Here is a 142,877-nt window from a genome sequence, read left to right as displayed (position 1 = left end):
GCCACAGGACTCAAAACACCAGATGTTTGAAATCCGCAAGACAGGCAGGAAGTCAAATAGATGGGGAGGGAGGGAGAGGTGGAAAGAAATCAAAATTAAATCAGAAGAGTTTGCGGCTCAACATGAGGAAGAACTTCCTGACCGTCAGAGCGATTCCTCAGTGGAACAGGCTTCCTCGGGAGGCGGTGGGCTCTCCTTCCTTGGAGGTTTTTCAACAGAGGCTGGATGGCCATCGGACAGCAATGAGGATCCTGTGAATTTAGGGGGAGGCGTTTGTGAGTTTCCTGCATTGTGCAGGGGGTTGGACTAGATGACCCTGGAGGTCCCTTCCAATTCTATGATTCTTTGATTCTATGAAAGCAACTTTAACTTTAAATGCATTCTGCAAGCGTCTGGCTGGCTCGGCTTGAAGAAGTGATTGAAAGAAACCAATGCTTTCTCCAAGCTGGCCGAAGGGCTGGGGGTGGGGGGCTTTGAGAGCCACCCAATGTGTGTGAAAGAGCCACAGTTTGGCCACCCCTGCTCTGGCCTTTTGCAAGGAGGTGGGTTGGGTTGCAGAAAGGTCTCTTCGCAGGAGACCTTGGAAAGGGCCGGAGCTGGGCTAGATGACCTCCGCTCCCAGGACTTCCTGCATTCTTGGAAAGCCAGCCGGGTGCAGGGGGTAGATACGGGATAAAAAGGTAAAGACAGTCCCCTGTGCAAGTTACTGACCCTGGGGTGACATCACCCAAGTTGTCCTGGCAGACTTTTGTTATGGGGTGGTTTGCCACTGCCTTCCCCAGTCAGCTACCCTTCCCCCCCAGCAAGCTGGGGATGCCTTTTATGGTCCTCGGAAGGATGGAAGGCTGAATCAACCTTGAGCCAGATACCTGAACCCAGCTTCCGCTGGGATAGAACTCAGGTCGTGAGCAGAGCGCTTGGACTGCAGGACTGCAGCTGACCGCTCTGCGCCACGGGAAGAGCCAGGCTCTAAGCTGGCGGGGTGACCTTGGGCCAGGCGCCCCCTCTCCACCTGGATTACCTCGCGGGGTTGTGGTGTGCATCCAACCAAGGAGGGGGAGCACTGGGGAGCAAAGAAGGAGGGAGGGGGGGGGGTCTCCACGAAGGCCAAGGCTGTCTGCTTCTCTGTCAAGAGCCCAGCAAGTCCAATTCAAGAAATATCTGGGGACTTTGAGGGCGGAGTCAGGATCAAGGCTGTGGCAAGCATCATTGAACATCAAAGGGAGTTCTGGCCACCACATTTAAAGGGACCGCGCTCCTTTTAAATGCCTCCCCTCCACTGGAAACGATGGAGGCTAGGGGCACCTTCTTTGGGGGCTCATAGAATTGGACCCCCTGGTCCAATCGTTTTGAGACTTGGAGGGTATTTTGGGGAGAGGCAGTGGATGCTACGCTGCAAAGTTACCTACAAAAATACCGCCCCCCCCCCGCCAGAGCCCCAGATACCCACGGACCCATTCTCCATTATACCCTATGCGAATCGGTCTCCGTAGGGAAGAAGGGAGTGCCCAGCAGACATTTCCCCCCCTCCTCCAGTTCCTGATGACCCTGAAGCGGGGGAGGGCCTCCCGACCGGGGGGCTGGCAACCCTAGCCGCCCGCCACTGACGCTTTTTCTCTCTGCTCCACTCTCAGGGGGTTGCCTGGCGCTGCTGCTGGGGCTGCTGGGGCTGGAGGTGCCCCCGTGCGGAGGCTGCCCGTCGGACTGCGTGTGCTACCCGTCGCCCATGACCGTGAGCTGCCAGTCGCACCAGCTGCCGGCCATCCCGGCGGGCATCCCCGAGGCCAGCGAGCGCGTCTTCCTGCAGAACAACCGCATCTCGCTGCTGCTGCGCGGCCACTTCAGCCGGGCGCTGGTGACCCTGTGGCTCTACTCCAACAACCTCACCTTCGTCGACCCGGCCGCCTTCGAGGGCTTCGAGCACCTGGAGGAGCTCGACCTGGGCGACAACCGCGAGCTGCGCGCCCTGGCCCCGGACACCTTCCGCGGGCTGGCCCGCCTCCACGCGCTGCACCTGTACAAGTGCGGCCTGGCCTCGCTGCCCGCCGGCCTCTTCCGGGGCTTGCACAACCTGCAGTACCTCTACCTGCAGGACAACCAGCTGGCCGCGCTGCAGGAGGACCTCTTCGGCGACCTGGTCAACCTGAGCCACCTCTTCCTGCACGGCAACCGCCTGCGCAGCCTCCAGCAGAACACCTTCCGCGGCCTGGTCAACCTGGACCGCCTGCTGCTCCACCAGAACCGGCTGCAGAGCGTCCACCGGCGCGCCTTCCACGACCTGCGCCGCCTCACCCTCCTCTTCCTCTTCAACAACAGCCTGGCCGAGCTGCCCGCCGAGGCGCTGGCCCCGCTCGGCGCCCTCGAGTACCTGCGCCTCAACGGCAACCCCTGGGACTGCGGCTGCCGCCTGCGCTCCCTCTGGGACTGGCTGCGGCGCTTCCGCGGCTCCAGCTCGGCCGTGCCCTGCGAGTGGCCCGAGCGCAGCCGCGGCCTGGATCTCAAGGAGCTGCGCGCCCAGGACTTCGCCGCCTGCGCCGGCGCCGAGTCCCTCCACCAGGGCAAGGGCGCCCCCCGCCGGCCCCCGCTGCTGCAAGCCTCGTCGGCCGAGAAGGGCAAGGGCGCCTCCTCCTCCCGCAAGCCCGCCAAGAGCTGCCCCAAAGGCCGCAACCGGACCGCCAAGCCCGCCTCGCTGGGACCCGGCAAGGCCGCCCAAGGAGAGATGCAGGACCAGGAGCACAAGCTGGCCTTCGACCTGCTGCCCGCCGGCCTCCCCCCCAAGCAGAAGGGCAAGTGCCCGCGGACATCGCTCCTGCCCCCCAGCGGGGTCCAGAGGGCGGCGGGCGGCGGGGTGGGGAACCGGGGCGAGCGGGCTCCCGGCGCCTGCCTGCTGCTGGCCTCGCTCCTCGCCTGCCTCGCCGTCCTCCGCTGAGCGCCTGGGGCCCCCCGGGCGGCGCTTCTTTGGCTGGCTGGCTGAGCCCAGGGTGCTTCCCGAGAGCGCAGCGCGGCCCCCAGCCCCCGGCGGGCCACCAAGGGGCACCGGGACAGCCTGAACTGCCGCAGCTCCCCTGATCCCGGGATTGCAAAGCGCCGGGGCGCGCTGGCTAGTTGCCGCTGCCGGCCCGAGCCTGGGAACTGCTGCGCGCCAGGCTGGGAAAGAAGGAGCCGGGCAGGGGGGGCGGGCGGGTGCAGGGCAGGGACTGGGCGCAGCAGGGACACCGGACCGAGCTTCTCCGCTGCTTTGGCCTCGGGGACGGAACTGGCCGGAGCTCTCTCGGAAGCCCCCGAACCTCTCAGGACTCCCGCTCCGCGGGACTGCTCCACTCGAAGCGCTCCAAGCCCGGGCGCAGGTTGGCATGGCCGGGACCCTTTTCTCCGAACGCCGGGCTCCTCCGAGGCGCGCCTCCTTTGTAACGTCTGTGTTCACATAGCAAATAAAAGCAATGCACAGATTATCCCAGCCCCCCTTCCCTTCGCCTGCCCCCCCCCGGCTACTCGGAGGAGGAGGAGGCCAGCAAGGGAGCCAAATATTACGGGGAGGGGGAAGCGGGGAGGGTGGCGCCAGAGTGTGAGATTGCCCCACTCTTGGGCTTGGCTATGGGGCGGCCAGAGCTGGAGGTAAGCCTTGGAGGCGGGGCCCGGCCAGAAGTCGAATCTTCAGGCGAGAAAAAATTATGCGAAGGGGGGGGGGGTGTGCCAGTGACAAAAAGGGGTTGTCAGCGCTGGGTTGTGGGTGGAGCCTGGGGAGGGTGCGGTTTGGGGAGGGGCAGGTCCTCAGTTGGGTGGAACTCCACGGTGCCCACCCCCCAAAGCAGCTATTTCCTGGCACAAAGCAGGAGTCAAGTCGCACCTTTAAGACCAACCAATTTATATTTAGAAGGTAAGCTTTCGTGTGCTCTTAAGCACACTTCATCCCACGAGGAATCCAGCACAGTGAGCAGAGCCACACATAGCTGAGCAGAGCCATACAGAGCTGGTAGGCTATGCTATGACTTTGCTCACTGTGCTGAATTCCTCGTCTGATGAAGTGTGCTTAAGAGCACACGAAAGCTTGCGTTCTAAAGAAAAATTGGTTGGTCTCAAAGGTGCGACTTGACTCCTGCTTTGTTCAACTGCTTCACGGCTGCCCGCTTGGATCTATCTTTAGGGGAACTGGTCTTGGTTACAAACTTGCCTATTATAACCTTGGTTGCTTATTACGAAGTGCAAGAAGCTGGAGATCTCCAGGTGCCACCTGGAGGTTGGCAACTCAAGCAAGGAGGCCAGCGTGGAAGAGACGGTGCTTCAGCCGCGCAAGAAAGGCACGGGGGCGGCCTGGGATGGGGGGGGGGAGAGGAGAGAGCCCTGTCTGCTTCCTGGGGAGCCGGCTGCCTCTTCCGCGAAGGGATGCACTCTTGCAACCCAGGCAAGAATATATGAGGCTGCCTTATACTGAATCAGACCCTGGGTTCATCGAAGTCAGTCTTGTCCACTCAGGCTGGGAGAGGCTCTCCAGGGTCTCAAGGTGAGGTTTATTCACGCCTCCTTGCCGGGCCCCTTTTTACTTGGAGATGCCGGGGATTGAACCTGGGACCCTCTGCTCACCAAGCAGATGCTCTACCACTGAGCCACCGTCCCTCCCACATTTGAAGAGATTGCATATGAACATATGAGGCTGCCTTATACTGAATCAGATCCCCCTCCCCTTGGTCCATCAAAGTAAGTCTTGTCCACTCAGACTGGCAGCGGCTCTCCAGGGTCTCAAGTTGTTTTTTTACGCCTATTTGCCTGGACTCTTTTTAGTTGGAGTTGCCGGGGATTGAACCTGGGACCTTCTGCTCACCAAGCAGATGCTCTACCACTGAGCCACCGTCCCTCCCACATTTGAAGAGATTTCATATGAACATATGAGGCTGCCTTATACTGAATCAGACCCCCCCCTCCCCTTGGTCCATCAAAGTAAGTTTTGTCCACTCAGACTGGCAGCGGCTTTCCAGGGTCTCAAGCGGAGGTTTTCACGCCTGTTTGCCTGGACACTTTTTAGTTGGAGACAGACAGAGGCGGTTTGCTGTCGCCCGACTCTGCAGAGCCTCTTCCTCGGGGGTCCAACAAAGAACCAAAGCGGGACCCACCCTGCTTCGCTTCCAAACCGGGCTAGCTGGGCTCTCCAGGCGCAGGGCGGGAGAAAAGAGGGGAGGGGGGGGAACCAGCCAAGCCGGCGGCCAGGCCCTTGAAGGAGGGGGGGGGGAAATCTCTAGACCCCTCCCCCAGCCTTCCTCTCCCCTTCCACGAGGAAGATCCCAGGCATTGGGGAACACAGCCCCAGTCCTCCCATGGGATCCAGGGAACTGGGCAAAGGAAGCTCTGTCTCTTTCCTTCCTTCCCCAGTGGGCCAAGAGGGGGAGGAGCCTCAGCCAATAGAACGAAGAGAGGCTTGGCTCCGTAGCTCTGCTGTGTGATTGAGTAAACCTTGCAAAGCAAGCTGTGATGCAGAAAAGCAAGCAAGAGAGAAGGAGAAGGAAGCAGATGACAGCCAGTAGCTCGGGGGCCTGATAGGAGCCCTCCGGGTCCTGATTTGGGCCCCAGTCTGCATGTTTGACACCCCTGCCTCAAGCGATCTGGAGCGGCAGCCAGTTCCCTCGAAGAAAGGCCTCCTTCCCTGCCGCCCAGTCAGGCGACAAGGCTAGCCTTCCCCGTCCAGGGGGCCTTGCCTGGAAGTCAGGGGGCAACAGGCGTGCTTGGAGAAGTGATTTAAGGAGAGAAACGCCTTCCCCGAGCCGGCTGACCAGGCGCTGGGGGCTTCGAGAGGCACGCCATAGGTGTGAAAGAGCCACACGTGGCTCCCGAGCCTCAGTTTGGCCACAAGAAAAGGGGCCAGGAGAGCAGGCGCCCCCCCCCCCTTTCCCGGCCGAGGCGGCCACGTGCGACACGCGCCAGCTTGGGCTGCTGCAGCTCAAGGGCCGCGGCTGCGAGAGAGCGGCGCGCAGCCAGGCCCTCTCTCCTCTCCCTCCCTCCCTCCCCTCGTCGCTGCCGGGCGCGGCCTGCAGGCGGGGAGGGGGAAGCGGGTCAGCTCCGCTGGGGCTGAGCGCTGCCCTGGGCGGGGAGCCTCTCGGGAGGCCGGCGGGACAGCGCCCTCTCCCGACTCTCACGGGGAAACGCAGGGCCTGTCTCCGGCCCAACCGGACCGCGGGAGGTGGGTGGCGCCCCCCTGCGCCGGCTGCCGGCGCTGCTCCCGGGCGGCCCGGCTGACTCTCCCGCTTCCAGGGGCAGCCGCGTGATCTGGCGCGCGTGCCGGTGACGAGGCGCCGCCGCCGTGACCTACTTTCCTCGGTTGCTGGGCGGAGTCGCCGTCCGCCAGTGACGCTCTGAGCGGCGGGCGGCCTGCCCGGGCCCGGCTCCCTCGGTCCGGCTCCAAGCGGCACGCCCGGGCAGGGCAGAAGTTGTGGCAGGAGGACCCAGAAGGCTGCCCTGCTGCGACGCGCGGAAAGGGGTTCCCGGGAAAACGGCTGCCTGCGCCACTGCGGAGCCCCGCGCGCCTTCTCCCGGGGCTTTACAGTTTATGGAAAGCGTTTGCACCTGCTGAAGTTGGGGGAGGAAGCCGCTTGCCGCTGACAGGCGAACCCTTTCAGGGTCCCCGTGGGAGTGGGGACAAAACATACCCGCGATAGAGACGCCAGCCTCCAGGTGGGACCGGGGGATCCCCCGGAATCACAGCTCATCTCCAGCATACAGAGATTATTTTCTCTGGGGCCGGACGGTGACTCAGTCGTAGAGCATCTGCTTCGTAAACAGGAGGTCCCAGGTTCAACCCCCGCAATCTCCAACTAAAAAGAGTAAGGGCAAATAAGTGTGAAAAACCTCAGCTTGAGACCCTGGAGAGCTGCTGCCACTCTGAGTAGACACTGATGGACCAAGGGTCTGATTCAGTAGCTTCATATGTTCAAAATATGGATGGTTTGGAGGGTGGTGGACTCGGAGGCCTTGTTGTTCACTGGCTCCATTCCCAAATATCCAGGAGTTTCCCAGCCTGAATCCCGCAACCTACCCCCCCCATCCCCCACCAGTAGCCAGGGGGGACCTGCCAATTCTACTCAGTTATAGGTAGCACATACTGGGTGGTGGTGGTGGCTGTTTAAAGTCCTAAGGATCAGAACTAAGAACTGCAATAAAGGTAAAGCAAGCACCAGTAATTTCCGACTCTGGGGTGACATTGCTTTCACAGCAGACTTTTTACGGGGTGGTTTGCCATTGCCTTCCCCAGTCATCTACACTTTCCCCCCCAGCAAGCTGGGTACTCATTTTACCGACCTCGGAAGGATGGAAGGCTGAGTCTACCTGAGCCAGCTACCTGAAACTAGCTTCTGCTGGGATCGAACTCATGTCGTGAGCAGAGAGTTCAGATTGCAGTACTGCAGCTTTACCACTCTGCACCACGGGGCTCATAAGAATTGCAATACAGCCCACTTTTCCCAGTCCCTCCTGCCTGGGGGACTCTTGAAGCACAAGAGCAGGCAAGTGCCTGCCCAAAAGCTCAGGCTAGCAGAAGCCGGAGCTGGCTTGGACTAATTTATTAAATCTTTAATTTCCCCACCTTCCTCAGATTGCAAAATAGAAGAGTTGATTTTTATCGCACTTTTCTCTGCCCTGAGGAGTCTCAAAGTGACTCACAATCACCTTCCCTCCCTCTCCCCACAACAGGCACCTTGTGAGGCAGGTGCCTGTTGTGGGGAGAGGGGCTGAGAGTTCGGGGAGAGCTGTGATTGGCTCAAGGTCACCCAGCAGGCTTCGTGCAAAGGAGAAGTGGGGAATCAAACCTGGTTCTCCAGATTAGAGTCTGCCACTCTTAACCACTCTGCTACGCTGGTGCTCAAAATAGAAACACAATTCAATTCGACAGCCAGGCGCTCTGATGAACAGTGCAGCCGGGCGAGAGTTATAAAAGTGGAAGACAAAGGCGGATGGAAAACTGTCTGAGCCAGGCCAATCCCATCCTTGCTGGAGCTGCAACCAGCCTGTATAGGACCGCAAGGAGTGGGCTTCAGCGCTGGCTGAAGGTTAGAGCTAACCAGCTGTCTCCTCCTGCTCCCCAACGGAGCATATGCAGGTGTGAGGCTGCAGCAGGGATGGTTTGCCCCACAAGGGTAGCATCCTGCATACACCATGGAGATTGGGTGGGGGTGGGGGATTGTACATGTGCTTACATCTTTCCCCTGAGAGGTGAGAGGGATGGAAGGAAAGCCCCAGAGCCCTGCCTTTGGCTCTCCAACGACAACTGCTACATGCTGAAGTGCCATTTCCTCCTTGAGCGATGCCCACCAGCCGCAAAGCTCTTCCAAGTGCACTGGGCTGGATGGCCAAAGGCTGGTTGCAATTGATGGAACGGAACAGAAGCCAAGGGGCACCTGACAAACTAACGTTTATTTCAATAGGAGCTTTCCTGAGACACAGCTCACTTTTTCAGACAGGCATGCCAAAAGAAAATCATTCTGAGAACCTTTACAGGGAAGGTGGGGAGCAGGGAACCGAGGTTTTCAACTGGAATTTCTTGCATAAAGGGGAGGAGACGAGTTGATGTGGAAGGATTAGGTGAGTCCACTCATAAACCAATGGTATTGACAGCTGCAGAGACTGGGTGCTGAGGGAGGTTGGAGGTAGTTTGATAAACTGATGGGCCACTCTGGCACTAGGCAAACTAGGCATTTGCCTAGGCTACGGCACCGGCCTTCTGGGGGCACCAAGGGCCATGGAGAATGGCTCTCAGGCATAGAGGGATGTCCCCTTCATCTTTCCCGATGCCTTTCTCCGCAACAGGGACACCAAGCAGCTTACGTGCTTCTCTATTTTGGCACCCATTTAGTTTAGCATTCCACTTTCTACAGTGCTCGGATTTGGCTGAGAGAAAGTAACTGGCCCAAGGTCACCCAGTCCGCTTCCATGATGGAATGGAAACCCAGACTTCCAGATCTTCATCCAACGCATCTACCCTTGGCCCCAACTCTCACAGCCAAGGGCTGATGCCATGCTGTGCCCTGGTGAAGACCTGCAGTCTTCCAGCTCTGTGCCCCCGCTTTCCTGTGAGGCTGGGCACATGCCAGGGGCTAGGCCACCACCGTTTCTGTCAACATGTGGCAAGTGGGGCTCATCTTGGTAAGGATAGAGGCAGCTCTCTGCCCTAAAAAAGTGCACGACTTCAGACTCCTACCTCCCTTCAACATGTAGCTAAAAGCAAAGCAGTTATCCAAACCTTGGGTGGTTATTCATAGGAAAGGGAGAGTTTGTCATGGCAGGACCCCAAAGGAAGTCAGGCAACCAGACCACCCCCACCCCAGCTTTTAAGCCACTGTAGCAGCCTCACCCCCTTCCCTTCGGTCTAGTAACAAGTTGCCCCAGAACCACCCTCATCAAATGGGCATCAGTTAGGGAAGGGGATTCTGTCTCTTTTCCCTAGCTGCCTTGTGGCTAAATAGTCAGGGGAAGAGGAGGCCTAGGAGGGCCAACAAGAGCAAAAGGGAAGCTAGAAGCTACAGGGAGTGAAGAGAAAGCCCTGCTCCCTTTGAAGCCTGCATTTATACAATGTCAGGCTCCCTGCAGGACGGTTTCAGGGACAAGCCATGAGTAGCTCAAAAGGATGATTTCATCAGGAATCATCCCTGAACAGCAAAGAGCTTTCCTCCCACAGAACATCCATCTTTTAGGCCAGTGGCTTCCACCATTCATTTGCCCAGGACACAATCCACGCTGGGCCCATTAGCAACCATCTGCTCTGTCTCTCCCCCCTCTAACCCTATCCTCCCCTTGTGGCTAATGAGGACAGAACAGGCTGGTGAGAGCTAGGATCCTGCTTTTGGCGTAGTGGTTAGGAGCGGCGGACTCTAATCTGCAGAACCGGATTTTATTCCCCACACCTTTCTTTGGTCAATTAGTTCTCTAGAACTCTCTCAGCCCCACCTATCTCACAGGGTGTCTGTTGTGGGGTGAGGAAGGGAAGATTATAAGCCACTTTAAGACTACGAGTGAATGGAGTGTATTAATCTAATCTCTTCTTCTTCCCTCTGACCTGCATTGTGAACAGCACAGCTGACCACCACCAAGGCATTGACACTAGCCACTGAGAGCATAACTGGAGAGCCCCCTGGCTTCTGAAGGGCTACTGTGGATGTCCCACACTCTGTTGAGCCTGCGGGCACTTTAGGAATTTTCAGAAAGGGTAACAAATATGGTCAGGGCTGGAGGTCAGCCCTGCAGACTCAGTGTTGCTAGGAGGCTGGTGAAATCTCAGCCTCTGAAGAACCAAGACAAGGAAAGGGAGGGGTAGGTGTGATGAATAGGGTTGCCAGCTTTGGATCAGGAAATACCTGGAGATTGTGGGGGTGGAGCCTGAGGAGGGTGGAGTTTAGGGAGGAACTTTAATGGGGTATCATGTCATAAAGGGCATTTTCCCCAGGTGAACGGATGTGGAGATCAGTTTAAGAGTGGGAGATCCCCAGCTGGATGCTAGAAACCTTAGTAGCAAAATACATCTCTGGATTAGATTTTTCCTTAAGGCTGATGCTTTCAAACAAAGGGAGGAGGGTTTGCTCCTTGGGAAGGCACAGGGAGAGGTTACCAAGCCCAGAGCTATAAGAAAACCCATTAGTTATGCCCCCAAAGCAGCAGTCCAGAAGCAGCTCAGCACTTTAGCAGTCCCTTAGCTGGTCAGTAATGACCCAAATCTTCCACTTGTTTTCTGTTTCATTCAAGACTTCACAAGGCAAGCGGGGGACGTGGGGCTAGCACATCCGCTCCTGCAAGGAGTCTAGAGAAGTGGCGACCTGCAAGTGTTCACAAGAGAAGCCGCCCCCTCAGTGCAGGGAGCCTGGCTGTCTCCATTCTCCGTCTTCCCAACCGCTGAAAAGGGTCTCTAGCCACTCCTCTGCAGGAAAAACACCCTCTTGCAAAGAGTGGGAAAGGCACACTAGGTATGGAAACAGAACTCAGTGGTGATGAAAGAAACCACAGGAGGGCTTCTGCAAACGCATGTACTTTATTATTGTGGGAAGGGGGGAGCGGAAAGCCTCATCAGCAGTCTTCCCCAAAGTCTGGGAGAGACTTTACATTGAAGCTGAGCCTTAATTAGTCAAGCCACTCATAAATATAAATATAACTGATCCCCCCAATCCTTAGCAAGCCAGCCACGTAGCGCCCTTAGTCTACTAATGAGAAAATGTATCTACTGAAACCCACTTACCATTAAAACATCCTATCCAATATTTCTCCTAATACAGGGTCTTCCATGAAACAGCTGCTTAGTGACTCTTCAGGTTATGGTGGTTTTATTTGAGTTCTCATTCCAGTAAATCTGCATTTATAGGCTCGGGAATAGTATACGAGGTCAGAAATGCTGAAAAGGGAAATTGGAGGTCACCAAAAAGGCTTGTACGCTTGGTAAAAGGGCTAGGCTCTGGAGGCAGGGTCATCCAGTTCTTTTCGAGTCTTGAATACTGTCATCACAGATAGTTACCAAACTTTTTGCTATTGTGATCCACCAGCCCAAGGTTGTGTTTTTTTGGGGATGCCCCAGGTAAATGACTATTTTGGCACCCATTTAGTTTAGCATTCCACTTTCTATACTGGTAACTAGATGTTTCAAGAAACCAACAAACACAGCACAGCAACCACCCCTACTATGAACCCCAGGCGAGTGGCATTTTGACATGCACAGGCTTCCATACAGAATCACAAGAGTCGGAAAGGACCTCCAGGGTCCAACCCCCTGCACCATGCAGGATATTTACAAATACCTCCCCCTAAATTCACAGGATCCGCATTGCTGTCAGATGGCCATATGGAAGTTATGTTCCAGCCTTCGGCCACCCTCCCCTCCATTACTTTGAGAAACTCACTCCAGAACCATTAGGACACAATTCACTTGAACAGCATGTACATGCAGCAAATTAAAAAAGGCAATTAATGTATGACATGGAAGAGACCGTTTCCAGGGTAAGATCTTGGTTTTCAAAACACAAAAGACAGGGCAGGGGTGGCCATTAGGAAGGGCTGGCCCACACCTGATTGTAGAGGCTTTGTGACTCATGGGTTGGGTAACATTGATCTTCACCACCTCACTTTGCTCTCTAGATGTGTGCCTCAGCAGCAACTCCTTCCAAAGACCAAAAAGGGAGGCTCTTCAGGGGCTTATAACCAGGGGTGGAATTTTAGCAGGAGCTCCTTTGCATATTAGGCCACAGCCCCCTGATGTAGCCAATCCTCCAAGAGCTTACAAGGCTTTTTTGTAAGCTCCTTGAGGATTGGCTACATCAGGGGTATGTGGCCTAATATGCAAAAGAGCTCCTGCTAGAATTCCACCCCTTATAGCCCACCTGAGATTCTCCGTACAAGGGCTGAAGACCACTGATGTAGTAACCAAATACAAAGTGGTACTCTGGCTAGTCCTGTTGACACATGAATACTGCAATCTCCCCTCCCCATCATTCATTCAGACCCCGACTGGATCTGCCAGCTATTGCACAAAAGGGACCCTCCTACTCTTTCCTTACACAGCCTGAAAGCCAAGAGGAGAAGGGTGCTCTGAAACTTTATCACACAGTGTGTGGGGAGGGGGCACAGTAGACTGACCACACGTGGGGGAAACTGAGAATCTGCAGAAGTCTCCTTGGTCTGAGACACCAGGCAAGGCAAAAGTGTCTACCTCTGAAGTGAACTATGGCAGTCAGGAAACACGAACAGCTTGGCTAAGAGTTTTAGTTCTGAAGAATCCAGGACAGACTTAGAAAAGGGGAAACCAAAATGCCACATGCCCTCCAAAAGGCACCAATGTCCTTCACCTCTTAAACCCCAAATCTCAAAGAAACATTTTCACCTTGGTCTTAGATGCAGAGAGATCCAAAATCAGGGTAGCCCACTTCTGAGTTGTGCGAAGGAAGACTTCCTAGCTGAAGGACTTGGAATAATACGGCGAGAATTCCAGGAAAGCTATGCTAATTGTGATATGAATATGAATCTGGCCTGGGTTCCCAGCAGCTGGAAGTGCACCCCTCCTCCCAGTACCACGTTCAAAGGACGTATAGGACCTTCCAGAGCTTGCCGGGTTGTCCCTTTGTATCAAGAAAGTATGAACTTGTCATTCCTGTGGAAAGATTACTAAGAGGATCACACAAAGCTACCTTATACTGAGCCATTCTTGGTTTAGAGAGATCAGCACCGTCTCCTTTGGCAGTGGAGTTCCAGGGTCTCTGGCAGAGGTCCTTCACACCACCCAAGTCCCAATCCTTTGAACTGGAGATGCTGGGGATTGAACCCAGGACCTTTTGCATACAAGGCAGATCCTCACCCAGCGAGTCAGGGCCCCGGATTATGCGCTTGAATAGCTCTACAAACGCTAAACCTTGACTTGGATGGCCCCAGCTAGCCCAATCTTGTCAGCTAAGCAGGGCCAATCCTGGTTAGTCCTTGGATGGAAGACCACCAAGGAAGTCTAGGGTTGCTATGAAGACAGGCAATGGCACAACCACCTCTGCTAGTCTCTACACCATAACAGATGCTGTAAGTCAGGTGCGACCTGGCAGCGGTTTCCACTCCCACCATAAATGGTAATTATCTCTCTTCCTACCAGTTTGGTGTAGTGGTTAAGTGCACAGATTCTTATCTGGGAGAACCAGGTTTGATTCTCCACTCCTCCACATGCAGCTACTGGGTGACCTTGAGTCAGCCAGTTCTTACAGAGCTGTTCTACTCAAGAACAGTTCTGGAGCGCTCTCTCAGCTCCACCTACCTTACAGGGTATCTGTCCGTTGTGGTAAGGTAAAAGAGATTGTAAGCTGCTCTGAGACTCCAAGTGAAGGGCAGGGTATAACTCCAATCTCCTCCTCTTCTTAAATATTAATTCGGCTTGTCATTTGTGCCCAAGTTCCTGTGAAACCTTCTCATAGCCTGAGACGACCATCTGTGAGAGGGCTCAAAATCACTGCACCGGGGCTGGTTGGAAGACAGTGTCACCCCCTTTCCAGACAGTGGCAGACAAGATGCTTCAGTGCTTTCCAGCCACACCAGAGCATTAAGTACTCAGCGGAAAGGGGAGGAGGGAGGGCTCTTGAGCAAAGTTGCATGAAAGCTGTTTATAGAGTCCTCAGATGATCATGAGGATGTTTAAAATATGCGCATGGTAATTCAAAACTAATTATCCCAAGCACATTTGGAACATTTATGCCCTTCCTGCTGGAACCTGCCTATTGGCTGCACCCTTCTGCTTACTCTCAAGTGCTTCTATAAACTGCCTCAGCGCATTTAACTTCCAGGCTGGATCTGTCAGGCCGACTCTCAGGAAAGGCTGCTGCTTGGCAGACTCTCTATTTTTCCCCAGGATTTAAGGAAGCGCACGTTTCCACCGGAGTCTTCGTACAGCAGCTTCCACAAATGCACTGCCGAGCTACTGTCATCTCTCTTGCGGTATAACTGGCAGTTTCCATGGCAGAAATCAGGCAGCTATGACCAAAAGCGTTACATGAAACGTGTCTGCGCGTGTGGGAGATAGTTAAAAGCAATCATGTAACTATGAAAAGAACCTCCATTGAGTACTTCACAGCTGGCATGCGGGCAGGGGACTTTCCGGCTCAGCCTCCAACGCTTCTGCGATGTTGGCCACAGGTGCTGGACTACAAGACTAGTAGCGTTTAGCCTGCCAGAGAATGTTTCGTGTGGATGCTCCATAATGAAGGGCAAGATTGCAAATCGCTATCTCTTGGGTTTGCCCGAGATCTGTGACATCTGTGATCTTCCCATTTGGCCCAAGATCCTACCACTTCAATGAAAACCACACCAACAGGGGAGACCAGGGTAGGATGGGGGAGAGTGGCCTTGCTCTAGAGCAGGGTTTCCCAAACTTTTCTTTCCCATAGCCCGGTTATTTTTACACTTCTCCTTCGTGGCCCACTACATTTGGGGGTGGAGCCAGGAATTATGTCATTGCCTGTGGTGTCAAGGACCAAGTGATGTCACTTCCAGGGCACACTGAACCAAAACTCCACCTTTTCCTGGGATGTCACTTCCAGAGCACTCCCCCAAACCTGCCTCTTCTTCAGAAGCAAATTCATTTTCAGAAAAATCTCTCTGAAACTCATGCTGAGCCAAAATGGGGGTGGAAAGTGGGCGGTCCTCTCTTTTCACCCCCACACCTGCATGCACCTATCTGTTTATGTATTCTTCTCCAGCTTGCAAGCACTCCTAATGCCCATGTTCAATTGCTTGCACCACCTACACATCCCTTCCTCAACAGTACTGGCCAGCATATGCAGTTGGGAGTGCTGTTGCCATCGCCATCAGGAATGCCAGCACTGTTTACCACCCACACTGGGCCCTGGCAGCTGCTCTACCTCAAAATATGCTGACACATTTAATAGGCCCTTCCTTCAGCTGCTACTACTGGAACCCTGCCTCAAGTTACAACCAAGCTTGCTTGGTTTCAAGAAAATCTTTCAATAGCTATTTTTCATACTTTTCTTTGGTTGAAACATGGGGAAATTGCTGTGAGAGGTAACAGAGAATTGTACTGCAATTAATGAATTAATTGCAAGTTATATGAAGTTCATACAAGCTTTTCTGCAGTTATCCCCAAAAGGATATTTATGAGGGGCTTGCAGCTTTTTACTGGCTGTGTTTCCCATGCCTTGAAAAGCACCTGTTGTGCAGATACTTAGCCAGTAAACTACTTTTGTCCTTTTTAATATCTACAGGATGACTTTAATTTTGGTGTCAAACAGCTATTAAAAGCAGGACCACTAAAATGGTGCCAAATTCATAGTACCATCTCTTCTACTGCTGTTGAGATATACCAGAGTAATCTCCAATAATCTCTTTCTGCCCCACACCTCTTACTCTCACTCACACAGAAATCTCATAGAAGGCCACCTGGCTACAACTGGGGGTGCCATCTTTTCATTGGCAGAGCTCCTATGTCTGCAACAACAGTACAGAAAAGTTTCATCCAGTAAAAATGAAAGAAAGAAAGAAAGAAAGAAAGAAAGAAAGAAAGAAAGAAAGAAAGAAAGAAAGAAAGAAAGAAAGAAAGAAAGAAAGAAAGAAAGAAAAAGGGAAATAATGAAATGGAAGGAAAGGAAAGGAAAAGAAAAGAAAGACATGGGAAGAAAGAACAAACATAAGAGGAGCCATGTTGGATCAGGCCAGTGGACTAGCCAGTCCAAAACTCCCTCATACAATGCCCAAAAAACACCAGAATGTCCACCAGTGGGGCCAGGGCACTAGAAGCCCTCCCACTGTTGCTTCCCTCCCCCAGCACCAAGAATTGCAGGGAAAGGAAGGAAGGCAGGCAGGCAGGAAGGGGGCAAAAAAACAAAAGCCTTCCTCATCATCAGATGACTCCAGCCAGCAAAAATTCTGCCCAGGGGTCGTTTGGTAAAAAAAATAGCTACTGGAATGCCCACTCCCCACCCCTCCCGGTTGAAAAACACACATACACCCTTCTTTGCTGCCCAGGTCTCCTGGGGAAATCTCCCAAAAAGAACATACTGCAAGGCACATGAAAGCTCATACCTTGAAGAACACTTCATGGGTCTAAAGTGCCAGTGGATGCTAGCTTTTCTCTCAAACACAGGGAGTGGGCGAGAAGGAAGGAGAGGCAGCCCAGCTCCTCTCTGCACGGGGCTAGCTTTGCTGGGGGTGGGGCTAGCTTTGGCTTTTCTTGTGACCTGGTAGTGAGGCTTCCGTGGCCCAGTACCGGGCCACAACCCTGCAAATGGGAAACACTGCTCTAGAGAGTTCTGGGTTCAAAGGTGTCCTGAACCATGAGGAAAGGCAGGATATAAAAGTTTTAATAAACAAACAATTACTAAAATTCACCAGGTTTTTGTGAGGATTGTGGACATAATGCCACTTCGGATACCCTAGAGAGGGCAAAAAGGCAGGATATAAACCTAGCAAATAAATAAGCAGACAGTGCCATATTCTAACCGCCTGAGCGTCTTTGAAGAGCAGGATACAAATTCAAAAGTTCCTTGGTTATCTTATAAGTATCCAGTGATTAAGAAACGGAGAAACAGAGAGCCATGGTTTAAACACCAGCACAAATGGGAACAAGAGAGAATAGACATTATTTTTTTTTAAAATCATATTTATGTGGGCCATTCTTAAGTTATTAAAGCAGGTGGCACTTAAGAAATGGAGGGCAGCCCTGACCTGGATAGCCCAGGCAAACCAGATGTCGTCAGATCTCAGAAGCGAAGCAAGGTCGACTCTGGCAAGTACTGGGAAGACCCTCCACCCAAATGGGGCTCAGAGGTACCTCATCTCTATATTGCTCTGCACGCGGCCACTTTTCACATGTTATCTCAGCTCTTCACTCCTATGCTGAAGGGTAGGCTGTCATACTTACTCCTGTGCTATGGACAGCAGTGGGGCAGAGATGAAGCTGCTAGAGAAGCCTTGCTTAAGTGCCCTATGCAAGTTACTGAAGGCATGTTCAGATCATTTTCCTAAAAACATTTTGGAGCATAAATCTAAATGTGGAGGAATAGAAGGGATGAGCTCTGGTCAAGGGTGACATTTCAGCTTGTAAGAGATCAGACCCTCTTACTGAACCCAACCCCACCTTCTCCTGTAAAGCCGACACACGCTGACAATCGTATCCCAAATGTCCTGTATCCCCATGCTGCTCAGATTTAGAACTCTGGAAATGAAACAGCTGCCTGTCTCTCTTTCTCTGTATCCAAACTGGCATTACCTCTCCCTAATTAAAATTTGAACTTCCCCAACCGGTCTGAATGGATAAATCTCAGTTACAAGGATCCAGAATTTAACAAGTAGCAGAGCCCGAGATTTCGTCTTCTTTATGAGTCAATGAGAAGCCGAATTAGCATGAAAGTTATAAATATACTCCAAGAAAGTGACAATCATCGCTCTCAGCTCTCCAATGCTGACGTTTTGGAGACAGGGGGCCACTGGGGCTTGCGAGCATTTCAGCTTTGCAAACCTGGAGCCTTTTCCTGGTCAGAAACAGAGCAAGAAATAGATTTGTCATCTTCCTGCCGTTGAAGCAGTCCTGCGAGAGCAACAGAGCAGGAGGACAGGAATGGTCAGTGTCCAGACCAGAAGCCCCCAAAGATACTTCAAAGGAACTGAGAGCTAGGATAGCACTGGCCTCTGCAAATTCTGCTCCTCTGCGCTTAGGCAGGAAAAAGTCAAAATGAAGCACCAGTCTCTCCCCATCAAGAATACCAATGGGCACTCCGACCTGGATAGCCCAGGCAAGCCCGATCTCGTCTGATCTCAGAAGTTAAGCAGGGTCGACTCTGGCAAGAACTTGGACGGGAGACCTCCTTAGAATACCAGAGGACTGGGACAGGCTTTATTCAGCCACCTCTCTGAATATCCCCCATGCCCTCAGTCGGGGTCAGTCACCAGAAGTTGCCATGACTTCCAAGTGCAGACACACACACACACACACGCACAAAATACAAAAATAAAAAAAGAATACCAATGGGCAACAGCCTATCTATAGAACCTGTTAGTACCAACCTCTGAAGGCTGTGGGCAAGGTAGCAAATGCACTTGATGAAGGCCACAGTGGACCGGACCAGGGGTCCCCAACCCCAGGTCCATGGCCTGTTAGCAACCGGGCTGTAAGCTGTATAATTATTTCATTAGATATTACAATGCAGTAGTAATAATAATAAGACGACATTGGATTATATCCTGTCCTCCACCCCAAATCCCAGAGTGGCTCACAATCACCTTTATCTTCCTCCCCCTGTGAGGTGGGTGGGACTGAGAGAGCTCTTGCAGCAGCTACCCTTTCAAGGACAGCTCTGCGAGAGCTACGGCTAACCCAAGGCCATTCCAGCAGCTGCAAGTGGAGGAGTGGGGAATCAAACGCAGTTCCCCCAGATAAGAGTCTGTACACTTAACCACCACACCAAAATAAAGTGCACAATTGTATCATCCTGAAACCATCTCCCCTGCCCCCGGTCTGTGGAAAAATTATCTTCCACAAAACCAGTCCCTGGTGCCAAAAAAGTTGGGGACCGCTGATCCAGACAATTCCTTGAACTAGCACTGCTCTAATAGCAAGAGGCCTCTTCCACTGTGAGATCTCCCATCAGGGACTTACAAAATGAGCTTAAGCAGGAAGGCGAGCGAAGGATGAGAAGGAAAAAAGCCAACTTCACCTGATCAATTTCACCAGCTCTGCTCCCTAAATCCCATCTGGACAAGGCCTACAGCCTGATCTTCCTCATGTTTCACTCGCTCTCTCCCCACACAGAGACAGAGAAGCTAATGGCTTCTATCCGAGGCATGAGAATGGAGCACTCACCTGTCTACAAAACAGATGGGCAAGCTGTCTGCCCGGCTTCCTCTAGGAAGATGAGGCTCTAGAATCATCTTAATGCAACTGAAGCCTGGTCAAGAGGCCTCCACAGCAAAGGCCAGCTTACAACACTCAACAATAATGCTTTAGGAGAGCTGCCTTTACCAGGTGCTTTGGAGAGCACAACTCTTTAAGAGTTATTCTAATGCGGATTTACACTCAGGTGGCAGAGGGGGAGGGAGGAAAGAAGAACACGCGGCTCTAACAGCAGAGAACCCCAGCCAACAAGCAGCAGCCAGTCAAGCACAGCAGAGAACCCCAGCCAACAAGCAGCAGCCAGTCAAGCAAGAGAGGCTTTAAAATGGCTGCGGGGACAGGCCTTGGCATCTCCCAAAATGAGGTTGCTGAGGTAGCTGCACATGGCAAGCCACACTTCCCTGTTTAATTAGCAAATTGCATGGATGCCGTGCTTCCAAAGAGAGGAGGGGAAACGGCCCCATAACATTTTTAGCGTGAACACATTTGCTGAGCTGACAAAAGGGCAGCGGAGGATGCTGCATTTGTTCCTTTTGAGAGGATTAAGGGGGAAATCAGAAGGGGAAAGGACACCAAAAGGGGGAGGGAATTCTTGCAATAGCCAAAGGTTCACTGAATACAAACTCTCCTCCCCTCTCCCCCCCCGCCCCCCCCCCCAAAAAAAAAAGATCCAGAGGAAAGTTATGAAGATGATGAGCCTAGAAGGCAAACCAGGAAAAGGAGATTTAGGAAGGAAGGTAACAAGACTGACAGTTGCCAAATATGTCAGTGGCTGACAGATTATGCATGCGTGGGCAGCTGCAGCAACCGGGAGGATTTCAGTTAAAAGAGCTTCACTTCAGCAGTTTTGGTAAGGATGTAAGCTATCCTGAAATTACGACAGGCTAGGCATGGGTGTCGGCATTCTTTTGGTATACAGTATCTGTTCTTGAACAGTATGTTCAGTCCACTGTGCCTAGCTGTACACCTTTCATCTTCTCTCAGTGTTTGACAGATACACCCAAATAAAGGAATCCAGCAGGAAATGTTCCCTTAAGGAGATAATGGCAGTCTGTTCCCAACTGAAGCTCTAGGAATTCCACGGACCCGGAATTCTGGCAGAAGTGATCGCGGAAAGAAGTCTAGGAGGGGCTGCAAGATATATAGGCTACATCTGCAGCATTTTACAAGTGTTAGACAGGAATCATATCCAGAAAAAGCTGTCATCTTTAGCGCGAGCTCCAATTACCAGAAAGCCAATACGCTTGGGAGTTCAGGGTTTTATTCCACCCCCCCCCCCAACTGCTTGAAATCGGGGAGAAAAGCTTTATCACACCAGCTTCTGAATCAGTTGTATATAGCTTCACCTAGTCTTGATGCTCAGCCTTTTCAGCTCATTTAAGCCATGCCCCAAGCTTCCCACATTAGGGAAACCTATGCAGGAGAACAGCTTTGAAGCGGAGACAGAGCTGGAAGGAGAAGACAACACAAAATAGCCTCCTGCAGTCAAAGATGCCCACTGGAGCAGTCTATGCCATCACGTGTTGCAGAAGCTTTGGGAGAGAGTGCTCTTGGGTTTTTATCTTGCCTATTTAAAATATGCATCTGTTGCCTCTCTGCCAAGAGCTAGAGGCGGTTCACAGAATAAAAAACCACGTTGCATCGCAAAGGCAATAACCAATCCATCCATTCCTTTAAAAATGTACCTGGTTCCAAAAACAGCAATAAACTACAGGGGATCAACTAAAACAGCCATACTTAACAAAATCCACAGCGGCCAATTAAAACTGCTTCAAATACAACCCACAGAAGCCACTTAAAACCAAATTAGAGTTGAGAGCAGAGAGAACAAAAAGGAGTTTGTTTGTTTGGTTTTTTTAAAATAAAAAAGTACCAAACAGCAATCAATTAATCAAAAGCCAGTTCAAACAAAACTTGCTTTGGTCTGGCACCAGAAGAGGGAAAGGAAGAGAGGCATTCCAAAGCTGGCTGGGTAGCGACACAGAGAAAGGCCTTCTCCCATAGGGCCTTCCACCTCACTTCTGAAGACCAACCGAACTAACAGCACTGCCACACTGCAGTGGAAAAACATCACCATGCAGGGTGGGCTTGGAGTGAGCAAGGGGCCTCTTCAAGGGAGGCCAAGCAGTTACCCTGCCTAAGTGCCTTAGGCATCATGCCTCTTTCAAGGACGACTGATCAATTTCAGGGCCCAACTAATCATCCCTTCTCTCACTTATCAACATCCTCAAACTACTTGTATAGAAAGTAATTCAACACTTGAGCCAACTGTGCTCTAGAACAGGCGTTCTGAGGGCCAGATCTGACATAAATGACATCTTATTGGACCGGGCCATGTCAGGCTGCATCATGTGTGTTCCTATTTTAAATTAAGCAGCAGAGATATAAACTTTATAAAGAACACAAAGATTTTTTTAACAAAAAAATTAAAAAACATGTTTAAAACATTAGCACTCAGTTTTGAAGGTGCTTTCTTTGTATTTCTGCCATGGGATCCAGGGAACTGGGCAAGGGAAGCTCTGGCTCTTTCCTTCCTTTCCCAGGGGACAAGGAGGGGGAGGAGCCTCAGCTAATAGAAGGAAGAGAAGCTTGGCACAGTAGTTCTGCTGTGCGATTGAGAGAGCCTAGCAAAGCAAGATCTCCCTCTCCCCCTTCCTCCCCAAGGGAGGAGCCTCAGACAATGGAAAAAATAATGGCTTTGCTCTGTAGCTCCTGTGTGACTGAGCAAGCCTTGCAAAGCAAGGTGTTATGCAGAAGGAAGCAAGAGAGAGAGAAAGAAGCAGATGACAGTCAGTTGCTTGGGGGCCTGATAGGAGCCCTCTGTGGGCCTGATTTGCCCCCTAGGCCGCATGTCTGACACCTCTGCTCTAGAACCATCCTGCGATTGGAACTCTGAGGTCTGACGGTGGCTGGCCATGACTATGGATGTCAAGAGGAGAGTTTGCAAGAAAGAACAGGCAAAAGTGCCAGCTATGATTACCTCTTACCTGGTGCACCCCCCACCCAAAGTTCTATCAACCTCTGCTCAGACCTCTGATTCAGTGGTCTCCCCCAACTTCCCCACCCCAAAAGCATTCAACCACCTCAGAAGCCTTTAAAATAAAGGCCCCCACCCTTGTAGACATGATGAATTAAATCCACCCCCCCAAAAAAACCCCACTGCAAGCAGGGACACTTTAGCCCCCCCCCCTCCCATTGGCTATTTGCTGCATACATCTGCTACTGTATCCATCCTCTCCTACTGCAAGGGCAAAAGTGATCTGGGGATGCACAGATGCGAAGCTGCTTCATCCCAACAAACAGTTGCCAGTTTCTAGACCTGGTAAGCAGTCTTTCCCCAAGCAGGTCTTTCTAGGACATGAAGGAACGGGGTCAGAGACTGGAGCAAGTTGGCCTCCTGCAGACCAAGAGGGCCGCAGCTTCAGCCTTCGTAGTCAGTAGATCAGCAGGGCTGAGTCCCATAAACAATGGCTGACAGGGATCAATGCATGTACCTTTCCTAAACTAGTAATGTCTTTTCTGGTCAACCAGCAACTCTCAGGGATCCTGAATGTAGGAAGCTCCTCTGCTGAGTCTATCAAAGTCAGTCCTGTCTGCTCTGACTGGCAGCTGCTCTCCAGGGTCTCAGACAGAAAAGGGTCTGTCACATCACCTCTGACCTGCTCCCTTTATCTTGAGAAGCCGGGGACTAAACATGTGACTTTCTCCAATTAAAGTGTTCCGCTGAGCTACAGCCTTACCATAGAGTATGCGTGGGGGTGGGGGTGAGCATTTGAAAAGGGCGGCTAACCTAGTGCTTTGCAGTGAGGAATATCCATATCTCAGTCACATCAGCCCCAATCAACCCATGCAAGTCTGATGCCCCAAGTAATTCTCAGGAGTGCTGTAAGAAGCATTTATAAGTCATACATTGCAAATGCAGGTAAAACTCTCCTCTTCTGGCATTTATGCCCCCCCTTCCCAACTACTGGCCATCATGACCTGGAAAAAATCTTAGCAATCCCTAAAATAGTGACCAGTGAGACCTTCAGGGACAGGCCCATGGTTTAATGGTAGAACATCTGTTTGGAACGCAGAAGGTTCCAGGTTCAGTCCCTGGCATCTCCAGTAAAAAGGGCCAGGCAATAGGTGATGTGAAAGACCTCTGGCCTAAGACCCAGGACAGCCACTGCCAGTCTGAGTAGAAAATGCTGACTTTGATGGGCCGATGATCTAATTCAGTATAAGGCAGCTTCATGTGTGTTCAGAACAAGCATAATCACTGGGAGCACAAACCACATTTTAACCTCACACTTCATACAAGAGTCCTTCTCTCCATCCTCACAACAACTCTGAGGTAGGTTAGATTGAATGGCTGGTTCCAGGTTAAGTGGTGAGCTCTGTGGCAGTGTGGGGATCTGAACCCAAGTCTTGCCAATCAAGCCAACCCTTCGGCCAATAATCCACAGAACTCTGCACTACCCTGTATCTTATTTCTGGCTGCAGCCATCTTCAAACCTACCTCATCCATGATTTCAGGTTACATTCTGTATACGCATGAGAGTGATCAGGGACTGTCCGAACCAGCGGGTATGATTAGCAGAGATAAGAAGTAACGTAGTAGTATTATGGCAGCTTCTGCCACAAGAAACCTGATGCAGCTACTGTGAGATTTAGCCAGCATGTCCCAAATTTTATGTCAGCCATGAATTTGCTGGGCTCTTTTCATCTAGCCTTTCCTCCAAGGATCCCATGATGATACACACTGGTTTGTGCCATTTCTCCCAGGCTAACTAACCTGGATGGCCCAGGCTAGCCTGATCTCATAGGATCTCAGAAGCTAAGCAGGGTCGGTCCTAGTTAGTACTTGGATGGGAGACCCAGGATCACTATGAGGCAACCAATATCAGGCCATCTCCGAACATCTCTTGCCTTGAACACCTTACAGGGTTGCCGTAAGTCAGTCACAGTCAGTCAGTCAGCTGTGACTTGATAGCGCTTTCCATCACCACCAAAACCAGAGCTTTTTGACTTTGGTGCCATAAAGATGAAATCCAGAAGTGTTGGACTCACCTTGTTATTAAGGGTCGTCCTGGCTGAACTGGGTGTCTCTAATTTTTTTGTCTGCCCTCCCCCACAGTCATATGATTGAGAGAAAGAAGACTGAAGATTTATACCCTGCCCTTCTCTCTGAATCAGAGACTCAAAGCAGCTTACAATCTCCTATATCTTCTCCCCCCACAACAGACACCCTGCAAGGTGGGTGAGGCTGAGAGGGCTCTCACAGCAGCTGCCCTTTCAAAGACAACTCCTGCGAGAGCTACGGCTGACCCAAGGCCATGCCAGCAGGTGCAAGTGGAGGAGTGGGGAATCAAACCCAGTTCTCCCAGATAAGAGTCCGCACTCTTAACCACTACACCAAACTGGCTCTCAGTACTAGGGCTATTGTAACTTTACTTGCATGTCTCCACCTCTTATGACTGCAAAGACACCAGGGAGGAGGGAGGACTCTCAAATGTTAGCACTGGAACATTTGGCATGTTACAGCAAACACAATTCATTTATGTCCAAATCAGAGGCCCACAGATTTTAGATTCGCTTGGAAGCCAGATTGTTGTTTAGACTTTTTCTAAAAACTACTTCCTACTCTTATAGAAATATACAAAAGGTTTTCCCTGCTGGTTGCCAGCATAAAATGTATGGTCGCCATTGGCAACCACATCTATGGACCACTGCTCTTGGATTAGCTAGGGTAGATCAAAGACCTTGATGGTCAAGTCCAGTGAAGGCCCCAGTCCTGCCACACAGCACAAGCGGATGACAGGTGGGCTTTCCACATATGCCATTTGTGGCAATGAAAAAAATGTGGAGAGGATTGTTTTTGTATATTGTCTTGTATGTGGCCAATAAAGGCACAAAGACACCACAAAGCAAGGAGATGCCTACGTCTCCCCAAGCAACTGACACAATTCCTCCTTTGGATGTCAAACCATTAAGTCTATGCTACAGACTAGTGTGCAGGGGAAAAAGCATCCTGAAAGACTCCAAATGACTGCTATAAAACTCTGTTGTTCCCTGCCACACACGCACACACAAACGTTATTGTGCTAAGTAAGACATTAACTAGAACAGCTAAATGCTGGGGACTTAACACCATCATGGAAAAATGCAAGTCTTTAAGCAGGTACGAAGAACCCAGTTTTTCTGGTGTAGAAAAGAGAGCCTGATCATAAAAAAAGAATTTGCTCCCCTTTCCTATAAGGAAGGCTACCAAAAGAGAGGCACTCAGCCAGAATGGCACCAGTCAATACAGCTTCAGTGTTTGTGCTGCCAAATTTCGCTTTCAGAGAGTATATTAATTACGTAGTCAATATCTGTCTGTTTCATTAGTGTATTAAATACCTGGATCGATAACACCTATACAGTTCAAAGACAAGTTTTAAGTGGGGCAGGAAGAGGAGAAAGGGCCCCTGTTTTGGACTTATAAATCCAAAATGGTAGCAAAACCCACTAGAAATCGTCTGGGGTCTTTCGGCAAGCAGATGCAGCACTGGGAAAAAGACAGAAATCAAAACGATCGCTATCTGTTTTACAGTCTCTTGCACAACGACACAGGAGGGAATTTACAGAACATTTAAAGACAATAAGTGAAACAATTTCATTCTCTTCTTTTCTATTCCCCCCCTGCCCAGTTCAACAACTACACAAGATGCAATTCTTTCTCACCCACTCACTTCTCTTAAACAGTTAACTGTTAGAATGCAGAATTGCTGCCCTTTACTACTGCTCTATTTCCAGGAGGAAGCTAATGACTCCATGCCTGTGCCTAATTAGGAGACAGCCAGAAAGATGCGATTGGTCAGAACCCACTTCTGGCCAATATGTTTCTTTGCTCACAATGGCCCCACAGGGCAGGCATCGACTACAGAATCCCTTCTTTTCACCCCTTCAGTAACAAGGCCAAAGCTGTGCACCAAAGCTTCTAGCTCTTCCCAATTTCAGGGAAGAAAAAGTAAGCAGGTTGAGGCAGAAGCAAAGGTCTGGTTAAGTGGAGCAGAAGGAAAGATGATCACTTCTAACCTATAATTTTGACAACCGTGAAGGCTGCCGAAGACCAAAGTTTCAGTCAACACTTCATAAGCAAGGTCAGAAGGAACAAGGTACGACCCCGTAATGAAATTCAGAAACAGAAGTGCCACCAGAGTCAACAAGGGCTCTCTGTTCGGTCTGGGGTGGGAAAGGTCAGCAGACAGGAGAAGGGGAAGCCTGCATGTGACAGGCAGTGAATGCCTCCATATGCACAAGAAACCATTTGCAACACATTTTGTTACCAAAGGTAAACTGCAACACAGCATGGCTGCTGGGAGCTGTATATTCAATGCTTTGCTGCAGCCAGAGAATGCATAATTAATGTGATCAGAAGCGTGCAGAGCTAGGCTGCTCTACCAACTGGAATGCCCAGCAACACAATTACTGCTTTCAATTCCAGGGCACTGTATGCATAGAATCTCGAGGCCCAGTTAGTTTCAGGCTGATGTGTACACATTAATACCCCCCCCCCCATGCCACCTTCACCAGAAAAACAACAATCACATATCAATATTGACACTTGCTGAGAAAACTCCGCTCCTCCATGCAGCTAAATTCAGCGCTGGTAATAAGGTACTGTCTCTTCCCAGAGACAATGTATTATGAAAACTAATTAATTGCTTTCCAGTAATGAGAAAACTGTTGCCATTTACAAGAATTGGAATGCACAACATACAAGAACTAAGCATTGTTTATTGAGAAAAGGGGGGGGGGGAACCCACCTTATGTCCTCAATCTGAATGATCACTTCCCCATTTGTTCACATCAGTTACAAACAAATCCAAAAAGAGTATCATTGGCATACAAACACAAAGAAATATATATGGACAGGCAGCAGACCCCGTGCGGTCAGCAGCCTCAAAAATGCAATCTTAATTGAAGTGAAAAACTAAAGCAGTGCTTTGTAGTTGCCTCGATTTCCCAGAGGGATGAAGAGTCAACGCTTATCAGCCTCTCTCAGAAGAGACAATTTTGATTAATATCAGGCCCATCTGACTCAGTCTATTAAACCCTGAAGGAAGGATATTCTTCAGATAGAAGAGATATGTCTTTGATTAATAATTCTACCATATTGTCATTCCAAGCAGTAACAACTGCCTGGTACCTGTGGCAGGAAGAAAGTCATTGAATGCAAAGGAAGAGGGGAGGACCTGGATTGTGATAATAGAAGCATCTGCACTCTAGCACCGGGGAAGGGTGTACCTGGGGTTCTATTCCACCCTCTCTAAAACAGAACCCATCACTAGCCTTTCCAGAATTTTGGGAAGAAGGAAAACCAGACATTTCACTAGTTATGTCCAGCCCTGCCTAAATAAAATGGAACTTCCATGCCAGGCACAACCAGACATCCCAGGGCAGAATGTCGTTTTCTCTGCCACTTAGCACAGCACCCTCTCCTTCATCCAATGGCAGCACTCAGCCATGTTTCAAAAACACAGGAGACAATCAAGTTGGTAGAGAGAGTTGCAAAGCATGGTGGAACTTGTGCCGAATGGGGCTGACACAAGGTGGGGAGAAACCAACTGACACCTGTGTTTCAAGATGTTCTGTTCTGCCAGGCTGCTCATGCAAGCTGTGCAGCGTTCTTCCGGATGTTCATGATCAGCCTCTTGCTATACTCCTTGTGGTTGACGGGCTTTATGTCCATCGCTGTAGCCTTCAGGCGCGATTCGTCCTTGGGAAGAGAAAAGCATCAGGTGAGGGCAGAGACCATGATTGGGGATGCTGTACTATTAGCAACTGCCTGATATGGAAAGCCGCTGCCTCTCAGCTTCCCAGCCCCACCCAGAGATAATCATACTACCTTCTACAACAGAAAATCAGATCTCTAGTAAAGCATTATTTGTAGGGGAAAACAATGCTAACAATAGTTCTCTGCCCTGGGCTCTGGAGTGTGTGAATCTCAGATACTCAGCGGTGGATTTTGATGTTCAGAAGATCAAGTGGCATCCTTTGGTGCAAGGGAAAAAAGGAGATATCCTTTATGTGCTGAAGTTGTAATTTCTTTACTATGCTGGCTAGGAATAAGGAAAGCCACAGAGGCAAGATAGCCTTTGTGGCATATGTGTTCAAAGAACTCTCCGGTGAGACTGCAGAACTGCCAGGGGATGTTACTCAATGTTATTACAAATTTCCGGATGAAAGCATTTTGTGAATTCTAGAAGCAGCGAGTAAATTCTAATGCCTCATCTGCATAGCTGATGAAATGTTCAGCTCTCGCAAGTGGCAGATCCTTCATCTTAGTCTTGAGCTCAACAGGTAATGCAGTAGACATCAGCCAGACATGTCTCTTAAGGGTCACTGTGAACAGGGTCCAAGCCATACAATCAGCCATGTGTTTTGTTCTATTAGTTCCATTTCAGTAGCTTTATGTCCCTGGTCGATAAGACTTGTACAAACTTTTCCTTATCATCTGCACATTTTCCTTATCTCCTACAAACTATCTGGTAACAATCCACAATGCCATGATTGCTGGCTCTCTGCAAGGATTAGGCTAAGGAGGAATAAACTTTCCAGCCCAGTAGATCAACAGAATGAATCTTTTGTTTTGAACATACTTATCTTATGAGTAGTGACTGTCATGGATCCACTGAATGCTCAACAGTCCCTGCTTGACAGAGAATGCTATAATTCCAATGGTTTCAGACTGAAGAAAGCAAAAGACAGGGTCTGGAGTTTGTGATGCCAATGTTTCACACTTGACATCAGACTCTGCATCAGGCACTGTAACCAGATCTGCTATTGTCTGGGTGAGAGTATGTCACTTTGGAAAGGAGCTGTGTTTCATGGAACTGATGTAACCTTTCTTCAAGATAAATTCTCCAGAAGTTGGGCCCTGGAGTATGAAGGTGAGCATCTGTGAGTATGTCTCTGCCACAGAGAAGGTATCTGCAGTCCCAGTTATCTCAAAAAACGAAGTATATTGGTGCGCAGTATGAAGAATAAGGAACCCAATGTCCGGAGGAGCGATGGCTCCAGCTATTATCTTTCAAAATAACAGTCTCTGTTGAACACCTCCCACACATCTCTTGCTCTGTCTTCATAATCCTTTTCCTCTTGAGAGGGGAGAGGATTTGCACATTGTAGGAATGTGAATGTCCTCCTCATTCTCCTTCTGAAATGGAAATAATGGTTCCATCGGGCCCTCAGTACTGTAACAGGCCTCTCCAATCAGTTCATTAGGGAGATCAGGTATATTTGTGGTACAGAAAAAGCAAGATTTTCTTGCTGTTTAGTTTGTCTTGACTTTTATCTGCACTTAAATTTAATCTTGGTCTTCAATGCCAGAAGCTCAGACAGGCTGTAATTGGCATCACTTCACCCCAACATGGCCTGGCCCAACAAGGTCTCATTTAAGTCAGATTCAGTCCTCACAACAAATGAGTTTGACACCCCTGCTCTAGAAACATGTCCTTTATTCAGACAAAAGACGCACAATGCAGAATCATCTGACTATACTATTTTCCCCATGCTTTGTGCACTATGAAGGGAAGGGAAAGAAACAAAACCTTACTCCTTTCCTTCGTGCATATCTTCAACAGAATCCACACATAAGAACTCTCTGATGTGTCTTCTCCCTGCACCAGCAGAGAAAACTGAAGGAGAACTGGGACTCTCACTCTCTCCCTCACTCAATCCAGAGGTGGAAAAAACTGTCAGAGGAGAGCCTTGCACTCAGAATAAGCTTCAAAGGGTCATGGCTTTCACACACAATTCCCTTGTGGGACGGCAGGGAGATGAGCAGGGACATCAACCATTTTGTAGAGCTGTACACAGATCTTACCACCAAAGAGTGCTGTGCCTCTTTGCAGGTTTGCCTTTCCAATCTGTTGTTTACACCAACCACATCGCTGGCATGCTGGTTTGAAGAGAGCTTGGATTTGATTCTATGTAAGCGCAGCGACTCCTGTTGCTTTGCTATTCTGTTCTAGAACAGCATATGGGTAAACATTTTGCTGGCACGTGCTGGCAATGTAGGTAAGCTCTGCTGCAGAGTGAGAGGCAAATGCCCCACCCACCAATAACAAACGGAGCTTGCCACTTCATCTTAATATATGTGCTGCAATAAATGGTGCATGGGGAGGGGGGAAGAGACTATGGACAGCCCAATGAGCCATGAGCGATCAGTGCTCTCTTGACGTCTTTAATATTTCATGAGTGACTCCACCCCTTCCAGATGCTACTGGCCCCAGTGGGGGGCAGGGAGAGACTGGCAACTTAATATTCATGTGTATTTTTTTAAAAAAAAGGAATGTGAAGGTTGCTCCTATTTTAAAACAAAAACAAAGCATGAAGGGCAAGGGGAGCTAACTCCACCTTTCCGTGCCTAATTCACAATGAATTTTCCCCCATAGCTGAGTTCACCTCCAGTCCCAGAGTGCAGACAAGCATAAAATGCTACAAGCACCAGAAACCAGCAAGTAAGGCGTGGTGGGTGGGGTGCATAGTTCAACCCATGTGCTCTGATCTTGCATAAAAACAAGATGAGTGAGTGGATTCCAATGTAAGGATCTGCCTATTATTCATGCCCATGATCTTTCTTGAATTACCCCCCAAAAGTGAGCATTGTAACTGCCTATTTAAAACAACTCAGATGTTTTCTCCTATCAGCATGAAATATGACAAATCCCTTGGTTGAAAATCCCTCATAACTTCTTCCCACAAGTTGGGGAATGGAGTTACATATGAAAATGTGTTTCCCATTTAAAAAATTGAATCTAATAATTCAAAAAAGCAACAGCAAACAAAACATATTTCTGAGCATATCCCTAGTTGAACCTATAAAAAGGCATTCCAGACACAGAGCCAAAGATCTACTAGCTGTTCAGTACACATCAGACTTACATTGAAAGTCTCCAGCTTAATTCGGATCCGGAACTCATAGGTAGTGAAGCTGGCTTTCTGAATTATCTCATCAAAAGCATGCTCATTCTGTTCAAGAGAAAACAAAACATAACAAGCAGATGTCAACAGGTAAGACTGAGCTTTGTAGATACTTCTCAAGTCCACCATATCTTGGCAAGCCAGGGGGACAGGACAGAAAAGGTATAACAACAATTTTAATAGAACAGAACTATGGCATATTAAGCCTTCCCCTGAGTTCCATCCCTATGTTCAGAGCTTCTGACAGGGGGAAAAAGCATAGCATTACTATCCCAAGCTCAGAAGCCTCTTTATAGCACATTAATCCAAAATGAGACATCAACCCCAGGGGGCCGGAGGGGCTTCCCATTTGGTCAACCCTGATGTTTTCTTATGATCACTCAGCATGCCAACCTGGACAGATGTTTTGTCAGGAACTTATTAACAGCCTTTCAGCATATTGCACAAGTCATGTCCTGACACTCTAGTTGTTCAAAAGGGGACAGGCGCTAACTGCCTTTTTGGTTTCTGTAACAAACTGGGGGAGGGAGGCTGGTTTTTGGAGCTGAATGAGAAAGGATGAACCTGCAGTATAAATACCAAGCATCAGGGTACAAAATAAAGGAGATTGGTTCATTAAGTAAGCAATCTCTACAGTCTTCCCAGTATATATTTCTCCCAGGGTTAAAACTAACCTGATTTCTACCAGCTGTCACATTTTTATGCCACTACAGGGGGATGTCAGAAGAAATTCATGGTTCACCCTTCTCTAGTTCAGTCACTACCATCCTATTAGGCCAGGGGTGAATGGCCTAGTAACCCAATAAGTTCCAAGGCTGAGTGGCATTTGAACACAGATTTCCCAAGTCCTACTCCAATGAGCCATTCTCAGAGGCCACAGGGTCTTATTTTTTATCTCTGTTCCACCCTGAATTCAGAAGGATGCTGTGCTTATTTGACCTAGTGACAGAATCCCAGCATTTCAAGTTAATGACCAAGCACTGCCACATATATAAAACCATTCAGATTAGACCAATGTGGGTTTCTTTGGGGCAGAAAGATCAGCGTTTCTGAACCTGAGTTTAGACTGAAATCCAGCACCAAATGAAGTAAAAAATGAGACTTTGCACCCGTATTAATGGTACACCAATTGCATCTCTAATATTGTTGGGGTGGGGCCTCAGCTTTTATTTTCTTATATTTGTAATTTGAACAGATTGTCTGAGGTTCCGAGAGAATGTTAATGGTAATTTGGAACTACATAATGTATTGACAAAACACATACAAATGTACAGCTAACATGTTCCCAGACATCTGTCACTAACTCCTGTTCTTTGTTCTCAGAGAAGGAAGTTAAAAGAAAGGCTCAATGCATGCCAAGACTCGGCGCCACAGAACTGCATTTCAATGCAAGGGCTAAGTTAGAATTAGAGAAAGCAGTGGCTCACTGTGTACACAAAGTGCTTTCCCTTCACCCCAAGGGACAGCAGCCTGTCCCCACATACACAGAATGAAGGAGCTGCGCTTTGCAGATTAATCATCAGGGCTCCCAGGCAAGCTTCAGTTTTAGGAACTTCTTTTTTAAAAATTAGGCATGACGAATAAGAACCCTCATCTATGTCTGAAGTTTGTGTGAAGTTTAATAAGAATGACCTGTGTTCCATTGCAGGGAGAGCACTGAAAATCCAGAGAACTTTGGAAGACAACACAATCATGATCTTCCCTATGGTGCTGGTGTGAGCCATGCCCTTAACATGTCTAGAGATGAAGACAAAATAGGCTGCATCTAGCAATGTGCCAACAGAACAAAAAGGAAAAATGCCAGGTAATAGATGACTAACATTTTATTGTACAAAGTCCCAACATGTTTCACTGTGCAGGCTTTGTCAGGGGGAATCAGAGCATTCACCCAGTGCTGGAATTGTCCAGTGCAATTAAGTTCTTGGGTTTTTAAAATATCTGCAATATATGTCTTGCTTTCTTCTAAAGCAAACATATTTCAGTGTTTCAAAAATACAAAATGTGCCATCACTCTCTCTCATAGTAAATTATCAGTGCCCCCCCCCCCCAGATGAGGAAAACAGAACTTGGCCACCCACAAACAAGGCAGAAGTACTCAAAAGGGGGAGAGGGGGAATGGCCACAACAGGGACTGCGTATGCTTCTGGAGGTATGGAACAAAGAGGACATCTGAGTGTTAATTAAAGAGAAACAGGGGAGCCAGCTCAAGCCTTCCAGAGCTCAGAGAAACTTGACAAGGAAGATTCTAGGACAAGAAGGGATTCCTGTATTGTTGTTGCGCTATTACTACTACATTATCACCCCTAAAGTCCTTTTATAGGAACAGAACTTCAGGAATAAGTTAAACAAGTAAAAGCTGTGGCAGTGATGCATGTATGGGTGTGTATGTGTGCAGAACCAGCAGTTAGGAGACAGCTGGCAACAGATGAAAGTAATGGTTGGAAGAAAAACAGTAGCGAACTACTCATAATTGTGGTAGATTTTGTGAAAGAACAAAACAATGGAGCATTTTCTTATCGTTAGTGGAGCGGAGGATATCCTTGAATGTATTCCTAATTCCACTGATTTCAGAGGCAGGGGTGTGCTACAAATTTGCAGAGACCTTCTATTTCCAGGGGAAGGAGGATCACCAATTCATAGGTTGCATCACAGAGAGAATCCTCCTGTTGTAGGAACTGTTTGTTCCTTATCAGCACCTGATGTGCACTGTCCCAATGGTGCTGTCCATCAAGATTCTAACATGCTTTTCTTCCACACTGTACAAACACATGAAGGATTAGTCTGATGCTCGTGACTCTAGCCAATTTATGCTGTGTGTTGACTGTTGTGGACCACTTGCCCTGGGCTAAGAGGCTGAGGTACTGAGCCCCCCTACCCATCAGGCTGGTGTACGTTAATTCAATTGGAGTTGGGTCTCTCAGCGGACTGCCTGTATGAAGTACTGTCTGATGGTTCTGTAATTTCTTAGGCCTTGGAGAAGCTATTAACTTGTTGGAGAGCTCTAATTTATACCCACGGAGAATTGCTTGATGCACCCAAAGATCCATTATGGACTTTCCCCAGGCTGGACAGAATCTTTTGAGGCTTCCCTTGATTAGTGGAAGTCTGGCATCATGCCTGATAGGATTTATGCCCTGTTCTCTGGCTGATGAGGAACAGAAGCTGGACTGGAAGAAGAGAAGGAGCTGGACCTGGAACCCTGGCCTGTTTTCAGAAGGTTTTAAAGACTTACTGTCTTTGCACTCCCTGGCATCGAATTGGGACCCATGGCAAGGAAAGGAAGAGATTTCTTGACTGGACAGTTTGTAATCATATCAGCTGGAAGTGGAGGGCATGGTTTTTTTCTGGTCCTTAAGATCCGAATGCCGAATCCTCAAATAATTACCCTCCCTTAAAGGGGGCAGTAGAGAAAATTACGTTTTTGAACCTTGATCTATGCTCCAGTGTTTTAACCAGAGATCTCTTTTCATCACTCTCAATCTTTAGAAGTCAGCTGAAAAAGGTTTTATTCAGGACAGTGCTCAAGTTTAGCTTTTGTGCCCATTGGTGGTTTTAAACTGTCATTTTAATCCATGGACTTTTATATGTTTTGCTTATTATCATATTCTATTTACATTGTGAGCCACCTTGAGTTCCATAAGGTAGACAGGTACCTAATACATGTTTTAAATAAATTATCACGGGATTAGCAGCCACAAAATTTTTAGAAGATTATTGCACAGCCTGATAGAGTCAGCATGCGGGTTCCAGACAGAGACAACATGCTTTGTGACCTAAAGTACAACTCTAGAGGCGAGGAAATTTCCAGCTCAAGCTCTAATTGCCTAGGAGTGTGGCCTCATGGACCTTGCAAGGTTATTCTTTTTGTGGCAAATCTTTATGTCCCTGGGTCTCTCAGACTACTGTTCCCATTATCAGGAACCAGCACCAAGACCAGAGTCACTATGGGGTTATTCACTTGTGTTATCCTAAGGGAGCCCAAAGTACAGCTAGAGTGAGAGCCCTGTTCTTAGAGAAACTAAGCAGGATCTTGTTATCTTCAAAGGGTTACGGGAATGGAATTAGCTAGGCATGGCAAGCTTAAATCTAGGGAAGATTTGGGAGATCTCTCTCAGGTTTGGATGAGACTGCTTGGCATGCCTGCCAAGTAATTAGAGAATGGTGAAATTGCTTGCTAGATGAAAACCCGCAAAGACCTAAAGGAGGAGGCCCATGATACATTGATCTCATCTGGCCATTCTTCTAGTCAAATTTCAGAGGCTTGGATGCCTTGTACAATGACACGAGAAGTCTGCTCTTTTAGATTCTAAAGACTGCACCATTACCTCTTGTTGGGAAACGCAAGGAAATATATTACTTCTGGTGGGCAGAGAGAACTATTGCCCCCAGGGACAAGAGCTGCTTGTAGGAGCTGTAATCCCTTCCCCTGTAAATACTATGGGGCTCTGAGGATCTCCGATAAGAAACTGAAAGTGTTCTGATTATTTGGTCCTCTTGTTGGCTCTTTTTCATCCTTTGACTGGGCTGGGACAAATTCAACCCTTGTTGTCTCACAACAAAGAAAGATGGCTGTTGTGCAGCATTCCTATATGGTTGAGGATGGTAACTGGTATCTAGGAAGGGGAACTTTTAAAAAAGGTAGGAACATGCCAAATGCAAAGAAGAGAGGGCCTGAGACATTTATGCACAACAGTGTTAACAAGGGAAACATTTGAAAAATAATCTAGGTTATTACAGGAGAAGAAAATCTGAAGTATGTGCTTATCAAGCAGAAATAAAAAAGCCTAAAAGAGTACAGCTATGTGACAGAATTTGTTGGGAGAGGTGCCGGAGCACAGGATATGCCTTGACATGCTGAAGTACTCAGAGCCCCTCAGAATGCTTAACGCAGCATTCATTTTGACACAGGCAATTTGATACCTGTGTGTCAATATTGCTCAGCCAAACATTTTGAGATAAGTGGGTGATTATTACTACATAAGCTGTCACAATCGAAAGGTCATTATCCAAGATTTCTACAAAATCTCTCTTCCCTCGTGAGAACCCTCATTCACAGAGTTTACCTACAGAGGATTCACCAATGCAGCAGCACACTCACATCGGTATCTATGGGAGTCAATATCAAAATTTCACCTTGGCGTGAACTATGCAGTTTTGAAACAGAGGAAACAATGTACTGGAACAGAATAAAGCCTACATCAAGAGCAACACTAGTGTGATCCTACAAGGGGAGGGAGATGTAATGAGAAGAGAACATGGTGCAAGACAGCCAAACCATGAATGTTTTGGGGAGTATCCATCTGCTTTATTTAATAGCAACGTAGGTGGTTTGGACCAATCACAACAACAATAAAACCAGTCCACCTACATTTAAGGTAGATATTTAGGGGACTTCTCAGACATGCAGAAAAATTACTGTGCCATTTAAACAAAACAGAAACAAAAATGTAGATTCATAGGGCCTTTTTGTAGCAAGAATCCTTTTGCACATTAGGCCACATACCCAATGTAGCCAATCCTCCAAGAACTTACAGAGCTCTTCTTACAGGGCCTACTGTAAGCTCTTGGAGGACTGGCTACATCAGGGTCGTGTGGCCTAATATGTAAAGGAGTTTCTGTTACAAAAAAGCCCTGTAGATTCACAAGCAGAGTAAGTATGGAATGTTAAGAGTAGCTGACTATCGGTTAAATGGAAAAGAAGGGGGGAGAGGAAATTAGCTTGCTCAAGTCACCAAGAGACTACAAAATTCTAGAGAGGGAAGGGATTTTTTTTGGGGGGGGGGAGGGGGGTATTACAAATTGTTCCTTCTTTCACAGTCCTTCACAGGCTCTCAAGCTCGTATTACATCTAATAGTAGCGGCTGACCCCTACCAATCATAAGAGCAGCAGAACCAAGCCTCCCACGGATGAAGTAAGGATCTCTTTATATAAAGGAGGGTGTGTATGCCACAGTTAATGCATAAAAATATGACCATCTATCAAGAAGGGAAAATCCCCCCAGAGCATCCTAATGAGGACTGAACATGGTTCAGGAGCCACGGAATGCTGAAGCAGTTGATAATAATAAAAAAAGAACAGCCTCGAAAGGGCACACAGCGGTCTGAAGGGGGTGATTTCTCCATGGTTCATCCACCATCCCACAGACATCCCACTTTGGCCTATTCTTGTCAAGCAGCGGGAGAGGAAGGCCTCTGACAAGCCTCCTCGGAATGTTGCAGCCACGGTCAGCGTATGAACACCTAGGTGGTGAAGAGGAAACATGTACCCTGAAGCTCCCGCCTGCCCGCGAAACAAATAAGCAACATGAGTTGACTGACCTTTTCCTTCAGCTCTCCGAGGTAAGCGGCGTTCTGCCCAAGAATGGCTTCTGCTGACTCCTGGAAACAAGTTACCCACTGATTGTCTTGAAAGTCTGCCACATTTATCTGGGTTGGGGGAGAGACAAAGAAGACAAAATGCCAACATTCCTTAGCCTTGCACCTGAATGGACACAAATGCATTATTGCATGCCTATTCGATAAAACATTATTGCCTGCCTAGCTCCTCCCCCCAGTCCATTGTGTTCACAGCCTGACTGGGGATACCAGCCTCACAACACCCCATGGACAAACCAGTCCCAGTGCTTCAAAAACAGATATGGCAGTTGGGCCTGGGACACCAGCAGCCACTGCAAACAGCTGGTGACAGTCCTCAGAACAGCAGGCCAGAAGGGGAACAGGTGCCTTCTACACCTCCATCATTGGTTATTATTTGCCCACAGCAAACACAGGAGGGGAGAGAGAACACAACTCCCCTGTTTCTGTGACCACTGTCCCTCAAAAAATACGTAAAAGAGGGTCTAAAGCTGACAGCATAGATATGCAGCAGAGGAGGTCTCCTTGGTTATGTGTGTGCCTGGAATAAAAAGTAGCTAGGCAAAGATACCAGAGGGCAACTTTTAAAATGTGCACGTTCAGCATCACCTTCTCTGGCCTATGAGTGAAACAAATGCTTATGAATGCTTTCTGTTCCTTTGGATAGGACCCCAGGAGGTCAGAAAACCCTCTGGCTGTCCCAAGTTTCCACTCAACAATGTCATCCTCCTCCCTTGCCTCCCAGGGCCACCAAACACAAGCCAGGAAACAACCGCTACCACCAAAAATCTGATTAATCTATACATCTAGCACTCTGTACCTGTGTTGCCATTCAGCAGTGTTGCCTAGCTGTCACATCTCCTGCTCTGATCTATGTACACAGCAGGCCTAGGAAGGGCTTGCCAGTCCCCAGGTTGTGATCCTGAAGCTAGCAGTGGAAGGACTGGAGTACCCTCTACAATAGAGTGACTTGTGAAAGGACTTGCTGTGCTATGCAATCCTCAAGAGGGAGCAGTGTCCATTGGAGGTGAGGAGTATAGAGCCATGCCAAGAGGACAGTACTGAGACAGAATATCATTAAGTTAAAGTCATGATTTTTTGTGGACTATGTGGTATATTGCTTCGTTGGGCTCGTTTCATCTGTCCACAGGGAAGAATGCTCCAGTGCTGGCTAATATGCCAACAAGGATCTCCAGGTGCAAAACTGCCTAGGCTGGAGAATAAGTTATTGGATTTATATTCCGCCCTTCACTCTGAATTTCAGAGTGGCTCACAATCTCCTTTACCTTCATCCCCTACAACAGACACCCTGTGAGGTAGGTGGGGCTGAGAGATCTCCCAGAAGCTACCCTTTCAAGGATAACTCTGCGAGAGCTATGGCTGACCCAAGGCCATTCCAGCAGCTGCAAGTGGGGAATCAAACCCAGTTCTCCCAGATAAGTGTCCATGCACTTAATCACTACATCAAACTGGCTCGAGAGGATTCTACAAGATTTACTCATGGAATAGGGTAGGATAAATATAAAGTTTAATAAATAAAACATAAGTTTAATAAATAAGAATCCATGTTCTTCTAGGCAGCAGACAGTGTGCTGGATATTTAGTTAGTTGAGAAGGTGGTCATCCAGGAAAAGGTATACATTTATGTCCTGAAGGCAAAGGGAGGCTTACTGGAGTGGCCAAAGTTGTTGTTAAGAATCATGGGATTGGGAAGAAGCTCTGCAACTCTGTGGTATTTTCTGTGGAGGAGGAAAGTGGAATTGTGGAGCTTACTGATGCTTCACCCAGAAAGTCTTGGGTGGTGGAGGAGGGGAGTCTATGATAAGAGTACAGAAGCAATGAATTCTCTTCCTTCCCTCAAGGGACTGACTGGCTAACCACTCATTAGGAGCTGTGGGGACTTTTTTTACTGCGGTCCCTAAATATACTGAAGCTGTGCAGCTGAGAGTCATGCTGCTGCCACTGATGGTCCCCTCTGGCCACAGAGCAGCTATCACCCCAAAAAAGGGAAACTGGGCAGGTTTCTACATGCTTGAAGGATGCTATGGTGTTGGGGGCATCACCAGGCACCTCCCTCTGAGCCTTGGAAGCTGCCACTCTTTGCTTTGGCCATCTCTTCAGTGAGCTGTGAGGTAGGTGAGAAAAGTGTTCCTTTTAACAGCCCTTCCTTGGCATTTTTGCCAACTCCCATCCCTAGTTAGCTAAGGCAGAAGGAGGGCAGAGGGAATGAAAGGCCTAGAACAGTCAGAACAGAAACACTGAGGACAGAAAGGGCCTGGAATGGGACCACTAGAAAAAGCTCTGCAATTAATTTACATAATCCCTGCTTGTGGAGCAAGGAGGAGGCTCACTTTCATACTACCAATACCTTCCTCCACCTCCACCAATTGAGAACTTCAAGGCAGAAAAAAGTGTTTTGGAAGGTGAGATAAGGGAAGGAGGTGGCAGAACTGGCATTTTTTCTGTTTGGATCAGACCCAGTTCTGATTTGCAAGACTGAGACCAATTTCGCACTAGACCTTTAATCCTGGTCCGGCCCTGTCCCCAAACTGACATTCTACACTAGAATCATAGAAACCAACTCTATGTGACTAAGAGTCTAGTGTAGAAAATCAGTTTGGGGACAGGGCTGAAGCACGATTAAAGGTCTATTGCGGAGTTGGTCTACTTCTTGATATACAGAGAAACAATAGAGCCTAAGCCTGGTAAATAAACTGGGGAGACTCGCCTCCTATGTATAAAAGGTCAAGCACACTGAGCTTTTAAGCAAAGCGTTGGATATGCAAACCAATGCAAGTACATAAGAGCCCTGCTGGATCAGACCAGTGGTCCATCTAGTCCACAATCCTGTCTCACACAGTGGTCCGCCAGTTCCTCTACAGGACCAACAACAGGGCAGCAACCACCCAAATGCACTCCCAGCAGCAATCAGTGGCCGCCCCTTAGATGGTAAAGAGGTTTTGCTCACAGCCTTCTTGCTGCAATCAGCTCGCTCAAATTCTACCATAACAAAAAAATCCTGGTCTGATCCGCATCAGAGTCCAGCGTTGTCGTTTAAACAGCCTGCAAAATGTCTCGCTCCCTCACAACCGTGCCATTTGGGGCCAAGGGGTAGAGTGGGTCGGGAAGGAATTCAATTTCTATTGTTTGTATTTGGCAAAACCTCTTGTTAGCACAGAACAAAACACAGGAGAAGAACTTGAGCGGCCCATAATTCCTAAGTAGTTCTGTTCCCCCCCCCTCCCAATTCCACACAATAAATTATTTCCCCAGGGGGACAGTTTCCATACTCTCAAATGTTCTAATAAGGTGAGGCCATTTATTTGGAGAGCCTTTTTGTTTAGCTGCTCTATTAGCTGAAGTGAAGCCCCAGTGGCAGCAAAACCCTCCCTGTAGCAGGCTCCCTGCATGAGAGCTTCTAAAGGCAAGACACAGGGCCCTAATTTGGAGGCACTTTTATGAGGAGAGAAGGCTGAAAAAGCAGCTGTGTTCCAAGGGTGCAAGCAGGCATCACAATGGCAGCCTTCAGACATACCGCTCTGAAGCAGGTTTCGTTAATGCATGAGACACAGAACATTACCCACAATAGAGCAAACTAAATATAGGGAGCAGCTGAATAAGGGCAATTACCACTCTCTAGAAATGTCATTCTACATTAAGCTTATCTTCGAAGGTGTGAGCCCATCAAGGCTTCTTGCACAAGCTGCAATGCTCACAAACAAGTCACGTGGGCTTGCTGGATGCGATGCAGACCACCAGTTCAACACTGAATTAATCAGCAGGTCAGAGGGCAGAGGCCCCGGTTTGGTGCATCCAACCAGGACCTCTTGGACCAGAGCAAACGATTCATTCCGTTTCCCTCACAGGAGACCTGGGAAAACACTCCCAAGCTCAGCGCAAAAGCATCACAGTCATATTGTCACTTGTAGGAATTTCAATACGCCAGAGCTGGGTTTGCACAGCATGGGTGGCTAGGTTGAATGGAGGCTTAACATTACGGCAGCACTGTGCCATAAAATGGCAAAAATGGCAATTTAAAAAAGACAAGATAGGTAAAAAGGTGAGCAATTCAGAAATGCACATGCAATGAAGTGAATGAGGCAGTGCAAAAACAAAATGCAAATCCAGCTGGAGAAATACTTGTGGGGGGCAGGATCTGGCTGTTTTTGCACAAAACTCTCAGAGGACATAGTGAAGCGTGGGGCACTTTTAACAGGTGGTAGAGGACCCATGATTATTGCACTGCTGCACTGTTCACATCTATGTTCAAAGGAATGCACACAATTTCAGAGAGTGTACCTTCCTACACACACACAAGCTTCAGGCCAACATTCACAAGCCATTAAAAGGGCCATTAATGTTGACCGGATAAGAAAAACTCTGCTAAGAAACAGTTGCTCTTTCTGTTTTCTGCACAGGAAAGACTCCTTGGTTTAAACACATATATAACCCTCTGCATACATGCGTGTGCGCACTCACACACCCTTCAAAAGAAAGGTGGCCAGCCAAAAATTGCGCCACACTGCTCTTGGACTTACTGAAAGGATCATGCGATATTTGAAGTTGGGGAATTCCCGATCACATTTTTCACAGCGATACAGCCCGTTCTGTTCATCGATCACTTTCTTATTGCAGTCTTGAGATGGGCAGGCCTGGTACATACAGTTCTCCTTGCGCAAATACACCACTGTGGCCACACAACTAAAATAGTCTGCCTGAAGGGAAAGACGGGAAGCATAAAGAAACACACGAGGTGGGATTGGTTCATTTTCCAAATCTGTAATGTCTGAGGCATCATCACAGCTTGATCTCTGAAGAATAAGCTGGAGGTCTGGGGTCTCACTGATCTTACTGCCACCCTAACTCCTGGACTTCATTATCACATCCCCAGCTCTTCTCCATTAGTATTTGCATGCACTGGCGGTCTTAAAATCAAAAGGTTTGCACAATGTGCAAATGTATCCATGCTATTTAGGGGCCAAGATAAAGACATGCATTCATTAAATACTCTCACACATGCCTGGGGTACTTAATTGGTTGATTAACGGATTAACCATTAAGAGAATGAGCTGAGGATCAGACTGGTGCCGGTCTCGACAATTCCCTGGTTACAACTGAGGTCTCACTGTATTGATACCCAAACACAGTAAGACATTAGCACGATTGTGGATCAGTCACTCTTATTAAAAGCAGTTAATTGTTTTTTTTTAAAGACTGCCATTTGGGCATTAACATTTCTGCTCTGCTGGAATCAAGAGCGGTTTCTAAAAATTGCACACGAGTTAAGGTGTTTCTATTGTGTTTATTTTTAGTTGGCTATTTATTGCAAGTTTTTAGTAGATCCCTCACCACTCCGAAACTAAGACCCGCGGGGAGCAGCCTATCTCTGCAAGAAACACCCCACGCCTGCCGTTTCAAGGCCCTGCTTTACCTTATCTCCTTGCCCGAGGTTTTCTGATTTAGCTTCATACAGAGTTTTCCAGTTGGTGTTTCCGCCTGCAGCAGGCCCACCCTGTGCGTTAGAGATGGAGGCACATTCTTGAAGCTGGCCCTCAGAGTCAAACCTGGATGTGAAAAAAAGGAGATTACTCCCAGTTCCAGGAAGCAGCAGCACAAACAGGATTTTATTTTTGGTCTCCTGCACTCAACGCAAGGAGGATTTTTTTTTTTTTTAAATCAATAGCTGCACAGGAAACAATTACTGTAACGTGTGTATATTACTCACTTAAACAGCCATTTCAAGATAAGCTAATATGCTGTTTTTAATTAGTGCAATATTTTATAATTGGGAGAAAAAGGGGATACGCTGCACTTTCCTTCCACACCAGCTAGTGGCCAGTTAAACAGTGTGCGTTTCAGAAGATACAAATGCAGTTCAACAGACATAAGGCCGCTGGAATGAGACTGAAATTATATGCTACCATTATCTTAGCAGAAGCTTGGAAAGAAATGCAGACTAAGCTTCGAAGGTCTCATGTCTGAAATCAGTAGCAGCTATAGCCCCTGCCGACAAGATAAGTGGATGCTACTACCTTGGCACTGAAACAGCACTGCAATTTAATTTGTTTTAGTAAACCACTGGCTTTGATTCACCAGAGCCTATCAAGGAATGCTAACAAGCGGCTCATGTTGGGAAGGGAAGAGCTGCTCAGTGACAGCTTATCTGGTACTGCTAGCAGTAGCAGAGAGAAGTAATCCCACTGAAACAGCAGCAAAACCTGTGTGCGAAGGGGAAACAGAAGCACTTGCTTCTGAAGCTCTCTTTCCTCCATGCACACAATACACATGACTACACTGTGAACTGCAGCAAGCTGCACTTGTGAATACTGTTGGGCTTGTCTGCAACAGAAGGAATCCAAGACACCTGTCAATGGTGCAAAGATATGCACACAGACTGAAGAAAAGACTCTTGGGGGGAGGGAGGAATCATTTCTCAACCAACACACAATGGTACAGGGCAGAAATGTGTTTGCTAGGAAGGCCAGGAAGCGTGTAGACATCACTGAGCACTGCCCAGATAAAAGCTTGCTCAATCGGCATTCAGTATTTGCCTTTTCTGTGGACCTCAGGCTCTCCTAAGGCCCTTCCCTTTCGCAAGCCTCCCTGAGATGTACAGCCTGCTATGGTTCACCTGGCTAATGCAAGAGAAGGAAAGGCTACTGAGCATGACATGCTTGCAACAAATCTCAAGTTCATTCCCAGGCCCTCCTGCCCACCCACCAGGCTAAAGGATAAAGGGAAGAAGGCGTCACATTCTCAGTTTCAGGCCCTGGAGAGCCAGTGCCAGTCAGAGCAGACAGTACTAAACTAGACAAACCAATTTTCATACGCAGTGTTAAGGCGGCTTCATAGGAGCTCTTGATCCCCTCCCCTTCTCTCTCAGAACTGGAATTAGTGCTTGGCTCTCCAGCAGCTGGTGCCAGAGGGGAAAAAGGCAACACAGCCCTGCCCATCCATGAATACAGAGAGGCCAAAATTTTGAAAAGGGACAGATAACAATATACCTATGCTTGTGGGGTAACGCTTCGGTCTTTCTTCTCTATCGCATCCTCAGCCAACAGGTTCACAGCAGCATGTACGGATCTCCCTCCTTCCTTTTCAGGAAGGTTGTAATTATTGTCTGGGAATTCTTCATTACATTGTTCACTGAATATTCTATATTGTTTTGTGTCATTGTTCTCTGCTTTTGTAAACCCACTCTGCTGCACACATTATACAGTTTTCTCACATATTCTTATAATTTCATAATGCAGTTTTTGATTGCAGTACTTGTTGCACGTATTATACTGTTTCTATGGCATTGTTTTTATGGTGCAATCCGCCTTGAGCCTCAGCAACAAAGGCAGACTATAAATGACGCAAATCCTCACCGTTCCTGTGAGGAAAGTTAGGCTGAGACGGAAAAAAAGACCAAGGTCACTCAATGAACCTCAAGGCCAAGAGGGGTCTGAACTCACACCAGCGAACCTTTAGTGATGACTGATGAAAAGGCTGAGACCCCCTACTCAGAATAACCTGTCTCCTGCACAATTCAGAAGATATACTGCTCTGCTAAACCTACATTTCTGAGGAGATTTAAGGCTTTTTCCTGAACCATTCCAGTAATACACCTCTGAGTTCTTGATCTCATAGACAGGCCTCATCTCAGAGGTCCAGGTAGCCCTGGGCCACTTCTGGCTATTGAGGTCCCCCAGACATAATAAATATAAGCTGAGAATGTGTGTCACATTTTTTTTCTGATAGGGATGCACATAAAACCATAAAATGTGAAAATTCTGAAATCCACCCAATTTAACAATTTTAACCCCCACCACCACCAAGCTTGGAGCCCAGGATTAATGGATGTCCTGCTCCCCACCATCCAAGGTATTGCCACGGTTTCTCGAAGCCTTCCTCATTTCCCATCCTTTTCTCTCTCATCTGTACTCGTTCCCTTTGTCCACACTCTTGTCATTCCAGAACATCCAGACTCTTTTTAAATTCTTCCTGAAGCCGAAATGGATCATGAGTACCAGCCCACGCTGACGCTCAACACCCAAAGACAGAGACACCCCTCCCAATAGGTTTTTATACTGGCCATCGAATTAAACAGAAGACTCTGGGTTGGGGGGGGTGGTGAGCAGAGACAGGCTGCCTCTTTTGTCTCTGGCACAGCCTTGAGTGTGCCAAGAGCACTTAAGAGGAACAATGCACCAAATGCAACTGAGTGCATTAAAGTACATCCGTTACTAATGGACTGTTGTCCTCTGCAACATGCAAGACAGAGAAAGTGTGTGCCTGCCCTATTTCTACAACTGAGGATTGAGACTCAAGATCAAGTAACTCTCACTCAAAACTTGTTACATGGAATCTATGACTTATCCAGGAACAAAGACAAAAGTTCCTAAATACAAGGTCTTCCATTCCGAGATGAACTTCAGGATACCAGCAGCAAAGTCTCTTTGCTTCCCAGGAACCTGCACGCTGGCAGCACCAGCAAGCAACTTGGGAATCACAGGTCTGTGCTGCCAACAGCAAAATACCCTTTTTGGCATTATGTCAAATGCCAAGCAACACTGGAGAGAACCCAGGATGAGAAAGCAGAATCCTTCCCTCTGAGCTTTGAGCAAATAAACTCTGGAAGCAAATGCAGCAGGAAAGGGACATTCAAGAGGAACTTTCAAACCCAGTTTGTCCAAGATATCAGAGATGGAAAATCCAAACCACCCATTTTGCGCCAACTGACTTGGGGCATTGCCCACTGGGAAATTTTGCTGGGCAAAACCCACTGGAACAAAGAGAAGTGTTGCAAAAGCACAACTGTCATGGATGGCCTGTCCCATGGGTCAGATTCATCTCACATAGTGTGCCATGTTTAATGGCACCCGAAAGTTGTTAAGAGTTTTATTTTCCAGCATTATATGAACACCAACTTCTTTGAAGTTAATTACAGGAACTCAGCAGCATCAGGCTATAAGCCAGGCCTTCCTAGCACCCAACTCTGCCGGCAAGCAGATCCTTCTGCCCCCACCAAATTAGTTAAGCAACAGGCAGCCACTGATACAATAGAGAGAAGGATACCATCCACGTAGCTTGAAGGATTCTGGACTATCAGGGTTCACAATGACAGTGCTCGATGAAAGGACAGACACACTCCGGCCACCAAAATCCGAGAGTCTGGCTCCTTTGATGGCCACCACAGGTTGCCGGGAGCCGTCAAATTTTTCAGCCTGCAAAGACAGAGATGTGGGTGACACTCTCCCGACTATACTGCAGTGTGACTGAACTTGCACATGGAAACAGGCTTAACCAAAGCACTCCCATGTGTATTTATTTCACTTTATTTATTTATATGCCATCTCACCTGCTTGAAGTGGCTCATAAGATAAAAAAGAAATAAATCCAACAAGCTCTAAAATCCTTTAAATGAATGACCATTACAACCCAGTCAACAAAACACAAAAACACATAAGAGCTCAGAAGCAGACATCAAGAGGTTTACTTTGTTTGCCAAACAACTGAAATCCAAGCAAAAAGCAGATTGTAAAACCCAATAAAAAGATCAACCTTCTAGTTATAAGCGTGGACAAAAAGAAATGTTTTGACCTGGAGCCTAAAAATGAGAAGTGTGAATGCCAGGTGAGCCTGAAGGGGAACAGCATTCAAGAGGGGGCCACTGCTGAAAAAGCTCCATTTCTGGTTGCCACTTGCCCCACACCTCTGCAGGTAGAGGGGACAGAGGAACAAGGCTTGTAGGAAGATGTTAGCTGGCAGGCTGGACAGTACAGGAACCAGCAGCACTCCCAAGCTATGAACATGTTGCTTTAGAAGTCCAAATGCTCCCTGCCTCCCAGGCAAGCTGACTCCTCAATCTTCCAGTAACGTTGTCATTGATCAACAGCAACTGTGTGCTGCCCGGAATGAGCTTCAGTTTATTGTCCTCTTCTATTCCATGACCATTTGCAGGCGTCTGCCTCATAAGCCCATACAGCTCAGCTGTTAAAGAGGAAGAGAGCTGGGTCTCATCTGCATATTGGTGGCACCTCCAAATCTTTGGATGATCTTCCCGAGTGGTTTCATGAAGATGTCAAACAGCATGGGAGTAGAGACTGTGAGACCTCACAGCATTAATGCCACAGGGCCAGGCAGCAGCCCCCCAACACCATTTTTGGGAACTGGGCAGCCAAGTAACAGTGGAACCATCGAAGCACGGAACCCAGAGGTCAAGGAGAATCACCAGGGAAGAAATCCCTCTTCGCTCTATCAGCAAAGAGAGTCAAGGCAAATGTATATTTTTCAGTCCCAAACCCAGGCCTGGATCCTCCAAGACTGTCTGAGGCTGCGTAGCCACCACTCGCTTGAACACCTTGTCCAAGAACGGAACGTTGGCCGCCACAAAATAATTATTTAGGTCACTGGGGGCCAGGGATGCCTTCTTCAGAATGCATTTGCAGCCACCACTTGCCCAGCAGATGGAACTGTATTACACACGGAAAGAACAGCAATATCTCTAGACAGAACAGCACTTCACTTTTGGGCCAAAACTACATATTTTTTAACAAGATGGGACCAGGTTCCTGAACCTGACTTGCTTTTCCCACAGCCATGGGGAACGTTGATTAAAAAGTCTGTGGAGGCTGGATAAGGTTTAGGACTGTGGCATGAGGGGATAAGCAAGGATTCTTGCCTCCCCCTCCCCACATATTCTAGCTCGGGAAAACAGCATTGTGAGGGAGGGGGGGAGGCAGGAACCCCTCCTCCCTTGCATTGTATGCAGCAAACACCAACTTCCCTGCCAACTCTAGCCCCCATCACAGACTTTTGAAACGACATTCAAAACAGCTGTGGGGAAAGTGAGTCATGTCTGGAAAACCTGGATGCCTTAAAAACATATTGTGTAGTTTGGCTCTGAATGGCAGGGAAATTGGCATTTGCGCCCTGTTTGCAGAGCTTCCCATTTTGCAAATCCGGATACTACAAAACAAGGTAGGAGGGACAACCTCAGAAAGCATTATCATTAACCTGGATAAAATCCAGAACTTGAAGCAATTAACCCCAAGAAATCAGGACCCTCATTTTAAAAAGAGAAGGTGTGCAGATACAAATCTGCAAATGAAGAATTTTCCTAGCTTGAAACTACAGAGAGCTGACAAAAATCTGTTTCTTTTATCATGGTAGAATAAGGACGCCCAGTGATCTTGCAACCATCTCCACCCTACTGCTAAGGAGTCACCTATCAAATTGTGCTTTTTCTTGTTCCAAAGATGGAACATAACCCAATCACAGACTGCTCCCACTATAACAGGAATTCTGCTCCTGAGATTCTCCTGCTTGAATATGTGCATGTATTTTTATTCTCTCTCTCACACACACTTACTTCTCCAGCATGGCCAGGCAACAGACACACCTCTCGCAAAACAGCCAGTTCAGCTCTCAGAAACAATGCGAAGAACTTACTTCAGTTCCCCATAGCGTGACCGTCACCATTTTCCCAGACATGTCCACCAAATGTATATCCCTTTTGGACACCTCTCGATTGGAAGCCTTCACTACAATTTTTCTGTCGTCCTCAAAGCTCTTGCAAATTCCAATTATATCTGAAAGGCAAAGAGGGAATCCATGAGGAATATATCGTAACTGTCATATCACCCTAAAAAGAAGATCTGCCAAAAATCACTCTGTTTTTTACAACTTTTGACAACAAGGACTCTCCAAAAGGACATAGTTAAAGTGTAGAATTTGCTGCTACAGGATGTGGTGACAGCTGCCAACCTGGAAGGCTTTAAACAGGGTACAGAAATGCATGAAGGATGGGGTTGTCAATGGCTACTAGTCATGATGGGCCCCCGATGACATAAATCTGCCAACCAATTTATCTTATACCAGCTGGGGGATGTATGGAAGGAGTGGAGGCAACTGATACAACCAACTGCAGAATTGGAGTTTGTTTTTAGATTGTATATTGTTTTATTATATGTATCTGGTTTTAACCTTGTATTACTGTTACCTGCTCAGAGCCCATTCGGGAAAGGGCAGGCTATAAATCAGAAATAATAAATAAATATTTTTTAAAAAATCTACTCCCTCCAGTAGGATGGATACTGTTACAGTCTTCTCACTTGTGGGATTCCTAGAGCCAGCCGGTTAGCCAACGTGTGAACAGAATGCTGGACCTGAGAGGTCATTGATAGCCTCATCCTCCCAAGAATTTGTCCACTCCCTTTTAAAGCCTTCCAGTTGGCAGTCATCACTACATGTATCCAGGATGGCACTTCTTATGTTCTTAAGAGAAACAACTAAATTATTCCTCGAGATTCGATCTGATCCCTACAGCAGACAATCCCACCGAAATCAGTGAGAGGAAGAAAAATCTGTTCCACTGGCACAGTGCAGCTGTGATGCAGCACGGGTCTCCAACACACTCACTTACAGCAGTATCACACTCCCAGGCAGGCCACCCATTTCTCAGATAAGAGAGTACACAGCATGGACCTACATAATTTCACTCACATTGCGCACATTTAAAACATTCAAATGGGAACTTGATGGTGATTCTAGCAAAGGGCCCTTTGCACAAACAGCAAAGGCTCATAAATCTAGAAACAGACTCTTGCTTACACTTGCATTCACAGAACACTTTTGTTGTTGTTCAGTCGCACAGTCGAGTCCGACTCTTTGCGACCCCATGGACCAAGTCACGCCAGGCCCTCCTGTCTCCCACCATCTTCCGAAGTCTGCTCAAATTCATGTTAGTTATATCAGTAACACTGTCCAGCCATCTCATCTTTCGCCTTCCCCTTCTTCTTTTGCCTTCTGTCTTTCTCAGCATCAGGATCTTCTCCCTTCTCTTTTGGTGGCCAAAGTATTTGCGCTTCAGCTTCAGCATCTGGCCTTCCAGGGAACAGTCAGGGTTGATTTTCCTTAGAACTGGCTGATTTGATCTTCTTGCAGTCCAAGGGATTCTCTTCTCCAGAACCACAGCTCAAAAGCATCTATTCTTCTGCGCTCGGCCTTCCTTATGGTCCCACTCTCACAACCATACATTACCACTGGGAATACCATCGCTTTGACTATACGGACTTTTGTTGGCAGGGTGACGTCTCTACTTTTTATTACACTGCCTAGGTATGCCATAGCTGTCCTCCCAAGGAGCAAACGTCTTTTAATTTCATGGCTACAGTCACTATTTGCAGTGTTAAATTCTCAGGAGCCAAATCTTCCAACTGGGGATCCAAGGATAATGCACCCCTAACAAGCAACCATGAAGGGAGTAGGTGGAACTGTTTGTGCAGCATAAAATGATTCGAATTCCCATCTGCAGGGATCCATGGAAAATGGTAATAGGGCGCTGGAATGCATGCACTACAGTGGCTCACACAGCTTAGGATATAATGCTGCCTCTGTAGCTTTCATATTATCCTTTGACTGTATGCAGTAGGGGATTGTGGCGTCACAGCAGTATGTCGGGCTGTCTAGCGTAATTAGCAAGTTGGGCTAGGATCTGGAAAACCCAGGTTTGAATCCTCACTCTGCCAAGAACCTAGGGCCACTCTTCATCAGCCTACCTTACCTCATGTGGTAAGTTATGAAAGGAGGGGAGAATGCTGTAAGTTGTTCTGAGTTCCCACTGGAGAGAAAAGTGGGATACATATAGCCCAAATAAATAAATAGCGAAGACTGGTTCTTTCCATGTACAAGCTCCAGAATGCCCTTTTGTGATTGGGAGATACTAGTGCTGCTGCCAAAGACTTCAAGTAATGGTGTTTCTTCACCATTTCTCTATTGGGAAAATGCCAGATACCAACTAAGGTTACACTGTCATTATGTCGGTGTGTAGGAGAGTATGTGCAGTAGGATCACATGATGGGTCTATAACAGGGGTGTTAAACGTGTGGCCCAGGGGCCAAATCAGGCCCTCAGAGGGTTCCTATCAGGCCCATGAGCAAGTCTGCTTCCTTCTCCCTCTCTCTTGCTTCCTTCAGTTATCTGAGACTGTTAAATTGCTGCTAATTGAGACTGTTAATATTGCAAGAGTGCCAATCTTTTAAGCATGTTTTATTTAAAGTTTTTTTTTAAAAAATGTTTAATTGTGTTTATCTGTTTCCTTTATAAAGTTTATGTCTCTGCTGTCTGGCATTACATTTTATGACACACATGGCCCGGCCTGGCAAGGTCTCATTTATGTCAGATCTGGCCCTCATAACAAATGAGTTTGATACCTCTGGTCTATAAGTGCTGATTTTTAAAATTCCTCTACCATAAACCAGACACATTATAAACTGGTGCTCTCACAAGTTCTTACTTCATTTACAGATCTCCCTAGATGTTTTCAGCACAGAATCCACACAAGTCACAACGTAACCATGCTGACAGAGCGACATGACAACCCCAGGAAGCGCTTCTGTAGCCTGTTAGCAACTACAAATCAGAAATCAAAGAGCCCCACTTATCCAAATAAGGAATTCCGCCACTCTTTTCTAGTGGAAGCATCAATCCTGACAAATGGTGATGGCCACGTCTGTCAGTTTCTTGGCAACTAAAAGCAGTGTTCAGCCACAGCCACTGGAACTTTCCATATGTGACAGAGCACACTTCAACCGCACCCCCCCTCCAGTTTTGTCTGAAACCCTGTTCAGACAGACTTACCCACTATTGTATCTTTGGCTACGTTCTCCAGGTTGCCGATGGAAACAAAGTCAAACTTGACTGAGGGGAGGTGCTGTGCATCCTCGCACGGTATGACAGAAGTCTCGTTTGTGAACGTGATCTCATAATCGTTCTTCACAGTTGTGTATTGTTTGTTAGCTGTCTTCAAGGTGCCCTTGGAGAAGTAATAAACCTACAAAAAAGGGGGGGGGGGTTAAAGCATGAAACACGCCTGCAGTCACATTCCATGTTTCACAGGATGAGTGCTGGCTCCTTTGCACAATCTCTACCCCTCCTTCCATCAGGGATGCCCCAAAGATGACCAATGCTACCAAAAATCAGCAGCAAAATGGTGAAATAGGTGTCATGTTCACAAGTACAGGGATATGTTTCCACACGCTATTCTGTGGGCTGGAACAAAAACATCCAAGGAAAGCTCTGAGTTTGTGGTCAAGTGTACACGCCAGGTTGCATAGAGAGGACAACAATCAAGTGGTTCCTTATCAGTTAGCTACACAACTTTTAAGACACCACTGTAGACGTAAGAGCCAGTTTGATGTAGTGGTTAAGTGTGCAGACTCTTATCTGGGAGAACCGGATTTGATTCCCTGCTCCGCCACTTGCAGCTGCTGGAACGGCCTTGGGTCAGCCATAGCTCTTGTAGGAGTTGTCCTTGAAAGAGCAGCTGCTGTGAGCCCTTAGCCCCACCCACCTCACAGGGTGTCTGTTGTGGGGGAGGAAGGTAAAGGAGATTGTGAGCCACTCTGAGACTCTTCGGAGTGGAGGGCAGGATATAAATCCAATATCTTCTTCTTCTAAGAGCTCTAGGATACAACCTGTGCTCCTTACTCTCAGGGACAATTATCACAATTGCCTTTCTTCCAAGTGTCCACGGTATTACCAGGTCCTAATGTAGATTACAGAAGACCTTAAAAAGAGCAACATCAAGTAGGACTCTCACACTCCTTTGTCACATTACAATGCCTGTCCTGCTGCTATGAGAGTCAACTGTACTGTACCTTGTTCAACTCAATAATAGGGAAAAATTTGTCCACTTGGTCCGTGAAGGCAGTTGCTCTGATCTCACCCTGAAGAAAGAAGACAGAAGAAGCATTAAGATTCCAAGGGATTTCCAGATAAACACTTGCACCCCCTTGTCTACTGTGCAATACATGAGCTCATGAGACCTCCCCACTACATACTCTGCTGGCACCTCTGTTGAATGCACTCTCAGCATGTTATGGTCAGCAATACAGAGAGGTTGACCTAGGGAGAGGGTTATCAAATTTCTGGAAATGTTGAAGTCATAAAGGGGTGGACCCCAAAAATTTGGGGGGGGAAACTCAAATACATGCAATACTTCCTTATCAAACCTAAACTTCTTTTATTCATTTGACAACATAAAACGCACTGATTATAACTTAGCATATAAAATTGTACTGCTTGGCATATTTGCGAATTTAAAAGCATAAACATCTTTGGTTACTTTAAGAAAAATTGCAAGTACACCCAATACTCGAGAAAGAGCTGAGAAGTGCTGCATCCCATGCTACCACAGGATTGACACAAGCAGAGCAAGTCTTTCCGCAAAGCCACATGGGTCACCCTTTAGTGAGTTGCTCGAACTATAGTTTATTGGTTCACTGATCAGTGGAGGCCAATTTTAAGACTGATGAGGTTGGAAATGACCTACTTGTTTGGGGGACTATTTCTGTTGTGATACATAATTATAACTCATAGTGACAGTTGTTAGAAGGGAAGAATATATTGAGTGGCATCTTCTGTTCGTTTACCTATAAGCTGCTTTGCAATTCCTTATTTCAAAAAAGTCACCTATGCTGAAGTTTCACTAACATGCAAGAACATTTAAAATTACATCAATCTGCTCAAAAGCAGATGATGAAGAATTACAACATAATTGGTTGAAACCCTAATAAATACCCATGCTTGGTAATTGATTTCCTCACAGATGGCATGAAATCTCACCCACTTGAAAGCTGCCTTACACGCTCCATGAGTAACTCCAGGGAAGGCACAACGTAGCACTAAGTACTTTCTGCACCCTCCCTGTGGGAAGGAAACACCTCTTAGGGCAGGCAGCCTGAATCATGTCCACCTACAGGCTCACTAATACCTACCTCTAGCTCTACAAATTAGAAGGTGACATCACCCATGTGGTGGCAGCACCCTTAGTGTTGTGACAGCCCTTTCCAAAAGCGATAATTAAAAGGAGTGCTAGAGCGCCACCAGATAAAATGTTTATGCAATAGGAGTATTACAAATGTAATAAAAGCTGTCAGTCAAAAACCCAACAGCAAGGCGAAGAGAAGCTAAATGAACAGCTGATAAAAGATGTATCAGGAATTTAAAAACTACACTGTGCGGTCTTAAAAATAATTCCACAGCATGGCCAATGAGCACAGGCCACCAAGCAGCTAATGGCCTGTATCCTATCACTTCGCTCAGCAAAATTCAAAACCTTCCTCCAACATTCAAGCAGCTCTTCCTCTGTAAGCTATAGGCCAAGGGCTGTAAAACTGATCCAGATGCTTAAACACCAAAGTTTCATGTTTATTTTAGGTTTGACTGTCTCAGGTTTCATCTTTACTTTCCAATGGAAAGGAGACTCTTAATAGTTTATTTTTTGCCATCAAGCCTCAACTGACTTATGGAGACCCTGTAGAGCAGGGGTGTCAAACATCTGGCCTGGGGGCCGAATCAGGCCCTCAGAGGGCTCCTATCAGGCCCCTGAGCAACTGGCTGCCATCTGCTTCCTTCTCCCTCTCTCTTGCTTCCTTCTGCATCACAGCTTGCTTTGCAAGGCTTGCTCAATTGCACAGGAGCTACAGAACAAAACCTCTATTTTCTCCATTGGCTGAGGCTCCCCCCTTGGGGAGGAATGGGCGGGGAGGCAGTGCTTGTTTTTCCAGGCTCTCTCAACTGCACAGCAGAGCTACTGAGCCAAGCCTCTCTTCCTTCTATTAGCTGAGACTCCCCCCTATCCCCTGGGGAAGGAAGGAAAGAGCTGGAGCTTCCTTTGCCCAGTTCCCTGGATCCCATAAAAGAAATACAAAGAAAGCACCCTTAAGATCAACAAATGCTATTGTTTTTAGCATGTTTCAAGTTTTTAAAAATATATACATTTAATTGTCTTTGTCCATTATAAAGTTTATATCTCTGCCACCTAATTTTAAACAGGTACATGGCTCGGCCCAACAAGGTCTCATTTATGTCAGATCCGGCCCTCATAACAAATGAGCTCGATACCCCTGCTGTAGGGTTTTCAAGGCAAGACATGTTCATAAGTGGTTTGCCATTCCCTGCCTCTGTGAAGTGACCCTGGTGTTCCTTGGTGGTCTCCCATCTAAGGACGAAACACAGCTAACTCTGCTTAGCTTCCCCGATATGACCAGATCAGGCTATCCAGGTCAAGGCAATCATTCGCATATATAAAGAGGAACTGTAAAGAGATTGAGGTGCGAAGAGGAACAGGGTGTACAGCATAGCTTCCTTCAGTGCTTTTTTTTATAGCAGGAACTCCTTTGCTTATTGGGCCACAGCCCCCTGATGTAGCCAATCCTCCAGGAGTTTACAGGGCTCTTAGTACAGGGCCTACTCTAAGCTCCAGGAGGATTAGCTACCTCAGGGGGCATGACCTAATATGCAAAGGAGTTCCTGCTACAAAAAAAGCCCTGGCTTCTTTCTCATTCATCACAGGGATGTGATGACTTGTGACAATCCCAAGCCATTCAGTTCCCACCTGAGGCATGTGCTTCATTTCTATCACATGAGTTTGTCTCCACCGTTAACTGCAAAGAGTATTTCATACCACAGCCAGTGTTTCTCTTCTGATTGTGCTGCAAAGCACGGATGAAACACTATCAAACCAATAATAGCTAAAGAGCAGGCTTTGAGTTTGGAATGGCAAGGAGCAGAGTCGGTCTACTAGGAGAAGCCCCAACTACAGCGGCAGAGAAAGGATATCTTCATGTTATGCGTCTCTGCCAGACATTCTCTTCAACATAGGATGAGGAGGAACGGTTGATTAGAACACTGAGCAGAAGCTGTTGCCACAGACTTCACTCTCACTGGACTCTAAAAACTGATCCTCTCATTAGCAGAGCAGGGGCTCATTATCTGCTTCCACATTTTCCTAGGGTGCAACCTGATCCTCAGTGCATTCACTGAAACACTTACGCTTTCGTCAACCAGCTCTATGGAGAACAGCTTCCCTTCCCCGCGTGAGTTGCTCCATGTCCGGATATGGCTCTTCTGGGTCACCCGTGCGCAAATAGTCCACCTGGAAACGCAGAGCAAGAATTCGAGCCCTATTAACTTAATTGAGCTAGTCCTCGCCACTGTCACCTGTGTGCTTTAAATGCAGAATCTGAAAATGACTTGCAATTAACAGAATCTATGCAAGCCAGCATCTCAGCAAACTGTGGGCATGGCTGGCCCAGTCCAGCCTTTAATTCACAGAACCCGAGGCCATCTCTCATACTACACGCCTGCTACACATACTGCAGACCAGCTGCTGAGTAACTAAGAATTGTGTGGGCAACAGCCTACTTCCATCAGTGGATGGAAACGCAAACAGGAGGTCTTTAATCCTTACAGTCTTCCCAGAGGCATTTGGCTGGCTACTGTGGGAAACAAGACACTGGACTAGATGGACTTTTAGTCTCATCCAGCAAAGCTCTTCTGATGTTTTAATGACACGCTGTTTTGCTGGGAGACCAAAGAAGCTGGAAGGACAATTCAGCTGGTGTCAGATTGCCCCATCTTTTACACAGCTGGAGCAACCTCCCTCAAATTAGAATGCATGCAGACTTTGGAACCCACTTTTTAAAAACAAATCCACCAACTTCAAGAGATCACACCTGCAGCTCTGGGATTAAACAAGGAAAAAGGCAGCAAAACAGAGAGTCACCGAAGAGCCCCCAGAAGTTAAGAAACAGACCTCTAGCAGTGTTTTAAAGTCACAGCAAGTTCTGCAGCCGGCTGACTTACTTGGACTGATATGGATTCAGACTGGCAATGGGCACCACTTTCACCTGAGAGCCACCAGGAGTGTTCAGGAAGCTGGAACCACCTGCTTTCCCAAGCATCGGCGGGGGGCTGGTGTGCTTTGCCGGAGGTCCTAGGGTAAGACATCTCAGATTCAATTACATAAAACCAAAGCAGGCTGGCTGTGGTGCCGTTCAGCTGCTCTTTCAATCCTGCATCAGGTATGTCTACTGCCAAAACTGGATATTTTTTGCCAGGGTTTTTTTTGTAGCAGGAACTCCTTGGCATATTAGGCCACACAGTCCTGATGTAGCCAATCCTCCTGGAGCTTACAGGGCTCTTATAACACGGCCTACTCTAAGCTCTTGAGGACTGGCTACATTAGGGGTGTGTGGCCTAATTCCTGCAACAAAAAAAGCCCTGTTTTACTCTATTCAGCCTTCATTCGGAAGGAAAGTCAGAATCATCCTGCTCTGTCCAAAGAGACCAACCACAGCAAAATGCAAGGAACAGAGCATGGCTACTCTTTCTAGTCATGGATCTTATGTAGCATGGAGCAAAGAGTGAACTACCAGGCAAAAACCAAAGAAACCCTCCTAGCAGTAGGGCATGCTAACTCTGCAGCTTTGAAAGAGTTATTTCACTAAGTAAACCCTTTCACACACACAAGCAAAAGAATAGATACACGTGTCACCTTGCTTATAATAATATTATTATTACCGCTTCAGTGTTGGGATAAATAGGCATTTTTCTACAACATCTTCCTATTCTCAGATGAGACAGGATGCTGTTGCAATTATCCTGCTCACAGGCTTCCTAAAGGCAGCTGGTTGGCCGCATTGTGAACAAAATTGAGGGGCCTTCGGTATGTTCTTATGAGTTCTGGAACCTTTGGCACTGCCCCTTAAAGCTGGAGAAGGAAGTACAGCTAGCTTGCAAATTACAAGTCCAATGCTGAAGGGAGACCCTTCCCAGACCCAAAAAGAACCTGAATAATTCCTACAATGCCTAACAATTACTGTAACTAGTTATTCAATAATAGAACGCAACAAAAACAAATCAGGGGGATAGAGAAGGAACTAATTCCAGGAGTCCCTGGCTGCCTCCTCCACAGGTATCCTACTGACAAGAATGGACTTCTACCATCTGAATCAAATTAGCAGTAGCTCAAAAACCCTCCTGCCTCTCCTGAAAACAGGAATTCCCAAAAAGAAAAATCCCACATCTTCTTCGTGGTCTCTGTGCATTCACACATATGGGTAATCCGCAGGATTGGCCCCGACCTCGGAGAGTTCAAAGCAATCTTGATCGTAGATCTGGCGCGCCTCCCACTTGTCCTGGGAGGAGACACCTACTGCGCATGCCTGGACAAGGGGGAGGTGCTTAGCCACTCAGTTTCTTCCTTACCGCCGACCGGATCGCACCTTCCTCGTTGATCTCCAACTTCTTCATTGCAATCTCCAACAACTACCTTCTCTTCGCTTCAATTCTTCATCTTCTACTTCTCCTGGTATCGTATAAAAAAAAAAAAAAAAAAAAAAAAAAGCCTCCTCTTACTATCTTTCTGGACTTTCCCCCTCCCTCCCCCCCCCCTCCCGGGCGGATGGAAGGAAGGGACAAGATAATCTTTAAACGCTGTACCAGCTGCTCATCCAAAATCCCCTCGTCCGACGGCCACTCTCTTTGCCTGTTCTGCCTTGGAGAGGCACACCGTCCAGACTCCTGCGTGCACTGCAGCCAATTTGGTAAACAGGCCCGCAAGAACCGCGCCGCGAGACTCAAGAGCCACCTCATGGAAACCTCACTCCGACCGGCCATGCCGCGTGGCGGACAACAACAACCCGCGCCATCTTCCCCACACCTCGTGGGAGAGGCGCAGTCGGCAGCTTCCGTGGCACAGACTCCCTGTAAGCCTAAGACCGGCAAGCACTCTAAGAAGTCGGACGACCCCAAAAAGCGCCGCCGCTCCGATTCCGCCCACTCGGACCCGACGGGTAGCACTAGCTCAAAAAAGCATAAGACCCGCCCTCTCGACTCGGCCTCGAACCCGACCACCAAACCGAAGGCCCCGAACCCGACCGCCACTGCCTCCGGATCGATGCCGAAGACTCCGACGTCGAAGTCGACGGCAACACCGTCAATCACTCCGTTGGAAATCATCCGCATCTCATCAAAGTCGCCGTCCATTCCGAATTCCCCACCAGACCAGCTGCTGGATACGCACTCTACCGCATCCGTTAGGACCCACACTCTCGACCCCACTAAATTCATAGATCTCTCACAGCCGATAGACGCCCACGCGCTCACCAGAGAACCCTCGACCCCGAGAGATCCCCTGACTAGCGCCGCCGTACCAGGTCCCGCAGTCGCCGCCGCACCAGGTCCCGCAGCCGCCGACGCTCTCGCAGCCACCGCAGGGGGAGACACTACTATTACTCTCCATCGAGATCTAGGTCTCCATCCCCACGGCACCGAAGACGGCACCGACGATCACCATCCCACGATCGCCATTACCACAGCTACCAAGAGTCTCCGCGCTACCGAGATCGCACACACAGACTCCAAACTGCATCGATCGAATCGCTTCACCACCATGACGACCCTACGGACCTCGGCGCCGAACCGAAGCTCCCGTCACCACTAGAATCCCTACACACGGCTCCCAAGACAACACCTCAGCCCGACCTACCTCAAGGAACCGACGACGGATCCGAGGAGGAACTCTCCGACTCCGACCACTCTTCGGGTTCGGACCTACAATCCCCAGACTCCGACATAGCCAAGCCAGCAGACTTATCACCGTCTGAAGGCCCAAGATCCTACCTCGACCTTGTAGCAAACATGGCAAGCTCGCTAAATCTAAAGCTCAATACAGACGCTCCCAGAGTCTCGGACGTCGTTTTTGATCTAGTCCACGCGGATCTTCCATCCAGCTCTTCTCTCCCAATGCTCCCCGTTCTACTAGAAACACTCAAAGAAGCATGGGACAAACCGGCATCGGTACCGCCAACATCCAAGAGGGTTGAAGCGCTGTACAAGATACACGCACCTGATTCCAAGTTCCTGTTCACCCACCCGGCTCCGAACTCGATCATTGTACATTCGTCCTCGAAGTCGAAGCAGACTAGACACCCGGTACCACCAGAACGGGAGGGCAAAAAACTCGACACGATCGGAAGAAAGATTTACGCCCTCACTACAGCCACAACCAAAATCCTCAACTACATGGCATGCTTCTCCGCATACACCCACAACCTGACCACCTCCCTCGCCGCATTGGTACCATCCCTGCCCGAGGCATCCCAAAAGTCAGCCACCACCACCCTGCAGGAGATGGCCAGAGTAACCAAACAGCAAATCAACACTGCCCGTCACGCTGCACAGTGTTCCTCCAGAACCTTGGCCTCAGCCATAGCACTCCGCAGACACGCGTGGCTCAGGTCCTCCTCCCTCCAACCAGACATCAAATACAAAGTTGAAGATTTGCCCTTTGATGGCCTTGGCCTGTTTAGCTCCTCTACAGATGACATCCTCACATCTGTAGACGATGGCAGGAAGAGGGCAAGACGACTGGGAGTCTCCCAACCTCTGACCCAAACCAATCGACAAAGGAACTGGAGGTCCAACCAATACAAAGGGAACAGATCCCCACGGCAACAGGAACCATGGAAGCGCAAACCACCGCAGTCCAAACCTTCCTTTCAACACAGACGCCAAACAACCAAGAAACCTTCAACCACACCCAAACCGTCTCTCTGACCTCCCTGCCCCGAGCCGTCCAGTCTCCCTCCATCAGCCAAACCCATCAACACGACTACAACCATTCTACACTGCCTGGAGGACCATAACATCGGACGCCTGGGTCCTCGCCATCATTCAAAGAGGCTACCTAATAGAGTTTACGTCCACTCCAAAGCACCACCGGTTCCTCACCACACCCCCGTCCGCACCCCTGCAGACGGAAATCGCGTCTCTGCTGGACAAAGGCGCGATAGAACCAGTCCCACCCCAATACCATCGCACCGGCTTCTACTCCCGGTACTTCCTGGTGCCAAAAAAGGACGGAGGACTCCGACCCATTCTCGACCTCCGCAAACTCAACCTACACATAACCTACAAGAAATTCCGTATGGTCACGCTTCAGGCAATCCTCCCGCTCATCCCAGAACGAGCATGGATGGCGTCCATAGACCTCCAGGACGCCTACTTCCACATTACAATCAACCATCATCACAGAAGATTCCTCAGGTTCGCCATAGGGAAGCAGCACTTCCAGTTCTGCTCCCTTCCCTTCGGTCTCTCCACAGCACCAAGGGTCTTCACCAAGTGCATGGCAGTAGTAGCAGCCACATTACGCCAGCAGCAGATATCAATCTTCCCGTACATAGACGACTGGCTGATCGTCGCCCATTCCAGGGAGCAACTACAACTGGACGTCTCGACCACCCTCTCCACCCTGGCCACCTTAGGCCTCCTAGTCAACCTCTCAAAATCCAAACTAGTCCCTACCCAGAGGATCCAATTCATAGGAGCAGACATCTCCACGCTCTCGCAAACGGCTTTCCTACCTCAGGACAGGGCACTCGCCATAATGTCACTGGCCAACACTATCATCGCCCAGCGCTCCCAAACAGCGCTCACCTTCCAGAGAATGCTAGGCCTCATGGCAGCAACCACAGCAGTTCTGCGGTTTGCGAAGCTGCACATGCGTCCCCTCCAAATGTGGTTCGTAAGAACTTTCCGCCCTCACACACAACATCAATCCACACTGCTCACCCTTCCACTACACATTGTACCATCCCTCAAATGGTGGACCAAGGAACGTCACCTCTACAAGGGCATGCCATTCAAGCAGACACCGCCCTCGGTGATTGTAACCACAGATGCCTCCAACTGGGGATGGGGAGCCCACTTGGAAGACCTCACGGTGCAGGGCCAGTGGACAGACTACGAACGCTCTCTCCACATAAACTGCCTGGAGCTCATCGCAGTGCACAAGGCTTTGCGGTCCTTCCTCCCATCGCTAAGGAACCAGCACGTCCAGATCACCTCCGACAACATCGCCACAGTCTTTTACATCAACAGGCAGGGCGGCACCGCCTCCGTCAGACTCTGCAAGAGAGCCCTAGCCCTGTGGCATTGGAGCATAAGCCAGGGCATCTTCCTCACGGCCGTACACCTACCAGGGGCCGAGAACACCCAGGCAGACGCCCTGAGCCGCCACTCCACCAACAACCACGAGTGGTCTATCAACAGCCGATACATCAGACAGATATTCAGCATCTTCGGACAACCGAAGATAGATGTATTTGCTTCACCGTCAAATGCCCAATGCACCCGCTTCTACATGAGAGGTCCTCCATCCCACCTCTCCAGGGGGGATGCCTTCATACAAACTTGGAAAGGAACACTCCACTACCTCTTTCCGCCCATTCCACTTATCACCAGAGTTCTACAGAAGATTCAGGTAGACCACACAAACTGCATCCTCATAACTCCATGGTGGCCGCGCCAACCCTGGTTTACGACCTTGCTGCTCCTGTCCAACAATACCTTCATCCAGCTCCCTCAAACACGGGATCTCCTCTCTCAACAGGGCGGCAGGGTCCTTCACCACAACCCGGCATCGCTCAAATTAACAGCCTGGAGAATCAGTTTCTAGACTTCCCTCCGGAGGTCCGTCAGGTCCTAGTGAACTCCAGAAAACCATCTACTAGGAAATCCTATCTATTTAAGTGGAAACGCTTCTCACACTATGCCTCACAGCACAACTTCGACCCCAACCTCGCCACTATACCTCAGGTACTAACTTACACCCTAACGCTCTCCAGAGCGGGTCTGTCGTATTCTTCCCTGAAGGTACACCTGGCAGCCATCTCTGCCTTCCACCCCCGCATCGATGGCACAACGGTATTCTCTCACCACGCGACCAGAGCTTTCCTCAAGGGCATCATTCGCCTACACCCACCAATCAAACAAGTTCTACCCACCTGGAGCCTGTCCCTAGTCCTGAGCCAACTCATGAAACCACCCTTCGAGCCCATGGCCTCCATCCCACTACACCTGCTGTCATGGAAGACGGCACTACTTACGGCCCTCACCACAGGCAAGAGGGCCAGTGACATCTGCGCATTCAGAGCAGACCCACCGTATACGATATTTCATAACAGTACGGTGGTCCTCCGACCTGACCCGACCTTCCTACCCAAGGTCGTCTCTACCTTTCACCTAGGAAGACAGTCCACTATACCAGCCTTCTTCCAGCACCCCGCGGACGCGGGACAAAGGGCACTCCACAACCTGGATGCACGGAGAGCCCTAGCCTTCTACATAGACAGAACCCGCCAAATCCGTAAAGACCCTAGACTCTTTGTCACCTACGCTACCCATAATAAGGGCAGCAGAATATCTACTCAGAGACTCTCCAAATGGATTGTTGCTGCCATCGAACTCTGCTACCAGCTGGCAAAACAACCAATCCCTCAACATATACGAGCCCACTCAACCAGAGCCGTGGCTACCTCGTCTGCCTTCATGAAAGGCATCCCTATAGAGGACATATGCGCTGCAGCCGTCTGGTCCTCCACATCTACCTTCGCCTCGCACTACGCTCTCGACGTCCGTGCCCGGCGAGATGCCTCCTTCGGACAAGCAGTGCTACGATCGATCTTCGACTAACCACTGTGAGTACCACTATCATTACGTTACGCTCTAACCCTTCATGTTCTTACAGGTCCAGCACCCACCTCCGAAGAAATGGCTCGCTAATCACCCATATGTGTGAATGCACAGAGACCACGAAGAAGATGGACAGGTTTCTTACCTGTAACTGGTGATCTTCGAGTGGTCATCTGTGCAATCACACAGACCCACCCAGCCTTCCCCGCTGCTGGAAGCTAGTAAGCACAGTTATTTCCACCTATCCGGCGGCGGGAAGAAACTGAGTGGCTAAGCACCTCCCCCTTGTCCAGGCATGCGCAGTAGCTGTCTCCTCCCAGGACAAGTGGGAGGCGCGCCAGATCTACGATCAAGATTGCTTTGAACTCTCCGAGGTCGGGGCCAATCCTGCGGATTACCCATATGTGTGATTGCACAGATGACCACTCGAAGATCACCAGTTACAGGTAAGAAACCTGTCCTTTCTCAAGTGAAGACAAGAGGACACTCTAGAATCATTGGAATGTAGAAGGGAGCCAGTATGTTGTGATAGAGCCAGTTCAGTGTAATGGTTAAGTGGGTGGACTCTTATCTGGGAGAACCGGGTTTGATCCCCCACTTGCAGCTGCTGGAATGGCCTTGGGTCAGCCATAGCTCTCATAGGAGTTGTCCTTGAAAGGGCAGCTGCTGTGAAAGCCCTCTCAGCTCCACCCACCTCATAGGGTGTCTGTTGTAGGGGGAGAAGATATAGGAGATTGTAAGCCGCTCTGAGTCTCTGATTCAGAGAAGGGCGGGTTATAAATCTGCAATTCTTCTTCTTCTTCTAGAATGTCAGTCTAATAATCTCAATTAATACATGGAAATTCATAGGGTATCTGCCACATTAGCCCAAGTAGGCTGCCAGTACTATCCACCCAGCAAAATGTCTCTGAATCTCTAGAAGAGACAAGCTAGCTTGGTGCAGAGGTTAAGAGCAGCAGACTCGAATCTTGAGAACTGGGTTCAACTCCCACTCCTCCACATGAAGACAGCTGGGTAACCTTGAGTCAGTCACGGCTCTCAGAGCTCTCTCAACCCCCCCCCAAAAAATAAGTGAAGCTCATATAAAACCCCCCAGAATTTAAGGCTGCCAAGACCATCTTTGGCTCTCCTGGCTATACCACATAGAATTGCTATATGGTAATTAATTCTAGAACAGAAAATTTTCTGAACATTTCTTATGTCACTTTTCAACGCTTTTTAAACACACTGGTAACACAGAGATAGAAACCTTACTGGTGCCCCAAGAAATACTCCAGAAAAGAAACGGCTTCTGAATTCCTGACGTCAGATCTCTTTCCTAATGTTAACCTTATGCCAGTCACAATTTTGGACATGCACAAGGTTTGACCAAGAGGAGTCAGAATCAATTCCTGGGCTCTATGCAACATAGAACTAATTTTTGGTACAAACGAAGGGTTTAATATGAGAACTACTTTGTCAGTATAGAAAACACACAGGCTCAAGTTAGAGGACTAAGAGAGCCAGTGTGTTATAGCGGTTAACCCATAGAAGCTTGCTGGGTGAACTTTATGCCGGTTATATTCTCTCAGCCTAACCTACCTGACAGGGTTGCTGTGAGGACAAAATGGAGAAGAAGATATTGGATTTATATCCCGCCCTCCACTTCGAAGAGTCTCAGAGCGGCTCACAATCTCCTTTACCTTCCTCTCCCACAACAAACACCCTGTGAGGTGGGTGGGGCTGGAGAGGGCTCTCACAGCAGCTGCCCTTTCAAGGACAACCTCTGCCAGAGCTATGGCTGACCCAAGGCCATTCCAGCAGGTGCAAGCGGAGGAGTGGGGAATCAAACCTGGTTCTCCCAGATAAGAGTCCACACACTTAACCACTACACCAAACTGTAAGCAACTTTAGGTCCCCACTGGGGAGAAAGGTGGGATATAAGTGAATCAAACAAGTCTCTGTAACCATCCTTGGCAAAATATTAGCCACCAGAGAGTCTTCAATAGGACTAAAGCAGGAATCAAGTTGCACCTTTAAGACCAACAAAGTTTTATTCCGAATGTAAGCTTTTGTGTCATCAGACAATGTTTTTAGCATGTTTTTCCCATGACTTTGCATGCTAACTCGCTGCCCACTTTCTCTATATTCAGGACTGCTTGCCATTCCATACTATTGTCTGACGAATTGTGCTTCTAGCACACAAAAGCTTGCATTCTGAATAAAACTTTGTTGGTCTTAAAGGTGAACCTTGACTCCTGCTTTGTTCTACTGCTTCAGACCAACACGGCTGCCCACCTGGATCTATCTTCAAAGGAATGTTAGCCATCAGCTCAGAGAGGGAAGGGACTTATAAGAGCTCCAATTAGAAAAGCTCACTCCAGTTAGGAAAACAACCAACAATGTCAGGGTAAATTGCAAGAGATTCTTGCCCTCACAGCCCAGGATGTTTCTGAGTATGGAAACCTGCCTCTTCAAGGTCCTGGAGCTGAGCGGGCCCCTGTGAATGGCTCCTTTTGGGAACTCTGAAACCAGCGAAGCATCTTTGTCTCTTGGGGGTATTGCCTCTTCTATCACATTCCTCTGGAAATGTCTTCCAGGTGACAACATATGCTTTATTGAAGGATAAATAGCAGAAGGGTTGTCAGTTTTCCATCTGAATACCCACACAAGTTGCAAATTGTTATTTTTCCAGCTTAGGATGAATGATCAGGCCATGTAAGAAGAGATTTCCTCCCCCCACCCCCCACTTTCTGGAAGCAGCCGAAAGGATGCCATTGACATAAAAGATCAACTCCAGAAGCCAGGGCCACCTGGGCCAGAGTGGTGTGATTACAATCAAGTCTGCCTTCTGGCATCTGATGCACTGAACACCGAGGTTCAGAAGGATGCCAGGAAATGCGTATCGGAAGACCCTGTTGCCATTGTTGCTCATCTATGCCTTCTGCTTCTGTGCGACGAAAGCAAGTCATGACCCTCACCGTCTGTTTGATCACTGCTGTGACCAACAGGTTCATGATGGAGTGCCTGGTTATTGTTTGGAACACTCAGACTTGAAAAATCACTTAATTTCTTGTATTGTCTTCCCTGTAGGTGCTCTGCTAGATGCTTCCCCGCCAACCTAATGATGTGATCAGTTTCCCAGTGAGTTGTCCTCCCTGTAAGGGCTGCAGGGCCTGTAAGGCAGAGATGTCCCACCAGGCTTTTAGTTGAGGACAGCAATAGTTTTCTATTCTGGCTGGCATCCTCTCTCCCTCCTCTTCCCAGAATTTTCTGACTTTATATCTCCTCTCCCACTGCCCAGAAAGTGGCCAGATGGTCCAGAACTAAGATTCTTACAGGGACACCATCTTGGACCTTTTTAATCTGGTTTTCACTAGTTTCTATTAATTTTGTTATACTGAATTTTAATGTGCTGTGTATTTGTATATTTGCCCCATGGCGCAGAGTGGTAAAGCTGCAGCAGCACTGCAGTCCGAGCTCTCTGCTCATGACCTGAGTTCAATCCTGGCAGAAGCTGGGTTCAGGTAGCTGGCTCAAGGTTGACTCAGCCTTCCATCCTTCCGAGGTCGGTAAAATAAGTACCCAGCTTGCTGGGGGGAAAGTGTAGACGACTGGGGAAGGCAATGGCAAACCACCCCGTAAAAAGTCTGCCATGAAAATGTCGTGATGCGACGTCACCCTAAAGTCAGAAACAACTGGTGCTTGCACCTTTACCTTTATTTTTGTTTTATGGCAGTATGCCTCTTTTGTACATTGCCGAGAGCCTGACCCAAGATGAGATAGAGTGATTAATAAACTGGACTAAAAACAACAACAACTTCCTGTAAGCTTCTGTTGATCCAGTCAGCTTTTTCACTCAATTGCAGCTAATTCCTTCTTATTCCAGCCGCCATCATACATGCTATGATCCCAAGCATGGCCTTCTTGGTGGTCAAAGGGGAAACTCCCCTCCTCTTTTCACCAATGGAAAAGCTGGCTAGATTCAACCCACTGCCAATGAGAACATGAGATTCTAAAGATCAGAGCGGAAAGACCGGAGAGCTACATTTATAGCTCAGAGTCCCAGCCAGTTTCTCTTGATTCCTGGCTGTTCTGAATTCCCACAACCACTTGACCTCTCATGCAGCTGCTCAGCTCATCCCCTCCCCCCAATTACATCTGTTGTAATTACTGACTTTACCAATGTGGCCAACCCACCCATTGCAATAAATCCTACCAATGTGGCAAACCTACCCACTGCAATAAACTGCCCTCTTCCAGCCTCTGGCTGAGGGCTCTCTTGATCTAATCTGAGGTGACCAGCTTTGCTTAAACTACACAGTGGCTTCCTTATGAAGGATGGGAAGGAAATTTTAGAGTGGTCTTGTATGGAACCAGAGTTAGTTTACAATCTCCCACCATGACATTATTGCAGCCACTACCTGCACTAGGGTCAAGGTATTCTCTTGCTGTGATGTTCAACTAAAATAAAGTACCGGGAACTGCAACACTCAAACCTATTTTATCAACTCCATCACCTTCTTCCCTCTCTCTTCTCATAGGAACAGGTAGTGCTTATGTGTGTCCGTCCAGGCACATGCAAGTCCCGCAGTGCAAGTTCCACAGCCAAGTTGTATATAAAAGCGCTCTTCTCTGCTCACTGCATAGCTGTTATCTTGGAGACACTGATGTGTGATCTGGATTGTCCAGAAAGGAGCAGATAAGCCCTGAAACAACACAGGTTTGTTTTGATTGGGGGCCACTTGATCTTTAATCTACTTCAGGATGGGAGAAGGACAACTTCAGGGAGAGTAGGCAGTAGAAGAAGAAGAAGAAGAAGATATTGGATTTGTATCCCGCCCTCCACTCCGAAGAGTCTCAGAGCGGCTCACAATCTCCTTTACCTTCCTCCCCCACAACAGACACCCTGTGAGGTGGGTGGGGCTGGAGAGGGCTCTCACAGCAGCTGCCCTTTCAAGGACAACCTCTGCCAGAGCTATGGCTGACCCAAGGCCATGCTAGCAGGTGCAAGTGGAGGAGTGGGGAATCAAACCCGGTTCTCCCAGATAAGAGTCCACACACTGAACCACTACTCCAAACTGGCTCTCCAATAGGAAGACCGCCAGGGCACAATTCTCAATTCTGGTCTCAAAAACAGGGCGGATTGTTTTTAATATCCCACACAGATCTGCAGCCCTAAAAATCAGTAGCCCAGAATTATGGACAACTTGCCAGCACTGGATTCAGCAGGGAACTTTAGCTTGACCCCCAAAAGTATGACTAGTGCCAACAAGACATGCAAAAGTATGACTAGTGCCAGCAAGCTGGGAGAAAAGGATTAAGGGCTGCCAGGGTAGTTTTGTGCCTGTCACCAAGATGGGAAGCTTGTCTACAAACTTTCCTCTCCACATATATCTGCGTGCTCTATGCACACACATGCATATAAGTGATCATCTTCCCTAGAGTTCAGGAAGACCTTCTTTTTATATTTTGTTTCCATAAGCACTGCCCTGAGGAGTCTTCTCAAATGCTTGGCACAAAAACTGACAGCACCCTAGGACAACACCCCAGTGACGGAGCCAAACGTTCCACCTGAACATGTTGGAATGCCACTGCTCTGAAGCCAAATGTGATTTCATCCAGCAGTGTCCACCCTGAATGCTATTACTAATGAAGTTTCATTAAAGCCACCACTGCCTAACTTAGGTGGTTTGATTTCGGTCAGTGCTGCTTCTTCCACAGGGACATTTCCCTTGCCAGCACTGAGCCTGTAACAAAAGGCTCTACAGGACATCACAGTCAACTCCATTTTTCTTCAGTGGTGTCTCCGTGTGCTTGTCACAGGCATTCCTTGGTCCCATTTACTTTCACCCACCTTCTGAAGAAATTCCAGCTGAAGAGCGTGCTGACACCGGGACATCCACCAAAGGTGTCTTGAGCAACACCATGATGTCAGCTGGCAGCCAGCAGAGCTTGATCTAACAGTGTACTGCACTTGTCCTTGGAAAGTGGACCACTCTTCTGCCTTGACATACCTGTCAAAGACTTGGGAGTAGAGAAGTTTTGCTTGCTGGCTTCAAGGTATGTTCTGAGAGTTCGGACTTCTGTCAGGGAGAAGCAACCAGCCTGGGAATCTTGTTTAATTCCTCCTCTGATGAATCTCCTCCTTCCCCAGTAGTGCCTAGGGAGCTTACGTGAAGAATGGAATCCAAAGGACTAACTTCTTTTGCCTCCGTTACAGGGAGAGAGAAGAATACTGCCTTGAATGGGGGGCGGGGCGGCGGCTAACTTGCACATGATGCCTTGTATGTCCACATTTGACTTCTTTTGTCAGAAGTGCTGTTTGATGAAAAACTACTCTTGCAGTACTTTTTATGCTTCTTACACCTAAAAGTTCCTTTGGAACCCAGCTTCCCATTCATGTTGTGGCCGTCACAATTCTTTCTGTGTGGTAACTTAGAATAGGATCTGCTGCACCATTTGCTTCACTCCTGCTTGTCTGGCCAGAGCTGAAGGCAGCATGCCCTGAAATCACTGCATCTTTATGCTCTGAACCCATCTGATGAACATGATGCGAGACTCTTCTCCACGCAGGTTTGGTTAAAGGAAGAAAGTATACCACCTCTGAGAGCCAGTTTGGTCTAGAGGTTAAGAGCAGCAGACTCTAATCTGGAGAACTGCGTTTGATTCCCCACTCCTCCACATAAAGCCAACTGGGTGACCTTGGATCAGTCACAGTTCTCAGAGCTCTCTCAACCCTACCTGCCTCACAGGATGTCCGTTGTTTGGAGAGGCAGAGAAGGTGCTTGAAAGCTGCTCCAAGACTCCTTCGGGTAGTGAAGGGAGGGGTATAAAACCGGCTCTATTTCTTCTTCTTGCATCTGAGCCACCTCCTTTTGTGTGGATTGAGAGGTCAAGTCAGGACTTTCTCAACCTCCTCCCCAGTGAAGCTGCTGTCTACTCTCCTCCTACCAGCAACAGTAAAAACTGGAGACCTGCTACACCTCAAAGAGCCAGTAGGTGCCACTGCAGTCCAATTTTCCCCCTCCACCCTACTGGCTGTTTCCTTCTTAAGTGATCCGACGGTGATAACCTGGATTCTCTGGAGGCAAAATGACCTGACAGCTGCTCCAAGAAAAAACTACTGCTGTCATTCACCCCACTGAGGGGATAGTCCTTAGTATGTTGTGCCTGTCTAGGGCTTGTGGGAGAAGAAGTGCTCAAGGTCACTGTCAGCTGATAAGCACCCTGCAAGGTCAGCTGACAGCTCCAACTCAGCATAACAGCCCCTTCAGTCCCCACCACCAGACCTGAGGAGAAAGTGCCTCAGCCAACCTGGCTGCCTCCCATCCAGCTTTGCTGTGGAGGAAGCGTTGCCGCGTTTCCCAGGCCATAAGAAATGGCTAAATGGAAACAAGCCAGATCACTCACTCTGCTGGAGGCTTGAGCAGCCACTGTGTATTCCTCATTGTTGATCCAGTTCTGAGGAAAAGACCAAGCAGGAGGGATCTGTAGGAACCCAAGAGGCTTCAGGCTTCCTATTCCGCAGGGGTACCCATGTCCCTCATCAGACATAAAGGATAGGAAAAGTGGACAGAAAAAAATAGAATTCAAGAAAGAAAAGAAAGAAGCTAGGCTTGTTGGCTCTAGACCATAATCAACCCATCAGGAAATCCAAATTCCACCCTGCTGCCTTGACATGAGGCAGGCCTAGTGTGGGAAGAAGCCCCCCAAACAGTGCAAGTCACTACTGCTCACAAGCTAGGTCTGCTACCTCTTTCAGCTTAAAGGGCAACTTGAAGGTTCCAGATTGTCCTCCTATCTCTACTGAAAATTTATGCCTTAACTAGACGTTCAGCACAAAGAGATTAGGCTGTCCACTTATTGCCAACGTAAGACGTTTTTGCATTTAGACAATCATCATTATGTATGTGCAAAATCTCTTATAGAGTATTTTGGCAAACTAGAAAAATGACCAGATTATTAATGAAGCTCCACTACAACATGACAGGGTCTAGAATATTATTTTGCAGTTTCAATTTTCTTATCAGCTTCTCCCCTCCTTCATTTATTTTTTAAGCTGTATATCACTGTACTTCCCCTGGAAACAAAAGGGTTTTTAATTACAAACATCTACTGCAAATAAGCTACCAGGCTAAGGCTGAAATTAGAAGTGTCCAAAACGATCCAAGCAATGCAGCATGAGAGACATCTGGCAGAAACTGGGTAATGAAAGAGCAACAGGAGATGGCAAAAATGCTTTATCATATGAGAGGACTTTTGGACTATGACTGGTCCCTGATTCGAAACTGAAACATTTTCAATGAATAGTTTTTCAGTCCAAACCCCGAGATACAGAAGAGGGAAGGCTCATGGGTCTTTACCACTCTCATCACTGCAACTGTTCTGTTCTTCTGTTTGCCACCAACCATCTCAACTGCAAGCCCCTTACCTGCTGCAGGGTTCCTATTCTGCTGCAGTGGCTTGCTTGGTGCTTCGTTGGCTGCAAAAGCAGAAGTCTGCTGCTGCCCTCCTTGCCCAGGTCCTGCCAACCAAAGAAAGGTCGTTTTAAGTGCCGTGAATAGCAAATGTAGAACATAGACTGATACCATGGCAGAGATTTTCTTGCACATCCAACAGAAGTCAAAGATACATGAAGCGCTGTCAGTGGCAACACAACCCTCATGTGAGGGAGGCTTTGACCACGAAGGCAGGCCCTGATTCTCCAGCATCCCTTGTCTACACACCACAATTGCAGCTGGATAACCTTGAAAGCGCAAAGTGGAGCGTCTCATTTTTTAAATACCTTTATTTTATAAGCTAAAAATCCAGGCTTGAGAAATCGCAGGTTCCAGATATTTCATTGGTGCCTAGACATTTCCTTGAGGAGGGACGTGGCTCAGTGGTAGAGCATCTGCTTGTTAAGCAGAAGATCCCAGGTTCAATCCCTGGCATCTCTAACTAAAAAGGGGTCCAGGCAAGTAGGCGTGAAAAACCTCAGCTTGAGACCCTGAAGAGTCGCTGCCAGTCTGAGTAGACAACACTAACTTTGATGGACGGAGAGTCTGATTCACTATAAGGCAACTTCATATGTTCACTGGGGAGCCTAATATTTTCAGCAGTCATTTATTGTTAAGTGGCTCTTGGTGCTTCTCAGTAGTACAAAGCTTATTTAGGAGAGAGAATAGAGGTTAGCTTTTTGTTGTGATGACTAACAAAGTTACCCCATATTTATTTATATACTACAGCACTTTTCCTATAGTATTAAAAGAAGAAACTGTGAATATAAGATACAGTTGCCAGCTTTGGGTTGGGAAATACCTGGAGATTTAGGAGAGGCAGAGTCTAGGGAGGGCAGGGACCTCAGCAGGGTATAATACCATGGAGTCCAGCCTCCACAGCAGCCATTTTCTGCAGGGGAACTGATCTTGGTTGTCTGGAGATCAACTGTAATAGTGGGAGATCTCCAGATGCCACCTAGAGGTTGACAACTCTAGTTTTAGGATTAGGTTTCGAGGTAGCAATAACGAAAAAGTATGATAATTAAAATGTAAAACCTTGAAGGCTGAAAAGTAAGTTTGGCTCCTAAAATTTGGAGGCGGCTTGTAAAGCTGAAGAAAATTTGTTACAGATCAATGCAATTAGTACACCTATACATACATACATAAACATTTGCTTCATCATAACAAAGTTTTATTCAAAGCATAACCTTTTGTGTGCATGCTCACAAAAGCTTATACCTTGAATAAAACTTTGTTGGTCTTAAAGGTGCCACTGGACTTTGTTCTGCTGCTTCAGATCCACACGGCTACCCAGTTGGATTCAGAATGTTATCCAAGTTGCCATATGATAGTCTAAATTTCTTCGTAGAGAAAAAGATGCAGAAAAACAGACATTAAATTGCTTTACAACATAAAAGGAAGATGTGGAGCTTTAAAGTTGAAAGACAGGTTTTATAGTTAATATACTGAAATGAGGAAAATGAACCAGAATGGTATAGGTTACAGAGCTGAACTTCAACCAGGGACAACCAAGTCCTTGGTTCAGGTTTTAGGCCAATAACTCTGATCTATCTCACAGGGTTGTTGTAAAATTACAAAAAGAGTTATGTATGGTAGTCAAAGCTTCTTGGGAGGGAGAGCAGGATAAAAATGAGATAAACAGAATAATCCTTTTTAATGTACTTATTAATCAGAATGCTATCCAAATATAATAACAATGGCTATCCCATTTTTCAATAAAGCTGCCTGGATACTTTTTACCTTCAACATTGATCCATGTTAAAATAGACAGAAAATGTTGGCTTTTTCTATTCTGCTGCGATCTTTATTATTGTACCCCTTGTGTGTAGAAATCAGTTCCTATTTGCTACATGAGACTTACAAACATGGAGGAAACAGCCCCCCAAACCACAATCAACAGCACAGACCCAAAGCAAGAAGCAAAAACTATCTGAGCTTGTTCGGTGATATAGGTGCAATCTGCTGATAACTTTAACATGCTTTTAAAAAACATTAACACATTTTGAATTTGGAGCACATTACTGCAATGTTCTAGGCATCTTCCCCTAATGGTTTCCCCAAATCCAATTTCCATGCATTTGTACATCCTGTAAAAAAACATGAGGTAACCGCTTCTTCGCAATAAGCAGTTCTATTTTAAAAGTACATATTTAAAAGGGGCCAGCTCTTCTCGTAGCTGCTTCCAGCTATGTAAAGACTGGCATTAGGGAAGAACTGGCAAGTACTGGAGCCAGTGCATGTGTGCTTTTTAGAGCTTTTTCCACCAGTCCCTTACTTGCAGAATTGCCCAACAGGAGAGTGATGTAATGGAAGTCTGCAATATTTTGGATTTCAATCTATGTTTTCAAGACAGCTTTCCCCCAAAATGGCATTCCTACATCTGGTCTTTGACTTTTGCACCATATGACAAATCATTCAGCAGCTTGATTCAAGACATGGAGATCCTTTCCTCCTGGCTTACCTGTTATTTGAACCTAGCTCCTTTGCCTGTCCATATAACACCCATCTATCACAGCAGGCCTCTAACTGAGTTGAATGTAAGTGGAAAGGATTGAAATATATAAAATTTTCAGAAACAAGATTATGATTAATTGTCCCAGTAAGCAAAGAAAGTGGGAAAGCCGTCTGTGATAGGCAAAAAAAAAAAAAAATGGCCTGCCTCTTTCTGTTCACAACAAATCTCTTAATGTCTGGTTGGAAGGTGGGATGAACAAGTAACAGCCAATTGAAGCCCATGGCACTTTACAAAACTGGAGTGAGATTCAGACAAACTCAGACAGAATTTGCAGTTTAAGAAATCCAAGGATCTCAGAGACTTCTGTTAAGGCAGATTAGTGAAGTGTGGTGGCTGAGATCACACATAGCTGTTATTATAAGAAAAAAGGAAAGTACAAAGCACATACTGGGATGAAGACAATAGGCATCAGGAGTCCTACACAAGAACCTGGTAGATCTGTGACTTCTGAAGAGAGAAACAATAAAGCTAAGCCTCTAAGGTTAAATGTTAGCCTTCTAAGGTAAAAGTTCACAATCCTGGCTCTCTGTTGCTCTTGGCCTCTGTACAAACATTTTGCAACCCTGACATTTCCTCTGGCCTGTGTCCAGTGTAAAAAGAATTACAACTGTTAAGTCACCCAACATTCACAGTAAATCTCCTAGCTGTTCGGAGAAACGAAATAAAAGTTAATTTGTTATTTGTTCCTTCCAGCCTCCTGACTCCTGTGTAGCAACAGGGCAAACAATGTCTTTCCCACCACCTCTCTCTGACCTGATATTTATCATTAATTACAAATAGTAATTTCTTAAGAGATCTTAAGAACATAAAAGCCCTGCTGGATCAGATCAATGGCCCAGCTAGTCCAGCATCCTGTCTCTCACAGTAGCCAACCAGTTACTTTGGAGAGCCAAGAACAGGGCACAGAGGCCAATGCCTTCCTCTTTCTGGAAGTTCAAAGGGGGTTATTTTAGGGTCTTCTGGAATTTTGTAATTTCTTCTGTATGTTGGCACTGCTATTCAGAGGTTTACTGCCCCTGAATGTGGAGATTCCTTTTAGTCACTATGGCTAACAACCACTGATACACCAGTATGGTATAGTGGTTAAGTGCGTGGACTCTTATCTGGGAGAACCGGGTTTGATTCCCCATTCCTCCACTTGCAGCTGCTGGAATGGCCTTGGGTCAGTTATAGTTCCTGTAGGAGTTGTCCTTGAAAAGGCAGCTGCTGTAAGAGCCCTACCTACCTCACAGGGTGTCTGTGGTCGGGGGGGAGGTAAAGGAGATTGTAACCGCTCTGAGCCTCTGAGATTCACAGTATAGGGTGGGATATAAATCCAATATCGTTTTCATCTTCTCTTTTAAAGCCATCTATGCTTGTGGTCACCTCTGCATCTTCCGGTAGTGAATTCCACATTTTAATCATTGAGTAAATTATTTTCTTTTGTCTGTTTCTTTTGTCTGCTCATTAACTTCATTGAGTGCCCCCAGGTTTGTATAATATAACATGTTAAGAACAGTATACTAACATTTCTAAAAAGTAGATGCTGTTGGGCTGTTCAAATACAGTGTGGGGGGGCGTGGCGTCGCACGCATAGGGAATGGACGCCTGAAAACAGAGCTCCTTACTTACCCCTGCCAAATCCACTTAAGTAAGCGCCCAGCGTTGTTGTTTGTTTTCTTTTTTTTCTTTAATTAGTATGGGAACAGTAGATGGTCAAAAATCCAGATCAAAAAGAAACTCAAGGAACTCTGTTAAAGACTATTTTCCCAAAAAGCCTAAGGCTAAGGCCTCAGGAAAAGCAAGCAGCCCTGCAAGCAAGATGGCGTCGGGAGAAGGGGAAAACACAGCAGCAGACCTAGCTTCATTTCGTTCTGAGGTAATGGAGGCTTTTCAAAAACTGGAAAAAAATATGACTGACAAAATATCTGCCATGATCCAGCCCCTTTCTGCTCAGTTGGAGGGTTTCAAAACGTCCTTAGAGAAGGTGGCAGAGACTGCAGATTCTGCTTTTAACATGGCATGTGCTGTGCAGGAGGACACTCAGTATTTTTATAAAAGAGATGAATGGGCCACTGATAAAATTATTGCACTTGAGAACCAACTGAAAATGGGGAATGTTAAAATTCGCGGGCTCCCCGAGAACTCTGCCTCTCCCTCTGACCTAAAATCTCTTATAGCCTCCTGGCTATCAAAGGCATTGGGTTTTTCTGAATCTGATCTTTGTGCCCTGGAGGCTGCATATAGAATTGGCCCTTTGCGCAGACAGAAAACTTCGTTGCCTAGGGACATTTTAGTCCGTTTCTCTTCTGCCTCAGTTAAATCCAAGCTGCTGCAAAAAGCCCGGGCTATAAATCCACTTCTGCTAGGAGATTACAACATCCAAATTCTACAGGATTTGTCTTCTGAAACCTTGCAAAGGCGGAAAATTTTGAAGCCAATTATTGAAATCCTGAACAGGGAAAACATCAGATATCGATGGGTTGCTTCGTACAAGCTGCAAGTTACTGTACAGGATCGGTCGTTTGTCGCTGGAGGCCTTGACTCAGGCCTAAGCATGCTGAGAGATTTGAATCTTCCTGTTCCCACCGGCCTTATAGAAGCAGTCTCACATGTTCACTCAATAACTTCAGACACTAGATGGCGTCGTGTGCCTATGAACCGTCCTGATCGGCCTGTTTCTCCTAGAAGCTAAACGCTGGAACTGTTGCTATGCAGAAATCTTCCCTTTTTTGTGTGGATTCTTGACGTCCCCCCCCCTTTTTTTTTTCCCCTGACATATAAGCTTTGCCTACTGAACTGCTGACTTATAAGCTTTGCCTACGTGTAACTCTGTCACGGCTTAGAAATATGCTGATGATTGTTTCGTGCCTATGAAGCAATGTTTATATACGAAATTGGGGGGTCCCCCCCCTTTTTTTGGTTATTTATATCTTTTGAACACAATGTTATGAATGTGAGGGAGTTATTAATTCAAATCAACTCATTAAAGGAAATCTTCTTGGTTGATTGGGTATGCATGATTGGAAGAATGGGGTGACTTGGAATATATGGTTTGAGTAGGAGCTGGAATGGGGAGGCTGGGTGTTGAGTGAGGGAGTGGGAGAGAGGGAGGGAGAGAGAGTGAGTGAGGGGGGGTAGATCAGAGTGAGAAACTTGAATAGTATGATTAGGGTTTTATATCAATATATTTCTTTCTACTATGAGTTAATGAATTGTCAGGACCTTTTCCCTTCCTGTGTGAATTGTTGAATGGAAATGAATCTGTGAGACAGAGGGTGGGTAGGGAATGTATGTGTGTGTCAGTTTGTGCCTTATGCTACTATGAAGGTTTGGAAACTTGTTTCCCTCACCATCATATCTCCCTACATAGGCTTATAAGTGGCTGAAGGATAGTTGGTGGGGAGTGTTTGGGGAGACCAGTATTTAATAGCGTTCATAGTTCTGTTTAAAGTTTCATTGTATTTTTATCATAGTGTCTTAAGTCTTACAATAACTTTGTGATCGAGATCTGATGCTGTTACACATGGTATATTAGTTTGCCTGTAATTATCTTTAATTCACTAACCTGAGTTGGTAAAAGGCACAGGTTTTATTATATGTGGCTTTCTAGGCATTTTAGCCTTGACTCGATCAGCTTTGTTTGGCCTTTCATTATAAACTTTCTATACATTCGGCTCTGTTATTCTGTTTATAAATTTTATTTTTGCTGGGTTGATAGTGTTAAATATAAGCATTTTTGGCAGAGAGGGAGAATGGAGAACTTCAGTTTTTTTTAATTAGCTCCATTTGGTAGTTGTTACTAGTTGTGTGGTGTCTTCAGTAACGAAGACTTCCGCTTCAAATTTATCCTTTTAAGTAAATAGTTGTTGTTTTCCCAAGTTTGGGTTAACAGAGTTGGAGGGTGAGTTAGTGGCTAGTGTCTGTTAATGCTAGACCACTGGTGTTGGTTATGGTTTTTTGTTTGTGTTACGGGCAGGATAACTGTATTGAATTATTATGGATTTAGTTGGAAGTTTTTTAAAGCCTTTGATCTGAAATCTGTCCTCATACCTTTGAAATTTGATCTACAGGATTCGCCTCTAGCTATCCTGGTGGCACCTGGGTTCAAAGCTATGAATTGCAATAATTTTGATAACCTTGGTTATTTCCTCTTTCCTCTATGGCAGAGTGCCACTTGAAATTTCTATCTCTAAACTGTAATGGGCTAAATAATTTAATTAAGAAAAAACGGGTTGCCTCTGCCATCTCTCATCAGAAACCAGATATAGTTTTTTTGCAAGAAACTCACCTTAAGGGTAACCAGCCCAAGGTCTTCCAGTCAAAATTTTTTGCTCATCAATTTCAAGCTTACGGGTCCTCCAAAGCAAGAGGTGTGGCCATCTTAATAGGTAAATCAGTCCAATTCACTTTTGAAAATTCCTCAGTTGACCCTAGGGGTCGGTATATTTTTATCAATGGGGTCTTTAATGGTAGCCCTTATACTCTGGCATCGGTGTATGCTCCAAATGATGGACAAATTGCATTTATTAAAGATACGTTGTCACAACTTCAAACTTTTCATAAAGGGCCCATTATTTTGGGAGGAGATCTCAACTATGTTGTCAATCCTTCTTTAGATAGATCTCAAAAAAGCCTGCTACCTCTATCTGCCAATAAATGGTCTCAATCAAAAGATTCGAATGGCCAAAATGATTTAGCTCAAATCTTTCAATCCTATAATCTGTCAGACATTTGGAGAAGCAGGCATCCAAAAGAAAGAGACTATACCTTCTTTTCTTCTCGTCATCAAACTTATTCCAGAATAGATTTTCTTTTAGTTTCGGATTCTATTTCTAACCTTTTTTTTAAAGTAGACATTGGCCCAATGATTTGGTCTGATCATGCATGGTTGGAAGGTTATATGTCAGGAATCACTGAAAGATCTTTTTCTTTTAATTGGAGATTGGATAGTAAACTTCTGTCTATGAAATCGGTTACAGATTCCATTGAAAAAGACATTAAAGAATTTTTTCAATTCAATACTGAGTGTGGAGTACCTCAGCATATAGTTTGGGACTCGTTTAAAGCTGTAATTCGTGGCAGATTTTTGGCTATTGCCTCTTCGTATAAAAAAGAAAAAGACAAAATTAGATCAGATTTGGTTGCCGACATTACCAAATTGGAAGAGAAATTTAAAAAATTTGGTAGCAAAAAAACTTATTCAAAACTTCTTATAGAAAGGAAAAAATTAGAATCTTTTGACGTCTCCAAGATTCAAAAACAAATGGCTTATATAAAACAAAAATATTGGTTTCGAACTCCTCAATCCCTTAAACTCCTATCATGGAAGGTTAAAAAGAGAATATCCTCAATGGCTATTTCTTCCATTCGTTCTAAATCCGGTACCTTGAAACATTCCACTAAGGATATTGTAGGAGTTTTTAAAAAATACTATTCATCTCTATATTCCTCCCAGCATCCAGCATCAGACCTTATTTCATCTTTTTTAGACACTCACTCAGTTATTAAGCCTGTTTCTCCTGAGGTTAAATCCCTTTTGGACAAACCTTTTACTGCACTTGAAATACAGGAGACTATCAAGTCTATGAAATCCAATAAATCTCCAGGCCGAGATGGCTTTATACCAGAATTTTATAAATTTTTTAATACTTTGTTGGCTCCCATCTTGGCGGACGCCTGTAATCAGTTTGTACAGTCTGGTTCTTTTCCAGTTACTTGGTCACAGGCAAAAATCATTCTTCTTCCAAAGAAAGACAAAGACTTGCTAGACCCTAGTTCATACAGGCCGATATCGCTCCTTAATTGCGATTACAAGATTTTTACAGCAGCCCTGGTGGCTAGGCTTAATACTTTTATAGGGAACTACATTCATCCTGACCAATCGGGCTTTATCCCACACCATGAGTTAACGGACAATACTAGAATGGTCCTTGATGTTATTCAATACTGCCGGAAATTTAATATTGAGTCTTCCTTTATCTTGTCTATTGATTTTGAAAAAGCCTTTGATTCCGTTGAAGTTCCTTATCTTACAACCTTACTGCAGAAAATGAATTTTGGCCCGAATTTTCTGAAGATAATCCATTCTTTATATAAGTCGCCTTCTGCTATTCTTTCTATTAATAATTTGGATTCTGAAGAATTTAATCTTTTCAGAGGGACGAGGCAAGGTTGCCCCTTGTCTCCTCTGCTTTTTGCAATCGCAATTGAACCTCTTGCTAATGCTATCCGTAATACCAATATTATTGCTGGTATCCCTATTAGAAAGAAACAAATTAAGGTGTCTTTGTTTGCAGATGACCTAGTGCTTTTTGTTACAAAACCTAAGACTTCTTTACCAGCTGTCTTTGATTTATTATCTGTATTTTCTTCTATATCGGGTCTTCGAGTAAACCCATCTAAAACCATTCTTTATCCCATCACAATTTCAGATGCTCTCCAAGATTCCATCTACTCAAATTATCACTTCAAAAAAATGGATAGATATTGGACATATTTGGGGATCAATATACCTTTAAAATTGGGAGATATTTTTAAAGTCAATCATCATTTATTGATTAAGGACATTCTTACTATGCAAAAGAATAAAAATTCTTCACTCATTCCCTGGAATGAAAAAATTCAGATTATTAAATCTTTTATTTTTCCCAAATTTCTGTTTTTATTTCGAGCCATTCCTATTCTTATTCCTGAGGACTTATTTGTGGGTTGGCGTCGTTCGTTCTTAAGATACATTTGGAACAAGGGCTTATCTAGAATAGGGTATGCAACTCTTATTCGTTCTAAATCCTCAGGTGGTCTGGCTCTTCCGGATCTGCATAAATTTTATGAAGCTGCCATTTTAGGAGGCCTTGTCAGATACCATGATGCTGATTTAAATTCAGGCTGGAAGGTCCTAGAAGATACCTATCTAAATAACAAATCGTTTCAATCTACATTATGGGAATTTCCAAAGAAGAGACCTCCTAATATCTCCTCCAACCTTTTCCTTAAAGCCATTTTTCAGATTTGGGACAAACGCCGCCTCTTTTTAGCCCCTCCTATGTCTCCACTATCTCATTTTATGGATGTTTCTTGGTTTCAACCAGGGTTTTTTTACAAGTCTTTTCCAATTTGGAAAAAATATAATCTTTATAGGTTTGTGGATATTTTGTCCAATGGAAAAGTGCTCGACAAAAAATCTTTAGAAGAGAAAACTGGTGGGACAAAAATCCCATGGTTTGAATACTTGCAAATTAACAACTTGGTGACATCACTCTCAAAGAAATACAATTTCAATCGACCTCTTACTTTCTTTGAATCCTTGCTACAATCTCCTTTTTTAAAGCGGAAGGGACTGATTTCATTTATCTATAAGGGTTTGCTAGACATTGATGCTGTTGATTTGTTATCCTATCAAGAAATTTGGCAAAGGAATAGTTCAATTAATTTTCAGGAGGATGTTTGGCAACAAATCTGGTCATCTCCTTCGTTTGTTTCAAAATCATTGAATATACAATTACAAACTCAAAAAATTTTGTTCCGGTGGTATTTAACACCTCAGAGATTAAGCCATATGGCGATAAATCAATCCTCCAAATGTTGGAAAAATTGTGGAGAGGTGGGCACATTTATACACTGCTGGTGGTCTTGCCCGAGGGTGCAGTCGTTTTGGGCAGTAATTGTGGCAAAAATCAAGGATATCACGGGCTATAGTTTACCTTTAAGATTGGAACTCATTTTGCTTGACTGTTGGAAAGGTATTTCTATTACTTCTCTCAATAAATCCCTGATATCCCTTTTACTAGCTTCTGCTAAAATGGTGTTAGCCCAATTTTGGAAATCTCCCAATATTCCTCCAGTTAAAGCCTGGTATGCTAAAATCTGGGAGGTCTATGCTATGGACAAGATAGCAGATAGTTTATGCAATATAAATAATTCAGAAGGTAACGATTCTCTGATGTACAAGTGGCTTCCATTTCTTAAATTTTCTTTTAGTCCTGTAGATCAGATGCGTACATGTATTCCTGGTAGATATTATGACATTATTAATTTGATGTAATTAACATATGGACAGAGTACTTATTTTTTAATTCAGCTGCCAAGTATGTATGTATGTGTGAATGTATGTATGTGTTGTTTTGTTTGTATTTTGTGTATATATATATATTCTGTTTTCTGCTGGTATGCTATGCTTATACACAAAGAATGATTGCAGATACAGTCATTGATTGCTTTATTTGTATGTTTACTAAATTCAATAAAAAAGTTTTTGGACATTAAAAAAAAAAAAATACAGTGTGGAAATCCAGTTCTCTGCTTAAACCAGGATAACTCTCTCTGCCCCATTCCTAATGGTATAAATATTCAGCATGTCCTCCTTTAGTTGTTGTTTTTTTCTAAACTGAAAAGTATCAAACGTTTTTCTGCCCTTCCTCATTGCTCCTTAACCTTCTTGGTCAAGCTCTTTTGGTTCACTAATGATATGAAGCCCTAGATTACCATGTTCATCTCCTGCTGCCATACGAAAAATGAGCCCATGATAAGATCTAATGGAAAATCATGCATGGTGTGCCAGATGTATGCATTCTTGTATCATTACTTGGTATAAGTCAGCCCAAATTACTAATGGCTCATTAAATCTGTTTATATTTTTCTGCAACAACTCAGATGAGGCATTTCTCTTTCTCAGTATCTTAATGCAGACCTACTGTCCTTGAGAAATCTGTTTAGCTAGCATAAACCAACTCTGATAACAGCTGAAATAACTTCTCACGAAGTAACTTCTGTCTGCTATTGTAAATCCCAGAAAAAGAACACTGGCTGTGACTGGGAAAACAGGACAGAAGTCCAGCAGCTCTAAGACTAGCATTTATTCCAGCATGAGCTTTCTTGAGTTAGATCCTACTTTTTCAGATGCAAAGAATGAACAACATTTTCTTCATGTTTATGCAGAAAATCACAGATAGGGAAGGATGAAACAGAGAAGTCGAGAAAAAAGATTCATAAATCACATGTGGTTCTCTATGTAAGAGACTTGGACAGTTCACGTGTAAGAACAGATGTCTGAAGTTCAAGTGTCTCATGGGTGAAGCTAAAACTAAAGTGCAATATAGGTTAGCAATAAACTAATTAAAGAAGTGTTCTAAAAGTAAAACATTATTTTATAATGTAACATGTTAAGAACAGTCCACTAACATTTCTAAAAAGTAGATACTGTTGGGCTGTTACAAATACAGTGAGGAAATCCAGTTCTCTGCTTAAACTAGGATAACAGAAAGTGCTTTATTTCTTGATGAGTTCCAGCTCAGCACTTTCACGTTGTATATTCCCTTCGAAGTTTGTATGTAGAACAGTGGCCTTCAGATCTGCGTCTATTAGCCCAGGGTTTCCCTATTTGTTTTTTACTGTTATGTATGCATGTAGGCAGAGTTTGTTGAGAACTGGGGTCCTATGAAGTAAGCAGCACCTGTGTTGAAACATGGGCACAGTTGGCATTGTCCTCAGCCAAGATGAGCCAGAGTAGTTCTCATTCCAGTTGTCAATGGAGGTCTCCTGCATGTGCACATGGCTAGGTCTGGACAACACTGGGGTAAGCGTGGAATACAAACAGGTTAACCTACGATGCAATAAGTGATTTACATAAAGCTTTGGTTTTGTTTAAATATTCCTTGGCCTGATCCTGCCCACCTGTTCACTGCTGCTCAGTGTGAGGCCCATGAGCCCAAATCCTTGTTTCAAGATTGGACCAAACTTCTGATCTTGGATCATAATAAACTATCAATTGATTGATCTGACCAGCCCAGGATATGAGATCAAGTAGATCACAAGGCAATTTTTGTACCTGATAATGTCATAAGGAACTGTCAGAGAAAAAGTCAAGAGAAAAGTCTGGGTTTTGAGCAAAATGACTTTTTGGATTTTGTTTAAAAAACCACTACAAAAGCAATCCCTTTCAGACTCTTATTTAGAGATCTGTTAGAACACATCTAAAAGAGATCCTCTTGGAACAAACAGACCGAGGTAAGAGATTTTGGCATTGGAGCTCATGTTTGTATACAAGAGGATGTTAGACAGTCATAGATGTTAGGTTATCTTTTCTCCTTGATTATATGCTTTACAGTATAGCAAGTTAGAAGGTTTAGCTTAATAAAACATTAATAACTCATAGTGTGTTGAGAAGAGAATGCCTCATTTAGATCCCATTTAAATTCTAAGTCTGAATCAGAAACTGTTGGTTGCTGAGAACCTCCCCCTCCCCACTCTGAGTTTCAAAAGTGTGGAGAGGGTTTCTCTCTGGAAGTGGCAGGGAGCCAGTTCAATTGCCTGCTAGATTACATCTATACATATGCTAATGGACTTGGTAGGAAAACCAACTAAGGAATTTAGTGCTATGAATTCTCCAGGTGATTCCTGGAGATATTCCAGAATAACTTCCAAGAGGGCTCCCAGGATGCACCTGTGATCTGGGCAGACTGGTTCAAGGGAGTGAAGGGGGTGATGCAAAGTGGGTTGAGACAGAAGGTTAAGAAAACATCCTTGCAAGAAATAGCCCTCTTTTTCCTTGAGATGCTTGGCTGAGGAGGACACTGTACTCTGGTCTGTGAGCAGGCAGCCATCTGCTGACCATGCGGTCTCCCAGGTAAGATCTCTGGATGTTGATAGGAACCTTTTTACTTTTAAGATTATGAGTGCCTGACCTGTTTTAACATCAGTTACAGTATGTCTAGAACAAGGAAAGGGAATTGTGCTTATGGCCAATTTGATTTCAAAATCTGTTTGCTGATCTAGTACTGTGCTTAAAGATGCTTGTAAATCTTTTCTTTTCAATAAATCTTTTTTTTTACTTTGGAGGTTGGTTCTCAGTCTCTGTACCACCTAGATCCCTCACTGTCTTGAACATGCTAGTGCAAGAGAGGCCCCTGGGGTGGGAAGAAAGCAGTCTGTGTGCATGCAACTATTTCTCCAGCGGAGCCCCAAAGTTGTAACTGCCCACCATAGTAGCCAAGCTCTGAGTAAGGTAGGACATAGAAGCAGGGCCTCAGGTTGGGAAAGGGAGCTAAGAGACCTGTCCCTCCTAGCAGGAAACTTCCCCCAAAAGGGAAGGTGGTGGTGGCAGTGGAAGGATGAAGTAGTAACCCCCTCTATGAGTTGGCAACACCAAGGAGGGGTGCACATCAAAGCAGGCCTGTTCCCTCACATTGATCAAAGGTCAGATCCCACAAAAGGGGCTAATTACCATTAAGATCTGTGAATTAAGTATTAATTGCACTATATAGAGTCAAAGAGACTACTAAAGCTTCTAAATGACTTTTCTAGAGTAATTTTCTAGTGAGAAAAGCAGACTGTACATAAAGCAAATAAATAAATTTTAAAAATCAATATGGCTTTTTGCCATCACAAAAGGAAGCAGGCCTTAAGGAAGGAGAGAATGGAGTGAGATAGGCAGGGCACGGGCTGGGGAAAACACTTCCAGTCACAACAGGAAATCATACAAGGAATTGCACAGCCTTGTCTACAGAACACTTGGGAGGCTTAAGCATCACAAGGACAACCCTCTCCATTGATAGTTTGTATTCTGAATTGCATTTTAGTTCTATCAAGATTGCGAACATACAAAGAATCAGATAAAGTAAGTCGCTGAAGAAATAAGGTACACTAGTTCTGAAGATGTCTTTGTACCATTTCTACATATGCACAGACTATAAGAAACTGATTAATATTTCAAGAGATCCTGCCCTGCCCTGGATAGTCCAGGCAAGCCTGATTTCATCAGAAGCTAAGCAGGGCCAACCCCGGCAAGTACTTGAATGGGAAACCTCCAAGGAATACCAGGGCCTGGATGCAGAGGCAGAGGTCCATCAGTGGCTATTAGCCACTGTGTGTGTGTGTGTATAAAAATAAATTACTGGCCAATGTGTGATACAGAGTGTTGGACTGGATGGGCCGTTGGCCTGATCCAACATGGCTTCTCTTACGTTCTTATGAAATAGAAGCCACGTCTCTGAATGTCCATGACTTCCAGGCATACATACAAACACAAGTAAAAAGATTTCAAGAGAACTAATGGAATGAAAATGAATGTGTTAAATTACAGCATAGTTCAGTTCTAACAACTTGGTAGTTCCCAAAGTGTCTAACAGTACATGGGAAAGCTATTTCAATGAAGCAACTGCCCTCAGCTGAGGAGTTAACTTTCTCCCTTCCCAAAAGCAAACCCCGAGAGAAAAGATGGCATCCCTCCTGACTTAAAACACACAACAACCTCATGAGTCTTAATCACACAGTTAAAATTCCTTTGGGCTAGAATATCAGTGTAATCTATATAGCTAACAGCCATGTTTTCCCTCACACACCATAGAAGAAACAAAACAGGACCACCTGAGGCTAGCGTATAAATTGCTGCAAATCCAACAGAAGGCTTAGGTTTGCAGAAAAATATGAAACATTTTTATAAGCAGGCTACAAAAATAGCAATAGCAACATCCATGCAACGCAGAAAAAAATAAAGAACTTCAAATGGCAGAGAAACATAAAATGACACTTGACAAGTAGTGCAGCAAACAGAAGGAAGCTCCCTGGGGGAGCGGGGGGGGGGGGAGCAGGAACAGTGAGAAGCCAGGAGAGAGGAGACACAGCAGGGACTGAGGGAGAGGGAGAAAAGTACAAGTGATGGGGATGAACAACTAGGAGAAGGAAAGAATGGGCAGGCACTTGAATCCAAAATATTTGACCAAGGGTGAAAAAAATCAAAGCAATCGAGCGTTTGAATATAACGTTTAAACTACAGTTGCAAAGCTTTATGTGGAAATTGTCTGCCCTGCAACAGAACAGTGCTTGTAAAAATTGAAGATTACAACATGTAAATCCTGCTAGAGAAGTTAAGGGCTGGGGGCGGGGCTGGGGTGGGAATTGGAAAATTTAACAAAGCACTGGAAACACTGAAAAGAAACTACAAAATGTTTTCTTTTTGACAAAGAAAACCCTTGTCTTGCAAAACATTTTATTTACTCCTGAGCCCTGACCTGGATAGCCCAGGCAAGCCCAATGTCAGATCTTGGAAGCTAAGCAGAGTAGACTCTGACAAGTACTAGAATGGGAGACCTCCAAGGAATACCAGCAGTCGGGTGATGGGGGCAGGCCTTATTAAGTCACAAACACACACAACCCCCCCCCCCCCAGAAATGCCATAAACCAGGAATGGCCAACGGTAGCTCTCCAGATGTTTTCTGCCTACAACTCCCATCAGCCCCAGCCATTGGTCATGCAAAAAACATCTGGAGAGCTACCGTTTGCCACCCCTGCTATAAACATTTAATGATAATACATTATTAAAGATTTCATTTTTTCAATAGTATGAAGTGTAGTGTAATACCCAAACATGTTAGAAGTTCTACCTGCTGTGACTCTAATGACAGTCTCAGTCTAAACAATACACTTTTGTTTACTACAGAATTTATTTTCTATCTTCAATTTGTATATTCCTTACCTCTAAGACAGTAAACATTAAAGATATATGTGGTACAGTAGCATAAGGTGCAGCATTTTGCAACTGTTTCTGAAGTATTGAATATACTTGCAATTTGTCTTGCAGTGAATGAACATATATATGCTTTTCAACGCCATACATACGCCCAACAGAACAACTGCATATGCTACATCAAATACATTTAGGTTGGATAGGAAAGTAAATATTGCATATATTTAATTCCCACCCACCCCAATTTCCATTCCCCTCGGAAATGGTTTCAAAACTTCCAGGAATTTCACATATTACTTCTCATACGTTGTGTCAATAAAAACACACAGAATAAACTGCTGAAAACTGCTGGCACACTCATTTGCACACATGATATGCTGAGGGCATGAGCACATATTCATCTCATCAACAGAATTTAGCTCCCTTCCTCAGAATTTACTGGGATGCCCCAATTTCATTCCCACTACTGATACAGTCTCATTTGCATTACACATTGGCTCAGAATCAAATTGGCTATGACAATATATCTTCCATCACATGAAAGGAGATACATATATACACAAGAATTTTAACTTTGCTTTTGATCTGACCTGCATAGCCAATCAGCTGTTCATACCTTAATTTTTTTTAAATCTGGACTACCTGTGGCTTTATACCCACATCCCACAAATTACAAATAAAGTACATTGTACTCTTGCACACAGTTCTGAGAGTTGCCTGAAAAGCATTAATTGCAATGTTGAAATTCCCAATCATGCCTCATTCTGTATTATCAATAATAATAATTAGGATACACTGGGCACTTCAATCAGATTTTGCCTTCCTCCATTTCAAAGAAAAATATATACCAATATATACCAAAAATATATACCAACCGAGATGGAAAGAGTATAAATCTGATAAGTGACCCCACACCAAAGAGGGATGCTGAAAAGCATTAAACCCTTATTTTGCATAAAAACAGGAAGACTCGTTATTCAAAAGCCAACGTAGCAGCTAAGTCTCTGGAATAAGCGTCACAAACCACCTGAGGCAAACTTCTTACCTTCAGCATATTGCACAGGATTGCCGATTTTACCGCCCACTGCGTCAGCAGTTTTCACAACATCTAAATCCATCAAGATAATCACTTTCCTGCAAAGACAAAAAAATTAGTTTTGATTATTGACACCTACTCGCTTTTTAAAGCCCATGAACTGGAAATGCAAACAATATGCAGGCTCTTGGGTTCTATTCAGTCAATCACCTTTGGGAAGACAGATGGGAACAAAAGCTCCATAAACTGTCGGGAGCATAAGCTGTTCAAAGACAAACAAGCATAAGTAGAAAAGACTGAGCCAATATGGCACTTCAGTGATGCCTGCAGACTGGCACAGTATGTGAGAGTTTCAGATGAAACAGCACTATCAAGACTGCTATTCTTTCAGCACTTTACAAAGAACATGCTGTTTTCTTCTCAGGATGTAGCCTGCATGTTGTAAAAAAACTTCTTCATTTTTCATTTAACAACAGAAACAATTTAAAAAGAAACTTATACCTACTGTATCCACTTCCCTCCCACCCCTCCGACCTGGGGTGCCAGGTCTCCAGCTACAGAGGATTACCCCCATTCCATCTGCTCTTCACAGGCTGGCACCATGTGACCTGAGTCAAAAAACTGGACATGACATCGATATGTAAAGGTGACACTCTAGGACAGGGGTCCTCAAACTACGGCCCACGGGCCAGATGCGGCCCGCTGAGGACGTTTATGCGGCCCGCCGGGTTATGGCAAAATCAGACCGGAAGTGACGTTCGACCTAAACTCGCGTTAGCAACGCACACTTCCGGCACTGGGCTGAGGCGGCGGAGACAGAGTGTGAGGTGATACCGAGGTGAGGTGAGTTCCCAGGCCGGGGTGTGTGGTGTGGGGAAGGGAGAGAGATGCAGAAGACGGAGAAGTGACGGCCCGCGGCCTTGTACAGTAACGGCAGTCCGGCCCTCCAACAGTCTGAGGGACAGTGAACTGGCCCCCTATTTAAAAAGTTTGAGGACCCCTGCTCTAGGATATGTCCAAAATTCTATGGTTTAACCATGTAGCCTTTGGGTGAATTGTAGAATGCGTCCCTGATATAATGAAGTCACTTCCAGGTTTGTTTGTTTTTTGTCAAAAGTGACATCATGCACCAGAGCTCCTGTTCCCACCCAATTCCTTCTAGGGAGAGGATAGCTGCAGCTTGCAACCCTAGTCCTGTCTATTTAGTTGCCTGTTCATATAATAAACTAGCATAATTGTTATAACATTAGTTATAACATGTTGTCTTCTATTTGTTGAGTTTTCCCCAATTTAGAGGCTTTTCTGCTTACAAGCCATCAATCCCCCCATGAAATGACCCCCGCTTTTTTGTCTCCCCTACAGAGTCCTTATGTCATGTGACAGTCTGTTAATAACTCTAAGATCCCAAACATGCTGGGCCCATTCATGCTCAGCTGGGGGTACTGGTTTCTTCCACCGCAATTGTTAAGATAAACAATTGCTATTAAATTCTTGATTATGTTTCTATAAGCATAGGTCATACCTCCATCACATATGTATCCAAACAGCATAGTCACTGGATTAAAACACAAATCACAGCCAATAATCCTTTTAATATTAATATGAATCGCTCTCCAAAATTTTTCCATTTTGATGTTGGTTTACCAGACACAAAATATGTACCTACTCTGGAACACCATTTCCAACATAATGCCTGACCACAATAATACCTCTCTCTTACTTGGAGAGTTACATACCAAAAATTGAGAAATTTAAAAGAACTGGAAAAATCTGAGCAAATTGTCTGCCAATCCTCCCATCCTATTTCCAAGTTTAACCACTTTTCCATATAGAGTGCCTTTGTTCTTGTGATTCTTCAAACAAAATACCGTACAATTGTGAAATAATTCCTTTGATTATCCTGTCAGCATTTTGCAGGATATTTTTAAAAATTTCATTAGCGTCTGATTAATCTGCAGTTGCAACAAATAATTATCTCCCCTAATTTTCTGCATCTGCATTACTATGACAATTTCACATCCCCAGCTAACTGCTATAGCCCAAATAGTTTAATGTTGGTATAGATTTTGTGGTTTAATCTGTGCTTATACATATTTTCTGATTTTTGGAACACTGGTGTCTATCTGGAATACGTACTGGTACTATAGACCCTTCCTCTTCATGTTAATTTAGTCACACACAGCTGTAATATGTAGAATTAGGGTATGGCAGAGAATGAACTGGATAAAATGGTCTCACCAGTATAATTTCTTGAGAGAACATTTTAGCAAAAGAATCAAGGATGCATGGCAAAACAGTCAACAATTTAGGGTTACAAACAGCCTCACTGTGGCTTTCAGTGTTACTTCTCACAATCACTGCTTTGAAATATTTAGTTACACTTCTTTCTGCATTTAAGATGCAAGCTTCCAGGCTCTCCCACTAAAAATTACTGAACTTGCAAAATTAATGAAGAGTTAGTTTAAACTTTACTTGGAATAATTTGAATCTTCAAGTCCAGGCTGAAACATTACAAAGAAAAACATCAGAAGCAGGGAAGGAGACAGCAATTCCAAACATATCTTTACTATACTTTATCACAATGGTCTCAAACAATAACATGGGGGGGACAGTTCTACCCTCTTTTGGGATCAAACATATCAGCAGCAATTATTCCCACTTTATTAGAAGATATCTTATGGCAAACAAAATTAAAAAATGATACTCATTAGTTCATAATGATATAGCTCCTGGAACTTCTTTGAGAATATGGGACAAGAGGAGGAAATATATGTCTCCAGGGACATATTGCCCTGGTTTCTACAACCTCAATTACTTCAAGGCTAATTGTCACAAAGTCAGTGGCTAAGGGATGATCCTTAAAAGGTTTCTGAATCTAGAATATGCTGTGCTTCAAGCAGGAAACACAACTGAGATTGCTAACCTAGAGTGGACACAAATAGCTGCATTTTTTAAAAATCAAGATGTTAAAGAGAAATCATTTTTTAAAGTTCTGGGTCTAAGATTCCTTTTTTAAAATAAGCTGATTTACAACAAAACCTAAACTTAACACATAGTTTAATCTCTTAAACCTGAAAGGATCTGCTTATGAAAGCCTGCTTTTCCTTGTAAAGAAAACACTACCTGGAAAACAACTTGGTCAGTCATCACATAGCACGGTAGTCCATGCCTTTATTATGGCTCAATACAGGGAAGTAAGGGAATGGCAATCCAGGTCTCAAGCACTGAACATAAGAACATAAGAGAAGCCATGTTGGATCAGGCCAATGGCCCATCCAATCCAACACTCTATGTCACATAGTGGCCAAAAAACCCAAGTGCCATCAGGAGGTCCACCAGTGGGACCAGAATCCATTTGTGTGACCTTCTGCACTTACTTTATGTGTAGGAACCACCGCACAATCTCTGCAACTGGTTCAGCATTCTAATTATAAATATGACTTTACTTTGATAACATGGGCATTTCATCTTCCAGTTCAGACAGAATGAAACATTAGACTCTCCTCATCAGTGGACTGGAGGGTATCAGTGAAAGGGCTATGCCCCCTCTTCACTCCACAGAAAAGGCTTATACAAATTATTTATGAAAACTTACAGAACCAATTGGAGGTAGACTCCCAGTTCATGGCTTACAAAGCTACCACAGTAGCAACATTGAGGGGGGAAAGTGTACTTACTAAAGATATTAATGTAGTAGAATTTTAACAGAAGTGTTAACAGCAGATAAAACACTGACAAAGGTTACTGAACCATAAGAAATACAATGCAGAAAGGCACCAAAGATGTATTTGTAATATGTCTTAAATCCTATAATGCCAAATTCACAGTTAAATGGCAAAAAATGCTTTCCAGTGCACTGAGAGAAAAAACCCTCACACTGAGTTCAACGTTTCATTGGCCAGTAGTTGAGGAAGGTACGCTTAAGATGAATGATGAAGAGCTGTGCCATCCTGAGTAGGAGTTATTAGGGGACCACTGGGGCAGATGTCTACCAAAAGCAACTTCAGCACATAAGAACCCACCTTGCAGTGCTTCACAAAGGAAGGAAAGGAAAGGTCCCCTGTGCAAGCACCAGTCGTTTCCGACTCTGGGGTGACATTGCCTTCACATTTTCACGGCAGACTTTTTACGGGCTGGTTTGTCATTGCCTTCCCTGGTCATTACACTTTCCCCCCAGCAAGCTGGGTACTCATTTTACCGACCTCGGAACGATGGAAGGCTGTCAACCTCAAGCAGGCTACCTGAAAACCCAGCTTCCGCCGGGGACCAAACTCAGGTCATGAGCAGAGCTTAGGACTGCAGCTTTAACACTCTGCGCCACAGGAATGAGGCCAATTCCCAGGTAGCCACCCTAAAAATTTCCTCTAAGGAAGCAGCTGAGGAACAGCCAGCTGAAGTAGCAGCTGGTAGAATGTGTGAAAGCTGGGGGTTCTGAATTTCATATGCTCAGAAGAGTTTAGCCTTAAACTGACTTAGAAACTTTCTTTCCCCAAACAGAAGACAAAAAGGACATTTCAAGTGAGCTGTATGCTTGAAGCAAATGTTTGTGTTCTTGTCATACCTACTTTATGTGCTTGTTTCAGAGATAATTCATTCCTTTTATTTTTTTAAGGCATTAGCACCATCCTCTGGGAAAATGGCCCCTAGGATTAAGGCATCCACTAACAGCATTTTAAGAACATCCACAGTATTAGAAGGTTAGAGAACAGTTCTTCTTTTGATACAGTCACCATGTTTTTACCACCATCTGGAATGGCCCACCATCCTCCGATGGTGGAAGGAGGATGGTGGAAGACAGGAGGGCCTGGTGTGACTTTGTCCATGGGGTTGCAAAGAGTCAGACTCGACTGTGCAACTGAACAACAACAAGAATGGCCCATTCCCCTCTAATAGCTTGATCAAATGAATCAAGGAAAGAAACTGACATAGAATCTCTACCTAACAGCTTGTGTCATCTCACCAGTCTGCCTGATTCAACTTCAAGATAGGAAAATTCTTAAGATAACAGGTAGGAAAAATCCTAGGGTTGTAAAAGCCTAGAAGAGAAATCTGAGGAAAGTACCTTCATCCCAGACCACTCCATGCCCCACCACTGCATCTACAAGGGAAGAAAAAACATTTCCAGCCGCAGTCCCAAAGGGCCATCTGTAGGAAACTGGATTAAATTACAGTCATGAGTCATGTGACAACTTCTAAAAAGCAGTGTGAACACACTGCAGAACAATCAATTACCTTCCATCCTTCAAGACGTTAACGATAAACCGGTTGATCTTGCAGATGGCATGTGCAGCCAAGCGTCCCTGGTCAACAAGAGAGTTCAGCTGCGTTGCCAGCATGAAAGCTGCACAACAAAACAGAAGCAGGGGAAAATGCTCAGAACGGACATGGAAAGGTCAAAGGGGCAGAACTGGAAAAAGGCCATATATGATAAGTTTTCAGGAAAAAGCCATATTTCATCAAGCAGAGATCATGCATGAGATAATCAAGATATATCATCTTTCAATTCTAACTGACAAGTACAGTGGTGATTAGTTTGATAGATCACCTTGCTTTCCTTTATTGAGGGTGTGGGACTGCTCCACAATGATTTTTCGGTGGCACTACCCAGGACTGCTCAGAAATTACCCTCTAAGATTATGCTGCTTTCACAAAAATCATTAGCTGTGAAACTATATGGGGGGGAGAGGGGGGGAACTGGCCTTCATTTGAAGCATAAGCAGTAACTATGGAAAGATCACATCAGTTTTCATCATTCAAGTAAGTCTCACAGCTGAAAGCTGTGATTATTATTGCAACTCTATGCAAATTTTAGACGTTCCAGGAGCTAGGTCGAACAAACATATAGTTTTGGATCCATATACATGTTCAGGAAGTGCCATGCAGAAAGAATACTGCAATCACAAAGGCACAGAGGGTGGTAGCAAGTCATTCTTTTCTAATAATGGGTGCAGCTAGCAAATTATTTATGCTGGTAAAGAGCACACTTGGTCAATTTCTGCCAAAAGCAATGCAGGATCCAGCAGAAGCCAGTTTGGTGTAGTGGTTAAGTGCATGGACTCTTATCTGGGAGAACCTGGTTTGATTCCCCACTCCTGCAGCTGCTGGAATGGCCTTGGGTCAGCCATAGCTCTCGTGGGGGGGGGGAGGTAAAGGAGATTGTGACCGCTCTGAGACTGAGTACAGGGTGGGATATAAATCCAATATCATCATCTTCTTCAATATTATTTTCAGGAAGAACATAAACTTCAACTCCAACTCCTCCTTCCACTGACAGGGTCTTGATCTGCCCACCAACATCACCTGTATTCTACACTGTGCTCCAATTGATTTATCCTCATTCAGTTCTTTACTGTCTCGATACTAGCTGAGATGAAAAGGAGATCCAGGGGAGGGGTGTCATCAACATACTGATGGCCCCACAGTCCATGCCTCCTGATGACACCACCTAGCTTTACACAGATGTTAAATATCATGGGGAACAGGCTGAAACTCTGAGGAATTCTACAGTACATATTTATTCCATCTGAGGCTGCCAAGGAAAGGCTGCAGGCTGTTTGTTTGGAAGCTTGAAGAGCAAGTTCTCCCTGTCTGCACAACAGCCATCCAATCCTGCACAAGCCATTATTTATAAACCTACTTGCTCTCAAATACAGGGAACACTGGGAGTAATAACAGATTGTTCCATGTTGCCAATTATTCTGAAAACTTTAAAAAATTGTAACATGATTAATATATACACTAAATAAATACCAACAAGAACTTTAGTCCTCCAGTGATACCATTCAGAATCTCTCTTCCAGGAAAGAACAGAATCACTGCTGAGCAGTAGTCTTAGTACCAAGCCTGCAAGACATTCCAGAAAGGTACTCTGGGCAACAATATCAATCGTATCTACCAGCGAGCTACATCATTTCCCCCTCTTCTACAATCACTGCTGATCTCCAAAAAGTGCTTCTGATAGTATTTAAGATGATATTGGATTTATATCCCGCCCTATATTCTAAATTTCAGAGTGGTCACAATCTCCTTTACCACCCCCCACCCCCACAACAGACACCTGTGTAGGTGGGGCTGAGAGAGCTTTTACAGCAGCTGCCCTTTCAAGGACAACTGCGAGAGCTGTGGCTGACCCAAGGCCATTCCAGTAGCTGTAAGTAGGAGTGGGGAAGCAAACCCAGTTCTCCCAGATAAGTCTGCGCACTTTTTTTTTTTTTAAATGTAAAGCCTCTGGACAGCTTTATTAGAACAGGAAATTTACAAATAAAAGACTCAGCGATAACGGTGAAGCTGCAAGGTGTTGCGTCGTCTCAGAGAACCACCAATGGTATGATGGAACTTGTGACCTTTTCCAAGGCCACGGCTCTTTCTGCCAGCGGAGGTCAACCCACGCATCTCTCTGTGCTTGTGGACTGGCTTGGTGATCCATTGGGTGTCAGGATTGCGCCTGATAGCCTTGTGGAAGGGGTCAATCAGAATGACCTCAAAGAATTTGTATGTGGAGTCTTCACCCACCCAGTAGGAATTCAATACTCTTAAAGCTCCACAGTGGCGACCTGCACGCTCTTCTGCTACAGACTGCAAACTCCGGGCAAATTTCAGCTGATTGACACCATGATGCACAAGTTTACCATATGTAGCACCTTTAGGCACTGGACGTTTACGGCCACCACGGCGAACACGAATGCGGTAGATGACGTAACCTTGTTTAGCCTTATATCCCAGTCTTCTAGCTTTGTCTGGCCTGGTAGGTCGTGGAGCTCGATGGAGGGCAGACAACTGGCGATACTGCCAACATCGGACACGCAAGAGGAAACGCATCACATCTGACTGTTTCTTCCTCCATAGCTCTTGGATGTACTTGTAAGCACCCATTGTGGCTTATCTAACGACAGCTGGAGCCGGAAAAAGCAAGTCTGCGCACTTAACCACAACACCAAACTGGCTCTCTATGCCTGTAATATGTTTACAGTAATGCTTACAAGAAAGTATGTTCACTCCATCACTCATGAGCATTCGGTAACGTGGCAAGCCATTTCCAGTTGCAATAGCACGGATGGTCTAGGGAGAAAACAGACATTCTGAGCTAAAATTCCAAAGAACACTTCAGGAATCTGTGTAATAAGGAGAGCTTACTTATCATCACAGAAGGAAAAACAACATTTTATATTCAGGCACAAATGCCTGGTCATATGTATGCCTTCTTAAAGCTCCCTCTGCTCACTGAAGATTCCTCCCAGATCACCACCTGACAACATTGTGGGCTTATACCTTAAGACTTGTCCCTCTTCTACTACCAAGCAATGAGAGACAAAAAACCAGCAACAGGTAATACTGACTGGATCTCCTATCTGTAATGGGCGACCATGGACTGCTGCATTTCGCCATTGCACGTAAAGCACTTTATGATGTTTTTACTGTTTTAAATTGTTTTGAATTGTTTTATGGTAAACTATGTATGGTAAACAATAAACCCCATGGCGCAGAGTGGTAAAGCTGCAGTACTGCAGTCGGAGCCCTCTGCTCACGACCTGAGTTCGATCCCAGCGAGAGCTGGTTCAGGTAGCCGGCTCAAGGTTGACTCAGCCTTCCATCCTTCTGAGGTCGGTAAAATGAGTATCCAGATTGCTAGGGGGGAAAGTAGATGACCGGGGAAGGCAATGGCAAACCACCCCGTAAAAAGTCTGCCATGAAAACGTTGTGAAAGCAACATCACCCCAGAGTCAAAAACGACTGGTGCTTGCACAGGGGACTACCTTTACCTTTATGCCAGTTCAGCTCTTGTAAGTCACCCTAAGCCTGCCTTGGTGGGGAGGGCAGGTACTAACTGAACTAACAAATAAATAAATACTCACAATAAGTTGCAAGATGGGATTCCCAAAATTCTCTCCTTGCATAATGGCCTGTAAAGGGGGGGGAGAGAAAGAGATAAAGTTGGTTGATTTGTTTGAGCAAAGAATGTCACACTGCAGCATGAAAGTTCTGAGATTTTTTTTTTTAAAGTAGAATCCAGTTTTCATTTTAAAAACAAGCAGGAGTCTTGTGACATCTCCTCAAAAGCCCTGGCAGACAAGAAGGGCTTTGCAGCATCTTCTGAAGATATTCAGGGAGGGGCTACCCTCACCTCTTCAGGGGGCCCATTCCACAGAGCCAAAGCCACGATGGAAAAGACCCAGGCTCTGGATGATGTCTGATGGACCACCCTAAGCAGTGAGCTAGCCAACAGATGTATGTCTTGACAACCATAGCTGATGCCCAGGAACATATGGGAAGAGATGGTCCTTCAAATATAGGATCCCAGGACAGGAAGGGCTTCAAGGTCATAAGCAGCACCTTGAACTGAACTCAGAAACAGACTGGCAGCCAATGTAGCTGTTTCCAAATGGGCAATGTATATGCCCAGCAGCTAGCCCCTGACAGCAGTCACGCTGCTACATTCTGGATTAGTTGTAGTTTCCAAATCGTCACGGGCAGTGGTCCCCAACCTTTCTGGCACCAGGGACTGGTTTTGCGGAAGAGAATTTTTCCACAGACCGGAGGGGGGGCAGGCGATGGTTTCAGGATGATACAATTGTGCACTTTATTTGGTATGATGGTTAAGTGTGCGGACTCTCATCTGGGAGAACCAGGTTTGATTCCCCCCTCCCCCGCTTGTAGCTGCTGGAATGGTCTTGGATCAGTCACAGAGACCTCTCACAGAGCTTGTCCTTGAAAGGACAGCTTCTGGGGAGAGCTCTCTCAGCCCCACTTACCTCGTAGGGTGTCTGTTGTGGGGTGGGGAGGAAGGTAAAGGAGATTGTGAGCCGCTCTGAGACTCTGAAATTCGGAGTGGAAGGCAGAATATAAATCCAATGTCTTATTATTACTACATTGTAATATATAATGAAATAATTATACAACTCACGGTCTGGTTGCTAACAGGCCATGAGCCAGTACTGGTCCATGGCCCGGGGGCTGGGGACCCCTGGTCAAGGCCACTTAGAGCATGCTGCAGTAGTGAAACCATGAGGTTAAGAAACATGGATTAGTGTGGCCAGATCAACTCAATCTAGGTAAAATGAGAGCTGGTGAATCAGATGCTGCTGATAGAAGGCGCTCCCTTCTGGCCATCATGTCAACCTGCTTCTCAAACAGCAAGGCAGGGTCCCTGAGCACCTCCAGCCCCTTAAACCTGCTCTGAAAAAGCCAACACCACTCCATCTAGGACCAATGCATTCAGTCCCTCTAGTACAGGGGAGGCCAAACTTGCTTAACGTAAGAGCCACATAGAATAAATGCCAGATGTTTGGGAGCTGCAAGATATGAATGTCAGATATTTGAGAGCCGCAGGATGGAAGAGAGAAGGGTGGAAAGAAAGCAACTTTAAATGCATTCTCCAAGCTGCTGGCTGGCTTGGCAAAGTGATTTAAAGAGACAAATGCCTTCTCCATGCTGGCCAACGAGGCAGTGGAGGCTTTGAGAGCCATACAATGTGTATGAAAGAGCCACATGTGGCTTCCAAGCCACAGTTTGGCCAACCCTGCTCTAGACTATTAGCCTTCCCAGTCAGCGTGGTCTTTGTTTTGTCTGGATTCAATGTTAATTATACATCTGAACAAAGTTAAAGTCCAGTGGCACCTTTAAGGCCAACAAAGTTTTATTCTATACATAAGCTTTTGTGTGCATGCACACTTCTTCAGATACAAGGCTGCGTGCACACAAAAGGTTCTACCTTGAATAAAACTTTGTTGGCCTTAAAGGTGCCACCGGACTCTAACTTTGTTCTGCTGTTTCAGGTCAACACAGGCTACTCATCTGAATCTATTATACGCCTTTTACTGTTTCTAATGTATTACTACACTTTGTAATCCACCATGGGTTTCAGCAAAAAAAGGCAGGGTATAAGCAACCTACTACTAGAGGCACAAATCTACAGCCCTTTAAAAACATCCATTTTCCTTGTGTCTCCCTAGGCCAGGATGGCCAAACTGTGGCTCAAGAGCCACATGTGGCTCTTTCACCACATATTGTGTGGCTCTTGAAGGCCCACCAGAGAAGATATTTGTCTCTTTAAACCACATCTCCAAGCCAGCGGCTTGGAGAAGGCATTTAAAATTAAAGTTGCTTTATTTCCCCCTCTCTCATCCTATCTATTTGCTTTCCTTCCTTCCCGCTCTCAAACACCTGATGTCCATGTCTTCCGGTTCTCAAACATCTGACATCTGTGAACATATGAAGCTGCCTTATACTGAATCAGACCCTTGGTCCATCAAAGTCAGTACTGTCTTCTCAGACTGGCAGCGGCTCTCCGGGGTCTCAAGCTGAGGTTTTTCACACCTATTTGCCTGGACCCTTTTTTAGTGGAGATGCCGGGGATTGAACCTGGGACCTTCTGCTTCCCAAGCAGATGCTCTACCACTGAGCCACCGTCCCTGTGTGCCTCTGATGTTAAGCGAGTCTGGCCATCCCTGCCTTAGGTTTTTTGCAACAGGTAGATGCAAACACCCCGGAACTCTTCACTCCCACCGCATGTGGAATTCACTGCCACAGGCAGCGGCGGCTACAAGCATAGCCAGCTTCAAGAGGGGGTTAGATAAAAAATATGGAGCAGAAGTCCATCAGTGGCTATTAACCACAGTGTGTGTGTGTATGTATGTATATATGTATGTACGTATGTATATGCATAATATACATATAATCTACATATATTATGTGGAAGCAGGAACCTGTGGGGAGCGGCCACTGAGCATCATGCAGACCCAAAGCTCTGGGCAATACTATTACGACAAGCAATAAAGCAGCAAAATCCGAACTTTTCCCTCCACGTCAGGCCTGGGGCAACAGAATAAAGCGCGAACGGGGTGCAGGACCCCGCTGAAGACTGACTGGAGGCGCTAATTCTGGACTGCCCCGTCATGCTACATCCGCCGTGAGGCAAGAGGGGCCTTCTTCACGCCGAGCGACTTTTCTCTTTACGGAGGACTTTTGTTTTAAAGCGAAGAAGCTTCCCTGAGAGAGGCCACGTCCTCTTTTCCCTTCACGGAACCGTACCGGACACTGACAGGCCACACACACCTCCCCCACCCCTGCCCGTCCCCTTAGGCTCACCGCAATCGCCCCCTCGCTCAGGCGGACCGCCATGCTGACGACAACTCCTTCCCCGGCCTTTCCCGCGCGCCAAGCAGCCAAGAGGCCCCGCCCCGCGCAACACCGTCGTCACGTCACGCGCGCGGGAAGAGATGGGCGGGAAATCCGTGGGCTAAGGGACGGTTTGAGCATGCGCAGTTCCGACAGACGAGGCCGGCGCAAGGCGCTTTCCCGGCTCGGTGAGGAAAGGGGGAGGGGAGCGGAGAGCTTTGTGTATGCTCAGAAACGCTGCTGGTTATAATGCTTAACGGTGGTTTCTGCTCGAGGATTTTGCGGCCCTCAGCTGCCCCCTCAAAGGTGCAAATGCCATAGAGGGAGGGGGAAATGTCTTTGTGTGTCCCCCCCTCCGTAGCAATGCCTTCTTAATGTATTACTATATACCAGGGGTGGTCCAACTGTGGCTCTTTCACACATATTGTATGGCTGGCTCTCGAAACCGCCAGCACCCCATCGGCCAGCTTGGAAAAGGCATGTTTCTTTAACTTTGCCAAGCCAGCCAGCGGTTTGGAGAATGCATTTAAAGTTGCTTTCTTTCCACCTAACCCTATCTATTTGCTTTCCTTTCTCCCTTCCTTCTTGTCTTGCAGCTCTCAAACATCAATATGGTTCTTATGTTAAGCAAGATTGGCCGTCCCTGCTATGTAATAATACAAAGCATTACATGGCATAATAATGTATATAAAGAACGGAAAGGTCCCCTGTGCAAGCACCATTTGTTTCCGACTCTGGGGTGACGTTGCTTTCACAACGTTTTCACGGCAGACTTTTTACGGGGTGGTTTGCCATTGCCTTCCCCAGTCATCTACACTCCCCCCCCCCCCCCCAGCAAGCTGGGTACTCATTTTACCGACCTCGGAAGGATGGAAGGTTGAGTCGACCTTGAGCTGGCTACCTGAAAACCCAGCTTCCACTGGGGATTGAACTCAGGTTGTGAGCAGAGCTTAGGACTGCAGTACTGCAGCTTTAACACTGCGCCACGGGGCTCTTAATGTATATAAAAGGGGTGGCCAAATTGTGGCTTGGGAGCCATATGTGACTTTCACACATTGTGTGGCTCTTGAAGCCACCACTGCCCCATCGGCTGGCTTGGAGAAGAAGGCATTTCTCTCTTTAAATCACTTCTCCAAGCCAGCTGGAGGCTTGGAGAATGCATTTAAAGTTGCTTTCCACCTCTCCCTCCCCATCAGTTTTCCTCTCTTCCTGTCTTGCAGCTCTCCAACATTTGACATTTATTCTATGTTACTCTTATGTTAAGCAAGTTTGGCCACCCCTGCTATGTTATATGTATTATGTAGTAATACATAGTATAATACGAGCAATTACCTTTTTTTTTTTTTAAAGAAAAAGCTGGCAAAAACCCCTTTGGTAGCATGAGTGACAAGAACAGAGGCTCTAAAGGAGGTAAACTAGGAAAGTGCAGCAGGCCATCCCTTCCTAATTTGCCTCATTATTTCTTGCTCTTCTGGCCAACAGCCCTTTCTCATCTGCACAAGACAGCCAGGAGATGTTGCTGCCTAGGTTGGCACTTGCCTTCATTTCCACTCTGTTGCTTTGCAGTTCTTGGGTGATGAAGGAATAATAGCCCAAAGAAGCCTTGGGGGATGGGCACAGCCAACTAGCTGCCTGCTGCTGCTCCTCTGGGGGAAAACAGACCAGTTCTGCATCCAGTGCTCCCTCCTGCCTAGGAAAGTGTTTCCACTCACTTGAACCAGTTTTGATTCCCAACGGTGTATTTCTGTCTCTTGGGAGCACTGATTTCCCACAGAGCAACTTACACTGCTGCTCCAATCCATGGTGCTATCTTCCTTCCCCTGTGTGCCGCTCCTGCTTGGAAGTGGGACTGGGAGAGGCTCCAAGCTGGCCTTTTTCACCTAGAACAGCTGAGAAGCCCAGAGGCCATGGGACCTTTCTACCTTCTCAGATCAATGTTATTCCTTCTGCATCCCAGCATAAAGTTCTGGGTTTGGATTGTGCAGGCTTTTGCAGCAGAGGCTGAGCCAACAGCAAATTGCTGCCGCTCCTCACCGACAGTTCCAAGAATACTTCAGCACTGGAGAAAGGATTCCTCATCCAGAGTCCTCTTCAGATGCAGTAAAAACAACATGGAGAATCAGTGCCATGTAGATGCAGTCTCTGTGTTTGTGGCAAGACAGTCACTTAAAGCAAAAAATGAAATACACATTTGCAATACTCCCGGTAAGCTATGGAGTCTTGTGAGCAAAAATTCTACTTTGTGAGCTACTAGCATTAAAGTTCTGAGTTACTGCATAAATTAGTTTGCTCTGGGGCCTTTTTTCCTGAGCTAAGACAAAACTATGTGAGCCAGAGGCTAAAAACTGTGAGCTAATACATACTAACTGAGCTTAGAGGGAACACTGCACATACACTGCTTAGAGGGAACACTCCCTCTTATCATGCTGAAAATATCCCAAACGTATATATTTTTTAAAATGATCACCTTGACCTCTTTCCCCCTTCCCCGTCTCTTACACAAACACATTGCACTTTTCTGAATGACTGACAAATCCAGACTCATACTCTCGCAGGTGAATGATTCCTCCCTTGCTCTCTGGCTTATCATGGACCTGCCTATGGAAAAATGGCAGTCTTACGTTAAGCAGAAATGGACTTTGCTGGGGCCCACCATGAAGGAGAAGTTGTGCTCTGCCTTGACGCTCCAGGATCGCTTTCTTCTGGTCTCCTCTTTGTTCCAGTAAGTCTTTCCACAAACACAGCTGATCTGAACGCTGATGTTGCCCAGAACCTTCTCTGCTGAATCTGCTGCTCTCCAGGTTCAGCGCTCCCTTGCTGTTTCTTCCCTGTAGGCCTGAGGATGAAGAGTATTTGCATCACCTGGCCAGGAACTACTGTGTGAAGAAAGATCCTAGAATGGCACTGCTCTATAAAGCAGAAGGGAATGAGAGATTTCAGAAGAAGCAGTACCAAATGGCAGGGATGCTTTATTCCAAGGTAAAGTCTTGGTGGGATGAGGGTGCTGCAGCCCAAGCTTCAGACAGAATGCCAGCCTTGAGGTGGGACTGGGGAATTGCCCAGAATTATGGTGTATTTCCAGACTATGGCAATCAGTTCCCCTGGAGAAAATGGATGCTCTGGAGGATGGACTTTATAGACCACTGGGGTCCCTGTTCTCCTTCCATCCCCAAATCCCCAGGAGTTTCCCGACCTAGAGCTGACAACCCTACACCCCATCCTCCACCAGTGACCAGGGGGACCTGGCAACCCTAGGCATAGCACTTGTTGGAAGCCAAACTGATGTAAATTACTACTGTGTCTGTGCAGTTACAGGCATTCACTATTTTTCCAGCTTCTAGTCCAAGTTTCCTGCCCTGTATTCCATCCACAGGCTCGTACATTATAGACTAATTTGGGCTGATTGCTCACAGTAATTGCATGTTATGTAATGTCTAGTTGTTTCCGACTTACAGTGACCCTGTGAGTTAACGACCTCCAGTATTTGCTGCCATGAACAGTCTTGCTTAGGGCTTGCAAACGAAAGGCCATGGCTTCCTTTTTTGAGTCAGTCTATCTCATGTTGGGTCTTTGTCTTTTCCTACTGTCTTCTACTTTTCTCAGTGTTATTGTCTTTACCAATGTTCCCTCTAAGCTGTGGAGTCTTGGGAGCAAAAATTCTACTTTCTAAGCCACTGGCATTAAAGTTGTGAGCTACTGCATGAATTATTGTGCTCTGGGGTCATCTTTCCTGAGCTGAGACAAAAATGTGTGTGCTGAAGGCTAACAATCTGAGTTAGCTCCCACTAGAGGGAACACTGGTCTTTAACCTCTGCATTCTGACTCTTTTCTTTGCAACACTCATCCAGACTGATGGATCTCCATTGCTGCTTGTATCTGACAAAGAAAGCTTTGACTTTCAAAAGCTCCCCCAAAAAATCCTGTTGGTCTCTAAAGTGCTACTGGACTCAAATCGAGCTTGTCTTTGTTGGAAGAGAAGGACCAGACACTATCTCTTAACCTGAACCTCCAATGGGGATTACAAGAGAGTCAAATAGATAGATAGGCTAACTGTGAGAATTCTTCCTGTTTACTCTTCTGCCTCTGTCCCTTTGATGTGTAGACTGATACTCTCAGGGAATTCCTTCCTTCCGTTTTCTCTCTTCCACATACAAAGAAGGAGCATGTTTGCTTTCTATCTTTGGCACCATGGATGCAGTCTCCATTTGCATTCATCCAGGTAGTTAAAATAGATTCTGTTTTTGTCTCTCACGTATCCTATCTAGAATGGAGTTTGCTAAATCATAAATTGTAAGGGACCTCCAGGGTCATCTAGTCCAACCCCCTGCATAATGCAGGAAATTCACAACTACCTCCCTCCCAGCATCCCCAGTGACCCCTGCTCCGTGCCCAGGAGATGGCAAAAACCTCCAAGATCCCTGGCCAAACTGGCCTGGAGAAAATTCCTTCCTGATCCCACAGTGGCAATTGACATTTCCCTGGACATGTAAGAAAGGGCCAGAAACTGACAAGTGGCTTTGTGTAACTCTATAACTTTGCTAGCACATAGAGAACAAAGCAGCAACTGCTGCATATAGTCAATAGCACACTTGGCTAAATTAATACAGTTTCCTGGTTTACTATACCAGTAAATGTAACAGTCTTTTCCAGTGAGTCTTGTCTTCTCATGATGTGACCAGAGCACGATAGCCTCAGTTTAGTTATTTTAGCTTCTAGGGAGAAATTTACATTACAGATTTAAAGCAGCTTAAATGTGCTTTACCTTTCACAGCTTTCCACAAAAGCATCCTAGGAACTGTAATTTGGTGAATGTATTGCATTCCCTCAGAGAAGTATAATTGACAGAGTTTCTTCCTAAGGAGCCATGACGGTTGAATAATTTTGAAATTCATTTCAATTGTTTGATTTAATCATGCCTTTGTTCCTGCTACTTCATAGTGCAAGTCCATCACCAGGGGTGGTACCGGCTGGAAGATTCTTTGATGAACTCTGGTTTTGCATGGATTGTCTGCTTCCCTGTATCGGCACGGATTGTGCTTTAGCTAAGATTGTCTCATTACTGCACTTCAAACTGAGCAGCTCCAAATCTAGATAAGAGGAGAGAGAGAGAGGCTTTTTTCTTTTATTACACTGCTGTACACTGAAGCTAGCAGATTTTCAGCATTCTGTACTGCCTGAATATTCTGCTGGCATCATAAAATCCAGGCTATTTGTCCATCAAGATGGAATTTAGCACAGAGAACCTCCCCGAAAAGCATAATCTGAACGAATTTAGGAGAATTCCTAATGTGAAATGGCTGTTATAATAGTTATACAAAATCTGGTTTTGGCACACGTTCATTTTGCTTTATTTAAGGAATATATAAGACAAGGGAGCCCAGTGTGCTGCCCCTGGGTGCCGTGGCACCCATTGTTTTTAGGAAGTGGGTGGGGCCAGGTAGAGCTTTTGCCCAGCAAGGCTTCTGATTTACTGGAAATTTGATTGGCTGTGCAGATTTTTTAAAATGTTGCTTTCGCCGCAGCTGCTCCCACAAGGAGCCGCACTGTGTGACTGAAGTGAAGTTGTGGCAGTCACGGCTGGCTCCGCCTCCTGCAGTAGCCATTTTGTTGCCGCACCCACCAGGCTGCATCAGAATGCCAAATGTGCCTGCAGGCTTCAAAAGTTTGGGAACCCGTGGCATACGATGCCTCTTCTGAGTTTTGAAGGGAGTTTACTTTTTTAAAAATGCTGCATAGAAATGTTGATCTATTGCATTCTGTAAGGGGACCAGGAAAAAAAATAAAGCATTACCACCAATGTTCCCGCTAAGCTGCAGAGTCTTGTGAGCAAAAATTCTACTTTGTGAGCTGCTGGCATTAAAGTTGTGAGCTAATGCATCAATTATTGTGCTCTAGGGCCATTTTTCCTGAGCTAAGACAAAAATGTATGAGCTGGAGGTTAAAAATCTGTGAGCTACCTCTTGCTAACTCAGCTTAGAGGGAACACTGATTACCACTGTTAGTCCCTCCTCCTCACCACAGGTGGCTCAGGTGAGAAAGGAAAGAAAGAAACAAACCTAGGAAATTCTGATATTTTAAAAAATCCTTCAGATAAAGAGAAGTATTAAGGCACATACTCTTTCAACCATGCTCTGAAAACCATAAGATAAGTCTGCTGCCTTTACTTTCTGGCTGTATGATCAGTGCAGACATTGTACAGTCAGATGTTTTGTGCTCACATAATCAAGGGTCCCTGTAGCTACAGTTTCCCTTCTTTTTGGAGATCTTTCCCCCCAAAAGTGGCATTCCAGTTGCTTCATATGAACATTCTGTAGTGTCATCCACATGTGGGTTCTCTGTAGGGTTGCCAGGTCTGTATTGGAAAATACCTTGAGACTTTGGGGGTGGATCCAGGAGAAGGCAGAGTTTGGAGAGGGGAGAAGCTTCAGCCTGATACAGTGCTATAGAGTCTACCCTTCAAAGCAGCCATTTTTTCCAGGGGACCTGATTTCTGCTGGCTGGAGATCAGTTGTAAAAGCAGGAGATCTCCAGGCCCCACCTGGAGGCTGGCAACCCCAGTTCTCTGCCAGACTGCAGAAGGTTTTTTTGTTTATCCACACAACGCTGTCCTGTAATCATCTTGTTTTCGGGCTTTCCCTGCCCTTGGGAAACTCTCAAACCTGGTTTGGCATAATCTTTCCAGAAAGAAATACAGTCCAAGTGTATTAGCAAGCTGTCTGGGTGGGGCAAGTGCATATTTCAAAAGTCCTGCCATGCTGATGCCTTTTTCCTTCCATCAGTCTTTTTGGCTGCTGTTTTCCCCACAGCACCCACAAATGGTACAAAAAAAAAATTGCTATTGTGCAACCAACATGGCTAGAGGCTTAATGTAAAAAAGAAAGAAAGCTGGGAATTCATAGGAACCAGGGCCTTTTTTGAGCAGGAATGCACAGGAACGCAGTTCCGGCTGGCTTGGCAGCAGGAGGTGTGCCCTAATATGCAAATGAGTTCCTGCTGGGCTTTTCTCACAAAAAAAGCCTTGTGTGAAACAATGGAGACATCAAGGGGTATAGCCTGATATGCAAATGAGTTCCTGCTGGGCTTTTTGTGCAAAAAAAAGCCCTAATAGGAACTGTTAGATTGTGGCCAGAGAGCATTCTAACATTACTATGCAATATCAATAACCTGAAAAAGCCTTCCCAGCAGAGCAGGGAAGAGGAGATTCCAGGGAAATGGAGACTTCTCACCATATATGGATGCAGGTTTTGTCCTACTAACTGTTTACACATCATTGGCCTCATTGTGCTCCACATACACAGAAGCAGAAAACTGGGGCTACCACAGCACAGAACTGAAACTGTAACTCAACATACACCTGCTGCCCACACGGCATGGAAGTGGATCTGGGCTGGCAGGCTGCATGTCTGTGGCTTCTGTCATGCGAGTGAACTGTTAAGTGCCTGGAGTCTTCTTTTCCGCTAAAGGCTTTTGTATCGCAGAATAAGAAAGTAGTTTGAAAGGCATCAGCTGCCTTTTAATGTAGATGATGGGAAAATAGACCAAAGCTGAGTATAGGAAGCAGTTGAGTGTTTGGTTCGGTTCAGGTTCTCTTCAGTCATTATTTCACGGCAAACAGAATTATTCCTGCGATTGGGAGGGAGGCAAGCAGCGACTTCTTTGCCTGCTCAAACCATGCTGATGCTTGACTCATCTTTCTGATCTTGCCAGGCGTTGTCCCACACAGAGGTCAGCACTCCAGAAAGGGCAGTGTGTTACGCCAACCGCTCAGCAGCCCTTTTTCACCTGGACGAGTTTGAGGTGAGCTGGAATTCACTTGCCCAGGAAAGAAGAATACACTTGCTCTTTCTGCCTAGCCTGACAGACTTCAACACCACAGTCCGCTCTCTGCTCCTAAAGTCAGCAGCAAGGCATAATGTCTCCCCTGGCCTGCCTTGCATGGCGGGCACTCTCCTGCAGATAGGAACGTGCCCTCATGGGACAGCCTGGGGGAGCTACTCAACACCTGCAGGCAGGGCTGGCCCTAGACTGTCCGGCACCCTAGGAAAGGCTAACTTTTGGGGCCCACTACTGCACTGATAACATCACCAAGTCCCACAGGGGGCACCCAATCCGGTGCCCCCAGAAGTCTGGCGCCCTGGGCAGTTGCCTAGTTTGTCTAGTGGCAGGGCCGGTCCTGCTTGCAGGTCTTGCCTCTGCAATATTTGCAAAACATTTATCGGACAAACCTGTGTCACACGCCCTGTATTGCAGGTAGAGGGATGAGGCTGTGGGAGCAGCAGCTGTCCTTGGCACATACTGAATCATAGCTCTTAAGTACTGTGCAGCGACAGCTCTTCACAATGAAACAGGAGGAGAGGCAGTGCAGGTGCTACTGTGACTTGCCAATTGATTTTTGTAACCCTGTTTAATAATAACTGTGTAGCATCAAGTTACAACTGACTCATAGTAAGCGAATTCCCCCCAGGACCAGGGGAATTTCAAGGCAAGAGAATAGCTAAGGTGATTTGCCGTTGCCTCCCACCCCATTGGTCTTTCTTGGTGGTCTCCCACCCGAGTACTGGCCCTGACCAACCTTGCTTAGCTTCTGAACTCTGATGAGATGAGGCTAAGCTGGGCTTTGAGTTAGTTTAAGGGAGGCTTCAACCCCAGTGAATAAACTGAAGGTGTTGTTTACATCCTTGCTGCACAAGGTCCTTCGTTGCTGCTAAGGATTTCTGCTCTGTCTGTATGCAGAGAGGGCTGGAGTTGGCCGTGGGCTTCCCAGGAGCAAGGGTGCACTCAACAGCCAGTGGCTGGGATCTACTAGTCAGGGCAGCTCCAAGGACTGGGTCGCTTGCCAGGGAACTGAGTCAAGGCTTCATGCTAGTCATAGAGGCTAGTTGAACCAGCAGGGCTCCCAGCTCAGTCTAAGGCTTAAACATCCTGAAAGGTCTGCCCAGTCATGCCAAGACTTAGTTGGGCTCTGGTTCTGAAGAGAATTTAGAGCAGAGATCTCCTTTGATGGCTACAGCAGGAGCCACAGGGCGGGCATTTATTTGTTGTTAGGCTCTTTCCTTTCAGGTCTCTTGTCTTTGCGGTTCCTGGTTTTGAGGGGAAGAACTTGGGGGGCAAGCAGTTTACAGTGGGTGCCCGGAGGGGATGGGGAGTTAGCAGCATTTCCTGGTGCAGAGGCTTCAGAAGCAGACCCTTTGCCTGAGGTCTTGGGATCCAGGGGCTCGTGACTGGGGGTGTGTGGAGTGGAGTCTGGTGATGCTAGCAGTGACCTCCTGAACCCCAGCGGTGGTTCCAGCTCCTCCAGCTGCTCTTTGAACAGACAGTCCATTCCTGGGTCTGAATGCAGCCCTGGAGGGGTCTTGACAGTGTCTGGGTGGCCACAAAATGCAAGTGTTAAATAGTCCTCGTGGAACTTTCTTCTGACAGGAATGTTAGCAAATGAAGGCAAAGGGGAGAGTTTGTCCTTAGCTGACACATCGTCATATAATTAGGCCATGATACATCACAGCATTCGGACACTGTGAGAGGCTTTCCCAGCATTGTTTTTCTTCTTCTGCAGGTGTGTCTGGAAGACATTGGGAGGGCTCTGGCAGAGGGCTACCCACAGAGATTGCACCCTAAGATCTTGCTGCGGAAAGTGGAATGCCTCCTTTGTCTAGGGAGGTCCCAGGAAGGGGCTGAAGTGCTCTCCGGTTTGGAGAGTGAAATGTCTGAGGATCAAAGTCCAGCTCCTGACAGCCACCAGGGGCTGCTCAGTAAACTCAGGCAGCTGAAAGCGAAAGCCTGCAAGGACAACAGCGCCTTTGTCCGTCAGCCCACCATGCCCAGTAGTGCCCAGGAGGTCCTTGAGCCCTGGGAGGAAAACAGCAGGATTTCATGTGCCTCCGCAGCAGTGTGCTTGAGAGTCTCCCCGGGCAAAGGGCGCCACTTGGTTGCTGCCAGGGATATTCTGCCTGGGGAAGTCTTAGTGAGGGAGGAGGCATTTGTGAGCGTCCTGCTCCCAGGAGAAAGCCTCTTACTCCAAGGCAGCGCTGAGGCAGCAATGGATGAGCCACTTGACAACGAAGATCTTCACTGCCACCATTGCTTAAGGCAGTTGCTGACTTCCATTCCTTGCCAGGGCTGCAGTTATGCCAAGTACTGTAGCCAGATGTGTGCACAGCTGGCATGGGAGAATTACCACCAGAGAGAATGCTCCCTTGGGGGACTTCTTCTCACGCTGGGAGTTTTCTGCCACGTGGCCTTTCGAGCTATTCTGGTGGCCGGTTTTGCCGAGATTTGTACTTTAGCCGGGCAGTCACATGGAGAGAACTCAGGTGAGGCGAACGCTGCCAAAGCCTCAACTTCCAAGGAGCAGGACTCGGCCTCCTCCGTGTCTGGTTGTGACGCTGAAGGGCAGTACCGCAGCTCCTACCGAGCCATCTTCAGCCTTCTGTCTCACGCTAAAAAGCATAGTCCGGAATTCCTGTTCCTCTGCAGCCTGAGTGTAGCAGCCTTGTGCAAGAGACTTGGAGAGTCCAGCCTGGCAGCTCTGGTTTGGGAAAAGAGTCCACCTGAGAGCCAGGAAGGAGCAACACCTGCTGAGGCATCTCCTGAGCTGGAGATCTTGGGGGAGGCCATGCTGAAACATGTGTTGCAGCTACGGTGCAATGCACAGGCCATCACTACGGTGCGGAAGTCAGGTCAGTGCTGGGTTCGCTTGAACAGGTGGGTGCAGGCTGAGGTATGGGAGGAGGGACTAATGATGGCTCTAAAGTAGGGCTGCCAGGTGGGGCAGGAGAAAAGGTTAACAAACCTCCGGGTAAGCCAGCCTCAAAAAATGTACAAACTTTGATTTACTAAGTAACATACAAAAATTGTTTCAAATACTAAACAATGTCATTTCATTGAAAAGTGCATAAGTCACAAAGTATGGTCAGTTTTACTGAATGGAAGTGACTGACTAAGCATCAGCATTTGAACCATATGATATTTTTTGAAAGCTCGTGGAAGCAATTGCGAAACGCGGAATAAGTACAGCCGCGTCACATATCATTCTTCGTGCCTTGCTGTGCAGAAGAACTCATCAGGAGCGTTGGTCTCTGTGGAAAATTGTACCTGTGGAATTACTACCTGCACCCATCTTCTAAGGAATTTCAGACATTTACTTGCCCTTTCAGTGACTTTGGGTGAGGGGTGGATGTTACATGCACTTTTCAATGAAATTACATTGTTTAGTATTTGGAAGAATTTTTGTATGTTACTAAGTAAATCAAAGTTTGTATATTTGTTGAGGCTGGTTTACAGAGGTTTGTTAACCTGTTTTTCTTGCTCCATTAACCACATTGCTCTTTGTTGGTTGCACAATCCCCAGGTGGGGGCAAGAGAGCCCCCAGTTTGGAGGCCCTTCCCCCACTTCAGGGTCATCAGAAAGGGTGGGGGGGGAGGAAAATGTCTCCTAGACACTCCATTATTCCCTATGGAGACCAATTCCCATAGGGTATAATGGAGAATTGATCCGCGGGTATGTGGGGCTCTGGGGGAGGGGTTGGACTGGGGTTTTTTTGGTAGAGGCACCAAATTTGCAGCATAGCATCCAATGCCTCTCCTCAAAACACGCTTCAAGTTTCAAAAGGATTGGACCAGGGGGTCCAATTCTATGAGCTCCAAAAGAAGGTGCCCTATCCTTCATTATTTCTAACGGAAGGAAGGCATTTAAAAGGTGTGCGGAACCTTTATATGTGATGACTAACGCCCTTTGGAGTTCAAGTGTGCTTGTCACAACTTTGCTCCTGTCTCCACCCTCAAAGTCTCCTGGCTCCACCCCCAAAGTCCCCAGATATTTCTTGAATTGGACTTGGCAACCCTACTCTAAGGCATTCTTAACAGCCTGCAGGCTCTGCTGGCTCTCTCACGGAAACCATTCTTGCTTCCACCCACCAGGATCTGGAGATAAACTGGTTACTAGCAAGAAGCAGGTACGCTTGGCTGTGGCACTCTTCCCCGTGGTCAGCCTACTGAACCATTCCTGTGACCCAAACATCACCGTGACTTTTAGCAGCAGCACCGCTGAGATCAGGGCTTTGCAACCTGTCGCCAAAGGGCAAGAGATTCTCCACTGTTACGGTAAGTAACTGCCATAGTCTTTTCCGGAAGGAAGCAGGTAGTGGAATGCTTGAGAGCTGTGTCCTGTTGAGCAGAATCAAAGCATGCAGTGGGGCAGATCTTTGGCTTCTGCTTTCACTGTCTTTAATTCCCTGCCCACTTCTTTACTGAAAATGGGGCACAAGGCCTCAGTTCTGTGGATTGGCCCCGTTATTTTCTGTGCTGAGCCCTGAAGAAAGCCTTGGAAGAAAATGGGGAGGGGAGGGGGGAGTTACTTTCAAATTCCTGCGTAGAAGCCAGTCCTTATGAATTTGAAAACAGTTTTCCAGTCTCCTTCCAGCACTCTTTCATGATTTATATCCTTCTATAATTTATTATCTTAGTTTCAAGCCAATAGAAGAGCCCAACTAAATCGAAAAGTGGGATAAAAGTGTTTAAGTAGTTATCAGTACCATATTTCTAGGCAATCAATTCCCCCACCCCAGCCATAGGCAAGTGCAGACCAAAACTAAGAGTGTGCGCAAAATTTCAGGTTGTATCCAGAGTAAATTTTCTGTTAACAGAAAGGGTGGTTTAAATTCCTGCTGCAGACCCCCAGTTTGCCTCTCCTGCCATTCCTGAGGGTCCCTTGTTCTCCAGGAACAGCATTTTGGGGAGATCCTTGGACTACGGTGGGAAGGCACAAGGCAGGAAACTTCTGTTCCACTGTTTTGGAAGCGCCTTCCTTTAGCAGATAACAAAGCTTAGATCAGGGAGTTTTTGTAGAAAAAGCCCAGTAGGAACTTATTTGCATACTAGCTCTAGATATGAGCTCATCATGTTCAATTTGGTAATACATGGATTTTGTTCTTGGTTTTGGATTTTGCATGAACCAGTTTAGTTGAACGAGTGGTAGAGCATCTGTTTGGCATGCAGAAGGTCCCAGGTTCAATCTCTGGCATCTCCAATTAAAAGAACCAGAGTGTAGATGGTATGAAAGGCCTATACCTGAGAACTACTGCCAGTAGAAGATAATATTCATTTTGATGGACCAGTGGTCTGACTCAGTGTAAGGCAACTTCATGTGTGTGCTTGTTTGTTATCCCACCATTCTCCCTGAAAAGGATACAACAGAAGCCATCCCAGCACAATGCTAATGGACTGGTATGTGTGGTGTTGCAATCTGACATTCCCAGAGCTATTTCATAGCATTTAAGAATGTAAGAAGAGCCCTGCTGGATCAGACCAATGGTCTGTCTAGTCCAACATCCTGTCTCACACAGTGCCCCCAAACAGTTTGCAGAACATAGAGGGTGAGGTCTTCCCCTGATGTTGCCTCCTGGCTCTGGGATTCAGAACTTTAGTGCCTCTGAGGTTGCCCTCAGTTATCATGGCTAGTAGCCATTGATAGACTTATCCCCCATTAACCTATCTAATTCCCTTTTAATAAGAACATAAGAAACTTAAGTTTGAAATAGATTCAGGTGTGTTGGTCTGAAGCAACAGGACAAAGTTTGAGTCTACTGGCACTTTTAAGACCAACACAGTTTTATTCAACGTATGTACCGTGGTGTACCGAGTTCATTACAAGGTGCTGGTTATTACCTTTAAAGCCCTATATGGTTATTACCTTTAAAGCCTGTCTACTTGAGGGACTGTCTTTCCCCGTATGAACCCCAGAGAGCGCTGAGGTCAGCTGGAAAGAACCAGCTGAATATCCCTGGGCCAAGGGAGGCCAGATTGAAGACCACCCGGGATCGGGCCTTCTCCATAGCAGCTCCCCTACTGTGGAACCAACTCCCGGAGGAGGTACGGGCCCTGCGCTGTTTAGACCAATTCCGCAGGTCCTGCAAGACCCACCTCTTTAAAATAGCCTTCACTTAATACCGAGCCAAGAAAGTCCTGCTGGATATGTTTTACGTTTTAGTCACTGAATTTTATGGAAGATCTTAACTATAACACCATAATGTTAATCTTAATACGTTTTAATGATTTTAAGGATGATTTTATAATTGAAATTGTAACTATTGTATATGGTTTTACTGTACATTGTATTTACGTGTTGTGAGCCGCCCTGAGCCTGCTTTTGCGGGGAGGGCGGGATATAAATAAAAAATATTATTATTATTATATTATATAATTTTGTGCATGCACACAAAAGCTTATACTCAGAATTAAACTCTGCTGCCCTTAAAGGTGCCACTGGACTCAAACTTTATTCTTCAATTTAAAACATGTTGATTAAATTGCACTTTTTTTTTTAATAAAGTGGACATCCCTCCTAAATTGTAGTGGGCAACTGAAAAAGCATTGAAGTTCCTAATCCATGACAGTGTCTTATGCAACAAAGATAGGAGGAAACTGGGAGGACAGAAAACAACAACCTGTTTTGAGATGTCTACATAAGTATTTATTTATTTACTTATTCGATTTATATCCCGCCCTCCCCACTGAGGCGGGCTCAGGGCGGCTCACAACATAAAATTCAACAATCGGCTTAATAAATAGTGAAATGCATTAAATAATTTACAAAAATTAAAACAGAGAAACAGTCAACCAGTTTGTACCTTTTGAGTTGCTGCTCCTCTTGGCTCTGTAATGTCCTTTGGCCTTTTGTGTTATTGTTGTTCTCTTGTGGCAGGACCTCACAAGTCCAGAATGGGGGCTGCTGAAAGACGCAGAAAGCTCCTTGCACAGTATTTCTTCGATTGTCAGTGCCAGGCCTGCCTGAGTGAGCTGGAATCCAGTTCCGGAAGGGGAGTATTGAAATACAGTATCTTCCGTTGCCCTACCTGCCAGGCACCACTGCAGGTAAAAGTCAAATTATATCTTCCTGGAACCTTGCTGAGGAATTGCAGCTTGGCTGGTATTTCTTTGGACACACACCCCCTTTGGTCCGTTCTCTCAGAATGCCATCAATTTTTGCAGAATGTGAAGATTTGGCAAATGCATTAGTAATAAATATACTATTCATCAGCTTTACAAGAGTACAGTTGTTTCCCCTGCAGGCTCACCTTGCTACTTCATATGCATTGTGCTTTGCATTTATTTATTTGTATTCCGCTTTTCTGCCCAATTGGGGCTCAAAGCAGCTTAGAATATTGTTTTCCCCTCCTCCAGTTTCCCACAACAAAACCCCTGTGATGTAGCCGTGGCAGAGAGTTTGCAAAGAGACCATAGTAACCCAGTGAGCTTCTGTGGCAGAAGTGGAGATTCACACCCAGGTCTCTTAGGATCCTTGCCTAAAGCAAAGGGGGCAAAGTGTGAGTGGCTCTGATGGAAGGAAAAGTTGCTGTGAAGTGGAAAAAAATATAAGTAATCATGCTGGTCTGTTAAAGAAAGCAAAACCCTAATGCTCCAGCAGTGCTGTTACCTTTTGTTAGCTTCAGCTAAGACGTCACATGAGAGTGAACAGAGCTGCGAGTGAGCAGAGCTGTGAGAGCCAGTTTGGTGTAGTGGTTAAGTGTGCAAACTCTAATCTGGGAGAACCAGGTTTCATTCCCCACTCCTCCACTTACAGCCGCTGGAATGGCCTTGGGTTAGCCAAAGCTCTCGCAGAGCTGTCTTTGAAAAGGCAGCTGCTGTGATAGCCCCCTCAGCCCCACCTACCTCATAGGGTGTCTGTTGTGGGGGGAGAAGATATAGGAGATTGTAAGCCACTCTGAGTCTCTGATTCAGGGAGAAGGGCGGGGTATAAATCTGCATTCTTTTGCAGAATTTTTCTTTTCCGCATGGAGATCCTGTCTTCTTTTTCTTCTTCTTTTGGCATGAGATAGGCTGGAGATGACCTTTCCACTTTGTGGAGCTGTCAGTTTGGGAAGGCATGAGACTGCCTTAGTTTGGGAAGGCATGGTATAACAGGGACCAAGTGGGTTGCGGACAGTACAAGAGGCTACGGTGAGACGGTTTCTGAAGAAACCAACAATGGCCCCAGCCAATTGGAACCATTTTCAGTATTCCTTCTGAAGGCAGCTGTTAATTTGGAATGCATATTTTAATACGGGGAGAGACAGAAAGCCTTCCCTGTCCAGGCCCACAGTTTGTGCATGCAACCGGAGGGAGTGGTTAGAAATGTGTGCTTCAGCTGGATTGCAACCTTTGCCCTTTTTGAGAGTAGAATGATGAAGTGTGACGTTTCTTTAGTTACAACTTAAACTACTGTGTGATGTATCACAAGGCTCTGCCTTTGAAGAAATCTAGGACATCCCTCTGGTCCGGCCATGTTGTTAAGTGGAATAATAAACCATATGAATCATTATGCCAGTTCTTAGTCACCCTTATTGGCCATCGGTTTGTTCTCAGGCACAATTCAGAGTGGTGGTTTTCACCGTTGCAATCCTGACCATTTCAATGCCAGGATAATTAAGGGATCATTTACACTAATATGAACATATGAACATATGAAGCTGCCTTATACTGAATCAGACCCTTGGTCCATCAAAGTCAGTATTGTCTTCTCAGACTGGCAGCAGCTCTCCAGGGTCTCAAGCTGAGGTTTTTCACACCTATTTGCCTGGACCCTTTTTTGGAGATGCCAGGGATTGAACCTGGGACCTTCTGCTTCCCAAGCAGATGCTCTACCAGTGAGCCACTGTCCCTCCCAACATATGATGTTCAAATATGAACATCAAACACCTGACATTTCGACCATATTAATAAGCAACATAGCCTTCTCAATAGTGGCACCAGTAATCCTCCTCAAGGAAATTCATGTCACTGCTTCTCAAAGATACCACAATGCAAACTTCGCCTTTGAATAAAAACATAACTGGCAAGTTTCACTGATATTTCTGCCCGTGTAGCGTCATTCTTAGTTTTAATTGTCTAGGCTACTGTTTAATTTTCTTTTCATTTACAATTGTCAGTTTTAATTGTTCTGTTATTTGTTAGCCATCCTGTGGACTGTTTCAGTCAAAATATTTATGTAACAAATGCATCGTGGGCAGTGAAGTAAGCCCATTAACGAGCTGCGCGGTTGCATGAGTGGCACTGATCGTCATGTGGACTTCTGTAGGAGGAGAATAGGCTCCTGTGCTGTGAGGCCTGCAAAGCGCTGATCTATGAAGACGACTTGCAGCATCAGTTGTGGGAACTCCGGCAAATGACCAAGACGGCCCAGGACATGCTTGAAATGGGCCAACCAGGTAAGGGTCACTGGGGATGCTGCTCCCTGTTGACCTGCTTTTAGATGAGTAACAAGAATTTTCATGAGGTGCACTGGTGGACAGTATTGGACTTTGCAAGCTGAATACAGATAGATCATCACTGTAATGAAAGGCTGTCCAGTAATAAGCTAAAGGTTAGCTAAACAGGCAGGCAAGTGGCATTTCCAGGCACTTGATAGGGCAGCTGTGATCCAGAAGGCCCTTGAGTCAAATCTTTCTCTTGCTGTGAAGGTTTCCTTAGTGTAGGCTTGTCTCAGCCATCACCTTGTCAGCAATATGCAGGGGTTAGTCATGACCAGCGTTCCCTCTGAGTTAGAATGAGCTAGCTCACAGGTTTTTAGCCTCCAGCTCAGACATTTTTGTCTTGGCTCAGGAAGGATGACCCCAGAGTACAATAATTTCTGCAGTAGCTCACAACTTTACTGCCAGTAGCTCACAAAGTAGAATTTTTGCTCACAAGAAATTCTATTGGGAACATTGGTCATGACCTGCCTTAAATTTTGTACAGTAATGAAAACATTGTCCTATCATCATACAATTTTTTTCCAATAAATAGGTGTGCAATGGCTGGCTGTGGGGATGGCGGAGGCTAGATAATAATAATTTTAAATGAAGTCCCAGTTTCACTTTTAAAATGCTAATTTATCAATAGGCTGAAATTAAATTGTTTAGTAATTTGTCAGACTTTGTGGCCAGTATTTGACCAGTCTTTTTAAAAATTTTGGCCAGTAAGATCAGTAATTTTGACCCCTTGACTAGTTTCCACCCCGTAATGATCACTGCTTGATGGGTGGTGCTGCGTTATGAATTCAGACAATCTTTCTGATGCATAACCCAGCATGCACTCTACATATACCTCAACTTTGCTCCTTTTTCTAAGAGTTCCAGTGAACTCCAGTGTCTGCTACGCTGACATGTGTAGTGGTCCAGTAAGCTGCATCATATTCAGCCTTGTTTGTATCATCTCTAAATGAAGAATTCACCTACTGGACTTCTGTGCACGAATGGAGAGCAAAGACTCTTGGTGATGGAGAGGAAGGAGCTGAAATGGAACCCAGCTTCACTGTCCCTGTTGCAGCGGAATGGGGAGCAGTGTCTGGGACGGACATTGACTTTGTGTTTGTTGCATTGGCAGATCAATCACTGAAGCTGCTGCTGAGATGCAGGTCAGAAGCTCAAAGATTCCTCTGTCCAGAGCACTTGATGGTGGGCGAGATAGAGGATCACTTGGCAAAAGCATACGCGGCCCTGGGTAAATGTTGGACTAGAGCTTAACATGGCAGGTTCTGAGTATATTCTGCCTTCCAAGCCAGCTTTAAATACATCTCGGATTATTAAAAAAAACCCACAACTATGCTAGATCAGACCACTCAGTTTCATGGGGCACCTTAGGTTTCTACTGTTATATGAGCCAGCATGGTGTAGTGGTTAAGAGCGGTGGACTCTAATCTGGAGAACCAGGTTGATTCCCTATTCCTCCTTTACATGCAGCCAGCTGGGTGACCTTGCATAAGTGCTGCGTCGCAACATTTATGCAAGTTCTCTCAGAACACTCTCAGGCCCACCTGTCTCGCAAGGTGCCTGCTGTGGGGAGAGGAAGAGAAGGTGATTGTAAGCCACTTTGAGACTCTTTAGAGTATAGAAAAGTCGGATATAAAAACCTACTCTTGAGAGCCAGTGTAGGGTAGTGGTTAAGAGCGGTGGACTCTGATCTGAAGAACTGGGTTTGATCCCCCACTCCTCCACACAAAGCCTGCTGGGTGACCTTGGGCCAGTCACAGTTCTCTGAGAACTCTCTCAGTTCCATCTTACTTCACAAGATACCTGTAGTAGGGAGAGGAAGGGAATAGGCTTGTAAGCCACGTTGAGACTCCTTAAGGTAACAGAAAAGCGGGATATAAAAGCCAACTCTTATCTTATATGAGGAGAAAAACTTCTGTCCACTCTCCCCATCCTACGACCCCCTTTTTTTCCCCCTAGATAACTTTACAACTTCCAACTCTATGATACGTGCTCTAAGATGGGGTGACCCAAACCCTGCAGCTGCATCGCAACATTTATGCAAGTCCATTGTTATGCTAGCAGCAGCCAGACTAGCCAAAACTTGAAAGCTAAGCAGGGCTGGCCCCAATTATTACTTGGATAGGAGACCACCAAGGAAGACCAGAGTTGCTATGCAGGGGCAGGCAATGATAAACAACCTCTACATTTCTTGCCTTGAAACCCCCACAAGGGGTCACCATAAGTCAGATGTGACTTGACGGCACTTGGTGATATCGGCTGTTTATTGTCTCTTTCCTCCTGATCTCCAGGAAGGACTTGCTGGCCTTCACTGATGCCTTGCAGAGTTGACAGTGCTAACTCACCGTCCATAACCCTGATTAGCCAATCACCAGTTCAAGCCCCATCCATGAATCTGTAAACCTAGAACAGTTTTGTTTGCTCTCACACGTATATGCATCATACTTAATATTTGACAACTGAAAGTCTACATTTTCATGTCTGTTATTAATTTGGTCTGAGTGGTTTTCCTTCTTCATTTTGGTTTTAAAAACAATACCCTCTTCCTTCCCTCCCCCCATTTTTAGTATACCCCTTGGCACAATGACCAGCCATTTATTTCTCTTTGCCAGGGAAATGGCAGACGGCAGCAGGGCACCTGCGTAGCAGCATACAGGCCGTAGAAGCCCGTTATGGGCCCTCCAGCGTGGAAGTGGGTCAGGAGCTCTTCAAGTTGGCACAAGTCCTCTTTAATGGGTAAGCACTCCCCCCCACACACACACATCTCAGTACATTGTGTAGAGGGAGCATGCAGAAGGTCCCAGGTTCAATCCCCAGCATCTGCAGGATCAACTGGTGGGTGATGTGAAAGGCTTCTGCTTGAGAAGCTGGAGAGCCGCTGTCAGTTTGAATAGAAAGCAGTTACAGTTCTAGGGGAAGGGCCATGGCTTAGTGGGATAACATCTGCCTGGCATGCAGAAGGTCCCAGGTTCACTCCCTGGCATCTCGTTAAAAGGATGATGTCATAGGTGACCAGAAAGACCTCTGCCTGGAGACACTGTCAGTCTGAGTTGACAGCATTGACCTCGATGGACTAAGTGCCTGAATCAATAGAAGGCACCTCCATGTGCCCAGGCTTTTCTCACTCTGGTGTGGTCCATGCCTTACACACATGGGCACAGGACTTGAGCTCTTCTCAAAGTGAAAGCAGCCGCCATGGTCGGCTGAGAAATGCACAAGCAGCCTTGTGGTTCAGATGTCCCCTCTCTACCCCACAAGCAGGCTTCCTGGGCTCCTTTTGAAACACCACAATACCTTTTTTCCTGCTAAAAAGGGTGTTCATAGCCCTTTTTGGGGTCCTGCAGAAGGGAAGTGTTTCCCTGCCTGTCCCCTGGAGATCTCAACGCTACCTCCTTTTCTGACTAGACGTGCCGTGCCAGAAGCCCTAACCGTTGTTGAGAAGGCTGAAAGGATCCTGTCTGTGCATTTGGGTCTTCAGAACTCCCAGGTCCAAGAGCTGCACATGATGAAAGCCTTCCTCGAAGAAGCGCTGTATGCCTTTGTTGCATCTGGAAGGTCATGGTCATCGCCGGGAAACCTGCACACCATGCATTAAGGCTCAGCCCAGGGAATGGAGCAGGAGTGGGACACACACACCCCTTGTCAATTCTTAGGGCAGATACGCTGTTGCACGTGGACTCAAAGAGAGAATCACATCAAAAAGAGACACCAGGCAGTCACTGTGATGCTGCATGGCAAAACACCACATTCCTTTGTTTGTTCCCAGAAGCCACAGAGTTTCCTCAAGAACAGTGACGACTGCAGCCTTCAGATATGTGGAGGATGACAACTGGAAGATGGGATGTGGGGGGGGGGGGGTGGAGTCTGTTATGCTCACAGAACTGGTGGTACCCTGAGCACTTAGTTGGGTGGCTTGGAAGGGTTGGGGGACCATTTTTGCAGCAACAGCCATGGGATAGTCTGACTCTCGGGGTTGGAGGCTGAGTTCCCCCAATCAGAAGACTAGAAGGTATCTTTTAGACTCTATGATCATCTGTCAACCAGAAGAAACTATGCCATGAATGGGAGACTGCAGGTGCTGGTTTTCATTTTGGGGTTGCCTCCCCTTCTGGCAGCAAATCATTGGCAGTGGCAAAGACTTATATCCCGCCCTGAGCCTGAGTCAACGGGGACGGCAGGATATAAGTCTAATAAATAAATAAATCACACATACCCTGCAACGTACAAGGGACAGCTACTGAAAGGCTATGTGCCTGCATGCATGCACACAGATCCTGGCCCATTGGACACTGGTGCACCCTTGGGATTTGGTAGAGAATGTTGCATTTATTGCCCTTAAGGTCACTCTGGATGCTACAGGTGATGCAAAAGACACAACAAAATAAAGAGAATTGTTGCCCATACCCACACTCATGTACACCCTATTGTCTACTTTTTGGACAGCTATCCTATCAGCTACAAGGTACCAAGGCAAAGTAAAAGATGGTTCTGGCCCAAGAAGCGAATTGATCTTGGGGCGCGTCTAAAGCAAAAAGCCATTTTATTGCAGCACGTCAGGCATGGTGCCTCTGGGGCACGGAATGCATACGGAGAACTATCTGCCCGCTTCCCAGGTGGGCCGCTGTGGTGGAGGGTGGGGGGCCCTAAGTGCCTCTGGGGTCAAGGATTTTCCCAATGAAGAGAAGAGCTCCTGTCTCATTGTCCTGGACCACCACCAAGAACGGTCTGTCCAAGTGGTAGTCTATGTGGAAGCTTGGGCAGGGAGTCTCCGCCTGTGGCGGGGTTGCTGATCCAACCCCTTCTTCATTCACTTCCAGGCTGGCTTTGTGCTGCACGTGGGAGAGCTTGAGGGGCTTAGCAGCGATCTTGCTGAAGTCGGGGGTCTCAAAGAGCGCCTCGAGCCCTGCAAAGAAAAGATGGGTTAGAACAGAGCAGGAGCTAGGCTACATCTCTAGTGCTCCCAGCAGAGGAGTAGCAAATGAGAGAAGGAACTGGAGAGGTTCCTGGGAAGACAGCTGTCAATCAGAAGAAAACTGCCATTTTGTGGACAGTGACTTCGTGTGGGTGATGCTAAGAGAAGCCTTGTCCTCTATTTGGGTGTGGGTGGGTGATGCTAAGAGAAGCCTTGTCGAGAGCCAGTTTGGTGTAGTGGTTATGTGCACAGACTTTTATCTGGTAAAACTGGGTTTGATTCCCCACTCCTCCACTTACAACTGCTGGAATGGCCTTGGGTCAGCCATAGCAGAGGTTGTCCTTGAAAGGGCAGCTGCTGTGAGAGCTTTCTCAGCCCCACCTACCTCACAGACAATGTTCCCTCTAAACTGCAGAGTCTTGTGAGCAAAAATTCTACTTTGTGAGCTACTGGTATTAAAGCTGTGAGTTACTGGCATTAAAATTGTGAGCTACCGCATAAATTATTGTGCTCTGGGTCCACTTTTCCTGAACGAAGACAATAATGTGTGATCTGGAGGCTAAAAATCTGTGAGCTAGCTCACACTAACAGCTTAGAGGGAACATTGCTCACAGGGTGCCTGTTGTGTGTGGGGAAAGGTAAAAGAAGATTGTGACCGCTCTGAGATTCAGTGTATAGGGCGAGATATAAATCTAATATCATCTTCTCTGTTCTTCCAATACCATCACACCCACCCAGGCTTCTACACATCCACCCCAGCCTTCTAATGAAACAGACTGACAGTAAGTTCAGGGTCAGCAGATGTAGAAGAGGTTTGCACAGGACGTTGTGTGCTCCTAGTGTTCTGACTTAAACTAAGATGTTCATGATGTCCTGATTACTGCAAGTGTGTTCAGAGGCAGCATCCCTCTGATAAGTGGACACCAGATACAAACACCAAAGAGATGGCCATCCCCAGGCCCGAGAGCACCCCTGGGAGTCTAGTCACTGGGACCATTCCATCAGCCTGGCTGTCATTGGCTGGCCCTGCTCTAGAGCATCCAATTAGCAGCAGAGCAGATCTGGACCGGCCAAGCATGATGGCAGTGCAGGTACAAACTCCGCCCCACCAGAGACCTGTGCCAAGTACGTACGCATTTCCTGGAAAGTGTCGGCCAGGGTCACCTCCGAAGCCAGCTTGAGCCGCGGCATGCGCAGATCCACGCAGATGGACTTCAGCTGCTTGTTGATGTCATGGACAAACTCCGAGGTGAGGCTCTCTTCAATCAGCGTCATATTCTGGGTCACGCTTTGGGGCAGAAAGAACACGGCACTGACACTCCCCTCCAGGGGCAACTGGGCAATCTGGGGTGGGAGTCGGAGAAAGCACAAGGTCAGGCACTGAAATTCCAAAGGGGTCAATCCTCCAGTGACCTCAAGTATCCCACCCAATCAGCCCTAAGAGGCTCGTAGCAGCATGAACTTTTTGTCATGATTTGCTTTCCATGACTCATCTACCTTGTGGTTTTTGGTTGCCAACCTCCAGATGGGTTCTGGAGATCTGGGAATACAACCGATCTACAGACAACTGAGATGGGTTGCTCTGCAGAAAATGGCTGCTTTGGAGGGTGAATTCAATGGTATTGTACCCTGTTGAGGTACCTCCTCTCACCAAACCCTGCTCTTCTCAGATTCCACCCCCCAAATTGCTAAGTATTTCTCAACCCAGATCTGTCAACCCTACTTGTAATGGTAAATGGTTTGGAAAATGCTTGGGCAAGAGGGGAATCCCTCCGTCCAGCCTGCAGAAAGGCATGCTTACCCAAAAAAGAGGAGTTTCTGGTGTGGTTGGTATTTAGATGCAGCTCCTTGAAAAATGAGGGGTGGGGGAGTGACCGGTGGGTGCAGTTTTGGTTCCTAGAAGGCTTGAGGGTAGTTTAAATGCTGCCTCAGCCCTCCCTTAGAACAGTCGCCCTGCCTCTTCTGTCTCCACGGAGCAGCTGCCAGTGCCAGCGGAAACCCTGAAAAGCCTACCCTTGCTGAACACTGCCATCTCTATTCATAACATCCAATTTACAAATCCCACTCTTGGTCTTTAATTATGCTCCTCTTTCGGAACCAGTGGATGAAGCTGGCCTTCTCTGGAAATCAAAAGGCCGTGTAAATCCCAAACAGCCTTATCACAACTAGCCAGATTGTCATTCTCATTTGACACTTCAGCTAGAGAAGCTTTTGCTTCCTTTCCAGAAGCTTTTCTGACTAGAACTTTGGAATTCTGGGAGAAGCCACTAAAAGTGGTGCTTCCCACACCTCTGCCCAGCACCAGGGGGCAGGAATTAACATAAGAGCCTAGCATCCTGTCTCACACAGTGACCAACCGGTTACTCTGGAGGACCAACAACAGGGTATGGAGGCTGAGGCCTTCCCCTGATGTTGCCGCCTGGCACTGGGATTCAGAGGTTTACTGCCTCTGGATATGGAGGCTTCCCTCAGTCACCACGTCTGGTAGCCATTCACAGTCCTATCCTCCATGAATCTGTCTAATCCCCGTTTAGGGAAAGCCCCTTGGCCAGTTTTAGCTGTTGTAGTGATGAGGAAGGAGGTTGGGGGGGAGACACCATGGCATGGAGTCCAAGTGCTTAGGCAACACATGGACCCTTTTTACAGAGCACGTAGCCAGTGTTGGCCTTGATTCGGGGGCTCACGTTCAAATCCTGGCCAAGGTTCTATGCATGACCTTAGGTGGGCGAGAGCATCACAGGATCTTGTCCATGGAAATGCCTTAAAGGGGGCAAGAAAGTCAAGTCAAGGAGGAGGAAGAGACAAGGACTGCAAAAGACTTTGAAATGATGCTCTGAATACAGACCAGGGTGGGTTTTGTGCTGCTTCTCATGGATTTGTCGGCGCTGGGGGTGGAGAGTGACAGACAGACCCCTCCAACCTTCCTGTGGGGCAGTCAGGGGGCAGGTGGGGAAGGAGGGGCTCCTCTTCCGATACTGACCTTGCAGTTGAGCTCAGAGTCAAAGCCATATTTCACGAGGGCGTTTGAGCAAGCCATCATGGGGATGCTCACGGTCCTGTCCTCATCCAAATGGAAGTCCTGCGGCCTAGTCAATCTGGAGTCAAATCTGGTCTCCCATTTCCCTGTTCAGAAGGGGAAGGAGGCTTTTTTTTTGTTAAGGGTTTTTCGCCAGTTTCCTAGAATGCATTTGTTACAGAAGTCTCCAGTGGCCAATCAGAAGCCTTGCCAGCCCCACCTTTTTCTGAAAACACTTGGCAGACTGCATGTCAGCATGCAGCATAGTGGGCACCTCTGCCTATAAATCGCCCTTGTTTGAGCCTGGCACCTAGACCAGTAATTTTTTTAAAAATCAGACATAACAGGAAGGTACTGTCAAAAGCAGAGATTTCAGCAAAAAGGCAAGGCTTGAATGTGCCCTGGTATGATTGTTCACACTTACAGTGCTGGCAGGGCTTTTTTTGTAGGAAAAGGTCCAGCAGGAACTCATTTGCATATTAGGCCACACCCCCTGGCATCACCATTGTTTCAGACAATGTTTTTAAAGAAAAGGTCCAGCAGGAACTCATTTGCATACTAGGCCTGACACTGAGCCATCCGGAACTGCGTTTCTGTGTGTTCCTCCTGCACACTGGTATCAGTCCTTAGTTTAGCAGAAACCATTGAGAGACCAGCAGACTGCTTTAGAGAATCCAGTTTTAAATAGAACTGCCCACTTCAAAGGAGCCCTCTCCTTATTTTGTGTACAAGGAGATGACCTTTGGAAAGGGAAACAAAGGACATGAAGGCTTGGGAACAAATTTTAAAGGAACAATTTAGTTGCAAAATGGCAATCCTCTCCCTTGTTGAACTCCAGACGCACTGACGTTAAAGAGTTCAGAGGGATTGGCTAATTGCAGCTGAAGCCAAACAAACTCTGTGTTGGTCTCAAGCAAATGCATGTTTGTGCTATATTAATTGTGCGGTGTCTTTCTTGTCTAATGGTTGTATCCTAAGGTCCAGACATACTGGCATAGGGTTCTCCAATGCACAGAATGCACCATCAGATACAAAAGACCCTGAAATAACCCTTCTGAATTACCAGAAGAACAATTAAATTTTATTAAGCTGAAATAACTCAAAACTAGTTCAGTGAAGATGTAAACATTCCCAGCACTATGAAAACTGACTGTCAGAATGTGGGATCATTTCATAAGTAATAACACAACATGAGACAAAACAAAAGTTAAACCTATGCAAGCTACTTTCTTAAGAAGTGAAGGCCATTTGTTGTATAACTGGGCCTGGACCAGTGTTCCCTCTTAGTGTGAGCTAGCTCACTGTTTTTTAGCCTCTGTCTCGCACATTTTTTCTTAGCTTAGAAAAAAATTGGCCCCAGAGCAGTAGCTCACAGCTTTAATGCCAGTAGCTCATGAAATAGAATTCTTGCTTACAAGTCTCCACAGCTTAGAGGGGGTATTGGTCAGGACTTAATTTTTTTATTTGTTCATTTATTAATATTATTCATTATGATCATATTTTCAACGTACTTCTCAATATACTGGTCATAGAACATGCTCTCTTATCTTACAAAGTGTGGCTTCCCCCTCCTTTCCTTTGGCATTGCACCGTGATAAGACCGGGGCTTTTTTTGTAGCAGGAACTCCTTTGCATATTAGGCCACACACCCCTGATGTAGCCAATCCTCCAAGAGCTTACAGAGCTCTTATTATAGGGCCTACTGTAAGCTCTTGGAGGGTTGGCTTCATCATAGGGGTGGGGCCTAATATGTAAAGGAGTTCCTGCTACAGAAAAAAAAGCCCTGGATAAGGCTATTCAACTTATTCTTGTCTTCCGTCTCCCTCTGCCCCCAAATGTTAATATGCATGATATAGTTGATTGCAAATGTTTCTGTGAATGTCCTGAAGGTTTCTGCAAGCAAGTACAAAACAAATCCTTTTTAAAAAAACCTGTTCCAAACAGCGTCACTGCTGGATCTTCTCCTTTTCCTGGGTGCTCTCCCTCCCTCTCTCAGCTCTCCCTCCCTCTCTCTTACCTTTGAAGTATGCTGCTCCAAGGAGAAGGATCTTGAGTCCAGTGGGGATCTCCTGCAAGAACCTAGTAACTTTCCCATTGGTCTGCCGCTGCACCCAGTTGTTAGCCTCTTGCAGGTCCACGCGACTGTTTCCTGTCAGTACTCTAGGCCGGAATCCGTAAGATTTCTCTAGCTCATTGACAAATCCAATTTTCATTCTCAGTCCTGCCAAAGACCAGAAAGCTCATATATGTGTAGGCCACTGAACAAATATGTAGCTGATTTATACTGAATTGGACCATCTGTCCATCAAAGTCGGTACTGTTTGCTCACTGGCAGTGTTTCTCCAAGGTCTCGGGTAGAGGTCTTTCACATTACCTATTTCCTGATTCTTTTTGAATGGAGATGCCAGAAATTGAACCTGGGATCTCCTGCATGCCAAGCAGAGGCTTTACCACTGAGCCACAACCCCTCTCCAACCAATGTCTGGAGAAAAAGCTCTAAATCTGTGGGGCAAAACCACCCCATAGATGTGGAAGAGATGCAGAAGCTTCCATCTTGCTGCCTTGATGGAGAACCACCCGCCCCAGGCTTCCAAATAGCTATTTCCCCTGGAATTACAACTGATTTCCATACTACATATATCAGTTCCCCTGAAGAAAATGGCTGCTTTGGAGGGTGGACTCTGTAACATTATATCCCACTGAGGTCCTTTCCCTTCCCAGACCCCACTTTCTCCAGGCTCCAAATTTCCAGGAGTGTCCCAACCTGGAGTTGGCAATCATATCATATGGGGAGCACGCAATTAATGTCCTTATCTGAACCTGAGCAACGTTTGCAATAAGAGGCCCTCTCGCTTTAAAACAGGTATAGTGGGGTTTGCTGTGCAAAGAAGGAAAGGCAAACTGCAATGATAAGTGACCTGTGTGTCTGAGGTTCTTACTCTCCGGTAGCTGGGCCTGTGCCCCTTGGCTACTATGCCAGTTGTTTGGACTCCAGTGCCACCTGGGCTACCTGATTAACCCACAATCTGCTATGAAATTTTGTCGAAACAAATATTCTTATAGGGAGAATTCCCAAGGGCCCTTTTGGATGATTTCGCCCATAAGCCAGAATCCGCTAGCACTTGGAACATTATTCCTTATGGCCTCCCCAAACAGCCCTCACTCCTGTGGAACACAGGCACCAAGCTTTACTTCTCTCCATGATGAGGCGAGAGGCACTCTTCAGGCCTTTGGCGGGGACGGCAAGGCTGGCCAGGAGACTCCGATAGGTGCTGTGGACCTCCGCCTTGTCGAGCAGGTCGTAGAAGAGAGCACGAGCAATGAGGGTTTCCGTTTGTTCTCCCGCACCTGCCAACGACAAAGAAAAGCCAGTGAGATTTTCCTCTTCCCCCCCTTGAGCAACGTTGGAGCAAGATGGAACCAGAAGAGACCACGAGCTCACCCAGCGACAGGCCTGAGAGGGCTGTAGCAATGCTGAAGGGCGACAGGAGGACATTGGCGGTGGGCATCTGGCTGGATCTCTGACGGTAAAGGTTGTAGCCGAAGTTGGAGATGGAGGCTGCCAGCTTGTTCACGGGCACCTTGTAAAAGGGGTCGTCCTCTTCCTCGGCTCCCCCAGCATTATCAGCATCTGGATTGGCAGGTTCCTTTGGGGCACAGAATTGCTTTTTTAGTATGGTCTGATGATGGGAGGGGAGGCAGCACGGTACAGCCTGACCTGGTCAAATCACGGACGCTAAGCGGGGTTGGTGCTTGGATGGGAGACCTCCAAGGAAGACTCTGCAGCAGTGTTCCCTCTAAGCTGAGTTAGCATGAGCTAGCTCACAGATCTTTAGCCTCCAGCTCACACATTTTTGTCTTAGCTCAGGAAAGATTACTCCAGAGCACACTAGTTTATGCAGTAGCTCACAACTTTGAATGTCAGTAGCTCACCACTTTAATGACAGTAGCTCACAAAGTAGAATTTTTGCTCACAAGACTCTACAGCTTAGAGGGGACATTGCTCTGCAGTAGAAGCCCATTGCCAGCCACCTCTCCTTCTTGCTTGCCTTGTAGGTTTCCCAACCCTCCCGCCCTGGCGGGGAAACCCAGGATTTCCAGCCTCTTCGCCCGCTCCCCAAAAAAACGGAAGCGGGGGGAAGGGGGGAAACGGCACCAAGGAGCGTGGCGAGCCGCCCCATCTCGGAGCGGGCGACGCCGCTGCGCGGCTGCCACCTCTTCTCCGCTTCACCGTGCCTGCTCCTCCGAGATGGGCTCAGGCTGGGCCCATCTCGGAGGAGCAGCTGGGAGGGGGCGGCGGCGGCATCGCCCGCTCTGCCTCTGAGGTGGAGTCAGAGGGGGGCGGGCCAGGAGTGTGGCGGGCCGCGAGTCTGGGTCCTTCTAGGACCCGGATCCGCAGCTTGCCGCGCTCCTGGCCTGCCTCCACCCTCCCCCTCTCTGGTTTCGCCTCGGAGGCAGAGCGGGGTGGGCGACGCTGCTGCGCTGCCGCCTTTTCTCCGCTTCACCGTGGCTGCTCCTCTGAGATGGGTTCAGGCTGGGCCCATCTCGAAGGAGCGGCTGCAGTGGGGCGGGGAAGAGGCGGCAGCAGCGCGGCGGCGGCGCCCGCTCTGCTCCGCCTCTGGGGTGGAATCGGAGAAGGGGAGGGTGGAGGGAAGGAAGGCATTTAAAAAGTTGTGAGGTTCCTTTAATTGTGATGGACAGAACTCCCTTTGGAGTTCAATTGTGCTTGTCACACCCTTGCTCCTAGCTCCACCCCAGTGTCTCCTGGCTCCACCCCCAAAGTCTCCTGGCTCCACCCCCAAAGTCCCCAGATATTTCTGGAATTGGACTTGGCAACCCTATTGCCTTGAAAGCCCCTTGCAGGGATCGCCGTAAGTAAGTGACCTGATGACACTCTACGCACACATGGCTTGATGGTTGGGGCAGTAATGAAGGGGGGGATTTGTTTTCCAAGCCCTCCAGGGCCAGTGGGGAGACTCTAGGTCAGGGCTGTCGAACTCATTTGTTATGAGGGCCGGATCTGACATCAAGGAGACCTTGTTGGGCCAGGCCATGCGTGTCATAAAATAAAATGTAATGTCAGATAGCGGAGATATAAGGACACAGACAAACAAAAGTAAAGATTTTTTTTAAAGTTTTAAATAAAACATGTCTGAAAGATTAGCACTCTTGCAATATTTTATTTAACAGTCTCTGATAACCGAAGGAAGCAAGAGAGGGAGAAAGAAAACGACTTGCTGGCAGGCCTGGCAAAAGCCCTCCAGGGGCCTGATTCGACCCCGGGCCGCAGGTTTGACACCCCTGCTCTAGGTTAGTCCCAAAGTACAAAGGGGAGTAGACTATGTAGGAGTAGACTATGTAGGAGGCCTCATCCCAGTTCTCCACATCCTAGGACAGTAGGGTTTAGGCTTCCCGATCCCCAGGTCCCAGCAGGGGATCCCCAGGTTTTACAGGCTTCCTCCCTGCTCCCAGCCAGCTGGCCGGCGGGGGGAAGCCATGCCCCAACAGCCACCGGTATCTTTAGATCTCCCGTAGGTTAAGAAACCTGCAAACAGGTCCCATTTTAAAATGCCTCTTTGTGTATGTGTGTGCACCTTTAAAGTTGAGCAGGAAGTACTTCATGGGAAAGGGTCAGAAGCAGAGCCTCCCTTTGTTTTGCTTTCGTTTTACAAGCAGGAGTATGTACATGTGTGAGAGAGAGAGCAGCGTAGCCCCATAATTGTCAGATGTCCTTGTGGAGGAACCAGACCCAGTGAGAGAGAGAGAGAGTACTTTTCAGAAGTCTTTGTAGGGGAGGCAGTAATCGTGTGTCTCTGTGCTTCTTTTGCATTGTTTTCAGAGTCTTTGTATAGGAGCCTGTTTATGGGATAGAGGAAAACGCCACCTCTCTCTCTTTTGTTGCCTGTGTTAGGCTGAAGAACAGCAGTTCCTGTGAGTAAAGCCCCAGTGAGACCACAAAAATGTGAGCTTGCAAACTTTGTGCATTTTGGCTGCTTTTTGTGCGTTTACACTTTCATTTACTAAAATTGCAGCTATTGGGGGATGAGGAAATGATGACAATTCAGGTGAACTGCAGTGCTGTATTTTTATTCATTTATTTTGGAAATGGGAAAGTCTGGCTGCCCCAAAGTCTCCTGGCTCCACCCCCAAAGTCCCCAGATATTTTCTGAATTAGACTTGGCAACCCTAGTAGAGTTGCTAGCTCCAGGTTGGGAAATATCTGGAGATTGGGGTGGGGGGGAGCTGGAGGAAGGCAGGATTTAAGGCAAGGGAGGGACTACAGTGGGGTTTAATGTCATTTTATCCAGGTGAACTGATTGCTGTTGCCTGGAGATCAGTTGTAATCCTAGAAGATCTCCAGCCACCACCTGGAGATTGGAAGCCTTATGTAAGTGAAGCCCAATATGACCTTTGAAATGTTGCAACCTGCAGGATGGAGGTTGAAATTCAAAGTGTTTCTTAAAACCTCCCCACCTGTCCTATAAGCTACTCACCTGCTCAGTCCCCAAGTCCTGGCTTCTGCAGGAGGCAGTGAGGAGTCCCAGACACAGAAGAACCATCAACCCCTGCATGGTGCCTGAAGGGGCAAGAATGGATAAAGGTCACTTCAGCGACAATCCCCAGCTCTTTTCTGCAGCTGGTACAATGTGCACTCCAGTGAAAAAAGGACATCTGGCAGAGATTCAGAGAACTCAGCTTTGCGAAGACATCGAAGCTTTGCAAAGTTTAAAATACAACTTCTATACCTTTGGTGTTGCAAAGGAAAAAAGATTCAGGGCAAAAGGGTTCAGGTTTTGGGGCTTTGCAGATGCTGCTCTCCTCTCGCTCCTGGGCCAGCAGAATCAATAAAGTACATATTTTTAAACCATTCTTATAAAAAAATCAGAGCGCTGAACAACAAAACATCTAATGCCAAATATGGCCGAAAAGATAAAATAAGTCCAGTGAACAATGAAGAATAACAGCCTTTGTTAAAAAGCCTTTCCTCTAAAGGGGAAGAGGGGGGGGGGGAGCTTTCTTGAAAAGGGAGACCCTCCTTGTGTTTTCCTTAATCAGAGGCTATTTTAAATAACTTGGTGCCCAATCGTGAAGGTTTCAGAGTTTGGTTTTTGGTGTTACAGCAGTTGGACCAGGTCTACTATGCCCAGCTCTGAGGGGCAGGAGATGTCTGAGGTTTATGCAGCTAACTGGTTCTTTTGATTCAAAATCATTTAATACCTTTTGCTGATGATACAAAACTGGGATGAATAGCTGGGAGGACAGCAATCAAATCCATAATGATATTGATTTGGAAAGCTTGGCTGAAAGTAACAAAAATAAATTCTATGGAGACAAATGCAAAGTTCTGCATGTAGGCAAAAAACACGTGGGAAACTTGACTTGGCAGTAGAGCACATTAAAAAGGATCTCGGGCTTGCGACCAAGCACGAGTTGGACAAGTCAGCGGTGTGATGCAGCTGCAGAAAAGGCTAATATAATTTTGTGCTGTGTTAATACAAACACAGCTGCCCGGTCATGAGGGATAGCAGTTGCCCTCAATGATGTGCTAGTCAGACATCATCTGGAATATACTCTGTCCCTTCTTGGTTGTCTGTCTTTACGAAAGAGGAGAACAAACTGGAAGAGGTTCAGAGGAAGGTGCCAAAGATGCTTCTGGGTTTGGAAAACAAGACCTGTGAGGAAAGGTTAAAAGAATAGGATATGTTTAGCCTGGGGAAGAGAAGATGAAGAGGAGACCTCTTGAAGTACCAGAAGGCCTGTTCCCAAGGAGAATATCAATTATTTTCAATTTTAGGAGGGGACATTTTGGTTGAATTTTAGGAGAAACTTCCCATCAGTGAGAGGGATTCAACGATGGAACCAGTTACTGGGGGATGGGGGTGGCAACTGCCCTTTGATGTAGGTCTTCGGTCTTGACTGTCAGGAATCTTTGGATTTTGTACTTTGAGCAGAGGGTTGGAACCAGTGTTCCCTGTAAGCTGAGTTAGCGTGAGCTGGCTCACAGATTTTTAGCTTCCAGCTCACAGATTTTTGTCTTGACTCAGGAAAGATGACCCCAGAACACAATAATTTTTTGCAGTAACTCACAACTCTAATGCCAGTAGCTCACAAAGCAGAATTTTTGCTCACAGGACTCTGCAGCTTAGTGGGAACACTGGTTGGAACAGATGGTCTCTAAGACTTGTCTCAAATTTGACTTCATCTGAGCCTCTGCTGCACAGGTACATGGACAGAACCAGGAACTGTCACATTCTAAGGAGGCAAGATCAAGATTATAGGCTGCTTTGTTCACAGAGCCCTGTAGGAATTCCAAGCACCATGAACAACCAAAAAGGTTTCCAGCTGAGTTGTCTGTCTTCCAAACTCTGGATGAAGAAGAGGGCAGTAATCATGGCTTGTGTTCTTTGGCTCATATCTCCCTCCCCCTTGGAGCCTTGCTGGCTTGTGCTGGAGATGCACAACTAGCTCCTACAGCAGGGGTCCCCCAATCTTTTTTCAGAATTTTGGAATTCTGAAAAAGGGCGATGGTCACTGTAATGTACTGAGTTGCGAGACGGGTTGAAGGCAACATGCTTTATTCGGTGGTACATTACAAGAGAGGAAACACGCGGGCCGGGCCCCGGCCCCGCTTATATACATTACCCGGAATTGCCCCCCAGTCTGACCAGTCCAATCCTGGTCAGTCAAACTTCCCGCCACAGATCTTGATGGGCGAGCTACATCCGGGGACCCGTGGGGTTGCCTCTGTAGCGATCGCCATGCGGTACATCCGCTTATGTTTCAAGACATAACAGTCGCAAACACAAAATGGCTGCCACAGGAGGCAGAACCAATCACAAATTGGTTGCTGCGGTAGGCTAAACCAACCACAACATGTCAGGGATGGAGATCCTATAGAAAACATTAACTCGCCAGCATTTCCAGCAGAGGATCTACTTAACAGAATGTCTGTTAAGTAGCCAATCAGAAGCCCTGCTGGGGAAAAGCTCCACCTAGTCCTGCCCACTTCCTAAAAGCATTCAGTGGGCACCAGGAAAAGTCGGTAGGCAACAGGGTGCCCACGAGCACCATGTTGGGGAGCCCTGTTCTGCAGCAATTTATGGAGTCATGCCATTAGCACCTCTCCCCACCCCCGCAACGTTGAGTACCTGATCTCCAGTGTAGTCATGGGCTTTAATGGGCTTTTGAAGAGCTGAGCCACTGTGTTTAGGAGAGTAAATTAACTTGGATGAGACCTCTGTGAGAAAGAAACCAGCATGGCAGTTTGGCAGATCTCTGGGTTAACTTCTCCCTGCTGTTTGCAAAGGAACTTTGGACTGTTATATCCAGTCCAAAGGACAGACCGTAACCCCAGCAGCCATGTTTGCTATATCACTGAAAGCTGGCGCCAAAGGGGCTGTGTGGAAACAGCAGTTACGTTCTTCCAAGCCTAGAATTAAAGGGAAGGCAATCCCAACAGCTGGGGCAGTCAAATTAGCAGGTTAGTCTGTCAGTTTCAGCTGCAACACTCTCCTACAATTAATGCAGCCAGCCAGACGCCCAGAGGTCCAGGAAAGGCAGTGTTAATGATCTTCCTGCCACCAGCTTTAATTCCCCTCTTAGAAATGTCTCTTTGCACCATGAAAAAAAAAAGTTTAGCATCTCGAGAAGGCATTTTAAAAAGGAGGAAGAAATTGGCTGCTGGAAGAGAGACTCTTTTTCCATTCGCGCCGGAAGAGCCATCTAGAAAGCATAGCCTACAGAACGCATGCAAAAATGGGAGCGGGGTGTCTATTATGCTTAGCCCAATTGCAAACAGTTACCAGCGTGTTCTGATCCCAGCCACACTCCATTCTGGAGAAGGGGGCCTCAGAAAGGAGGTTGGATGCCCTGGCTTGGCCATTGTTGCCAGGTTCAGAATTCTCAGGGATTGCCAAGAAGCTCTGCGGAAGCCTCACTGAGGATCAAAGTTTCTAAACATCTGGATCTGCTTAGCACAACTCTAAAGCATGCAGCCCAGGAGAAAAACCACAGAAAAGACCTATATTTTAGCCAGAATTTGGATGAGTCCTGGAATGGGGGCTTTCTGAGCTCTCAAAAGCTCTGTGAAGATACATCAAGAGGTCGTAGCAGACAAGGAACTCGGATGCTGAAGGGACCTGATGAGCCAGCAGCTGGGGGATAGATGGCGTTTCCCAGTTGGAGGTTTTTGGCTGACTGCAGGTTCCGATTGGAAAGGTGGACCATGGTGGAGTTCTGCAAGCTGAAATTGCCATTATGTGCATAATGCACTACAGACTTGTCGGAGTGCAAAAGGGGAAAACTGCCTATTCCAGGGAGCTGCAGGAGCTGATAAAGAGCATCTAGACCCCACTCTGGACTCTGGTATATTTCCTCTCAAGTGACTAAAACTTATTTTGCTGTTGCAGAGATGGCCTAAGTGGGAAACCAGAGGGGGCGGCAGGAAGAAAAATGAATGCTCTGCCTCACCTTGGAGAACACCCATTTTGGTCATCCCCACTCCACTGCCCCCGGAGATGCTTCTGCACACCTGCCTTTTCAGATGGGCTCACTATAAAGCAGGAGTCCACTGCCAGCACCTTAAGGGTGAATAACACTTATTCCACCATACGCTTCTGTGAGTCGATGCTCATTTCACGAGATGCATGCACATAGCTCAGACAACATACTAAAAACTCCAAATAACAGAAGGATGGGCATGGGGGGGCAAGGTTACAAAGAGAAGCCAGTTTGTGGGTTTTGTCTGCAGTTTTTAGGACAACTCTGCCTGCCTAGATACATTCAGGTTAGTAGCCATGTTGGTCCAAAGCAGCCGAACACATTAATCTGAAGATGTGTGCATGCACATGACAGCTTATACTTTGAATAAAACTTTGTTGGTCTTAAAGGTGCCACTGGCCTCTAACTTTGTTCTGTATCTGCCAAACAAGCGTACGCTTCAATGCACCTGATGAAGTAATGTCTGAAGAAGAAGAAGAGTGCAGATTTATACCCCTCCCTTCTCTCTAAATCAGAGACTCAAGAGCGGCTTACAATCTCCTTTATCTTCTCCCCTCACAACAGACACCCTGTGAGGTGGGAGGAGTAGAGAAGGCTCTCACAGCAGCTGCCCTTTCAAGGATAACTCCTACAAGAGCTGTGGCTGACCCAAGGCCACTTATTCCACCAAACGCTTCTGTGAGTCGATTGCAGCAGGTGCAAGTGGAGGAGTGGGGAATCAAACCCAGTTCTCCCAGATAAGAATCCGCACGCTTAACCGCTACACCAAACTGGCTCTGATGAAGTAATGTCTGACTCAATAAATAGTCTAATTTCCCATTAACCTTTAAGGTGCCACTGGACTCCTGTTTTATTTTGCTGCTAAGAACTAATGTGGCACCCCGTCCAGTATTATCGTTCCTGCTGTGCCATTCTAGGAAGTCTCCAGGCATACCTGCCTATAGCCCCCTTTGCCCTGCAGCCACCAAACATGCAGGAAGGAATCCGGCTTGCTCCGCTGAGCTCGCTCCCTACCTGTGTGCTGCCTCCGTAGTTCTTCTTGCCCAGCCTGCGCGAGAGGAGAGAACGGCAGGGGAAGAGTGCAATGCTGCTGTTCTGGGGCCACATCTGTCTGTGCTGCTGCCCCCGCCTGCCAGCCCACAGGCTTCAGATTACAGCTTCCCAAAGTTCTCTTAAAGCGGCCCCCTCTTGTTTTTTTGGCACTCCACTTTCCTAGCTAGTATAGAGCTGTTTGTGAATGGGAGGGGGAAAGGAAGCCCTGGCGGATGGAAAGAGAGTACCCTGGCGGAGCTTAGTCAGGTTGAGGGGTTCTTTCTGGCACAGCTACCAATTCCTGGAACGGCAATTGAGGTTTAAAATTCTTATCTGCCCAGCCCAAAGTTACAAGAATACGGCTTTTAGACACAGCCCAGAAGGAAAGCAGGGCAAAGCAAATGCAAGTGGTCTTGCAAGAGTCATGCCCAGTAGTACCTTAGAGACCTATGAGATTTCCAGGGTATCAGCTTTCAAGGCTCCCTTCATCAGATACAAATAGTCTTGTTGACGAACAACTATAACCAGGGCTATTTTGGAAGAAAAAGCCCAGCAGGAACTCATTTGCATATTAGGCCACACCTCCTGACATCACCATTGTTCATACAGGGCTTTTTAATAGAAAAACCCAGCAGATTTGCATACTAGGCCACACCCCTGATACCGAGCCAGCTGGAACTGTGTTCCTGTGCGTTCCTGCTCAAAAAAAGCCCTGACTATAACCACTGCTGGAGGCAAACGCATCTCACAAGGCTGAAATTGGTTCCCAGTTCCTTATTCATCGTTCCAGATTCCTTATTTGTAATTTCCCCAGTCTTTTAGTCTTTGTTTTTCCTGTGGGCTTTGGTGTACTTAGAGCTAAACCTAGGCTTTGGATAAGGAGACAGCATAGGTCCCCTTGAAGGACAAAGTCCTGAGGCACTAGACCAGATGTGTTTTGGCCCCAAGGGCCTTTTTCAATGAGAGCCAGTTTGGTATAGTGGTTAAGTGTGTGGATTCTTATCTGGGAGAACCGGGTTTGATTCCCCACTCCACTGGCACCTGCTGGAATGGCCTTGGGTCAGCCATAGCTCTTGTAGGAGTTATCCTTGAAAGGGCAGCTGCTGTGAGAGCCCTCTCAACTCCACCCACCTCACAGGGTGTCTGTTGTGAGGGAGGAAGATAAAGGAGATTGTGAGCCACTCTGAGTGGAGGGTGGGATATAAATCCAATATCATAATCTTTGTCTTCTTCTTCTTCTGCCTAAAACCGTATTGTACACACATAAAACATGAAATAGCATTTAATGGACAGGTAGGTTTGAAATGATTCACTATAGGGGAGGCTCCGAATTGTTTAAAAAACTGGATTGTATATCATTGTGAGCCAGCCCACAAAAGATGATATATCTCACCAATTAATCTGCCTCAGGCTGAGTTTTTGTCCTCTCCCCCTGTAGTGAATCATTTCAAACTGCCTGCTGGCCCATAAATGATATTTCATGTTTTATGTGTGTGTAGTATAGTTTTAGGCCACTGAAGAAGGCCCTTGGGGCCAAAATACGTCTGGTCTAGTGGCTTTTTATGAAATATTCACTTGTGTGCCTTTATGATTATTAGACGTGCAAGTCCAATAGGCTGCTATAGATACTTTTATTTCATAGGTATGTACAGGGCTTTTTGAGCAGGAACACAGTTCCGGCTGGCTTGGCATCAGGGGGTGTGGCCTCAGTGGTGGAATTCTAGCAGGATGTAGGCAATCATCCAAGAGCTTACAAGGCTCTTTTTTGTAAGCTCATGGAGATTGGCTACATCAGCGGTGTGTGGCCTAATATGCAAAGGAGCTCCTGCTAGAATTCCACCCCTGTGTGGCCTAATATGTGAATAAGTTCCTGCTGGGTTTTTCCCACAAAAAAGTCCTGTGCAAAACAATGGTGACATCAAGGAGTGTGGCCAAATATGCAAATAAGTTCCTGCTGTTTTTTCCTACAAATAAAGTCCTGCTTATGTATAATGTTTTAATTGCTAACTGATACACTATATAATAAATATTTTGTTATGTTTTGAATGTTTGCTACACACAACCTTCTAAGGTCTTAGGAGAAACCATAATTGGTACTGGAGTTGAGTGTCATCAATATGCCAACAATACCCTGTCTTATATTTTTGGGTCCACAGCTGTGACGGTCCTAGATTGGTACCTGACTGCTGTGTAGGGTTGCCAGGTCTGTTGGAAAATACTTGGACACAGGGCTTTTTTTGTAGAGAAAACCCAGCAGGAACTCGCTTGCATATTAGGCCATGCCCCCTGACATCACCATTGTTTCACTCAGGACTTTTTTGTAGCAAAAGCCCAGCAGGAACTCGTATGCATATTAGGCCACATCCCCTGATGCCAAGACAGCCAGAAATGAGTTCCTGTGCATTCCTGCTCAAAAAAAGCCCTGACTTGGAGATTTTGGAGATTGATCCAGGAGAAGGTGGGGTTTGGGGAGGGGAGGGGTCTCAGCATCTACAATGCCATAGAGTCCATCCTCCAAAGCAGCCATTTTCTCCAGGGCAGCTGGTCTCTGCCCGCTGAAGATCAGTTGTGAAAGTGGAAGATCTCCAAGCCCCACCTGGAGACTAGCAACCTTACATTGCTAAATTTAAACAAGATGAAACTAGATCTTGACACAGAAGAGGGCATATTGGTCAAGGTGGCTGAGCTCTTGGAGGTTGTTATGCTTCTCATATTTGGCAGGGTTCAGCTGACCCTCACTCATTTTAAATCCAGATGGGTAGCTATGTTGGTCTGAAGCAACATAACGAAGTTAAGAGTCCAGTGGCACCTTGAAGACCAACAAAGTTTTATTCAGGGTATGAGTTTACCTTCATGACTGACAAGAGACAAATGGAGTCTGTTAACTTCTCACAATTAGAAAGGATTCTCTAACACATTTATCTATTTTGACATAATTATGACTTCACTGTTGTTCCCTTAAGGAAATCCATAAAACTGTTGACCCTATAAACTTGTTATTCCTGTTTTGTCTCCTCATGTCTTAAAAGATCACATCATATCCTAATTTGCTGTTCAGCCTCTGTCTATACAGTTGAACAGCTATCTTCCAGTTCATTGTATTTGAAGAAGTGTGCTTACATATGAAACCTCACACCTTGAATAAACCTTTATTGAGCTTAAAAGTTCCACTGGACTCTTAACTTTCCTCGCTTATGTTGTCATTGCTGGAGAAGCATGTTAATCCAGGTGCAAATAATGCTTTTTTTTTTTTTCTTTACTTAGTCTGAGGGGTGAGTCCCCTGGCCATTTGGATCCATGCTGCAGTAACCTCATGCCTAGACTGTTGCAAGGTACTATAACATTGATTTGCTCTTGAAGACAGTTTGGAAACTCCACCTGGGACAGTGTGCTGCAGCTTGCTTTTTAAAAATCAGGTGGTAGACAAAGTAGAAGAAGAAGAAGATATTGGATTTATATCCCGCCCTCCACTCCAAAGAGTCTCAGAGCGGCTCACAATCTCCTTTACCGTCCTCCCCCACAACAGACACCCTGTGAGGTGGGTGGGGATGGAGAGGGCTCTCACAGCAGCTGCCCTTTCAAGGACAACCTCTGTCAAAGCTATGGCTGACCCAAGGCCATGCCAGCAGGTGCAAGTGGAGGAGTGCGGAATCAAACCCAGATCTCCCAGATAAGAGTCTGCACACTTAACCACTACACCAAACTGTACACTTAACCACTACACCAAACATAAGCATGACGCCCATTTTGCAGTGACTCCATTGATTATTGAATAGTTACCCTGCTTAATTCACCCCGTTATCACCCATAAGGTCCTTCATGTCGTAGGACCCACATATCTATAGGACCGCCTCTCTGGGTATCACTGCATCAGATCCACGCATGTGAATGGAAGAGTCTGCCTAGGGAGATCAGGAAAGTTCCCACACTACTATTGCTTTGCAGACGTTGTCAAACAGAATTGTCCCAGAGGTTTTTATAAAGTTAATGTTATGTATTTGCTGTGTTCACTGTTAGTAACTCTGAGCTTGAAGTATGCTTCCATTACCCTCCAGTATCTTGATGCCTTCATTCCGATTGGCCGCTCATTTTTTTAGAACTGGACAATCGTGACATAAGGAATTTCTTCCAGGAAATGCAAATGAAGGATCCTGGAGAGACCAATAGGAAGGATTGTCACTGACTAAAGGGGGCGTGTTTAACTCAGCCACAGTGTATATAATGAACAGTGCCTGTGTTGTTTGTGACTGTTTCGTCTTGCAATAAAGCATTCTTGGTTGATCCAGAGCTGGCTGAACTCACCTTATTTCAGTGAACAAGGTTGTAATTGATGTATGTAGAATTTAAGGCAGTCTTTGTTGTATATTTTATGCTGTTGTATTACATTGCTCTTTAATTTGCTAATCTAGTTTCATTACATTTATTGTGTGTAATATTTGCTCTCCAGTCCTGCAATCCTCACGTATTGCACTATCCTTTTATGGCATTGTTCTCTAATGCTGTTGGATGTGTGTGTAATATTCTTCTCACTACATTGCAGCCTGCCTTAAGTCTGCAGCATTTGTAGTACCCAAGGAAGCAATACAGAAAATTATTGCTCTGTCAATGCAGCTTGAGTTACTTTTCTATAACGTGAGCTGCC

General features: G+C 46.5%; 5 protein-coding genes and 1 non-coding gene across 6 annotated transcripts in view; 3 read left to right on the top strand and 3 right to left on the bottom strand.

Annotated features, from left to right (window-relative positions):
- The window catches only part of RTN4RL1 (reticulon 4 receptor like 1), a 4,365-nt gene extending 1,436 nt beyond the window's left edge, over positions 1 to 2,929 (top strand). Inside the window, exon 2 of the mRNA XM_060259646.1 lies at positions 1,635 to 2,929. Within this exon, the coding sequence (XP_060115629.1) occupies positions 1,635 to 2,929 (1,295 nt within the window). The remainder of the gene's footprint in view (positions 1 to 1,634) is intronic.
- A 24,139-nt stretch (positions 2,930 to 27,068) lies between these two features.
- On the bottom strand, positions 27,069 to 101,677 carry RPA1 (replication protein A1). The gene is made up of 17 exons (XM_060259540.1): positions 101,503 to 101,677; positions 98,271 to 98,318; positions 97,398 to 97,476; positions 94,651 to 94,759; positions 89,428 to 89,516; positions 72,357 to 72,449; positions 57,269 to 57,398; positions 56,456 to 56,558; positions 53,278 to 53,346; positions 52,259 to 52,451; positions 49,070 to 49,209; positions 46,694 to 46,842; positions 43,065 to 43,197; positions 42,172 to 42,348; positions 37,598 to 37,705; positions 31,241 to 31,327; positions 27,069 to 28,070 (listed from the first exon to the last, which is right to left on the bottom strand). Exons 1-17 carry the CDS (start codon positions 101,533 to 101,535, stop codon positions 27,960 to 27,962), a joined length of 1,851 nt encoding a protein of 616 aa, XP_060115523.1. The 5' UTR covers positions 101,536 to 101,677; the 3' UTR covers positions 27,069 to 27,959.
- TRNAN-GUU (transfer RNA asparagine (anticodon GUU)) lies at positions 72,793 to 72,864 on the top strand. The gene has a single exon. It is a non-coding gene; the product is annotated as a tRNA-Asn (tRNA).
- Positions 96,620 to 97,330, bottom strand: LOC132587037 (large ribosomal subunit protein eL15-like). The gene has a single exon (XM_060259230.1). The coding sequence runs from the start codon at positions 97,288 to 97,290 to the stop codon at positions 96,688 to 96,690; it is 603 nt and encodes a 200-aa protein (XP_060115213.1). The 5' UTR covers positions 97,291 to 97,330; the 3' UTR covers positions 96,620 to 96,687.
- Positions 101,678 to 104,089: 2,412 nt separating the features above from the next.
- On the top strand, positions 104,090 to 123,184 carry SMYD4 (SET and MYND domain containing 4). The gene is made up of 10 exons (XM_060259538.1): positions 104,090 to 104,254; positions 104,367 to 104,511; positions 109,240 to 109,329; positions 111,086 to 112,208; positions 113,449 to 113,631; positions 116,231 to 116,400; positions 118,604 to 118,733; positions 119,890 to 120,006; positions 121,388 to 121,511; positions 122,181 to 123,184. The coding sequence occupies exons 1-10, from the start codon at positions 104,121 to 104,123 to the stop codon at positions 122,368 to 122,370; spliced, it is 2,406 nt and encodes an 801-aa protein (XP_060115521.1). The 5' UTR covers positions 104,090 to 104,120; the 3' UTR covers positions 122,371 to 123,184.
- On the bottom strand, positions 123,082 to 138,368 carry SERPINF1 (serpin family F member 1). The gene is made up of 8 exons (XM_060259537.1): positions 138,218 to 138,368; positions 133,198 to 133,280; positions 130,146 to 130,350; positions 129,896 to 130,051; positions 128,721 to 128,924; positions 126,668 to 126,810; positions 124,821 to 125,031; positions 123,082 to 123,678 (listed from the first exon to the last, which is right to left on the bottom strand). Exons 2-8 carry the CDS (start codon positions 133,273 to 133,275, stop codon positions 123,419 to 123,421), a joined length of 1,257 nt encoding a protein of 418 aa, XP_060115520.1. The 5' UTR covers positions 133,276 to 133,280; positions 138,218 to 138,368; the 3' UTR covers positions 123,082 to 123,418.
- Between the last annotated feature and the right edge of the window lie 4,509 nt (positions 138,369 to 142,877).

This window comes from Heteronotia binoei, chromosome 18 (assembly GCF_032191835.1).
Source record: "Heteronotia binoei isolate CCM8104 ecotype False Entrance Well chromosome 18, APGP_CSIRO_Hbin_v1, whole genome shotgun sequence".
Lineage (NCBI taxonomy): Eukaryota > Metazoa > Chordata > Lepidosauria > Squamata > Gekkonidae > Heteronotia > Heteronotia binoei.
Note: the sequence above shows the minus strand (reverse complement) of the source record. Positions and strands in the feature narration are given on the sequence as shown.

Bases quoted from the DNA above. Each gene is read 5' to 3' on its own strand.
- SERPINF1 (XM_060259537.1), bottom strand. From the start codon at position 133,275: ATGCAGGGGTTGATGGTTCTTCTGTGTCTGGGACTCCTCACTGCCTCC. The intron at 126,811-128,720 runs GTAAGAGAGAGG...CCTTCTGAACAG, and splicing joins TGGAGCAGCATACTTCAAAG to GGAAATGGGAGACCAGATTT. The intron at 123,679-124,820 runs GTACGTACTTGG...TTTTCTTTGCAG, and splicing joins CGACACTTTCCAGGAAATGC to GGCTCGAGGCGCTCTTTGAG.
- LOC132587037 (XM_060259230.1), bottom strand. From the start codon at position 97,290: ATGGGTGCTTACAAGTACATCCAAGAGCTATGGAGGAAGAAACAGTCA.
- SMYD4 (XM_060259538.1), top strand. From the start codon at position 104,121: ATGGACCTGCCTATGGAAAAATGGCAGTCTTACGTTAAGCAGAAATGG. The intron at 109,330-111,085 runs GTGAGCTGGAAT...CTTCTTCTGCAG, and splicing joins TTCACCTGGACGAGTTTGAG to GTGTGTCTGGAAGACATTGG. The intron at 121,512-122,180 runs GTAAGCACTCCC...TTTTCTGACTAG, and splicing joins GCACAAGTCCTCTTTAATGG to ACGTGCCGTGCCAGAAGCCC.
- RPA1 (XM_060259540.1), bottom strand. From the start codon at position 101,535: ATGGCGGTCCGCCTGAGCGAGGGGGCGATTGCG. The intron at 89,517-94,650 runs GTAATTGATTGT...TTGTCTTTGCAG, and splicing joins AACGTCTTGAAGGATGGAAG to GAAAGTGATTATCTTGATGG. The intron at 49,210-52,258 runs GTAAGTCTGTCT...TTTGCCTTTCAG, and splicing joins AGCCAAAGATACAATAGTGG to ATATAATTGGAATTTGCAAG.